Below are 144,179 nucleotides of genomic sequence, written 5' to 3'. Positions count from 1 at the left end.
AAACTATTTCTAGTTTGTAAGAACCATGCGTGTCCTGTGGTTCCCCAAAATCCTGGATACTAAACTCTTTCCACTGCTGAACTTTGCAGAAGATGTAGTCCAATTATGTAAAAAGTTTTTGTTTTCCTCTTTAATAATATGCTAAGAAATAGATTAAGAAAACAATTTCTGTAGCGATGTCTCATATTCAATCTCTAACACCAAAAAAGAAAGTGTGTATTGTGTGCCTCTAGTCCCCTGTATTTATAGTTCTTGACATTCTAAAGTATATTTTTCAGGGCAGAACTAAAATATGCAGGAAATAATGCATAAACATTGTAGAATGTCAAGTCTTTGAGCCTATCTCTACAATATGGTGTGAAAGTGCTCCAGCCATTTTGCAAGATTCATATGCAATATTTTCTCCTCCATATTAATAGTTTGCATAGTGAAAGGGGAGAGGCTATCTTCCAACCATATTTTAAGGGGTTTCCCTGCCCCCCAATAAAATTTTTAATAAGCTATTTACTTTATGTAAAAAGTAATATTTTCATACTGGGTCACTATTTTCACATATAGAATAGTATCGGTTTGGGTTGTCCTACATGAAATTTTGAAATGGTTATTTCAGAAACTAGTGGTATTTCCCGAAAATCATCTCAAATCATCTCTAAAATCACCAGTTATTTTAAATAAGCTTAGCCAACAGGCTACATAGATTCCCAATGCCCTTCACTAGTCTTCTCAGGATGACTCTACAATGTAAAGATGTGACTGGAGTCACTCTGTAGTTTGTCTTGGGCAAAACTTTTAATTAACTGAGGAGCTTTGTGTATGCTAGAACTATAAGAATGGAATTAATTTCTTTGTTATATGGCTATGCTAATTTAAAGCTCTGTTTAAATAAATTTTAGCACTGTCACAAAAACATATGCAGTCTTAAATGTCACAATCTTGAACCTGACTAGAAGTAAACTTGGAATCATACATCATGCCTACTTACTGTTTCAAGAAAGATATTTTTTCTCTCAAGTAATGAATTAAGTAATACTAAATAAATAAATAAATAAACCTTTTTCCCAATGCAAATGGTAAAAATAATAATTAATATTAAGGTGGGAAGATAAAAAATGAAGCCACCCCCCCCCCAGACTAGTGTCACAGAAGGTCCTAAGTATAAGCAGAAATTATAAAGACAAGATCTAACAGCAACTTGTGGTAACTGTTTAGCTATTTAGATGCTTATCTAAACTCAATTCTACTAGACTTGCTCATTTCCAATCAATATTAGATTCCATCTCTGCAATGCAACTCTTAGAAGTTCAGATTGGACCCCCCAGTGAGAGGGGTGCTTGGTCCCTGCAACTGGCTCCCCAGGGAAGCGGTCACAGCAGCAAGCCTCTCAGAGTTCAAGGATCATCTGGACGATGCTCTTAGTCGTATGGTTTATTTTTAGGTAGTCCTGCAAGGAGAAGGGAGTTGGACTCGATGATCCTTATGGGTCCCTTTCAACTCAAGATACTCTACGATTCTATAAGTAACATTGGTCCAAGGTAAAGATCCTGTGTTTACCAAGTAACTTGATTAAAAAATAGTCTTTAAGCTACTTCTAAATTATGAGATCTATCTTTTCAATGGGAACTCACTGTTCATCTATGAACTTTTTTTTTCCCCTGCAATTTAGGACAGCAAACTACATCAATGCATACCTAATTCTAAGCTTAAATCCATTTCTGCATCTCTCAATGCCTTGCAAAATCAGTGCCTGGTGCAATGAATTTTACACCACCTTATGGCATAAAATCTCCCAAGAAATTGTTACTTCTGACCTAATCCTTTACAGATGTAATGTTTTGAGGTCAAAGCAAAATCATTTCTTCAACTGCCTACTGCTAGCTGAAGGGAAAACAAACAAGATCTTAACTAGCATATTAATTTTTTGCATATTAAATATTTTTCCTTAAGTATGTAAATTGCAGTTGACGGTGGTCAAATTTCAAATGTTTTATAAAGGCTGATTGGCTTTTTAAACTTAAAATTACAAGGATTACCAGAGAGACTTTTAAAAGCAAACATTGCAAAAAATCCTTGAGTTAGGAAAGCCTTCCAACTTTTGTGATTACTAATCGTTGCTATGATTATGTACTTAGCTTTCTACCAAAAGAAAACACTGCTCTTTTAAGCAATAATTGGTTAAGGCAATATTTTGTATGCTCAGTGTTCTGTAGAGACAGAAACCGTAGCTTGGATATACATCTCCTGTTACTGTAGAGAACTTGAGAGTTTATTTTGCTTTGTATGTGTGCCAATGAGATGGAATTTTTACTACGGTTTCATTGTTAATTTTTTAAGACATGTACACACACATGTGGTTACCTATTTTTCAAGAGCTTGCTACTGAGATGCTCTGCTTCCTATTGATGTTAACTCCCAGGTGTCCTAAGGGTAGGACTGTGTCATAACCCCCCAGGATTGGGGTGGTTTTTTCTTGAAGCTGCATTTTACAGTACATTTGATGTACTTGGAGCTTCGAGGCAATCCCAATCACCATATCATTCCCCTCAAAGGGCACTATGCTGCATAGTGAGCGTGGGATTTTTCACTCTCGGCACTTCCGTCTTCGCTATTTTGCACCAGGTTTAAGTGGGCTGATTTTACTCAGACTTACTTAAAGTTTTCTTTTTACCTCACTTTACTTTTTCTACAAGTGTCTCTTGGCTTCCCAAGAATAAATCAGGGCAATTGCTACTGTCTTCTCTACCTCTGTAACACAGAACATGGAGAAAAAGGGCAATTTTAATTGCTGCTTTCATATCCTGCTTCCTTATTCATAGCAGGCAGTTCTTTCTACCTACTAGTCACGTAGTCCAGGAATAGGTGTCTGTTGAAATCTGCAAATGTCCTTTTTCAATGAAAACTAAGGGAATAGCACCTGTTGAGATACAATTGTGTAGTCCTTACTTTCAGGTACTTCTTAATACAAGCTATATATTTTTATGTAGTCCTGTACTTGTATCTTTCACCTTTCTTTTACTTCACACTAAGCCTCTGTAAACTGGTATTGCCTGGTTTGGCACTCAATACTTAATACTTTGGACTCAAAAGGTAGATGATTTCTTTATTGGTTTCACACTGAGCTTAGCACAGAAGATAGCTTAAGGAACAGAAGAGGGAAAGAGTAAATAGGAAGCCCTTGAACCAAAATAACTAAATAAAATTACTAAATAGTGAAACTAGTAGGTAAGAAATGCCCCTTTCTTGAATCTCTTTGTGGCAAGAGAATCCCTGGCTGGAATGTGGGTCTCCTCTGGCTGTGCCCCGTGCTGTTATCATGGCCATTCTCATTGCTGCTCAGAAACCAACTTTATTAATCTTAAGAATTATTAGCCTAGAAGCCTCAAAGAGTATCTGTGCAGCACTACTGATTTTCTACATTCTGCTGCATGTGATAGAGAGTACCAACCTTATGCTGAAGCTGATGGTCAGGAAAATTGCATATTTCAGATGCACACACACAAAAAACCCCACAAAACCCGAACTCCAACCCTCACTTCTCTTTCAAGAAAATAAGTTTCAATCAAATACCAGGAAATCCCGATGGGTTAGCATTTATGTTTACACACTGTTCTGTGTGTAAAGCACTTTTACTGGCAAGTATGATATAGTGATTTACATTGATGTGTCTCACTTTTTAATAAATGTAATAAAGTTCCTATTTAATGCCAGCGAATTGGACTGCCATCTATTTTTCAGATAATGAATCAGAAAAAAAATTAAACAAAAAAACACATTAAAACATAATGCTGAAGTTTTATAGTCCTGGCCTAATGTTCTTATTTTAGACGTAGTTCTCAGCATCACACAGAGTGGTGTTCTGCTACAAGAGAAAATCAGTTAGCATTGTATGGGAAGAAAAATCTCTTGATACCTTCCTCAGTCTGATCAGGAGAAAAAGATTCTTTACAAGGAGTGATGTGTTACCACAAACTCTCATAAGCAGTAGTTTAGAAATTAGGCAGTCACACATGGACAATGAAAGAGTAGGGGTAGTTGCTTTGTATGTACATTTTTGAAAGGGGAAAAAATAGGTTTTCCCTAGATAAAAAACCGTGCACCTTGTGCCTATACTGACATTCAAGCCACATGGGTGGGAATCAGACCAAGGATTTTGTTTCTTACACTGTATATGGTATACAATGACAAAAATGTAGAACATTTCAATTCTTGGCAAAACACATCCACTTAGTGTGGTGGAGGACAGTTTCGGATTCCTCTTGAATGAGCTTAGGCCTTACAACCGGAAATTATTTGCGTACCGCAGGAATATGGATTACATTCAATAAACGCTTCAACAGAATTTGAAACAAATTCTGTTGAACAACAGTAAGCCTTTGTCTGTGAAGAGGGGGTTTTTGGGAAACAAGGAATTGGTTCCCAAACAAGGAATCGAGTTGTGATTAATGGAGCAAAATATGGCAGCCGGTCATCAGCGGTGTCCCTCAGGGCTCAGTTTTGGGGCCAGTCTTGTTCAATATCTTTATTGATGATCTAGACAAGGGGATTGAGTGCACCCTCAGTAAGTTTGCGGATGACACCAAACTAGGTGGGAGTGTTGATCTGCTTGAGGGTCGGAAGGCTTTACAGAGGGATCTAGACAGGTTGGATCAATGGGCCAAGGCCAATGGGATGAGGTTTAATAAGGCCAAGTGCCGGGTCCTGCATTTTGGTCACAACAACCCCAGGCAACGCTACAGGCTTGGGGAAGAGTGGCTCGAAAGCTGCCCGGCAGAAAAGGACCTGGGAGTGTTAGTGGACAGCCGGCTTAACATGAGCCAGCAGTGTGCCCAGGTAGCCAACAAGGCCAATAGCATCCTGGCTTGTATCAGGAATAGCGTGGCCAGCAGGAGTAGGGAAGTGATCGTGCCTCTGTACTCGGCACTGGTGAGGCCTCACCTCGAGTGCTGTGTTCAGTTTTGGGCCCCTCACTACAGGAAAGACATTGAAGTGCTGGAGCGAGTCCAGAGGAGAGCCACCAAGCTGGTGAGGGGTCTGGAGAACAAGTCCTATGAGGAGAGGCTGAGGGAGCTGGGCATGTTTAGTTTGGAGAAGAGGAGGCTGAGGGGAGACCTCATTGCCCTCTACATCTACCTGAAAGGAGGCTGTAGAGAGGCAGGGGTTGGCCTCTTCTCCCAAGGGAATAACGACAGGACCAGAGGAAATGGTATGAAGCAGCTGCAAGGGAGATTTAGATTAGATATTAGGAAGAATTACTTTACTGAAAGAGTGGTCAGGCGCTGGAACAGCCTGCCCAGGGAGGTGGTGGAGTCACCATCCCTGGAGGTATTTAAGAAACGTGTAGACATGGCTCTTCAGGACATGCTCTAGTGCCCAAGATTATTGGTTTGTGGTGGGGTGTTGTGTGTGGGGTTGTGGGTGTGGAGTTTAGTAGGTGGGTGCTTTTTTTTTTTTTTTTTTATGTGGTTGGACTCGATGATCTCAGAGGTCGTTTCCAACCACTAAGATTCTGTGAATATATTTTTCAGACTGTCCAAGTGCAGAATTGTGAATCAGGAAAAAAATCACTAGCTGTCAAAATGCTGGGCTCTTGAGTCTGATATATGAATACTCTGTTCAAGTGGCTCCCGTAATCAGACCATGCAAGTGGTCTGTGAACACTCTGTCCCAAAAGATGTGATAAAGAATAGGGGAGAAACACTGGAAAAGAGATACAAAAGACCCATAGTATCTTGCTTGGAGTGGTGAGAAGAATACTGCTGACTTGAAAATATTCCTGAACGACTTGGTTTAAATTTGAGACCTCTTGCTAGGAAAGGCCATACCATCCAAGAAAATAGATTTCCAGCATGTATAAATACATTTTTTTGTGGTTCATCCACTCCTATTTTAGTGAAGAGCATGTTAAATTACCTCAAGCAGATGTACACATCCTCAATGAGTCTGTTTAAACACCAGCTGCAGCTATGGCATGGTTAAACCTCCTACTCATGTATCTTTGACATCTCTCTTCTGTTCCAGAGTAGGGTGTTGTCATGGTTTAGCCTCAGACGGCAACAAAGAACCACGTGCCGCTCGCTCGTGCCTTCCTAATACAGGAAGAATCGTAAGAAAAGGCAAGACTCTTGGGTTGAGACAAAGGCAGTTTAACGGGACAGCAAAGGGAACAGGCAAACAACAACAACAACAACAACAACAACAACAACAACAACAACAACAACAACAACAACAACAACAACAACAACAACAACAACAACAACACGGATAGGGGAATATACAAACACGATTACGGAACCGCCGCTCCTCGCCGGCCGGACCCGGGACGCCCCAGCCCGCTTTTAAGCAGCAACTTCCTGCCCCCTCCCCCGGCAGCTCAGGGTGGGCGTGGCTCACATGGCATGGAATACCAGGAAAAATTAACCCTATCCCCACCGGAACCAGGACATTATCCACCCCTTATTCCATACCATCTATGCCATGCCCAGCAGGTTCCAATGAATTGCCACCACTTTCCCCTGTTATATATATATATACACACACATATAATGCCCTTAGTTTATGGGCCATCCCTCCAAAGTGTCCATTGAGTTCTTTTAATCCACGGCTTTGGGGTCCATCTGTTAGAACAGTCTCTCAGGGCAGGTGAGATGCTGGGTGGTGCTGGTCTGTTGCATGCTGTATTTTTCGGAGCTTGTGGCTGGTGCACCTGGTGTGGCTCATGCATGCAGTCCGTGGGCTGAAGATGTAGATCTTGAGGAAACTGCTGGGCGCCAGCTGCTGAGGTCAGTTCTTATCCCATCATCCCTGTGCCTTACTTGTAGTACAACTGATAGCAATTATAGCAATGAGGACATACAGTGACAGTGTTACTTAGCAATTAACAGCACACAATCTGATTCATTGGCTATTCTCGCCCAAAATCAGATCCCCATGAGGTACACATCGGACTTCGCCATCCTGCCGCATCACCCACCAAGTGCACCCAGGCAAGGCAGACAACTGTTTAACTTCCTCTGTCTCCAAAGCAGCTATGCCAAAGGCCCAGCGGTACCCTTTTGGGTCCTTAAAATACCCTCTCCTGAGGTTATCTATGCCAAGGATGCATGGAGCCTCTGGGCCAGTCACAATGGGATGCTTTTGCCACTCATTCCCAGTTAGGCTCACTTCTGCCTCCAGTACAGTCAACTCTTGGGATCCCCCTGTCACCCCAGAAATACAAATGGGTTCTGCCCCTCTATAGCTTGATGGTATTAAAGTACACTGCGCACCCGTGTCCACTAGAGCCTTATACTCCTGTGGGTCTGATGTGCCAGGCCATCGAATCCACACCGTCCAATAAACCCGGTTGTCCCTTTCCTCCACCTGGCCGGAGGCAGGGCCCCCCTAATACTGGTCATAGTATCCATTACTCACTTCTTGCATAAATGACTTGGAAGTTCCTTCAAGAGGATCAGAAGCAAGATCAGGCCTTCTGCTTTGTCTGGGGAACGGCCCACTGGAAACTGGGGCGGCACTTTTCCTGGAGGGATCCCCTTTTGTGGTTGTCCTTCCTTGCAGCTCCTGTACCCATGTCCGCAGGGTCGAAGTAGGTTGTCCATCCCACTTCCTCATGTCCTCTCCGTGGTCCCGCAGGTAGAACCACAGGGTGCCTCGTGGTGTGTACCCTCTGTACTCTCTCTCTTGAGTGGGGAAATGCCTGCTTCTAATAGCTGAGATGCTGGCCCGTGCAGGTGGGGAGTAGAACATATTCTCTTCAAGTTGCTGGACCTTCCGCGACAGTTTCTCCACAGCTGAGACAAGGGGGGAAGAGAGACTTTCTTCATATCGCCGGAGCCGGCCAGCTACCTCATCCACCGTTGGTCCCTCTTCACCTTTCCATTCCATTACTGCCAGGGAGTTGGCATATGACGATGGTGCGCTCCGTACAAACTTCCGCCACATGGGCCTTGTGCATCGCACCTCATCAGGGTCTGTGGGTAAGTCTGCATTGTCCAAGTCATAATAAATCATCTCCCGCACGGCTAATTCTCTCAGGTACTGGATACCTCTTTCCATGGTAGTCCACTTGCTTGGCTGACATACAACATCCTCACTGAAGGGGTACCTCTCCCTCACGCCTAACAGGAGTCGTTTCCAGAGGCTGAGGGCTTGGGTCTTTTTCCCAATCGCCTTGTCAATGCCGCCTTCCCTAGACAGGGATCCCAGCTGCCTGGCCTCCCTACCCTCTAATTCCAGGCTACTGGCCCCATTATCCCAGCACTGGAGCAGCCAGGTGACAATGTGCTCGCCTGAAAGTCGGCTGAAATCTTTTCGCATATCCCGCAGCTCACTCAAGGATAGGGATTGAGTAATTATCTCTGGTTCTGCCTCTTCCTCCTGCTCTCGTGATGACCCTGGTTCATCATCATCTCTTACTAAGCGAGCTGATTTCTTTGTGTACTTCTTCTTCTTCTGTATGGGGGCAACTGATACCAGCATGGGTTGGTTCCCTGGTTCAGTGGCAGTGGCTGCTATGGGGGTTGGAGTAACTGCAGTGGCTACCACAGGGGTTGCAGTAGCCGCAGTGGCTGATGCAGGGGTTGCAGTAGCTGCAGTGTCCGTCACAGGGGTTGCAGTAGCCGCAGTGTCTGTCGCAAGGATTGCAGTAGCTACAGTGGTTGCCGCAGGGGTTGCAGCAGCCGCAGGGGCTGCTGGTCTGGTTTCCATCTCTTCCCCTTGAGGGTGCTGCATAATTCTGAGCAGTGCCTGGTAGATACTGGCCAGGGCCCAGCACAGCGCGGTGAGTTGTGCCTCTCTAGAATAGCCACAGCATTTTCCCTTCAAATATTCTACCACTTTATCAGGGTCCTGTAATTGTTCAGGGGTGAAGTCCCAGACCATTGGAGGTGAGTAGTTCTCTAGGTACCTGCCCATGCTCTCCTACATGCCATGCCACCCCTGACTATCCAGCCTCGGAGCAGATCTCTGGGTGGTAGTCTTAAATAGTCGCTTAACCCTAAACAAGACCTGGAACGTATTCAGGAGACATAGCACTAGGAACACGCTGGTTTGAGTATCCCAAGGATATTCAAAATTCTCAAAAGCTGTCATACCTGACCCGAAGGAGAAAAGGGAGGCAAAAGGGCTGGGGAAATTATTAACAAATTCTGAGAGACGGTGTCCAATGTACGGACAGGACAGCAAAACCACATAAACACCCCAAAATAGCCATCTGAACAGTGATGTTATCATATCATAAACAGATATCGCACAGGACAGCAGAATGACAATCCTCATCCCTCTTCCAGACATGGTAAACAGCATCGCAGGGAGTACATAAGCCATATAGGAATTTATGTAACACAGCCATGAGAACAAACCAAGCAACATGATGACCAGTGACTATTTACCTAATAAAATAAATGCATACAAAAAAAAAACAAAACCGTTTTTTCCACGTTCTAGTTGGATTCTGTCGTTATCTCAACCCTTCGAGCCCCACGTTGGGCGCCAAAAAGGACTGTCGTCCTTTTTCAGGTGTTAGTCCAACTTGTGAACCAGTAAGGGTACTGATGACTAAATGGGAATTAATTTTAAAATAGGTGTTGGATATTTGTAAGCACCAAAAAACATTGCAAAATATCTGAACGATGCTGGGGTTGCATTCCTAACCCAAAGGGATCCAAAGTTACCTCCTTTGTAATTGCTTCTGAAATAGAAAGGGCTGATGAATTTACCTTTTTTGAGGAATGAGGGGAAGGTAAAGGAGGAGAATCTTTTATAGGCATGCGCCCTTCACATAGGCCCCGTACTATAAGCTTGCTGCTCCCATGTAGTCTCGTTGAGGGGAGAAAAGCATCATGTGACCAGCCAAAATCCTGGGCAGATGAAGAGCAGTCTGGTTTAGTCTCCTTTTGGGCTGCCACAGGGGAACAGGTATAGGGAAATGCTCTAGCCACTAGCATTGTGAGAGAAAAAACACATAGCTTTCAGTTTCCTCATAATGAAAAATCTCTGATGTGCTTTCCTGGTCTTCTTGATTTGGTCTCAAGAGTAATATATCTCTGCTTGCTTTGGCTCTGAGTTGTGTAACACAGTAAGCTATGTGCTAAATGAATTCTATCATAAAGGAAAGTAAACACTTGTCATTAAAAAAGCAAAGCAGTTTCTTTACGTACGCTTGCCTTCTCAGAAGGTTTCTCAAGTATTAAATTGCAGTTATTTAGAAATATGTTGTTGTCGAATGTGACTGTTGGAAAAGTTGGAAAACCAGTTCTAGAGCTAGGTTTAGTGTTGGTCATTAGCTAAGCAATAAAAAAGCCAAGTGTACTTCATGGTAGTTATTTCAAGAAATTAATTTCTGAAAAAAGAGGCATAAGACTAATAGCATGAACCACCTGAGAAGCGTAAGAAGCTGTGAGAGATTAGCTGCTTGGAGTGTTTTGCTGCTCCTTTCACACAAATGAGCTTTTAGTAGAAATTTAACTTCTACTCTTACTGACTGTAATAGATGTAAAGTTTACTTGGACCTTGCTCTGGATTACTGATACTGGTCTTTGAAACCCAGAAGGCAGGAGAAGGGTTAATTAAGCAGTTTCTCCTTCCCTTCCTCATTTAGAAGGTTTTGATTAAAGTCTCTATTTTTTTGTGTATGAGAGATATGTTTGAATTTGTTTTCAAGTCTTTCCCATACTAAATGGTTATACTAGCTTTTTTTTTTTTTTTTCCCCAGGTGCATCTCACCCTGCAGTAACAGGCAGCATCTCCAATTTTCCAGCAGTTAACTGTTCTTGTCTTCACTCAATCACAATGACAGTTTTACTGCCAATTACTATTATCTGTTGCTGCCTGAATTCCTGCTGTGTGGTACACTGCTTCTATGCATTTGTTACTTCTTAATGGAAGCGCTGTAAAAGTCACCAGCAGCTGGACTGAAGCAGTAACAATAGACTGCCAGGATGGAAACTGGCAGTGACTGTACATATGGAAAGCAACTCCAGAATACACAATGGGCATAAAGTTCCTATTTGAAGAGTTTTTTTGTTTGCAATTTTTTTCTTAATTTCTATCATGAATAGTTAAAGTTGTAGAAAATACACTGTTTCATCAAGATCATTCACCATTAATGGTTACATTCCCTTCAGTCTGTTGGCTTTCAACAGACACCCGTCTTATCCTTCCTGTCTAATCTCCAGCAACAGAGGTCCTGAATGAGACAGAATGTGAGTACAAGCAGCACAATGAGGCTGTGGTGTTTCCTGAAGATTTGACTAAGCCTTATGTAACATAAAGAAACAAAGTTGCCTCTTTGATTCAGGTAACTTACCTAGCCAGACATCCCATGGGAGAGTGAACTTCTTTCCCAGTAGGTTGCCTGTGCTAAACTTTGCGTATAGATAGCAGTTGACTGGACAGTCAGTTGAGTATATCATTTGCACAGCCATTTAGATTTGTATCCAGATATCTGAAACCATTTAACAATTACATACTAAATGCATTTTAATTTAAATTTTTCATGTTTAGTAATACGAACATGTACTGACATGACTTGTGTTGTTCATTGCTTTTAGAAAAAGTGGCAGTTGTCAGCCAAATGGAAAAAGTCAACTAATCAAACTTTTGGAAGTAGCTTCACCCTACTAAAATGGCAGCCCTTAACTAACTTCAAAAAAAGTTTTTTCTATTTAGGAGCTATTTTCTCCAATCACATGGTTTGCGTTAGGTTAGGGAGTTCACACTGGCTGCCAAGTTTAATAAAAGTCAGTGTAATGTTTTTTTAACCAATGGAGTTGAAAACCCCAAATTAAAATGTCAGTCGGAAACCATTATTGGAAAAAAGCCTTACTTGCCACAACGTTTAGATAAGCATGAGGGAGCTGAAAATCAACAGTATCCATGAATTTGTATCTGAGTTGTAAAGTTGGGTGTTTTTTTTTCAAATTACTACTGAAAACACCTAAATTTAAAAGCTTCATCTGGCTCAGATTTTGAGCCTCAGCCAATTGTACTTTTTAAGTCTTGGTTTTTTACTAGTGAACTTTCATTGCAGCTAGTAGGTGGCTATTTACGAGTGGGCTCAGTAATAGAAGTTGGCTTGCATTTCTCTACAAAGCTTAGATTTTCTTTCTCATTTGAGTCTTGTCTAAGCTCTGCATGGGGAAACTCTGTCACTTTCTCATTGGTAATGTCCAGCATTTGAATTTTTCAATACAAATCTGTAGTACTTTCAATATAGCTTACTTTCTAAAGAAAAAAAAAAAGTAGAAAGAAACTTCTCTGCATTACTTAATAGAACTTTTTTTTAAATTCAGAGGTTATTTTAACCCTGAAATGCATGTTTCCCTAGCATCCTGTTCAATTCATTCAGCTTGAGAAATTCAACATTTGCAGAGAAACATTCCTTTCTAGATTATTTTTATTAGGTAAACTGCCATTATTAAAATATTAGTAGTGTATTTAACTCCATCATACTTTGAAAGAGGTGAGAAAATTATTAAAAATGGGCCTTGATTTCCCTCCAACACCCCCCCCCCCACCACCACCACAGGCATTTGTGGTATCTTGTAAGTCTCCACTTTTGTGCTCAATTACTGTCCTTAAGCCTACTTAGAAAATGAAGACTTGAGTCTGTATACCTAACTGTATTTTACAAGAACTGTCACAGTTTTGGTAGCTTGGTTTGGTTAGAAAGCTAGTGTGCAGACAATTTAAAATTATTATGATTTTTCATCTTTAGATGAGGCTAAACATCTCTCCAAATGGAAAGCAAAACTTCCTTTCCACGGTCTGAGGAGAGAATAGAGTGGGGTTACTGCTTGTCTTAAAAATTTAAAAAATCTAGCTTCAGAGCTCTAAAATCCACACTGTGTAGTGTTACTGTAAATCAAGAGGTCTGCCCAAAACAGTAAAATGGGATTGCTGCTAAGTGTCATGCTAAACAGGGATTCGAATATATAAATCCTGATCTATAACATTTCTTCATGTATAGTGTCTTCAGGTTTACCTTTTCTATATTGGTTTCATTAAAAGTGCTCTGAAATAGTTTCAGAAGGATAAACACTATATTGAAAAAATTTTTAAAAATAGTATTGAAAAATATAGAATGACAATATTTTGTCAGATTCCTTGGCTTGGTATTTTTTTCAGAAAGTTGTCTTGTATATTTCCAATTGTATATACAACTTATATATTTATAAGCTGTTGTTGATGATGATATTATTATTATTATTGTTATTATTATTATTATTTACTATTGTATTAAATCTAAAAAAAAAAAAAAATATAAAATTTGGGAGAGACAAGTCTAAGTTGTAGCTACTGTCATGGAGATAAGTTTGACCTGAGATATTTTTGTTTTGAAGAAACTACTCTTTTCTGGTATGCCTGAAAAGATTGGGTGTGCTAGTTCAAGCCCATGTATTTTTAGGAATGAAACAAAACTATGTTTTAAGCAAGTGCACTAAAATGTGTCCTTCTTTCTGAATAATTTGTAAGAGTAACTAAAGAAAACCACACACACACACACACACACACACACACGGGCTTTACAGCATGCCCAGGACACTTTGGACACAAATTGCTTTGGCTGGGGTTATGCCTGCCACAGTAAATAAAAAAGGGAGTCAGGGGGAGGGATGCCCTTCAGGTATTCTCTTTTTATAACCAGTTGCAGTATGGCTTGACCTTAACTCAGCTGTGTAGCAGCATAGTAAGGACAAGTGGTCTGTAAGAAAGGATGTTTAGACTTGATTTTAATGAGAGTTAAGGCTCTGTGAATTTTTTCTCTGTGAATTAGGCTGTGAATTTTTTGAGGATATAGATCCTGGAGCTTTGTGGAGTAGAATTCTAGCTCCCTACAAAAGGGATGCTTAGTAGGCAGTATTACTTTGGGGATGGTAGGCAGTGTTACTTTGGGGATAAGTGCCACATGTTGCTTAAAAGTTATGGAGTTCTATTACAGTTCATCTAATGTGGCTGTAGATTTGCTGACGAAAGGAAGGTGGGTAGTGTCTATTTGTTTCTTCTGTGACAGTGGGCACTCTTAACATCACTACAAATGGCTTATATGAATGTCACGGGTGCAAGATTGTTCACTGCTCTTCAGTTAACTGGTAAGTCGTGTTGTTATTTCTCATCCCTGGATGGATAAAACCATAGTAGCAAGACATTTAATAGATTGAAACTGATATTATAAAATTATATTATTTGAAATTGTTTCCCAAAGTTTGTCCTCTAAACTTGAGGATTTGTACTTTCAGCGTCACCCAGCAATTCAGAAAATGTGTTTGTGGCTGAGATAAAAATTAATTAAGCATCTTGGATATGTTTGGGTTTATTCTGCTTTATAGATCGAGGAAGAATGATTTTCTCATTTCCAAAAGGCAGAGTGCTTTCTAGAACATGAGGCAACCATAAAATAACGTCCTATTCAGTAGGTTCAAATAGGAGCCCAAATGGGACCTGGTTTTCTGTTGTATACGAGAGCAGGCACTGGCATGCAAGTGCAAAATACACTCTTATAGATTGCCACACTTCAACCTTACTCTCAATGGTGTACTACAGCATTCCTGGGCAGGAAGCAGCTCTGTGGATTACAGTCTGTTAGTGTAAACATTCTGGGACTAAACTGTTTTATATCAAACATCTTAAAAATGAGAGAATGTAGACTTTAAGGGTACATGCAAGGCAGAAAGAATCTATCTGGAGTTTTATACACGGTGTCATTTAAAAGCTTAATTAAATGATAATGTTAGTTTATGTTAGTAAATGTTAATGTTGGTTAAATGCTGCTATAGAAAATCCAACCAAAGACAAGTGAATGTTCTTCGTCCTGTACTTGTAGAATAAGAACAAATAATCTCTGAGTACATGCCATAGCATTTGGTCATGAGTTTGATTCTCTGCTTTTCTTAGTCAGTTTCTTTAACAGTAAGACTACCATACTAGCTCTTTTCACACTGCCATTGTGTATACCATGATTTTTGACAATGGACTATAAAATCTAACTGCTAGATGGGTACAAGTAAATGTACTTGTAAATATTTAGGAACAACATTTCAACTTAAGGAGCAACCCTAGATAAGATAACCAGGTTCTATCAAGAGCAAACTATGTCACGCGAGTTCTGAGGATTTTTTGGGTGTGTCTGTCTCCTTTATCAGAAACTGCTATGGACTGAGCTTAAGTCGGTAGGTGTTGATGTTGGGTATCAACCTGTAATGAATGTGAATTTAATAGGTTGAGCAAACAGTTCTTCTGAAATAGATGTCTAAGCTGTAAAACTCACCATCATGTGGCTTTACCTTACAAATGATCTGAGCAGAATGATGAAAGATTGAATAAGCCATTAAAGTTAATGTAACTTCAACACTAGGAATAAATTTGCTTTTGACCAGCTGTGGCAGGTTGACTTTGTCTAGCCATCAGGTGCCCACCAGGCTGCTCTATCACTCCCCCTCTTCAGCAGGATAGTGGAGGAGAAAATAAGACGAAAAAAACCTCATGGGTCAAGACAAAAGCAGTTTAATATGGCAAAAGCAAAGGCTGCATGTGGAAGTAGAGGAAAGCAAAAGATTCTCTACTTCCCATCAGCAGGCCATGTCCAGTAAAGTAGGGCCTCAGATCGCTTAGTGGTTTCTCCAGAAGACAAATGCCTTAACAACGAATGCCCCTCACCCCCTTCTCTTTGCTTTTATTGCTGAGCAGACATCATATGGTATGAAATATCCCTTTGGTCAGTTTGGGTCAGCTGTCCTGGCTATGCCCCCTCCCCAGCTCTTGCCACCCTAGCCTACTGGTCTTTGGGTGTGTGGGGTGGATTGGAGGACAGCCTCGATGCTATATGAGCACTGTAGACAAAGCTTTGGTGTGTTATCAACACCTTTCTAGCTAGAAAGCACAGCACTATCAGGGCTACTATGGGGAAAGTTAACTCCATCCCCCCAGACCCAGTACAATAGCCATGCATGGTACAGTAGTGAGTCAGTGGTGGGAGTTTTCTTTGAACTAGTTTTGTTTTAGTTTTCACCCTCCTAGTTTTGTGAAAGGTAAATTCTCCCAGGCAGTTGAGACAGATTCCTAGACAATTCAAAAATTAATCTAAGCCTGTAAATTTCACACACCTTTAAAGGAGGGGTAGAGGAGGTGGTATGCGAGCTAATGGAAAATATTAGCTGAAAATAAGGTTTTCTACTTGCATTACTTGGAATAGTATAATACTGCAACAGGCTGCAGTATAGGGAAGAATTAGTAGATCCATATCCTGGAGTCAAACATACCACACTGTAACTGAGTGGTCTCTGTTATTTGACTGAGAGTAACCGCAAGAGCATACGAAAATTATAGCAGTAAGTAACTAAAGAAATGTTATGTAATATGATGCTAACAGAACTAAATTGGTATCTAGGTGCATGAACATAACACTGGCCATATGCATGAATACTGAAATAATCCCCAAGCAGTGCAAATGCAGTCTGCATTCAGCAGAGCAGGACCACAGTGTGCGCTGGGATCTAGAGCTGTAGTGGAACCTTCCAGCTGGTGACAGTTGCAGGGTCAAGCTAAAAATGCTGACCCCTTTGAAACAAGAGTAATGTCAGTGATCTGCATGTTTTTCTATAGAAAATGCAAGAGTAGGGGGAAAAATGAGTATCTGAAAGAGACTGCAAATTAAGGGGAAGCAAAATAGTACCTAACATGAAAAACATATGTAGAGCACCTAACTTAGTATTTAACATAGCAGCTTCCCAACTTGTGTCCAGAGCATAACTATTTTGGTCTCTCATGCAGGCACAAAGGGTTTTTACAGTTTTTTCTCACCAGGACCTGTCAAACTGGCCTTAATAAAATCTGCTGGTTACTCCCTCTCCCACACAGTGTCATATCCTCTAACATGTGACCCTCTAAGATCATGTTGAGCCAAAAAAGTTTGGAAAACTCACTGGGCTGAATTCACTAACTACCCTGTTCTCCAACAGAGCAAGCAAATGCATATCACAAAGATGAACACTATGCCTTTTTACCCTGCTCCCTTTAGCTCCAGAGAGCAGAACAGGAACTAGCCAGTTTTGTTTTGTTTTGTTTTGTTTTGTTTTGTTTTGTTTTGTTTTGTTTTCAGATAAATCAGTCTCTTGATGTTACCTTCTTGGACCAGTAGTGAATTGCTTTAACGGGAATGAAAGCCAGACCCGCTGATGCCAGTTCTGCTGGCATGAATGTGAATGAATAAGGCGCCTTCAGAGCAAGTGGTCACCCATGGGAGATCAGGAAATAGGGAAGACTGGATGCTGTGGTGATGACAGCAAGGGTTTAGGGTTGTGCTGGGCAGCAGCTAATACTACGCCTGTATGAAAACGAAGCTAAAAATCCCAAAGAGATAGCAGCATTGAGATGTGTCTCTCAGCACCTCCTCTGCTATGTCTGCTCTGAAGCCCCAAACAGCCAGGTACATCCTGGAAGACTAAAGTGACCGATGCCATCTACACTGTCATCAGAGACAGGACTGTAATACTTCGATCAGTCTGACTATTTGCAGTTCTCTGCACATGCATCAGGAAAGTTGTACTGTCTTCCTACATTTATGATAAAGTGTTTCCTACAAAACTGTTGCAAACAGATTGCAGTGGTTTATTTCTGGTGAGCAATGGTGCCATTATCCTAGCAGAGGGAAGCATGGAGATATTACAGAATAACAGAATGGTAGGGCTTGGAAAGGACCTTCAGAGATCATCTAGTCCAACCCACTTGCCAAAGCAGGTTCACTGGCTATTGCCAAAGCAGATTTAGTTTTACAGAAGTAAAACAAGCTTGTTGTCATAAATATACTGGAATTAGTGAAGGCCTTTCTTTTTCATTATATGACTGCAGACAATGATTAACTGATGTTATTGCTTAGTATGAATGAAGAATGGTTTTTTTAAGCTGTACGTCCAAGAATAAGGTCTAGGGCACTAAATACATTAGTGGTGTCACTTATTTTTCTATAAAAATTGTTAGGTTTTGTAAGTTATTTAACCTTTTAAATTCTGGATAGAAGCATGATGTATTGTTTGGGATTTTTTTCTTCTTCTTTAGATATTTTATATGTACCGAAAGTAGTTAACAGATCTTCACAAAAAAACAAAGAATGTATGCTTTAATATATTAAAAGTATCATGCTTTATTGAAAGGGATATATTCAACTTAATGAAAACTCTTCTGATGCTTAACAGAAAGTTCTGTCCTTTACGGTGACAAGTGGAACAGTGCCAGGAAAATGACGACAGCATAGACATAGCTATACTGTCAAAACTCTACATGGTAATGGTAATGTAAAAGCTCTTTTTAATTATTACTATTTTTTTTTGTTATTCATCTCCTGCAGAAACAAGAGAGACCAATGTAGTGGTACCTCCGTAAGGGGATTCTGCTGACCTACCTATGTTGGCCAGTGACAGGAACTTCAGATGCCTGAGCAATATTTTCAGCAGCAGAAGTTTGTAATGCAAAACTAATCATGTGAAAACCAGAGATTCCTGATTAGTTATGAGAGTGAGGAAGAATAATTACTTTATCATTATTATTATTATTGAATGTATAGGAACTGGAACAGAAATCACCACTACTGAGCGGCTTAAGATTAATTTGGTCTCATTTTCTAAACGGTTAAAAAAGTCTAGTAAAAGGTACCCAGCACCAAGCCAGAATTATTCTAAAGTGACAGGAAGTAAAACATTTGCAGAAGCAAACAACCACAGACTCCTACCCAATTTACTGAGCAGTCTCCGTGGCTTGCCACAGAGTTGCACTCCACAATCTGAATTTTAATTTTAATACTGTTGTTTCTGCAAATTAAAAAATAAATATGTTAGAAATTGAACCAGATGCATACTTCTACTTAAAGCCCAAGAGTGCTGACTCACCATCACAAGGAACTTCGGCTTCAGTGGCTGACGTTTCTTCCTCCCTCCAGCCTCCACCAGAGGCTATTTTGCCCAACGCTGCAGGAGCAGTCAGCAAGAATATGTATCTATCTGCTGCTTATTTTCCTTGGTTTATAATAGAAGGTAAGGTCATCAGCAATTTATACATGTCAGGCTGGAAACAATGGTAGGATGTAAAGTATGTGCCATCCTCATTATAGAAGCTGTGGGCCCATGAATATTGACCCCAGAGCAAAGCTGCTGCTTTTTTATTTGCTTATTTCGTAGTTATTTTAAACCTTAGTCAGTTACTTGATTTGTTAACTTGTGGCTTTAGAAGCAGTCTCACAAACTTCACAATTACCAAAACTGTAGGAGAATGTGGAGGGGGGAAGAGGCCAGAGAGGGAGGAACTGCTTGCACTAGTTTTGCAATTAAATGTCTGTATCTCCATGGCCAGCAGCACGGCAGGGGACGATATTGATTGCGAAGGGCAGGAGCTGCTTCTGTGACTGCATCTGAGCCTCCTGCAAGTATAGTTAAATGATGTCTCTCTAGTCAGCATGTGACCTCCATTATTTGTTTTGAAGATGAAACAACTCATCAGTCCATAGCAATTTGTGTCTCTAATCAGCTGTTCTGCAGAATACCCTGTTAATCTTCCTAGTACCATTCACAAGTGCCTTCTTAGGCGTTAAACTGCTTCCATTTATATTGAACTCAGAAGTCTGGTGGTTTTGAGCGTCACTTTTATGATTTCTATGTTAAAGCGCCCATCCTCAGTACATAAATCTGCACTGAGCTAAAAATATAGATGAAAAAAGAGCACTGAAACAAATTGCATCATTGCATGCTTCATACAAAAAATAAGCAACACAATTTTTAAAAATGTCTGAATTTTTAAATGAATTTTAAAAAAAAACCCTGTAATTCTGGGGTGACTTTTAATCTTCTTAAGCAATTCGATTTCACTCCTGAGACCTTGTTAATACAGCAAAACTTCGTTACAGAGTCCTCCACCAACCCAAATTCCTGTAACCTATGTATCCTATAACCTATAACCTGTCATGTAAATGCTGAGGCGCTCTTACACAGAGATGCTGTTTTCCTGGGGCCTGTTATCTGGCCTCCGTAACAGGGCATACTACATTGTGCTTGTATATAATTGAGGATAAACACAAACAACTCCTGATTTTGCTCATATGTCAAGTACGCATATTGTCCTTTTAAATTGCTGCTCCACACTGTACAGGTGATGAAGATGCCAAGTTCTATGCAACTACTTATGAGAAGACATCCTGTTTCTGCATCACCTGGGAAGATCTAAATATGAAATTATCCAAAAATGGGATACAGGTGAGTCAGGAGACACCTTATCGGGATTTTACACCTGACGAGAAAACCATTGCCAGGCTAGGTGAGTATACTGTCAATTCCTTTTGCTCGTGTCTAAGTCTTTTGGATAGAATAGTGCTTACTCCACATTTATTGTCAGGAAACAAGTTGTCTTGCTGTGTGGCAGCACCACAACAGTTATTCAAAACGTGCAGTCTAAGATAGAGAAGCTAGATAACAAGGCTTCCTAACTCACAGTGCTGCCCAGAGCTTTGATTTATCTGTACAAGGAATGAGTGCAGTGTTAGCACCAACACTTACATGTGGTTCCATAAAATAACTCTTTGCTGTCCTGGACAAAGACTTTATCTGATCAGCAATTCAGTCCTATCTGCAAGTGTTGGGTCAGCAGGTTAATTGGAAATTTGTGACTGGTTTGACGATCCAGGAAATCTTGAGTGATGTCTCACAGGTTTGTATTTGTAAGACAGAAGTATGTTGAGGTCAGTAAGTCAAAGGGCTCAGAGAAGCATCCCCAAATTGTTTCAATTCCTGTGTCAGCACAGCACTGTTAGCACAGCACAGCACAGGAAGCTTCTAAAGCAAAGACCCCTGGGGACTGTGATTGTATAATTCTAAACAGCATAACAATACTTTTTTGGAGCTTTTATCACTCTTTTGCCTAGAGCTAGCAAACTGCAGTTTTGCGAGGTTTGCTTACTCAGAATGATTTAAGACAGGGCATTTGAGTTAGAGAGATGCTCAGAAGCCATAAAGACAGTCATCTATATCAAAAGAGAACCAAAAGGAAAGGGGGTTGCTTGGGCAGACATCTCATTCTGTTGCTTTCCTCCTGCTGCTGCTGCTGCTGTTAGACCATGCAAACCAACAGATTCCTTCTGCACAGTGATTTGCAGCTCCCAGAGCTATCGCAGCATGTAATTCATTGTTTCTGGCACATCTTCTCCAGCTGTTCCCTGGCAAGAACCTTCCTCTCGTGCTGCTGGTGGTTCAGTCTTTAGTGAAATGATTGAAATGGGTATGCTCTTGGAAAGGCATATGTAGCGATGGTCCAGGCAGTTCCTTGGTGGTAGCTTTAGGCAAAAAAAGTACAAGGTATGACCAATACCAGTCCACATTTTGTGCTCTTGCTTTTCCACAGAATGCAGAAATGTTTCCAAACTTTTGTCTCTCTTCCGTTAAAGAAAAATATTTTAATTGCTTTTACGAGCTTCTAGGATGTTCTTTTTCAAAACTTTAAAATATACTTTAAGCCTTTTTCTTTAATTTTGTCTTCCTTAATCTGTATGGGTTATTAACTTTGGTTGTCTTTAACACCATGAGGCAAATATCATAAATTATTTAGGGCATGTTGAGAGGCAAAGACCTCCTCTTTGCTACCAAGCTTCCTGCCTCATGCCACACCAAATGCTTCAATCAAGTGCAAAGAAAGGAAAAAACTCCTGTGTTGCATGCAAAGACAAATGGATACTTTAAGTCAGATGCCTTACCCAATTTTCGCTCTGTAGCACTTCTGTGCGTCAGAGCAGTAACTACATGGGAAAATGCTTCCAGTGCATGTTACATGCTGTAACATACCTTATTTTTCAACAGCTGAACATGTAAGGAAATGTAATTCTTGCTACCTGCTGAGCTGATCTGCTCTGTAGCTAGCTTTCAGATGTTTTGGAGTAAACCTGTTTTCCATCCTCTCCTTAAAATTTCTTTAAATCAGCTGTTTCTGCTAATTCTAAAATGTGTCATATTCAGTTAGCAAAAGGAAAACAGATTTCATTCTGTTGAAAAAGATTTTCTCTTACAAGTTCTGTCTACAGAAAAAAAAGGTATCTGCTGCCTTCACTGTCAGAAATCTGCGTTCAGGACTACTCAGAAAATTTACTGTCAAAAACATCTTAATTTTTGGAAGACAGTATATGCTGGGTTACAAGAGTGAATTGCTTTGGGGGTAAAACTTATTTAATATTCCCATTTTTATCTTTCATGCTGAAAATAAATGGTCATTTTTTAACAGTGCTGCTGGGAATTCACAATAAAAGACATTTTTGGTGGAAAACATCACTGTTCCTTCACCTGTTGTGCATTATTTTAACCTAGAATATCGATATCTTCGTCCATCAAGATAGGTAACTCCATCATTGCTTGGGTTTTCTGACCCATATCTTTTTAATTATTTTGTTGCCACATATGAACCAGACACCCAAACAGCTGATACCTCAGGAATTCTGTCTTCACCAAATGCCACAGGGTCATTTCTTGACAATAATGCAGCAAATCTAGTAACTTAATGTATCTCAATACTTACAGCAGCTTTCTTGATGTCGGTAAAATGCAAATTTTTCAATAGTTTCTGAGTTATAGCTAATAAAATGAGAGAAAGAGGGGGGTTTAAAGCTTTTTTTTTTTCTTTTTTTTCTTTTTTTTTTCTTTTCTCTTCAGGGATTGGAAAGAAAACTGGCATATTGAATATGCAACACTTTGTGAATGAATTAATACAATGCTTTGGAATACAGTGTGATGGCCCTCATGACCTGTTCTGCCACACTAATTGCTAAAAATTTCCCTGGCAAATTTGAAATGTGTATATTTCCATGTGCATTTGTGTATAGTCAGGCATACATTTGAGTCTATGGAGAAGCTTGTGTTTCAGCAGCCTACTCCATGTGCTTTCATCAAACATTTTTTACATGCAGGGAAACTACCTCTTTGCACACATGGGAGTAATTAAATCTATTGTTTGCAGTAGCATTGTTTTGCTGTCTGAGAGGTTAAGCATTAGACAGGCCTGCTCCAGCCAGTGACAAATTTGCCAGTCAACAGGACAGCCAACTTAAGGTGCAAAATAAATAAAACCTTTATTAAGAAGTGAATGTTTTTCTGCCTTTCTGTACCTATTCTCCATAATTTGAGTAAAATCTACATATGACTGTTTGTAGAGCCTTTCTTCAGCCTTAGGACTCGACTCATGAAATGCCACAGTTATTTTCATCTAGTCTCCATATAGCAGAAAATCCTTACTGGTACCATTTCTACATGGAAGGCCCTATCTGAGCTATGCAAAAATCACTTTTTCTTCTAGCAAAGGGGCATCAGAAGGACAGGATTGCTTTTGGTGCCTCTGACCAAGAGTAAGGGATGCACTGGGACTTGTTGATGTAGTAAGAGGACAGGGAAGAGGAAGATAAAGTAGATTTGGGTTGTTTGCTATGAAGATTTCCTAACATAATTGTGTACCGATATAAGGAAAGAAAACATAAGGAAATTCTGTGTGGAATGAATGCACGAAGCATCTTTTGTACTCCAGGTCTACCAGATATGAGCAGACATATCTCTGAAGAAGGCAGGCTATTTCAATATGAGAAAGCACCTTGGAACGGAGATTCTCTCATCCAATTCCTACTTTTGTAGAAGCTTTCTTTTAAGAAATATTTTTTCATTAGAAAAGTTTCCCAAGAGCTATTTCTAGGAGGAATAACAGGGCAACCATTGTGGTTTTCCTTTAAACTAGCTTTTTAACTACATCAGATGCCACCTACAATGTACTAAGTCCTCTGGCTTGTATTTATTTCATTACTGTGTGTTCGTTTATGGAAAAAAAAAAAGAACTCAATTAATGCCAAATTAAAGCTTGGACTGGCACACCTCTCACCTAGAGAAAAACTTATGGTCATGTAAAACTTATTTATCCAGTAGTTCCTGTTCAGCATGGGTGTCAGCTATAATCTGTAATAGAATAGAAAGGGAGGATAAAGCCTGGAAATGTGAAATGCTTTAAGGACTGATGAAAGGAAGTTAGAAACTATTTCTGCAGAAATACTTCTCAGTTTTGCCTGTTGCCTCCTTCACAGAAGATTTTGCCACAACCTGAACACACTCAAGTTTTTTTTGAGAGAAAAAAGGGATTTTTTTGTATTTTCACTCTGACACCTGAAAGTAACATTTTGTCTTTCTTTGTTGGTTCAGATTTCCCTGGAGACCTTACAGTGACTACTCTGATTACGCAGAGCCTCTCAGCGGGAGCCTCTAGGCATAATTGTAATACAAAAAATAGTCCAGGGTACTACAGGAATGATTTTGTGGATGTGCTAAAGCCCTTGATCTCCCTTGAGAGTGTACTTAAAAGTACACTAATTATTTAACAAGTATAACATTGTAGTCTGAAAATTGCTGCAAATACACTTCTCTGTCCCATGCATCATCTGTGCTTGAGGGAATGCATGCACTATGCATGCTTGTAAGTCAGGATTGCAGCCCACTCTCCTGGCAGTGTTTGAAAGTTTAGTTGCTTAAGCAGTTAAGGAAGATTTATACATGAGTGGAGACTTCAGAAGTATACCAACCCCATTATTAACTTGTGGCACTAAGATCTTGTATTTTGTGTTCGCTTTTAAATGGAAAGGAAGAGTTGAAAATCACAGAAGATATTAGGATGACATGACCTGTCTTGGAGTTGTGCTCAGCTGGACAGATACAACCTTTGTTCCTTTCTCAGTTTTTGCCCTTCTTTTCTTCCTCCACAGTCCCCAAAACTGACAACAAGAAACAGCCTCCAAGTTTGAAGTTTTGCTTCAAAATAATTGTCCCTTCTCAATCTGATCTCCTTTTAGAGCCAATAGTATAGTGTTCATGCTTGCATGTGGCAGTGTTTTTCTAAATTAGACATGACTGATAATGAGCTCTATAGATATTTGTTAGCACAGGTATTGAAAGTGTAAATAAAAAAGAACAACAGCCAAGAAAAGGAAAAAGCAAACCAAACCAAACCCACACTTCTCTCATTCTTGGGAGGCACTTATATTTCTGACCCTCTGGATCCTCTTTTGACACTATTAAAGACTTTTCTGTCAGTATATTCTTGACAATCTGTCCAAAATCATCACCAAAGGTGTGCAACAATTTCAGAAATGTCTGTAATTAGGACACACTGGTATACGGTAGCACTGACAGCTAACCACTTCAGAGTGTATGTGGATCATATGAATCTGTTTGTTACTGCATTTACTGCTGTGAGTCATGGAAAAGAAATTAATAGGTGCTCCAGCACATTGTTCAAATCTGCAGCAACTGAGTTCCTGATGGTAGTAATGGATTGCTTGCACACGCATATCATATATAGACAGATTCATTTTAGTCTGGTACAGTGCATGAATATCTCATGAAAGACTGAACGCCCAAATGGAGGAATACCAAATACAGGCATGTGGTACCTGAAGTGTCTCATCAGCCGCTGGCTGATGAGCGCACACTTTTCACCAAATTTCTCAATCTTGGCTCATATTGACAAAACTACTTGTATGTGAACAGTTCATCCATATAAGAACTACAGAAAAGGAATTTGAGAAGCCTGACTTTCCCTGATGGCTAGAGGAATAAAGAAATGTTAGAATATTGCCCTTGGTTATTACCTTTTGTCTGAATCCACATGTACATGTTTGTATTGTGAACAATGGAAGTTTTTGGTGTTAGTAGCTGCAGGCTGCATTCAGTCCCTATTTTCTCTTAGCTGTCATCAGGCTCCACACAACCCTCAACCTCACAGCTGAGTTCACAGCTGCCCTGTGAGCTCACCCCATTGTGCTTCATTTATTTGTTCTTATAAGATAAGCTGCTAGAGTGCTATTTCCTCACTCCTAGTAAAACTTACCTAAAGAATCATAACCACAAAAAGAAAATAAGGGAAAAGAACTGACTGTATACTTAGCAGTTTGGTTTGCAACAGGTACATTCCCATCACTTCTGCCTGCAGAAGAGGTCTGCAGTGTTTGAGGAAAACAATGTATTTTGCATAAATGATTGAAGTTCAAGTGCAAAAGTGGTATCTACAATGCTATTGTCTTGCCAGTTTCTGTGCTCTGTCGTGGACTTGGGAAGACTTAACACTAAAATTTCATCTTCCTTGCATCTTTCCTCAAGTGTCTAACCCCTTCTCAAGCACTAAAGAAAGACTCATAGATTTAGGATGGGTGATCAAGGCACCCATAAATTTCCACCCCCGTTATGAAGCACTTCCTGAGACCTCCCACCCCGAAGAAGCTCCCCTACAGCAGATGAACCCAAGAGAATCTTATCAAATGAGGTAATGAGCTATGGAAATAACTCTAACATCAGAAGTCAGGACATGTTTCACCAGATATCAAAGCGTACTAGTAGCTAAAGTATTTCTATTCCATACCTCCACAGAGCAGCTTTTGCCTAGTACTTCATTCCTGTCATGAAAAACCTGCATTATAAGAGCAAGAGTCATGGGACATCTCTTCTGGAGAAACTGATTATCGAGGCCTAGAGGACACAGTTGCTGGTAGCTATGGTGTGAATCTGTGTGTATAGGGGTAATCACACTTATGGGACAGCTTACCAGTAATTGTGGTTCCAGATGTGTTGTCCATATGATCATTCATTGTTCCCTTCCACACTTTTTTTTTTTCTGTGTCATAGGTTGAGAAAATAGAGTATGTTCTTCGTGCTACCCTTTTGTGGTCATGCGCAGAGGAACAGGAAAGAGGGACACACATCACAGGGTGCTGCAACAACACAAGGTTAAAATAGTGACAAAGAGAGGGAAAGGAAAATCATCATGAGCAGCACATGCAGAAAAAAAAAAAAAAGTAAAGAGACTATTACAGCAGAGAGGCAAGGCATAAAGACAGTAAGGCGACAGCAGTAGCAGCCTAGCCAGAGGCTAGCCAGAGGCTTTGGTCGTGGTATGGGACATGCAGGCAGCAGTATCATACAGGGACTTGAAGGGAAGGAGGGGAAACCGGGAGAGAGGCTCCTTTTGACACTGCTGGTCCAAGCTCTGACTCGCCATTTAGACCTCAGTGGAGCTTTGAAAATGCTCTTGTTCTGATGCCTTCATTCAAGCCTCTTCAGTCACGTTTTGTGCAATGCAGCTTGATAGGAAGATGGGACTGGTTTTACCAGTGTAGGAGGATTGTGGGAGCAAGTAGGAGGTTGCAGGAGAAACCAACTGCTGCACAGATACCTTGAAGTTTGCCTTGCTACAGACTGACACAAGAAAACAAGTTTTATAGATAGATTAAAGGTATGTGTGACATTTTTCATGCACTGTATTTGCAGCGTGCATTGCTCTGCTTCTTATTTTACAGTGTGCTATCTTCATTTTCTCTTTACTGCAGGGACCAGAGACCACATCTGTGTGACACATATGCCTGGTACCTTCTAAGAGTCTAAGGTGTGTAGACGCATGTTTAACAGGGAGTGGAAAATTGGGTGGTGCATAGACTGATGGAGCAATTGCACCCAGTGGTGGCACTGCCTCCATTTTCAGTGTGCAGGAAATAGCCAAGACAGCTGAGCTGCATGAAGCACAGGGCAGCTATGTAGCTGACCAGAGTATCCTAAATGTAATTGGCTTCATCAAGAATCACAGCAGTGATTGCCCTGTAAATTGGGCAGGCAAGTTTTTCATCTGCTCACAAAATAATTGATGTGTCCACAGATTTGTTTTCTGATCCTAAGCGACAATTTGGAGAAGCATACATGAGAGCTTTTGTTGTGGTTCTGGCTGGATTGGCTGATCAGAATGACAGATGGCCCTCCCCCCCACTCTCCTCAGAGAGGAGAGGAAGAGATAACAAGATTTACGAGTTTAGAAAAAGAACTAAACTACTTTAACGAAAATAATAATAACTAAGAAAATAGTAAATAATAATAGAATAATAAAAATTAAAGAAAAAAGTATACAATATATACAAAACACTATCCAGCTCCCAGGATGACGATCGTGTCACCAGCAGACACAGGGAAAGTCCCAGACTGGAGTCAGCAATGGACAGGAGCTGAATTCCAGAACTAGAGTCAGGAATGCTAAGATTGGGATCAAAGGCAGATGAACAGACAGGGTCCTCCTCAGACGTCGGCCCTTGAAGAAAAAACGAGCCACAGCCACCTTGCCCCTTTGATCCCTCAGCTTTTATACTGAGCGTGATGCATTGGGATGGAATACCCTGCTGGTCAGTTTTGGGTCACCTGTCCCGTCTGCTCCTCCCTGCAGGTGGGAACCCTCTACGCTTCTCCCCTTCCCACCCTCTAACGGGGCAAACAGCGAAGTTAGCTGACCTTGGTTGTTATAGCAATAAGTCTAAGCAAGAGCCTCTGTGCATACCGTTCCTTGGTATAATCAGGTCTTATCACTCTGAGAGGGAACAGTTTCTGAACAATATGCTGTTAATTTCAGACTTTAGTCAGTTAGAAGAGGCCCAGCTAAAATGGAAAATTACAAATCAGAAAATTGTTTCTGTTTTACCTCAAACCAGGACAGCTTTGCTGTTGTACAAAGTGTACATTCCCAGGGCTGCGGGTTGGGGAAGTTTATTTTCCTGGTGTTGGTAGGGAACTATTACATGTGCTGCTGGAAACCAGCCTGTCCTTGTGGAGGAGCACTGCAAGGCAAAGCAAATGCAGGGGCCCAGAGTGGGAAAGGCTCTTTTGCTCTGCCAAGCGAAGAGGGACTGGAGCCTTCCCAAGGGAAATGGCAGTGTTTGAGTGGCGCGAGGCTCTTGGGTCTACTCTGAATGTGATGTTCTCCACATGGTGCCCACTCCTCATGCTTTGGACTGTTCATGCCATTCTGGTACTGCATGTCCTACACTGCTAGTATCAGCTTTGGGGCAAGAAAGTTGGAGAGGGATGTAAGAACAAAGCACTGCAGGAAGACCTGAGCTAAGGCTGGAAGCTAGTCCTGTTTTCTGACTACTTAATACGATCTCATGTAACCTCTCCCAGAAGCAGCTTAGAGACAATGAACATTTTGAAAACAGTGCCAGACTGGAGCATGACCTGAGAGCCAGGCATGCTTATGCATGTACTGTTTTGTCCTGTGTACACTCTCCTTGAACAGCATATTTCAAAAACAATATATTTCCTATCTAGTTCAGAAGTGCCTTTTCTTCCACCTAGCCAAAAAAAAAGGTTGTCACATACAGCATCTCTAGCATCTCTTTAAATTTATTTATAGGGAAGTAACAGAGGTGGAAGGTGTCCAAAATTAACAATGGTTTTCAACAGTGCTTGCCAGGTCAGCTGTGTGCCAGGTGTAAGAGGAGGCAAGAGAAGGAGATACAGAATTTAGCCAGACTTGTTGATGAAAGAGGATAGCATCGTACTCTGACTTAAGCATTTTATCCTCCCTCCCCCATATTTTTGTGTTAACTAGTATTATTTCTGAGTGCAAAACGCAGCAGAAAACATGTAGCTTTTTTCTTGGTTATGTATTTGTTAGAACTTGTTATTTTCTTGCTTTAGGGGAGAGAGAAAAAAAGCCCACTCTCTAGTTGCTTCTTTGGTTTGGTTTTCAGAGATTTGGGACAGTCTTAAGGGACACGCAAAAGAGCTTTTCTGTTTCTGAGGTGGTGATTAACTTAGAGCAGTAAAATGTTTCTCAGTGTGCCTGGTGGGAAATGGGTAGGTCATGGGCTCTGGCTGGAACTGGTGCTAAAATGCCCAGGAGCAAGACTCAAAGCTAGAAGTGAGAAGACACAGTGCAACACAAGTTGGGGTTGCCAGCAGAAAACCATGGGCATTGATGACTAGGAATTTCAGTTTCAGCTGAAGCAAAGGAGTACAGCAGGCAGTAATATGGCACATATGGCACTGTGTCAAATAGCAACTCTGTTTTAACCTTTACGGGTTGTTTTCTGCTGCCTTTTTTGCCTCTCCTGTGAGCTGAGGGCTCCAAGAGCATCATCACAGAGCTAGTCATAGCAGGCTCTAAAATCTGACTGCTCTGCTGAAAGGCGCAACTCAGAGGAAGAGGGGCTCACAGTGCAGATGGGAGCACAGGGGGATTCCTGGCTTCACTCGGCTCAACCAAGCCAACAATTTTAAGCTGAATTGTAGCAGAGACAAGTTTAATGAGTGTTCAGGATCTAGTGGATAAGCAATGTTCCACTAGGTTTTTTCTTCACATATGTGATTTTTCAGGACTTTAGACCTTGTAAAGACTGACATCCAAATGCTCAGTGAGAAGTGGGGTTGCCCTAAGTTTGACATCTGAGATAACCCTCACTGAAGCTGCAGAGTGTTCTGCAATGTCAAGAAAGCAAAGTCAAGGTCTAGAAAAAAGCATACAGAGTTTTTTGTTTTGTTGGTTTTTTTTAGATTCATGTGTTTCTATTTTTCTCTTACTTGGAATGAAAAACTATACACCATGTCAGTGTGCTTCTCACTAGTTCATGTTGCGTTTACCCAGAGACACATGTAGAGGACCAAGGGCAGGAGCACACCGCAGAGACTTAGATGGTGACTCACATCACTCCTTGCAGCATGCCAGGGGGACCTCCAAACCCTTCCACACTGCTTTGCTAGCTGAAGTCACCAGTATACTCTCAGAGAGAGGCCAGCTGTTAGCCAGTACAAATGGGGGTAGCAGCCATGTTCTGTGCAGTGTCTTGAAAAAAATTAAGGCTAACACTCACCAGTCCACCTTGTGTGAAAGAGAATAATGTCTGCCCACCACATTTCTCAAAAAAGCTCTCAGGCACAAGGGAGAGATTAATACCAGAGATGTACTCATCTACTGGGTTTACATGGCAAGGTCTTGATAGCGGGGGGATTGTAGGTTTAGCTTCTGTGAGAAGACGCCAGAAGCTGCCCCTGTGTCAGTCAGAGACAGATCCAGATGGCTCTGAGATGGACCCACTGCTGGCCAAAGCTGATTCCATCAGCAACAGTGGTAGTGCCTCTGTGTTAACATATTTAAGAAAGGCTAAAAAAAACCCCCACTATGCAACAGCAGGAGCGAGAATATGAGAAAGAAACAACTCTGCAGACACCAAAGTCAGTGAGGAAGGAGGGGAAGGAGAAGTTGTTCTAGTCACAGGAGCAAAGATCCCCCTGCAGCACATGGTGAACACCATGGTGACGCAGGTTGTCCCCCTGCAGGCCATAGAGGTCCACGGTGGAGCAGATATCCACACTGCAGCTTCTAGGGGACTCCACACCCAAGCAAGTGGACATGGCCTGAAGGAGGCTGTGACCCCATGAAGAGCACATGCAGAAGGAGAGCCCTGGAAGGACCTGTGGCCCAGTGGGGGACCCATGCTGGAGCAATCTATTCCTGAAGGACTGTATCCTGGGGAAAGCACCCACGCTGGAGCAGTTCACGAAGAGCTGCAGACCACATTGGAGAAGTCTGTGGAGGACTGTCTCCCATGGGTGGGATCCCACGCTGGAGCAGGGGAGAGAGCAAATAGGAAGGAGTGGCAGAGACGCGTGATGCACTGACCACAACCCCCATTCTCTGTCCCCCTGTGCCGCTTGAGGGGAGGAAGTAGAGAAATTGGTAGTGAAGCTGAGTCTGGGAAGAAGTGAGAGGTGGGGGAAGTGTTTTTACATTTTTTCTTATTTCTCAGTATCCTACTCTGTTTAATTGGCAATAAATTAAATTAATTTCCCCAAGTCAAGTCTGTTTTGCCCATGATAGTAATTGCTGAGTGATCTCCCTGTCCTTATTTCATCCCATAAGATTTTCACAGTATTTTTTCCCCCTGTCCTGTTGGGAGCAGGAGTTACAGGGCAGCTTGGTGGGTGCTTGGCAGCCAGCCAAAGTTAACCCGCCATAACCAGCAAACTGACACAAGGGTTAAGTGCAGGAGGAATGGAGCAGGACTAGAAAGCTGATTTCCAGCATCCTCAGACTACATGGCAAGACAAGAGGCAAGTTGATGAGGAAATGTGAGCTGCCAAAGACTTCTGCAATGGACTAAATCTTTCTATTCATCAGCAGGCATCGCTGTGTCATTCAACTTCGTCACTACTGCACCAAAACCCAGCCCTTTGCCCCCCTCTGAAGGAGGCTGCTGCAGAGTTCAAAGCCAGTTATCAATTTCCCATCAGGTACAACAGGCTCACATCACTTCTAGCCTACCATCTTCCTGGAGTTCTGGTGCTGACAGTCACCTGCCAGCTGAGGCTTTGCACACTGCCATATTTTCATTAGCCCAGAAGGACTAGGTGTCTGCCTAAAAAGTGTTCTTTCCTTCAGGGACCAGCTGTGGTCTTTTTCTATTTTCCTCTATCTAGGCAGGTTTACCTGACCAAAGAAAGCTAGTGGAGTCTGGATGTGCAGAAGCTGCTGAATTTTCCTTTTCTCACTCCCAAGAACCAAGGCCAAAGCCTGCTTGTATTTTTGGGCTTTTATACTGAGCCTTGGAGCAGCTGGGCAGCCACACTGTGGGTCTGGCTTTTCAGAGAATCACTGATCCTGTAGCACACACCTTTTTCTGCATTTTTACCTCCAGGCAGGCTGGGATTTTTCTGTTGCTTCCCATAGTCCATGAATGCAAACATTGAACCCACTTGCTGATTAAAGAACTGCAAACAGTCAAAATCAATATTCACTTTGCATTTAACCACAGGAGCAAAATGGCAAGACCTGAAGCATTTAGCTCTAATGAGGATATATGTTCACAATAGCATTCCTCCATTAATCACCCTGTCTGAAAGGAAAATTGGTGGTATGTTTTTGACACCTCTGTTCTCAGAGTTAAGGGCTCAAGAGGGTTTTACATCAGAGTGACGATGTTGTGTCATTGGGGCTGACTAAGGGTCTTAGTGTTGTAAAGAACATCTCTGACGATCACATGCAGGCACACTCACAAAGTGATAATCGTTGAAACCACGTGACATTGCACAGTCAGAGAGTTCTATGGAGCTGGTATACCAGGTCAGCGTGTGAGCAAAATGCCAGATGAGCAGCCTTGTGGACAGAGCTGTCGGTTACAGCAGGCATGACTGCAACATCTTCCCTTCCGCTGTCCTCCCCACTTTCCTTGGAGGTGTTACTTTTCCAGAGGAAAAAGAATTATCCCATTTATCCATACAAGTTCCTTAGTCTTTCCTTTTGTGATTTGGTGTTTCTTCCATCATGCCAAGATGTTGATAAAAGGACTGTCTCTCTGCAGCAGCTTGGCAGAGGACAGATCTTGTTCCTATGTCCCATCAAATGAACATTTGTGATACAAGTGACTAAAAGATTTATCTGAAGATGTGAAAGGTTCTCTCTTTGTTCAACCATGCAACCCTAAGTGATCTCACTGACATAAATTAGGAACGTAAAAGTAAGCGGCAGTGACCTCTGATGCAACAAGTTGTCCTATCTTGGATTAGTTTCTGCAGTCCTTCTTCAAACAAATTATTTAATTAAAAAAAAATAGGCTTTTTTACAAGAGTGTAATAGTGCTTTCTACTTTTCTCACAAGATCTAATTTTTCTTACTTTGTGGTAATTGCTTGAAGCAGTAGAGAACTGTCTTGTTACCCTGCTGCTTCTGAAGTGGTCTTATTTTTCTAGGTACAGAACATAGGCAAGGGACAGGGCAATTAGTTTATGAAAAAAAATTATTAGCTGCTGTATACAATTATTAATAACAAGTAAAATAGTTTTTCTCTTTCAAAGTGTCTACCCTGTGTGCTTGTGTACCTCACCAGAAAGTGCTGAAGTGAACTTTTGGTAAGTATAACTGACTGAAGTGAGGATGAGGCCTGGGATGCCAGTCATTTGATGCAATGCTACAAAAGCAAAATGCGGCATTGCTGTTATTCTTCAGAGGATGTTAGCTCCCAACCAAACATCAAAGCACTGTTAATGCTCCTTCAAGAGCATTCTAGGAGACGTTTAGGGGCAATTTTCCTATATTTTCCTCTTGGCCTGATTAGAAAGGCCATTTCATTTGTAGGTTCATTTATGGTCAGAGGATTGGACTGTAGGGTTTTCAATTGGGAAATCCAGCGTGCTGTGAAACTGGCTTTGCCTTGGGGCAATGAGCTACCTAAAGCAATTGCCCATCCAGGGAGGCCACTGCCCACTTTCCAATTATCCAAATATTTATTGCAACTTTTTAAACATCTTGTAAATGTGGACATCAATATTTCTAATATTGGGAGGAGGTGGGGGTGGTTATGGGCCCTGTGGCATGTTTTTTTGGACAGCACTGTGGAAATTTCTTATTTACAGAGAAGCTTAAATTTAGAAGGCATGTCAGTCCCATGGAGGATTTTTCTTTATGGGTGTGGATAGCTTTCCCGCTGAGGAAAGCTATCCAAATGAACAGCTGCACATATTTGATCACAGTTTTCCAAGCAGTGACAGCACTGATTATTGTATTGATAATAACCAGCTCCAGTCGCCCTTTCATTAGCTGACTGGGCTGGTATAACCCTGCTAAATGGGGGCAGCGGGGAGGAGGACCTGACTTTTCAGCGTGCACAGGTGGCTAAATGCCCTTAGAAAATCAGATTTGAGAAGGGTTCTTCTTACCCCAGCGCGATACTGTGCGAATTTGCACTTAGGATGGTAGCAGTGCTGCCCGGGAACATGATGCAGACGACTCGCCTAGTCTGGGGTGAGGCTGGGGCCCTCTCTTCTGCCCCGGATCAGGGCAGCTGTGGCGGCTGGAGGTGTTTGGGCGAGTCCCACCAGCAGGCCCCGCTGGCCCACGCCACAGCTGAGCTGGGGGGTCCCTGCGCTGGCAGCAGCCTTTACCTGCCGAGGGCTGCAATGCTTGCAAGCACTGACAGAAACAGCTGCCAGTCCCTCTCACCAAATGGCTTCGGCACTTTGGGTTGGGACAAAACGTCTGCCCTACCAGCGCTGCGCTGGCCTCTGCGTCGCTGCCAGATGGATGTTCGAAGGGCTGCTGTGCAGGAGGCAGGCGGATGCCTCGCACAGCAGCTGAGAAGTGCCTTGTGCCCCAGAAACCATTAGGAACTCATTCTTAGAGAAGAAATTATTATGTCCCATTGTAGCATGTACGATGCGGACAGCATGGGCCGCTGCATCTATGTAGGTCAAAACAGTTTAATTTTGCAAAACAGTTTAATTTGGGAATGCAAGTGTGTTTTAAGAGGCTGAAAATCCTATTTAAAATTGTTTTAGTAAGCAGTCATCTTGATGTAACTTTGCAGTTCTAGCTGTTACATTAGCCACAGTGTTTCCTTCTGTCATGCATTTCCAGTGCTTTGGTTGTGATTCAGAGAATGAGTGAGGAAGCTCTTAACTAAAGCATGGCACGGCAATTTATTTCCCATCCAAGGACTGGGCTGGGTGCGTTTTGGCAGTCTCTGAGGACAATAGCATCTGTGCAATTGCAGATAGATGTAAACAGATAGAAGTGGGTGGTTCTAGTCAATCAGAAGAAATACTGGGACTTGGACCTGTAGGAGGAGTATCATCCTGATGTTGTCCAGCTTCAGCGAATGGGTTTGGAAACAGACTTACGAAAGATTTTTTAAGAGATGTGGAGTTGCATTGGCATCCATTGCCAATGTATGTTCACATTAAGAAAAATAGTTTGCATTTAATACAGACTTTCGAAATTGTCAAAAAGAGTCTCATTTCGCAGCTCTGTTCACCATGCAGCACTGTTCCCCTGGGCTGTTCTTGCTCTGCCTGTTATGATGGATCCTTCTTGTGCCAGCTGGAAACCAAATGTTCTGCTGCAACTTACAGAAAGAGTAATTGGCTTGGAACCTACTACGTAAAACAGTGAAAAATGAACAAACCCTGTTGCACTGGGCTCTGGTTTCGTGACTGTTGCCAATAGCTCCTTGAAAAGAGTACCATGGGGAATTGTCCTGGGTATAGTGCTTGGACACCTATCAAAGTTTACCTTCTCCCCCCACTTACCCTCCTTTCTTTTCACTCGCCCCACAGTTCCCCATCCTTCCAAACGTGGAGTATTGCTCGCTGAAATGTGATTGTTCCTTATTTCCACCTTCTGAAATGTTTTTCTCCTTGAAAATGAATGTGAAATGCTGCACAACATCCCCACTTCCATGCATTATCTCTGCTGCTTAATGCATACACATGAGATGATTGTTACTGGTCCAGCAGGCAAAATTGTGACAAGTGGAAAAAGGTGTGGAATGCCAAAATGTACATTAGCATTAACCACCTCGAAAGCATACTCTTCTCCAAGCATTATGATCCTTGTGTAAAGATGATTTCCTACGGAAAAATTTTTCAGAATAGCCATTTCCCTAGCATTGCCACATTTCATGAAATCTGAGGACTTCAAAATCAATTCCAACACTCACCTTCCTCCTAGTGGCAAAATTTTAAGAACTAGCTTTGCATAACAGCTGACCTCACACATTTGGTGAGGGATCATGGTGAGTGGCAGCACGTGTAAAAGATAAACCCCAGCTCCTGTGTGGTGCATGAGGGCTCCTCACACCATTCACATCAAGAGGAGTCATTAATCTGAGCTTCCCACCAGGAAATTCACAAATGCAAAATATGTTTATATTGCCTAGCAGATATTTCAAATCAATTAAGGCTGATGTAATGGTGAGAGATTTAAAAAATAAACCAAAAGCCAACAGCTCCTTCGTGGCACTGAAGGCATAGCATGGGCGAAACAAAGCACATTCCTGAGAAACAAGTGCCCATGACTCTGACACGCAGAGCACTGAAGAAGACCAGCACTCCCTGAATGCTGACATCAATATATGAAACTTTGGTACTGCTTAGCATTCTGAGGAAAAACAACATCTATCCATAGTGGGTGGGTCAGTGTTTCGTGCTGAAACATCTCTTACCCTCACAGTCCCTGTTGGACTGATAAAGCTTATCATGACCCTTGCATATACCAACACCTTCTTGAACTGTTGAAAAATCAGAGTAAGCTGATTTCAGTGTTATCTATGAGATCTCCAGCCCTGCTCTGTGTGTGTGCCATGGCATACCAGGATTGACTTCTACTACAAGCCAAGTCCAAAAGTGAAGCATCCACTTCACTCGAAAGAACTGATATCAAACATAACACTACACTTTTCTGCTAATACGCCCTGTTACTATGGCGTGTCTAAAAACGGATCATCAATTTTTTGGAAAAAAAAAGATAAATTTGGCTGTAGACAATCCATGCCACGAAAAGCTCCCACAAATGCTTAAATAGCTATGTCATAACAAATGAATGTGACTTTTGCAAGACAGCTCAATCATTCATAAATGTGGTTATACCATTCTGCATCATATTTAAGTACGCAAGCTTGGTAATCAGCAAATTATTGCCAAGTCCACCAGCACTCTGTGTTTTCTGGGCTTAACAGGAAACCTGCTTGAAGTCTGAACTCATGCCTATTAACTTGTGTGAAGGCAGAACGTCATGTCTTGTGTAGCAATAGATGTAATTACCATTGAGGGCAAAAATGAATCATCTAGCCACACTGCCCAAGTCGCAGAAGGGAAAGGCAGGAACTGGGAGAATGAGGAACTGCCCACTGTCAGAGAAGATCAGATTCGAGACCATCTGAGGAACCTGAAGGTGCACAGATCCATGGGACCTGATGAGATTCATCTCTGGGTCCTGAGGGAACTGGTGGGTGATGTTGCTAAGCCACTATCCATCATATTTGAGAAGTCATGACAGTCCGGTGAAGTTCCTGCTGACTAGAAAAGGGGAAACATAACCCCCATTTCCAAAAAGGAAAAAAATGAAGACCTGGAGAACTAGAGGCTGGTCAGTCTCACCTCTGTGCCCGGCAAGACCATGGAGCAGATCCTCCTGGAAATTCCGCTAAGGCACATGGAAATGAGATGATAGGTGGCAGCCAACAGGGCTTCACTAAGGGCAAATTATGCCTGACAAATTTGGTGGCCTTCTATGGCAGTGTTAGAGCTTTGGTAGATAAGGGGAGAGCAACAGACGTCATCCACCTGTATTTGAGCAAAGCATTTGACACTGTCCTACACGACATCCTTGGTCTCTAAATTGGAGAGAAATGGATTTGACGGATGAACCACTTGGTGGATAAGGAATTGGCTGGATGGGCGCACTCAAAGAGTTGCAGTTGATGGCTTGATGTCCAAGTGGTGAACCGTGACAAGTGATGTTCCTCAGGGGTTGGTATTGGGACCAGCACTATTTAACATCTTTGCTGGAGACATAGATGGTGGGATTGAGTGCGCCCTCAGCAAGTTTGCCAACAACACAAAGCTGTGTGGAGCAGCTGACATGTTGGAGGGAACAGATGCCATCCAGAGGGACCTGGACAGGCTTGAGAAGTGGGCCCATGCAAACCTCATGAAGTTCAAGAAGGGCAAGTGCAAGGTCCTGCACGTGGGTCAGGGAAATCCCAAGTGCAAATACAGGCGGCGCAGAGAATGGATTGAGAGCAGCCCTAAGGAGAAGGACTTGGGGTGCTGGTGGACGAGAAGCTCAATATGAGCCAGCAATGTGTGCTTGCAGCCCAGAAAGCCAACCATATCCTGGGCTGCATCAAAAGAAGCGTGGCCAGCAGGTTGAGGGAGGTGATTCTGCCCCTCTACTCCACCCTGGTGAGACCCCACCTGGGGGTCTGTGTCCAGCTCTGGGGCCCTCAACATAAGGACATGGACCTATTGGAATGAGTTGAGAGGAAGGCCATGGAGGATGATCAGAGGGCTGGAGCACCTCTCCTGTGAGGACAGGCTGAGAGACTTGGGATTGTTCAGCCTGGAGAAGGCTCCAGGGAGACCTTATAGCGGCCTTCCAGTACCTAAAGGGGGCCTACAGGAAAGGTGGGGAGGGACTCTTTATCAGGGAATGGAGCAATAGGATGAGGGATAATGGTTTTAAACTGAAAGAGGGGAGATTTAAATTAGATATTAAGAAGAAAAGCTTTACTCTGTGAGTGGTGAGACCCTGAAACAGGTTCCCTAGAGAGGTGGTAGATGCCCCATCCGTGGAGGTGTTCAATGCCAGGCTGGAACGGGCTCTGAGCAACCTAGTCTTTATCTTGATCTTTCTTTCCCTTTAAAACTATCTTTTTTCCTCAACTGGCAATTTCAAGAACTTGCCATGAGCTAAACAATTAATTATCAGTCTTTTAAACAATTTAGCATGAAGTTTAAACTAGTACATTAGTGCTGAAGGAATTAACTTTGAAAGTGTCAAATATAGAAAGTAATTGAGCCAAATAGAAAGAAGTGCCTTGCAGGTATATTTAGTGCAGATGTCCGAATTATGATGATTAGTTGTACAATTACGTCTTCTACTGATGACCACAGTAATCTGCATAACATTCAAGAAAGTAACACACAAACCTGCTGCAGTCAAAAGGAAAGAAATCCTCTATATTAAGGTTTCCAATGTATTTTTTATGAAACCTTCCCTTGAAGATCCTTGCAGAAGCCCCTGGTATACACTCTAAGTCAATGCAACAAAAGTGCCAATAAAATTATAGTTTAATCCATTTGTCAACAAAAGGGCCAAGTGATATGAAAAAACCCGAAGACTGCAAATTACTTACTGACACTAACAGGTTACTGTTAAGAGAATTTTCACCACAAATTTGTCCATAGGCTGCAAGTGTTTTTCTGATGCAAATGAAAAAGAAAAAGGGTAGGCCACCAACTGAAAGAAAACATTTATTGAATCAAAGTCAATACTTTCCTTTTAATATCTACAAGCCAACACTGAACTGACTTTATTCAAGAATGAACACAATGTACAAAAAAAGTATGTCTGTTATAAAAATATGTCAAATTTTTTTTCCTGGCTATTGAGCTGAAAACATTTTAACAAGTGCAAGATAGGTTTGGCAAGCAAATTTAAGCTGCTATTACCAATGACAAAGTTCAAATAATTTTATAATCATAGTATATTTAGGACTCATTGATAAAGTGGCATTGGAAATGTTGACCTCTAAAAAAAATATCACTGCACTGCCACATGTTTATGCACCCCATTGAACATCTTGATCTTCTGTCATCATGAATCAGTACCTTAATCAGTAAAGACTATCCAAACTAATTCGAACTATTCCACCAGATAATTAACACCTACCACTGGAATACAACTTAGGAAAGGCAAACTACCTCCACGACCCTGTATTTTGTGTTTTGCTTGTGAACTGAGAGAGAAGAGTAGGTAGGTTCATACATGTTTAAATCAACCTGACAGCTGTTGCAATGTGAAATCAGGGGAAGGATGGAAAAAGAATAATCATTTACCACAGCAATCTATAGTTACGAACACATGCGTGTTTACATATAAAAATGGATCTGACTAGGCTCAGTTGTTGTTTGGATGTTTGGCTTTTTTTTCCACATAAAAACTTAACTCAACCAGGACTCAAATCATTGACTTCTTTCAAACCACCACCAAGGAGGAAAAAAGGGACCATTTACAGAGATAATCTGAAACCAGTGCAATATTAAAATACAATTTCACAACATGTGAAAGAAACATGCTTTGGAACCTGAGCAAAAGGCATTTACTGACTTAGTAAAAAGTCACCCTGTATGTTGTTTTCATTGGCATCTGTTCTGCCAGATTAGTATGTTGCTCTTAGCAACTTCCATGGCCCCTAAATATTTAGTACACAGAAACTGCCAACTACTTAGAGAGGTCTACTAAACTTTTCAGCTAATATTGCAGGCAGTCTGACATGCTGCTACTGGGAATGGCCATACAGCTGAAAACTATGAAAAATTCTATAAAGAAAAAGCAGCAGCCAAACATGATGCTTTTCTTTTTTAAACAGCCTAACGTGCTTCCACAACACTTAGATACGGTACTACACTGGTTTACAGTCTCAAGGTCAGCTCTTTTAAAATAAATATACTGAACATTTACAACAAACACCTCATGAATGCAAGCTCTCTCTTTATTATTTCAAGACCAGTTTGATCAAAACTAAAATAAAGACATAACTCTGAAGCAGCTAAGTTACACGTCCTTCTTCAGAAACAGGCATGACTTGGTGCCACAGCAAAATTTTTCACGAGTCTGCAGGAAGCAACTTTTTTTTTCTTCTAGCACCAAGCAGGCCACCATACAAAGCAACCTCACAAAGCATGCGGTCATCTACTCTGCTGGTTTTGTATGAAATAATCATTTGTGCTTGCAGGTCCCAGACCTTTCAAAAATCGTTATGAACAATAGATGATTGATGACGTTAATGGAAACTCACTCATTTCTAAATTACTGGAGTGGAGAAAAGATTAAAAGACTAAAAAGCAACAGAATGTTGTGCATTAGTATTTGTGAGGGATGAGGGAAGCTAAGGTTGGTGCTTTGATTTGCCTAAAAACAAACAAAAAGCTGAAAACAATCCTAAACAGCTCTATGTCCATGATACTGGTAGAGGCCAATGTGTGCATGCCACTGAAAGGCACAGTTGGACCAATCTGATAAATGGCATCATCAGAGCAGAACAGCAACTTTTCACTGGAGCAATCACAAAGGGTGAACAATGAGCCATCACTTCTCTCATCATGAGCACAGAAAGCAGTCACCAAGGCAAAAGAGGGGACACAGGAAAGAAGATACAGGAACTCACATAAACCTGGAGGACAGAAAAAACACAATAAGCTGAGTTTTGAACATTGAGTGACCATTTTCCTTCTGTAACATTGCTATTCATTGATTTAACACAATACATATTATACTTAAATGGATGGAACTGTTGCAAAAATGGTACCCTAATCATATCACAGAATTCTTCTGAAGTTTGTTATACAACTAACTTCACTTGCAAAGATTTGCCTACAGTATCACCTTAGGTATAAATCAAGCTTACAGACAGACTGATGCATTCAGGACAATCTCTTGTTCATTGTGTAAAAAAAAATAACATGCTTACATGATATTGAAATTTTTACTCAGAAATGCACTTTTAAATTGAGCATCATAAAGACAGAGCTATTTTATAGGGAGCTAATTCTTCCTACTACTCTTACAGTGCCTAAAAAGCAGAGTGCAATACTTACTGCAAAGGTTTCCCCGAGGTTATCCTGCCTTTGTATCTACAAGCTGCATCTGAACATTTGCAGACATGCCACCTCCATAGCCTCCCTTGGACTGCATTTGGTTCTGAATGGAGCTGACCTGGAGACAGACGAAAAGGAGGGACAGAAAAACAAGACAGACAGTGAGCTATGGCGTCTTCTTGCTTCCCATTTTATTTCTTGTTTAGGTTGGTTTTCAAGTGCTCCTTTACCATTAAAGCTACATTACTTGTGCATGAGGACATGTGCAGCATAGGCTTGCTCGAATTTTCACTTCTGCAAGCAGCTCTGACAGAGAGATGGAAGAACTGGTACTGAGGCTGAAGTTTTTCCTCTCCCCCAGAGAAAACTGGCTGATTCAGGCTTTCAGTGACCAGCTTGATTACTCAGAAAAAATTAATCAAATCTCTTACTGGTATCCAACTCCACTCCACCTGACAATCTTTTTATATGGAAAATGTTCTTTATCAAGTATGATAAACCAGAGAAGTTGACACTGCTACATTAAAATAAAATAGACAACTTACAAAATATCTGGATAGTATCTGCATTGTATGGCTAACTTCAGATAATTAAAAAAGGACTTTCTAAACCAAGAAGGAGCTTTTGGTTTGTGGAAGGTTTTTTATTTATCTATTTATGTAACACCACACACTGCTTTCCTTAATTGCTACCATTCCTTTAAATAGCAGGGTATTTATTGTTTAAACCATATTCAAACTATCAACTTCCCTGGAAACAGCTTATTTGAAGGTATTTTTAGCCTGATACAAATAAATACATAAAGATACCTCACACACGCAAAGACACACACATCCCTGTACGGCTTTGATTGCCCTTATCAACAAAAAGGAAAGGAATCCATAGTTCTTTCCTGCTTGTGTTGCATGAGTCAAAATAATCATCGCCAGCTGCCTGCAGGAAGACAACCCCGACCTTGCAGGTTTTTCTCTCTGCACCCGATAGCATACATAACAAGTACACAATAAGCACAAAAGAACATACTCATTCAAGGCTATGGCTTCTGAAATTGAGCTTGCAGCAAAGCCTGTGCCTGCAGGGCACCACTTGGGATTATTACATGCTCCTTCACAGAGACCTTGAAACACCACCAGAAAGCTGTATTAAAACAGCACTGGAGAAATATTAGTTTGCACAATATTTTCCCTGTCTACAAAGACAAAATATGTATATTCTTTTCCACAGCAAAGCAAACCACATGCATACACACAAAATGAATGAGCACAACTCTTTCTTACACACTGTTTCTCAAACCACTGTGAAAAAGAGAGCCTGTTTTAGGATCTTTGTCTTCAACAGTATGGCATATTGCAATGCAGTGCAAAAGATCTGATTTTTATGTATTTAAGCAGCACAAAGTAAACCAATTTTCTATGTTGGCACTTTGCTCAAATAAGTGATACAGCTGCAGCAAAGTGATGTTATATTCACATTTTCTTTTATGGAAAAGTGTTCAGAGCCAATAATCTAGTGGTTTTGACAACACAGACTACAAACTCAGTAAGGAAGTGCGGAGAAGTGCAACTACATCCATAGGGTGTTGTTTAAGAACTTTCACGTTTCACCAAGCTGGTCATCTTCTTCATCAAGCATTTTCTGTTACTCACTGAAACAACAGGAGTTTGAATTTAATATTTTTTCCTTAGAAAATAATTAATCTACATGTAAATGTGTTCATAAGAATTACTTGAGGATGGCATTAATTTAATCTGAACGAAACCTGCCTCTATTGAAGAAGAGACAGAAAAACATCTCCAGGCCTCCCAGCCTGGACAACTTGACTACATGGCTTTAAAATTTTGGAGAACAGCTAATCAACACAAATTACAAGGCACTTGTGTAAATTTTTATAAGTACACCTTCTAAAGGTTAGAATATTTTCTCTGGTACTTGAGTAGGTAAGGCAGTATTAGTTTAGAACGCAGAGGCTGTTAAACCTAAAGCAAAGAGAATGCAGCAAATTAAACTTGCCTGCATTAACAGTTCAGTGGCTATTTTTTATATGAAAACTTAAATAGGAAACATACAATGTTAAAAACACTAAGCAAAAAGTAGGTCTTACAACTGTAGGCCTATAAGGTGGTATTCTTTCCGAAGCATTGTCCTTTTGAAGCAGTCTTGAGTTACAAGAACAAGCACCATGAAATGCAATTATTTTTCTTCTTTCCCAAAGATGTCATTGCCTTTCTTTGATGACACATAACAGCAAGGTTCTTCTCTCTTACATCTAATTTAGATAGGATAAGATTTTGTATGGGGAAAAGGATTGAACCAATTAAAGACCATACAATCTGTTGTGCTGCTTGTCTATCTCATTAATTTCCTTCTTTCCCTCCCTTTTAGAATTAGGAAATAGCACAGATGGTCCTTGAGAATGAAAACAAGGAAAAAACTAAGAAAAGGATGGAATACACGAAATCAAAGACTAAACTGAGGAATATGAAGCGGAAGAAGAAAGCGAGAGATTTCACCATGGAACATGAAGGTAAAATAAGAAATAAAGCGATGGGAATGAGAAAGAAACAGTGTACAGAAGGCTCCTACTGATTAAGTGTACCTTTGACAAAGGAGCAAGGCACTCCACAGAGAAGGCAAACAAAAAAAAGCAAAATATTTCAGTAGTCAGAATCTGTACTCAGAATCATAAGGATATGTAATGAAGAACAATGTTGATGAAAAAAAAGCACAGAGCAGATAACGGATGAAGAACCAAATGTATACAGGAAAAGCTAATGAAATTGCAGGAGGCCCTCCTAAGGTATTCAGAAGAGAGAAAGCACAAGGAGGTTCATGAAGGAGTATAATGTCCATACTATAAAGGAAATTAAACAGCAGAAAACCATGTAGAGGTTAACATCCTAATCTTGGAATTTGCACTGCGAAGAATGGACAAGGAGACTGGCTGCAGTATTACAACAGTAAGTCAACACAGAAGAGGCAGGAAAATAAGCAATGTGGAAAAACTAGAGATTTGTGTGTCTGAAGAGAGAGGGGAGAAAGGATTATTTTTTGCATACAGATCCTTTCTATCTGGATTCAGAAAAATCACTCTGTCCACTTATGCAGCACATTATCCAAATCAAAAAAGTGAAAGAGCCAGTTATAAGCATTCAAAATTAAAAAAATGCTTTAAAAAAAATAATAAAGCAAGCTTCTCACTTTATCACTTTATTATTTCAATTTGTAATGGCTTTAAAGATTAATGTAATATATTGCATTAAGTAATTAGCTTTATTTTATTAAGTTGAAGCTGTGTTTGTCCATTTAACTTGCTTACACATGTTTTAGTACAAATCACTTCCAATCCATTATGTTGTTTCTGGAAAATTTTAGTATATTGCTTGTCATGTCAGATTTTCTAGCTTTGCCCTTCCCCAATATGTACTGAGTTACAAAAGTTTCTGTCTGATCTCAATAAGCGGTAAACTAGTTGAAACTACAAATGACTCCATTTGCCTACATTAAAACTGCCTCTTTCCTTTACAGCTCTACTCTCTATTCTGATACCTGTGACAGAATTCTTTTTTTCGCTTTGTCAAGAAGTATTTTTCATCATTTTCATCTCAAAACATTTCTTTCCTTTAAAGAGGATTATTACGTTCAATAAGTATTTTTCATCATTATCGACCGACGTTTCACAAAAATATGAAGATACACAAAAGAAATCTAACCTCATAAGCTGATTTTCAGTATGTATCTTAGCCTCTGTTTTTCACTTTGAGAGAGATAAAAATACCTGTTGCTCCTATCATCTACAGGAAGCCACAAAACCTTGCCTGTGACATCATTGCTCTCTCTGGAAATAATTCACACTGCAAATAGGGCTAGAATAGCCCTAGAGCATAGAAAAGGACAACAACAAGGACACACAAAAATATTTGTGTGCACCGTAAACCAACTTAAGTTAGAGTTTTACATGAACTATATTTAAAATAGCTTAAAGCATTTAAGGTAAGAAATCTAGTCAATTATAAGACACTTTTAAATGTTTTCTCTAAGATAGACTAGTATATTTTCAAATATACCTCTATTTTAGTTCATACTTGCCATCAGAATGAATTTTTTAAAAGTATTCTACACATAGCCTGCACAATTTATACAGTATCTACTATGTATTATCAATAAATATAGGAATTTTAAAAATTATATTCCATGATTTTCAATGCAGGTGTTTAGGACTTGGAATTAAGATTCCAAGCAGGTTGTTCTTCGGCAGGTTCCAAGCAGGTTGTTCTTCAATTTTATAGAGATACTTTCTTATAGCTGAAAGACTCATTGCTTCAGCTACAAGATACATATACAGTGTTCCTGTATTGTAAGACGAAATAGTCTTCATTCGCTCATGCTTACCGAATTCATTCCACTGAATAGGTCTCCTGATCCTACATGAGCTGTGTGAACAAAGTTTGTTGGCTCCCCAATCATGCTTCGGTCAATCCGCCGCCGTCTTTTCTGAAAGGAACGTAAAGAAACCATCTAACTGAGAGTTGCTGAAAAGCCAAAAACAATGTGTCATAAATGTAAAATTTAACTGTCCACAGGATATTTCATACACTGTAAGATATTTTCATAGAGACAAAAAGCAGAGTCCAAATTCCCAGGTTAAGCAAGAAGTTGGTAATACTGTCCTTTGTTTTTACTTGGAGGATCTATAGCAGATTATTAGACCAGCACTGATACCACTCCTAACATTTACGCCAACAAAACAGTTGTAAATAACCTTATTGCATTCCACAGTTTGTTAATCAGTACTTGCAACTTCTGCCTATGTTTGTATTTAAATCATGATGTGACAAGATCAAATTTGAGGTTTAGTCATTCAAAACAAGAATTAAGGATCAAATAGTATTAGTATAGTCTGTGAAACCGCTATTGTAGAGAATTTCTGATTGCGTGCCATGGGAACTCATGTCACAATTTGTAATATGGCGATGTTCAGAACAATGCCTTGAGTTTGATCAGATTTAGTCACAGACATATCTTTACTGATCCCTGTATACTAAGATAACTTCCAGTCTGTGTGATTGTAGAGTGGGAGCTGAAGGGGTGCAGTGTGATAGTAAAGCAGGATGCCAGATTAGGGACTCCGATTCCTGTGCCATAAGACAGAAGGCAAGAATTGCTTAACCCCTGCCTCTCCTTTTTTCAGAGTCACAGCTTCATTTTTTATTAATGGAATAACACACAAATGAAAAACTGGAGGCAGTAAGGACTTCCTCTAATTAAAGCTGTTTTGGTTGCCTACCTCCAGCTAAGCCTTGCATCTAAAGCAATAAAACAAGAAAACCCTATCCCACATTTCTTAGGCCAGAGCCAGGGAGTTTACACAGAGCAAATCATGCAGTGTGCAGTCACCATATGCCCGTAGCCTGTATTTGAAAAAAAAAAACAAAAAACCAAAAACAATAGCCATGAAGCACAGTATGAATATCACATGTGATATTCCTATGTGACACACAATTTAAGGTGTGTCACATAAAATACTGTGCAATAGGTAAGAAACTACTTGAGCTCAATTAAAAGCTTTACATCATCTTAAAGTCCACTCAGTCTCATTTTTAAAGGTATCTTCGTTTCTAATCTGCAGTGAGGTCATAAGACCACCCAGACCGAGACACGAAGGTACATGCTTCATGAGTGGGCTAGCTGCTACTGAAACAGAGCTATAGATTAAATCTTTATGAATCAGAACCCACAGCTATGAGAATACATCACGGGGTTTAGCCAGCAAGTACAAAACACATTTAATCCTTTCCTGTGCCTTCTCCCTATTACTAAAACCAGATTTTAGTAGGTACCTTAGTGCATCATATTAATAGGTGGTGTGAGGAGAAACACATAAAACACTTCTATAGAAATAACAAAATAAAATGACCCGATCTATGCCATAACTATTAGTGAATTCTCTACTCCAACAAATTTGACAAGATCAACAAGATAAAATAATCATAGCTATAAAAATATCTTCATGTAGTTCAAGGGCTTTCACAAAGAAAATAGTTACGGAAATTAACTGAGATGTCTCAATTTCAGAAAACATTAGTACAGTTCACAGAGCCATAAATAGCCACAACAGAATCTATTACAATGTCCCATCAATGCATTAATATTTCAGTATAGAAGTCAAGCTTACTTACAGGTACAGCAAATGATTTCTTAAGTTATGCATGACATCAGCTAGTAAAAAGCATATGTGACTAATGTGGGGGGAGAGACCTCACACCAGGTTTATGCTTCCACTGGATAAGAACTGCTCCTCTCACATGTTCAGGAGAAGCATCTCCACAGGTGCAATGATTATTTCAAATGCACATTGCTGTATTTACACAACATAGTATTGTTAATATGCTGTGACTATGACACAAAAAGAAGCTCTAGAGAGCTGTATGAAACACACCACTCCAATCAGAACACCTAAAATTGTTTCAGGTCTGCAGTAGTTGCCCTTCTCCCCCTTTAAAAAAAATAACCAGTCAGATTCATTTATAAGTCTAAACAATACATCCATGATTTCTTGTTTTTAGTGTACTTTTGAAATGCAGGAGTTTGATGAAGAGAAAATGTAGACATTATCAAAACTTTTGTAATTTTTTGTTTATTTGTTTTGCAAACAACCAAACTCTTTCTTTGGGCAACTAAACTTGCCTTCCTCCTTTACTTGTTGCTAAGATCCCTGGCATGCCAGTAACAGTATTAGAGTGCCAGATCTTGTGAAAACTGTAAATGACTCTCTGCTAATCATCAGCTAGTCAACCAGTAACCACTAGTTAAACTGAACCGCTGTCAAACCCTGTTTCTTATCTTAAGTGAGTTTCTTATCAGAGGCCATCAGCCAGTTACACCCTGGGATGTGCCCATTGATGTGATCTCCATGAAGCAATGTAAGAGTATTTAAACGCTCTGCTATATGAACAGCACAAAGCAGTTCACTCTGAAAGGAAATCAAATATTGCTTTTTTTTTTTTTTGCTGCAGGAACACACAGTTTGCATTTACATTAGCATTTTAGCTTAGATCATGAGCACGCTTTTGAAGCCACTTTGGCAGTCCCCATTTACTAAGCTTCAATTTCAATTCAGAGTAGTCTCGGAGTGTACAAATTAGACTTCTTTTAGGTAAAAGCTGAACTGGAAGATTAGCTGATGCACTCCCATTGCTAACAGACATTGAGGCCAATGGACCATGTGAGCCAGCCTGAAGCAGACCACAAGACATCTAATGCACATCAAGGCTCCCCAACACCTGCACTACTACATAGCTGCTCCTACTAGGATGTGCCATTTCTGTAGATGCAGCCTCAGCCAGAACCAAAATGACCAGTCAGCATGAGTGAAGGGACAAGGGGAGCACTGTAAAAAGTCACCTCTTTTCAAGGAATGTAACACAGGAGAATGGCATAGGGCAGCACACCTGGAAAGGTTATAAAGTGTTTACTGAGCTCACCATAAACATGAGCTTTGCCAGGACTTTATTGTAAGGTTGTATTTTCTGAGGCTCTGTACCTGTAAGAATGCCTGCAATACCATTGTTCTATAAACAATAAGAATTAACACACAGATTGATTCTTTGGTAAATTTAGTATACCTAATTTAAAATAAGCTGAGAAGGAGCACATTCACATCTTACTTAAGAAATGAATTGTACAATTATGCTCATTTCCTTCTGTGTATCACTTGTGCCTTTCCATCCTTGTTCTTAGTGCAGATCATGTGCCAGAGCCCTGTGAATATGAATTCTCTCTAGCCTTCACCCATGCCCCAAACTCCACTTGATAACACACCATATCTTTCTTGTTAATTTGGGTGAAGTTACTGAAAAATTTAGTATCAATGAGCAAAAAAAGTTTAAAATCTGAATTGTAGTATTTGACTTTTTCCCCCTCCTTGCCTTATACCAAGGCACTTCCCCTTTACTATGGGGGGATGGGGTGACAAGGAGCACAACGGAGGTGAGACGAGAGGAAGAGACCTGTAAAGGGATCCTGAAAGTGGAATATGAAATGTCATCATTTAATGGTTTTACTCAAGTTTGTTTCCTTTAAAACAATCTGCAGAGTTTGGATTGCGAAGCACACACCAAATAATCGTTACACCACATAAAGAAAAAAAAATAAAATCTTTAAACAGAAGTAGAAGAAATGCAGGTTTGTGTGTTAACTGTTTGAGAGGAACGGAAGTAGTCTGAGGACCCATCTCAGAAGCTTTGCTTTGAACGTGTACTAGATGCAATGAAACGGGATCACATCAGTTACCATAGTAATGAAGTAAAGAACTGATGTCTCTTCTATTCTTAATCTGCAAGTGATGCTTTGCATCCATACAGGGTAGCATCTCTTCCGAAGCACAAGAATTAAGAAAGCTACCAGCTGTTGCATCACACAGAAATTATTTTAACCCTGCAAGTTTCTTGAAATCTTTGATAAACAGTTTTAAACTTGTTTTAAAAAATTAAACTAATTATACCATGTATTCAACCTGCCCTCCAGCAAAGCCACAAGCATTTTACTGAAACACCATTTTCATAGTTCAAAAAACTACTTATTGCAAGAAATTAAAAACTCTAATTTGTTTCTTTAAACAAATAATAGGCACACACTGATCGGTCCAGAGGCATGCAAAATTTCCTTTTCATTCCCCTCTATTTTTGGCTTTCTCCAAGTTTCGTCCAGAGGCTAGGCTGTGCTTCTCTAGCTCAAATCGCTTCATAGTGATTGCAACAGTTCTGAACGAGACAAGTTCTCTGCCTGTATATATACATATAAAAAATATAAGTTTTGGGAATTTTTCTCCTTTGCTGGGTCATGCATCCCTCTCTGCACTTCACGACAGGCTCTCTCAAAAAAAGAAAAAGAAAAGACACATGGAGTAGCATCAAGGTCTCAAATATATCAGAAAATACTTGAGTGATGTCACTTAGATCCTAGGAGGCTGATAATTATTTTTCTGGAAGCTGCTAAAAGTAGAAGTCACAAGTGAAGTCAAACAGAATATCATAGAAAGGTATCCCAAAGTCAAGTACAAACTTACATATGCTGGGGATCAAAAGCAAAGAAATCTCTTCTATTTAGCTGGCAGAAAACCATGTTCTGCTAAATCTACACCAGATTTTTTGAGATAGCTGCTAGATACATATTCCAAATCCAAGTCTGAGTGAAATATAAGTGACACACAGCACTACAAAGGACCCTGCAACACGAAAGCCTGCGTGGATTTGACCTGCAGAAGGCTCTATCTCAGTCCTCAAATGGAAGTGGTATTGTGGGTGCAGATAAGGAACATGCTTTCCAAGCATAAAGTGACACATGATAGAAACTGAAGAAATTCAGAGACAATGGTAAGTTATTGCCATATTGTGAACACGTAGTTTCTGAAAACAAGGCCTCTTTATTAAAATTCCCACATATGGCACTTTTCTCCTACCATTTAATATATCTCCACTTTACATAGAAGAAAAACTGTCAACTCTTTTTTGCCACACAGCAATACTCTTTACCCAGCTGTTTGTGGTCCTGGCTTTTTATATCTTAGGATCTCAGTCAAGTAAACTATAAGAAACAGGGCAACAGAATACCCGCTGCCCTCAATGTGACTCTACTATAGGGAACAGACAGAGAACACCCACACTAACAACAAATTAATGGCAGGGCCAGAGTGAGAACTTTGCATCTCACATTAAGATGAACAAATTTCGGTATTTAAGTCACAAGTAGTAAATCTTTGTTTTGATCATTCTTCTCTAAAACCAACACAGATACAGTTGCTTTTCTGTTGAGGAGAACACTGTATTATTGTTTATTAATTATTATATTATTAGAATTAATGTTAATTATTTATTAATATTATCAAGCTACCCCAATGCAACACTTTCCTACTGCTAACTTTGTAACATTTACAAAGCAAGTGTCATTTTACATAACTGCACTTCCATATATATATAGTTTTGTCTTATTTTATATGCAGTAAAAATATATTACACAAAATATATTTATGTATTACATAACAATATAATATATCATATATTACATTTCAAGGCATTTTTCTGTCACTTCATATTTATCTGTGTTCCAAAAAGCGTAGGGCACGGTAAACTAGATTAAAAAAGAAATTGCGTACTGATCTGATCTATCCAGTCTAATCTTGTGCAGCATGTTTCCAACCAGACCCAAATCAATATGAAGTGATCCATATATAAAATGCAAGTGATGCATCTTCCTTTTTTTTTTGACACAGTTCTTTTCATCTTTCATTCTAACTACCTGTAGAAGAAGAACTTTAGTTCAAATTTGTTGTAATTTCTCCTTATTCTGCAACACTATTATTTCTCGTTATGTTATTTTGGCTTCTCTGTTTTTTCAATACAAAATTTGTAAGCTTGCCACAAAGATTCACATGTAGAAAATCTAAAAAGTGGCATTTACTGAGGTATAATCCCTGTGCTTTATAGTGTCTCTTTCTGAATAAAATGATCAGAAACAACTTCTGTATTTTAACTTCAATGACACATATCAGGGATACATAATCAGGGGAAAAAAAAAAGAAACACAAAAGAAAACACCATGCTTTGGCACTTCATCTGATGCAGAGTAAAAGCATCAACTTCCCAAGATTAATTTTCCAGTCTTGTTTCAGTTTCTTCTCTAATTTCAGACTATTTTTTTTTAAAAATTAAATCTTTAAAAGCAGTGTAGATGTGTAAATCAAGGTACTCAATATTCCACATTAAAGCGGGCATCGCAGCAGCATTTGAGGCTTCAGTGCCAGGATTGTCTTCATCAAGTCAGCAATGGTTACTGCTGGGTGGCAGGGTCAGTAACTGAGGTAAGACAAAAAATTGGTTTTCCATTTTCTTAAATGATTACTGTCATAAAACAAGGTTATCTCTCTTGGCAAAAAGATCACTAAAGAACATTTAATTCTTCTCTGCAACCTAGTTCAAGACTTAATAAATTTACTTGCTAACTCCCTACTGGGAAACTCTCCCTGGTGAACAGAAGTGAATAATTCATCTGGACGGTATAAAGAGTTCGGCTTTGCAGAATGAGTTCCTGTGGTCAGAGAATGACCACTTACGTTTATTATCTCCAAAAATTTCACTGTTTTCAAAGCAGAAAAACAACTGTGAATTCATAAACACTAGAAACTTAGCTTTTAAACTTTTCTCCACAACATGAGGGTCATTTTTTCAGACTGCTCAGTTACTGCCATCTCAGACAGTAAAATGGCATCAAATACAATAACAAGCAATTCACTCTCTATGATAGCTCTTCACAAGCTTGACTTTTAAATAACAGCAGGGTAATTTCAACATAATGAAGTATGTAACTTTCAACCATGCCTTCTAATCCTTTGCCACACTAAGAGATCTAGAGTTAATACATCTTTCCATACTAAAATGATCCAAATCCTGAATTCTCCTAAAATAAAATAAATCCCAGCAGAGCCACCACAACTGCTGTTCTTATGGTAGATAAGACAAATGCAAACAAGGAATACACTCCTGGTTCTCTTCTGTTCCTGCCTAGTGCATTTGTTTACATGATTGGGAGCTAGTCGTCTCATACATCTAACACTGTAAGGATGCACCATACAGATGGTATGTGATTTGCTAATTTTTATTTCTTAAATAGGAACTATCAGACTTATATGGAGGCTCACAGTTATTGCTTTTAACCTCCCTTCACAAATAACCCTCAAACAGCAACCTTTTTTGGAAAACGTCTGTTACCATTCATTCTAGTGTTAATTTCAGGCTTACCCAATGAAAAAAGCAAGCTCTCTTCATCTGCTGATTTACTCTCTGGGATCTTTGCCACCAGTCAAGATAGGTGTTTCATAACTCTTTCCCAAGGACAAAGTGATCTGTTAAAAAACTTTTCAATGATATAATTCTGTTGAAATAGAGCTGTTTCCTAGCTTTGTATTCAAGAACTCTGCTGAAACTTCAGAAGCAGTGCAGACCAAAGATAAAACTAAGATAGAAATCTAAAGAAAGGATTTAATCAAAGACAAGATAGTAAACCATTTCAAAACGGGGGATTTGGATGGTTACAGGAGAAATGGAAGAAAACACCCTTAATTTTAATTTTCCTTATTTGATCTCTCCTACTTTTTATATCTTCTCTGAAAAGAGCACCAGCAACAAAGGAGTCCCTATGCTGTGCCACCCAGCTGATCCTCCACATGTTAGCACACAAGAAGAGCTAGGTACTTGCTCAGAATAGGAAGTATCAAACCATCCTGCAGAGTGTGGCTTTCTGTCTTCCCACATACATGCTGTTCTGCTCCCAAAATAGTCTGATGTGCACAGGATGGCTGGCTGCCTCTCAAGACAAGCTATGGTCTGAATGACGTGTCTGCGTTCCCAATATTGACCTAAAAAGGTCTTAAAGAATGTCTTTCATCAAAACCTACATAAAGGGGCCGCAGAGGCAAGGGTGTATCTCGTATATGTTTCTGATTTTTTCTCCCTAATTAGGAACGTAGAGATACATGTTAAAAACAACAAAAAGCATGTACACATATGAAGCTGGAATGCTAATACATGCCCATCTATCAACAGGATCGTTATGTAGCAAACTAGTACTATGAAACCAATGGCTGGATATATACAATCATAGTTTATAATATTTTTGAAGAAAAGGCTACACACCTCCTAAACATTTCCCTGAATATTGTGGTACTGTCCATTTTTTTTTCCAGCTTTTTAAACCCATGAGGTTATGCTGCCAATTCCAACATTTATTCAATCTGCAGGTACTATATGAAAGTTGATGAAATTAAAGAGACACCATCCACGGTAATGTTAAAATTCCAGTCAGGCACTAGCATATGCTTAAAGTTTAACATTGAATTTAATTTTTGAACCATAAAGTGTCACTGATGTTACCGAACTGCAGGAGAACACATACACTCTGAAGAAGCAAGGTTGAAGAACTAGACTTTTAAGTTTCAAATGCCTTATGTCAAGAGGTCTACCACACCGAAGAAACCCAACTAAGATAATATGGAAAATAAATTAAAATGCTAGCCACTCCCTCTAAACCACTGTATTTCAGTGACAGATTTATTCTAAAGCAGTAATGTGTGCTACCTAAGCCCAACATAGTGATGTTCTGACCAGCTCTGTGACCTTCATCAGCTGTGAAATACCAAAGCTGCTACCATTACTAACACAGTCCCTTACATGGGCAGTTTCTAGCAGATTAAAGATTCTTCCTTAATGAGTCTTGATTGCTTATGGATCTTACAAACCACAGCTTCATGAGAACAGAAGCAGGAGGAAACCAGCACAAGTTTTCATGCCTGCTCTTACGCAACAGAGATAAGTAGCAGGCCTCCAGCACACTCAGATTTTATAAAGTTCTCCAAAAATCCAGGACACTACCTGACTTCTCTAGCTAAAGAAGAGTTACGAAATTGAGACAAAGGATTGAAAAGAGGTAAGTTTTTAAATTGTGTAAGCTGTTACAATTAGCATCCATAATCACTAAATTATCACATGTACACTGGATTTAGACTTTAGGCAAAATTACTTGACATTTACTGACCAACTCAAGTGGCAAAAAAAAAGAGTGAGCAAATCTGACTGCTTTCTGAACTCCTGAGCGAAGGAACTAGCAGTTCCATTCATATTTAGAAAAAGACAAAAGTAAAGGGAAAATAAGAGAATCTAAAATGGCAGAGAAGCTGACTTTATCAAATCTTTCAGCCTGGTTTTAAGTACAACTTCACATCAAATTAATCTATTTTGTAAATTAATACCTCAAACAGGATTGCATATTGCTATCTCAAACAGCTCCTTTGCTTTTAGCAAATTCAGCACCTTCTTGGATCTTTTGATGTGTACACTTTTGATCCGTTTATACAATATTACATTACATTACGATGGTGTTAGTCACCACATGACAAAACTGGCAATTGTAGCCTATGTTTTCTAAATAAACAGGAAAATTTGCCAGATGAGGTTAAATGACTCTGAAAGACAACAGGTCTTTTAAGAAATGCGTTTAGCTCACACACTAAAGGGAACTTGTTCCGTTCCAGATGTGTAAACCAACTTTAAGTCACACAGTAAATCAGAATCCATTCCTTGGTATAGCTAGCAAGCACTATGTTTTTCAGAATACACATTAGCACAACTTTAAGATGACATTTGCAACTTGTAACTTGGCTGTCATGTTATACCACAAACTAGCTTCTCTTTCCAGTAAGTTTATTTTCATTACTTTTCATGGTTAATGCCTCTTTAACATAATTTTTAAACACAACAGTCATCTAAGATGTTAATACTGGTTTTCTACTATATGGTCTTCTACGTCTTTAATGTCCTTAGACAGACTATGCAGTATGATTGTACAGTGACAGGTAATTCATCAATGATAAAGACACAGCAGGGCGTGATGAAAGGAACAAGTCGGTGATACCGGCTTGTGGTATCTCAGCAAAAATCAGAACTTAGCATTGAACTCTTTTCTTACAGTTACCAAGCTGCATAACTTCGAACACATTAACTGTCACTTGGAACAGCTGCTTATTAGCAGCCTGCACACCTGGAACCAAAGTTTATTGCTGCACCTTTTAGAGTGAATCCAGAGCTGTGACGCAGGTAAGGGACAAAAATTCTGCTGCATGTGGTATAGAAGGAGACACTGAAAGAGTGGGTTTGTTCACCCTTAAGTAAAGAAGAGACATCTGCTTATGGTCTTAATGGTCTTCCATTACCTAACAGGAGAGTACAGAAGACAGACAGACTTGGAGGTGCACAGTGATAGCATGAGAAGCCACAACCTGAAGTTGTAATATAGAAAATATTGATTAAGTAATAATAATTTAAAAAAAATTGTTATGTAGGTGGTCAAACATTGGACCAAAAACGCAATGAATCTGAACGCCCATCCCTAGAGATCCCCGGAACACAACTGGACATGGCCGTGAGAACGCCAGTCTAGTTGGTTCTGCTTTGAGTAGTTGCATTGCACTAGATGGCATCCAGAGATCTCGTCACCTAGATTATTTTCCAAGTCTCCAACTTCAGTTGATGATGAAGAGGAAGAATGTAGAGCAGGCTGGAACTGACTTTGCTGTAATACAGATGCAGTATATTCTGCCCAGTAATCAAAATCATAATGTTAAAAGATACAGATTAAAAAAATGATGTAAAGCTACACCACAATACAAACATTCTGGAAATTTCTAATAACTTATTTAAAAAGCAAATCCCAAAGTCCTGATAACAACATGCTGCAAAGTGCATCATGTTAAAGCTCTCTTTCCTTTCACTCGCTGACCTTTTCTAACAAGAACACAGGAAATACTTGAAAGGTGATCTGGCATGATGAGAGCTGTAGTTCTCTAGAGGACGTGTCAGGATTACACCATGCAGCCCCTCCTGCTCAGCCAAATAAATGTCACCCTTCCCCAGCTACAACACAAACAAAAGCCTCGGGTGTCCCCAAGTACACTGCGTATTGAAATTCTTTCATTAAGAAATTATATTTCATGTTCGCAAATCCTGTTGTAAGTCTTCCTAGAGCTAGCTGGATAACAAACAGGTTTGTTATATTCTGCACGTGCAGGCGTCAGCATGCATTTGCAATCAATATGGAAGCATACATGTTGCATAAGGTACATTACATACAAGCCTTCTGTACTCATATGTACACTGTATATAATCTTCTAAATCAGAATGATACATACATACCAAACTCCATTACAGAAAAGTACAAGAACAAAAATTAAACTGAAATATTACCTCCAAACACGTAATAGCCACTGCCAGATACAGGATCCTCAGTCACATTCACCACACAAAATCAGTCATTTAATAAGTCTAGCACTTTCCCTGGACCAGCTAGTTAAAATATCTACTGCTCTGAAGATAACGTCTCTAAACACACTGTCATATGTGCTTGCAAGCAGCAGTTTGGTACTGCACGTTGTGATTCACCTTCAACTATGACAACAAATCAGGGCATATATGGTATTTTCAGAAAACCTCTGCACACAACTCATAGTAATTCCCTTACTGGGAGAAGATGGATCTTCAGGAGTTATGGCACTGATATTTTTCAGCAGTAGGATTCATGTGTGGAAGCTCTAGTACTAGTGCCAGAGGTGAAAACAAAGCCAAAATATTTAATAATATCCTCAAGAGTCAACAAACCCAAAGTGAATTCATCAGCTTTTAAATACCTCTGTGAATGTAACCTTAGAAGCCTGACATTAGTTTGCCCAAATAGCAACAGCTTCTTGTTTGTTTTTATATATATATGCAATGAAACACCTAAATATTCTAGTGGCATACTGTACTATTTACTTCTCAGTGAAGGTTTATCAAAATGAACTTGCTCTCAATGAAGATACTTTCTTTTTTTTGTACAAATCCTTTTTTAAGGAAAGTAATCCCATTACAGTTTTGCGTATGTCAGGTCCATGGGACACACTCCTGACTGCTGATCTTTCTGTCAATCTTCCCATTGACATTTCCTTGATAAGTTATTTGTCACCTGTGTGAATTTGTCATTATCTCTGGGTTCTCCTTGCTGCCTAAAAGGCAACCTGACCACCCTCATCAGCACGAGTGCTGTCACATGGCCTCGGGTACACTATTTTGCAGTGGGGAGAAGCATTCATAAACATGGAATCACAAATTTGATTCCGTGGCCATCCCACTTCTTGCTCCTGTGAGGACTTCTGCAAAGCTCCCAAATTTGACTGTCAGCACTGGAAATATGCCCATCCAGTTCATTCTAGGTAAATTACTGGAATAAGTGCATCCCAAAATACATTATGATATGGTCTGTCTGCTTGCTCTTGAAGCACTAAAGCAAAACGGAGTTACAACCTATGCAAGGGAAGCAAGAACAGCCTCCCATATTCTTCCCATAGTCACACATTTGAAAGGTGATCCCACTAGTGGATATGGAAATGATGGCATTATACACAAAATAAAAAAAAGAAAATACAACAGCATCCAAGACAATTTAGCAACGGATGGCCCGGTAGGTATCTTAGGGATACTTAGATGCCGAGATGACACATAGCATGGCTAGAAGCATTTCTGGAAGAATACTCTGCCAGCAACTCCTAAGAAATGTTCAAATCAACAGCTGTGCTCAGACTTAAAATACAATTCTGAATGTGTCAAAAGCTGAGCAGAAAGCTATCTGACACACACCAGCAACCCAAAAGCCCATGCCCAAAGTGGGGCAAATTCCCACAAAAGATGGAAGGGAAGTTGTTCAAGACCTAATTAACAAGTCCCAACAGAAGCATGGGGGCAAAGGAAGAGCGGCATGGCGTGCCATTGCAAATCCATAGGGTCAAAAGATGGACAATGAAGAAGAGAGGCCATTGTGAGGGAAAACTTCTACTCAAGCACTGTATTTCTACCTATTTGAGTTCAAAAAGAAATATAAAAAGGAAGTAATTTCAAGGAGCGTTCTGCTTTCCCTGGCAAACCAAAGGAATCCTGGCTGCCTAGTCCAACCTCCTATCAAAAGGAAAACACCACTTCCAAGCATGTACAGGCACTTTTGCATAATCTAGCTGAGGCATGCCACAATTCCACAGGTCTTGAGTGTAAACAATCATTAACTATTTAAATTTCATCAAGTCAGAAAGCTCCCCATATTCCTAATTTATTTGTCAAATTCTACTCTTCTAAATACAGCCTTGCTGAAAAGAGGTATTCAGGAGCAGTAGGTCCTTACTCCTCCACTAGCTGCACTAAGACGACACACAAATTTTGTTGAGGACGAAGTCTCAGGTATATTCATTATTCAGAATTTACTGCCAGACTCACGAATAGGATCAACAACCCACCCACATAATCTTTTTCAGAGGCAGTGTTGGCTGCTCATAATGTTCAGAAAAATCTTTGTACTTACTAATCCATTTCTGTGGCAAGCCTATTTGTCCTTGTTTTGCAGGTCTTCTGCACTAAGTTATGTCTGATAAATTTATTACTGTGAGAGCAGAATTTTTATTATTGTATTATTGTGTCTCCTTCTTGCATACTTTTTGACACCATTCTTTCAGTCTAGTACTGGCAATTCTGAAGTTGTATCCACTGTAGAAATCCAGGAAATATAGTGGCTTGCTTAGTGTGTCAGAGCTCATGGTCTTGCCAGCATAAGCCCATGTTTAGGAGCTTCTTAAGTTAGGAAGAATAGGAAAGAGTGGTTCTTTAACTGTCAGCAAAACGGGAAGCTTTAGCATTGCAACACTGAGCACCATGGAGGTCCCTCACACTCCTACAAGTTTCTTGCATTATTAGCAACTTCAGAGCAACTGTTTCTCAGTTCCACATGTGTAGTCAGCTTCTATCAAAACCAAAATACAGCCAACATCAGCTGCTGGCTACAGACTTACAGTCACTGGCAGTTAAAAAAACAGTCAGAATGAAGAGAAGAAAAAGCAATGAACATACAGAACAAAACCAGGTTTTCTAAAGAGCTGCAGGCTGGGAATTTCTAAATTGGGTGCGTACCAGGAAGTGTAGATTATTTATAGGAAATATTTTTCCTTTTATTCTACAGCAAATGGAACCATATGATACCTAAAAAGAAAGGTACACAACTCCGTTTTCCCAACCACTAGAGCTATGAACACGGAATTGAATAGTAACTGATGGTAGGAAAATATCTACTGTCTCTAAATTTAAAAAAAAAAACAAAACACAAACCAAACCAACAACAACTAAGCTGAAACACTACCACCACCACTCTATGTTTCATAGCCTGAGTGTCAGGTACCCTTTCAACACACAGGTCTCCAGTGGACTCTGGCAGCTATGCAAATAAAACAAGTTGGTTTTGAACAGCTGGCTCATGAGCATGACAACTGCCAAATTCCAATCGTATCAGATTTTAAGATTCCCTATGCCACGGTGTCATCAGGCCACACCACCCAGAAACGTACTTCCATGATCAAGGCAAAGAATTTGCAGGAAGTTAATTTTGTTGCCAGATGCCTGGTTTCTACCCAGATTTTCATGGTTTCTATGCCTCAACCTCGCTTCGCCATTTCACTGAGTTTCCCTGAAATTCTGTGAAGATCCATGGACACGGGCATTACAGTACCTACCTACAGCTGTTCTGAACAGACTTTGCCACTTACATGCTTCTCAAAAGCTTCAAAGTTTTACACTAAGGTGAGCTACATACTACATCAAAATAATTTAGGACAAGGAGAGATGCATCAACATGAAAGGTCTCACTTTTAATAGGCAGAATATTTAATAGCCAGAGTTGTCTACCATGGAATTGGCAAAACACCAGTTGCTACTTTACAGTTACCCTACAGAGAGCTTCTCAGAGCTTCTTTAACCATTCACTTCAGATGGCTGGAAATCGTGCATTAGAAATATTTTTGAAAATGAGAAGGTTGTGGTGGTCCTGCTGTCCCTCTGGTGTTTGCTCCATATCCCTTTCTTCGCTGCCTGCTGAAATGTACACACATGCAGGCACAGACAGCCGGAGAAACATCATTGTCCACTGCATACTCACTTCTCAGGAGCCCTCCTGCCTCTGCTCTTCTTTATTATAGTAACTTTTATCTCTGTCCTGGTCCCCTAAAGGTATGGGTCAACTTTGTCATTTGACAGCCACTGAGGCAGGAATTTTACCCAAATGCTGCTGCTTTTTCTTACTGTAAAGAACAACTGATTTACAAATTACCTTGATAAAGGATCCCAAAGGCTGCATAGCTAGAAGACAACAGAGTAGCATTAAGAAATCCTGCCACTTTAAGCTTCTGGTTATTCCCTCACCTTTCTTTGTCCTAAATCATCTGTAGCTGCTATGTTAAAGTCCCTCCTGAAAAAAGGGAATTGTGATAGCTCTTCAGAAGCTTAAAAACCTTGTCTTCCTAAAAACAATGTATACTTGGCTTATGCTTTTATGCAAAGACAAATATTACAGCTTCAGAAGTGACCCTAATTCTCTCTATATCATCATTCTAGACAATTTTAAACATAATTTCTTAAGCCTTAAAGTGCTAATTGTAACATATTATACTGAAAATGCAAATACACTTTAAGTACACTTTATGAATGTAATATTCTTTAAAACTCAGGGGAAACAAATTTCTCCACTAAGAACACCACAAAGGAGTTTTGTTTTCTAACTGCAAAGCTAAAGAGTCAGAAAGGGGAAATGCACCTTGACGCATGTATCATCAAGATACTGAACATCCCCTCTTTGGTATCACTAAGGAAAAAATTGAGAAACCCAAAACTTGCCCTTCCCAATTGCTTCCCTGCAGGCTTCATTTTCAGACAACTCCTCTGTGTTCTGAGATTGTATAGTTACAGTTAATTTTTGTTTAAGAAACCAGAACAAACAAACTTGCATAAAACACAACATAAAACTTAGGTATGGCTGTTTATCTGTGCAACAGTAGCAGCATGAACCATACCGCAGTTAATGCATCCTGCAGCATTTCTTGTCTTACGCATTGCAAACATAAGTGTCTGCTATGTTTAGTCATAAAAAATGACTTGTCAGTGATATTCACCTCTGCAGTGCCTGCAGAGCCAACATTGCTAAGAGCCTAAGTTGAATTCTGTTCCTTCTTGGTCACGACCAAATTATTTACTAAATTCCAGTGAAATGAAGCAAAGGGATTACTTACAGAAAACTTATTGTACCACTGTGGGGAAAAAGATTCAGCTTGACTCTCTGAACCCAGACTGAGTTTGTAGACCTGGCAAGTGGAAGTTTTACTTCTTTTCAAAAGTGGTTCCTTATAAGAGTTGATCACTTGATGTACATTTTATTGACCAACAAACAACTATATGGTAAAAGAATTTTTCAAATTGTATTTCAGAGCATACTTCAAAGGGAAAGTTCTGTCTGTCTTTTTAGATAAAAAGTACACGGACATCAAACCCAAATTAAATCCTCTCATTCCCTTTATCATTTTTCTTTTCTTTTTATTGGGTAGTAATGCAAGCTGAATAAATCTGGAACACTAAATTACATAAGTTATTATGTAATGTAAGGTACTGTAAAGTACCTGATCATTTTTCCTATTATATAAAGTAGAGATAGCTCAGACTGATTTAAACTCTTCTGTTCACTCTGACTAAACAGAAATTAGTATTTACACTGCTATCAGGTTCAGAGAGAGTGAGCAAAAGACAAAGATATTGCAGAACGTCATTTTGGTGACAGGAAGCATGCTACCAGCAGCATACAAGGACACTAAATTCACTGTCTTCAAAGAAAGATCAAGATGCCCTCACATTTGTAAAATATTATGGCAGATGTTACAAAGCAGTTACTTCACACAAGTATTACACACTTCATAAACTCCTCTTGTATTATAATCTCTTTAGATATAGAAAAGCCCTTTACAATGAACATCAAGTAAGTGGTTAATTTTAAAAATACAGATATGTAATCTACAATTAACATAATCTCTTTTAAAATCTAGCTAGAATAAATGTTCGCCTTAACATTTAAAAACTGTGCTGCCTTAAAAAACAAAAATCACAATACTTATACACATAAAAACCTGCTACTAAACATCCAAGAGTTTTATTTTTTTATTATTTGGTAGTGCTTTTCCTCAGACGATCTCAGCACAGTTAGCAGGATCTCAGACAGGCACTCAGAAAAATATTCTGGCAGTTGTTTTTTGCTGTAATTCAGCAGATTATTCACAACATACACCAAAAAAAAAAAAAAAAACCAAAACACCAAAATACAACCCATCATCCAAAACGTACTTCACAAATGAGAGAAACACTAAGTGTTGCAGCCTGCAGAAAACCCCATAAACTTCAGTTCTTTAACCACTACATCAGCAAACACACATAAATCTTCATATATTAGTCAGTTTCTTGCCAGATTTTAATCTCAGTGTATATGTATTAAAATGTGAAAATTTCCTCTTGATTATCTTCTCTGTGTAGGAACATTACTCTCCTTTTGCAATGCAAATGTTGGCATTTTATTCATTAATTAAAAAGAGCATCTGAATCTCACTGACCTGAGATACGTGCATGTGTTTTATTTCTTTGGGAGTAGGGCCATACAAAGAGTCCCTGATTAGATCCTTTCTAGTCTTCCAGCTGCCAGTTTAATCCACACTGCTTTCACCATGGCCGCTTTAATTGCCTCTTCCTCCCCATTCTCCCTACTGGCAGCAGCCTACCATTGTGGTTGTGTAGTGTTTTACAGATTTGCACTGTCTTCATGGTTAGCTTACAGAAATGATAATATCCACATGACATATGGGACTTAGAAATCTTTGACAGATTTTAAAATAGTTTTTAAAAGCAATAATTAGGTAGCCTCAGTTCTTCTCTCACGTACAAGTCCTCTTTCTTTATTCTCTGAAGTACACACATTACAGTTATTTTCTTACCTCCCCTAAATCTTCCTTTGTTTGCATTACAAACTGAGGAGGCATTTCGTTTTCAAGCCTTAATTCTGATGTTAAAGAAAGAAAATACACATTTGATATTTTCCCATGGAGAATATAAGGTTCTTTTGCCTGCAATTCTGTAGATCAGCCTGCTTATTCTTGTGTTGCCATTTCTTCTTCTTTTTACAAGTTCAGCAATGCCAAGCTGCTACCACAAACACAAGCAATTCAGTACGTTACATACACACACGTTACATACACACACGTTACATACACACACGTTACATACACACACGTTACATACACACACGTTACATACACACACGTTACATACACACACGTTACATACACACACGTTACATACACACACGTTACATACACACACGTTACATACACACGTGTGTGTGCATTTGCATATCCTAGCAGATTTGTTTGGAATATGTGCCTAGCAGGATTTATTGCCCCATTTTAACAGTAATCTACTATTTAACCATCATCCTAGAGCCCAGGAGTTAAATGTTTTTTAAGTAACTGGAGTACGGCAAGCTGTAATTAAAGTAATATTTGTTTCAAACACAGTTAAATAACATGCCGTCCTATATTAACTTTACTCAAGTCTTTCAAGGAATCTATCTGAATTTGTCTTGGAAGCCCATTACGTTTAGAGGAACTTGATGAGTCATAAGAGTAATTTCCTTTTATAAATAATACACTCCCCTGACACACAACTTTAGTTCCCAGTTGAACACAGCCAAGCGTGCTTTCTTTAGATAATTTAATTCCTGATAGCATCAGTTTTTCAGTTCGCAAAACTGATAAAGCACCCAAAAAGGCAAGTTTTATGCAAATATGCTTGTGAGTTAAAGATTAGTAACTACAGTTTATGCAACTGTCTTTTTCAAAACACTGATGTGACATCACATCTAAAATTCTATCATTCTGGGTAACCCCCAACTAACATCTACTCATCAGTCCCGTTGAAGACTTTTCCCCCATTTTATTCAAATCCGATTCATTTTTCGCTACCCACCACGTCATCCTATATGCCCCAAGCAATTTTTCCTGTTCTTTCCTCATTTAAGGTCAGAGGCTCTGAAGCCACTGAAGGACTACCACGCAACTCCCCAAGTAACCTGCCTGACATCTTCCAGCTGTAAAACAAGGACAGCAATGCTTAAGTTTCAAATGCGTCAGGCCTCAGCTGCAAGAAAACTGAACTCAAAGTCAGTGGCACAACTTGGGGGTTTCAGTGGAGGCAAGACTTTAACCCGTCCTTAAAGCAGTGTGAGGCCAGAATAAGAGACCGCCACAAATTTCCAGAGCATTCACCTGGACTCAGCCATCACCACAGTCACTGCCCATCAGAAATGTTTTTGATGTTTAAGTAGCAGAACTTAAAAGGTCACAATTTCTTTTAACAAAGTGAAACTACAAAGCCCTGTGCTGCACCACGTCACCCCAGAGAGATGGACGTAAAACGGAGGGAAGGCAGACTCCGATAAGCAACAGTATTTCCCGCTGTGCACTGTGATGAGATGAGCTCTGCACCTCTGCTGCCAAGGCAGAGAGCTCCGTTTGTCCAATACCACCATGCTAGAGCAGTACAGCCATGCTATGTAAGCAAAGAAGTGTTGGTCTGGGCAAACTCAGAAGACAAATCACAACTTAGTCACAATTTATTTCTCAATCTCTGTGGATAAGGCAGCCACATACCAACTTGAAACTATCTTGTGCAGCTTAGAAACACCTAAACCATAATACAGACCCGCCTAAGATAACGCAAAATTAAAATATTCAGGTTTGAGAGAATCACAGTACCAAACCACAGAAACTATAAACTAGGTAGTCCTTTATGATAAGCCATCAAGCGGTACACAAAGGGTAGTTATATTCACACTGAAAAACAATCATGCCACAAGCAAGAGAAACCAACAATTATGAAAACCTCATGCCTATGAAGACAGCATATTATAAACCCACACTGTTTTCTGAGACTGAATGAGTTGAATTTGTAACTGTAAGAGAGATAATGTAGCTTGAAACTATTTTAAAAAATTCCATGCAAGCCTCTACTTCTTGATGTCAGGTCACTCTCAGAGCACGACATGACAACAAATCACTGAGTGTCACACGTTTATTTGAGGGAGAAAACAGAAAGAGAGATGCTATCTTTCCTTAGCTACAGTAAATGACAGCTCTCTTGAGGCTACACCCAAATGGATCAAAAACGCTCTAAAATTATTTGAAAAACAAAAATAAAACTGAGAGGTTCGGAGAGGCATTACTTCCCTGAATCTGCATCAGAGTGCAGTTCACAGCTTCAGTTTTTCTGCCCAGCCTCCACTCCTGTATTCTCCTCACTCCATGGCAGCATATTAACCCAGAATTACAGAAGTCAGCATTTTTAGAGTGATCAGCTAAACCGCTCTGAAGATGAAAGCGAGAAAATCATTGCAAGTGATTACGTGTTAAAGTCTATGGCTTAATGGATACCTTATAATTTTAGGATCTCTGAGAATACATGAAGAATAGCTATAACATAGGAACTTTGCTATCATGCATGTCTTACACATAAGTAAGAGTCACAACAGGAACTGCAGAAGGAAAGGTTTGAGGAACAGTCTGAAAGAGGAAAACTTTCATCATTGTGAAATGTTTATGTTGGAAATTAAAAAAATGAAAGTGCAGGCAGAGATCTTTAAAACAGCCATTTAAAAATGCATATTTTGTGAGTTGCATATTGGTCTTAAGAATTATCTCCAACAGAATATCTCAGATGTATTACAGTAAAGTTACAATAAAAATACAGTAAGATAGCCGCAGAAGAAGTTTTTACACTTAATACTCCCTTTTATATCAAAACCAGTTAAAAGTAAAAGGCTGAGCGCTTAGCTTCAGGGCAACAACTGACTTCTCTATTTACTAACACAAAGCATACTTCCACATGAAGTCAGTGAGAGTGCACATCTCAGACTGTCACAGAATGGTGGTGTCCAAATTACCTCTGCCTTTAGCTGTTGGCAGGTAGAAACACCCCTAAACCTTCATGTTTGCCCATCTTCCCTGCTCCAACATAAAAAGCAGAACAAGAAAAATAGCTGAACTGCCAAGCATTAAAATTAAGGCACAGCAAAAATATCGGGGCTTTGCAGCTTCAACTTAAAAACATTTACAAAAGTTGCACTGGATTTGTTAATTTCAGAAATACTTCAGCACAGTCTCCAAGGGTGGCTGCAAAACTAACAACTTTTGCTAGGCATTATCAACTATTTCTTTTGGCAGCTTTTTTTGTTAGTGACTCATGCTGAGTTTTGCTCTTGAAGATATCTTCTCACTAAAAAATTTGGAGATGTAAAGGAAACAAGTAATTTAAAGGCTCTAACATTGGTGTTCAGATCAAAGAGTACAATCTACTTCCTCCCCATATTTAAGTAGAAAGCCTGAGCTCTGTAGAGCCTGTAGATATCAAAAAGCATATTAGGTCCTTCCTCAGAGATGCTGATAATGGCAAGACACGTTCTCATGAACAGAAAGCTGGTATAATTCTTGTTTCCACCCCCAAAAGAGCTATTTTCCAACCTATCAACTATTATTATATTAAATAAATAGCATAAATACAGCTAACTAAGAAATCCTAAAAAATTCCCAACCATCGTAAAGGATCACAAAATATTCAGATAATTTTCAGTCAGGTATTTACACATAAACACAAAATACTATCTTTTTTCTTTTCTTTGTAAACTTTTTAATACTTGAACATCACAACAGATATTTTAAAATGTGTAGGGGCTAATTTAAAGGTAAAAGAAAAATCTAGAGAGCTCTATCAGGCTGAAAGCAGCAGAAACAGATCAGGTTTGAGAAATAAAAGCCAAGAACTTTGCTGCTTATTTAACTCTGCCCCCTTTGACAACGTGTTCCCTCAGGCTACTTCTAAAACAGCAGTGAATAGGAAACAGAAGGAATCTGAAACATCCAGACTGGCAGCTCAATATGTAACTCAGTATGACAACTCTGAAATCTGAGGGCTCTGAAGAGTTGTCACCTTTTACATTTGAGTCTTTCCTAGACTTACTGAATGTGGTAGGCTGATCAAATTTACTAAATAAGAGAGCATGGGTTTTTGTCATTTCGAGCAAAAAGCTGCACTTGGCACAGCACTACAGTAGTGAACAGAGAGCCTGTCCCAGTACTTCTTCAGTAACAAACACCTGAATTTCCGTGCATGCCTACTGAGGCTGATTTGTTCTGCATTTGTTATGCATACTGAATGCTTCATTATCTTTATTGTGTTCAAGTTTTTAAGAGTCGCAGTGGTAGATGTATCCTTAGCTATGTGTATGACTCCCTAGAAAAAAATAGCTAGTGCTGACAATATCCATCAGTGGTTAACTTCCTTAAGCAACCAGAGTCAAGATCATTTATGTCTTCTATAGCATTCAGTTCAGTTGATAAATACAGCAGTATGTGCAGGGTTTTTTCTGCCTGTATTTTAAGATGGGCCTCCCCATTCTAAATACAGATCTGTCAGTCTTCTTTCATACATCAAAAAAGACACAAGGAAACTTCACTTTCTAAACCACTTTAAACATTTATGGCATAGCATACAGCAAAAACACAATAGCCCTCTGACAAAATACAAAATGGAAATCATCTAAACAGGAGAGAATTAACAAAACAGAAACTAATTAACTAGAGAAGGAAGCCTGGAGCAAGAAGGAGGAGAGCAGTTTATTCTTTTATAGTACAGCAGTAATTTTACTGCAAGGTCAAAGGCAACTGAAGAGCTCAGCTGTACTGGGCAGCGGCCCAAACCAGGTGGGAGTGCATCAGATCATGACCAAAGGCTTCTTAGACCAAAAATTAATTTTTCAAGTTAAAAATGGACAGAACACAAAAAAAAAAGTGGAGGAAAATAACAGATTCCTGGTGCAGGCGACGAATTCAGCGTAAGAAAGAAACTGCGGACGTGTTCTCTGAAAACCTACAAGATAAGAAGCTCTTTAAGCTTCTGTTACCAAGCAGTGCATCTGGTCATGGGGATTTGGCAGAGTTTACTGAAAAGTAGCAGTGGATGGGATGATAGCACAGAGGAAGCATGGGAAAAAAAGACTCATCTTGTCACTGGGAAGTGCAAGATCAGCTTACAGAACCCATAAAGGGTATCAGTGGGAGGTGTAAGAAACCTGGCACAACCACAGTAAGTGCTACCCTTCTCAAAACAAAAAAAAAAGTTTGGGTCAGATCATAAGATATTGAATCCAGGCTATTTAAACAACCAAGAAAACCTGAACATAGTTTTTTAAGAGATTAATATCACCTCCTCGGTATCATGAAAACAGATATGAAAGCAACTGGTTGTCTGAAGTCTTCAGTGTGGTAAAATATATTATCAATCCAAATCTGACAAGAGAAAACTAGAAGTGGATATGAGAACACCTTCCCTTGGCTTCTGTTTGCATTCTACTGTGGTAAAGACCTCAGGCTATTAAGAAGCAAGACCTAAGCCACCATTAGGAACACGTTTCCTTCAACTGTATCACTATTGAGTTTTGTTTCTTTGGATCCTCAGTGCCTTCATTTATGACCCTATTTCAGAGAAGCATAGAGGCCCATGTTCAAACACGCCCCTTCCTTGATATTATGAGTACTGCAGACTCAGGAACACCAAGTGAGGTATTCGGCAAACAAAGTAACATTAGGAGAGAAAGTAAACCACTGCTTTCCAAGATGCCTATGTTTTATTTCACAGCAACGTAGTGCATCCATTTAGCACTGACAAAAGACAAAAAGCTGTGCCGTGACACTTTTCAATAAAAGATGATGGTAATACTTGAATCCTGTCTTTTAATTAAGAAACATCCTAATCTGACCTAGTATAATATAACTGCAACATTGTTACTGTTCTGCTCTGAGGTATGTTATTACAGAAATTATGGCAGTAAAATCAGGTAAGTAATGTGTTCTTATTGCCATAAAGATTGCAAATCTTATGTAAAAAGATATAGTTCAAACCCATGAAAATGCACTGGAAAGCACCGCTATGCAAGTCTGGAAGGCATACGGTGTACTGACAATAACCTAGAAAATGCCTGTGTGTACAGCACGAATAATAGTCTTCTATGCAATTGACTGAAAAGACTTAGTGCATTTTTCATTTTAAGTGCACTATAGCTGCAAAAAATAAAGATGCCATACTAAAGATGCCTAATATAATATGCTAGAATTTTGCCAGAAGAAAGCAACAGAGATAGTCCCTGCATCCTGGATTTCAAGAGAGGAGGAAAACTCCTTAGTTCAATGAAAGCTATAAATACCCCAGAAACACGCAACTACTTTAAGTTCCATGTTGTTTTTTTTCCTCCAGTGAAGAGGCTTAAAATCTATATTTCAGAGATTATCAGCTTAAAAACAAAAGGAACATTTTAAGCACTGATCAGAACAAATAGCAAATTAAGTAACTTCCTGCTTTCAAGGTCTGTTCTGAGGTTGATGGTTGGTGTTGCTGAACATGAAAGTGGTAGCTGGGACACTGTTAGTCAGGCCATGAAGAAGTTGAGATGCAGTAGGTAAAATGAAAGAAGGCAAGTGAAAAAGATGAAACCAGGCTGATGAGACATTTCTCCTGAGGAACTGGACTAAATTGACAGATTGAATGCATGGTAGGGGACAGACAAGTAGCTTTTAGGGAAATTTGTGTGTTTCACCTATCTTTTGATACAACAGGGCAATAAGTACCAGTATTTTGGGGCTAAAAACTAGCATGTTTTTCAGCATGTAAGTGTCCCAAACATGCAATCACACAACACCTGCAGCGACAAGGAAAACCACTTAGCAGTTTGCTCACACTGACAGTACATGCTTTGCTACATGCCAGAGAGGAAAAACATTCCTGTACTTACTCAGATGCATATATATCTGATTAAATACTCCACTTACTGTAACAGTGCACGGCAGAACAACTGCTGTACAACACAACAAAATGAGCTGGGTAACTGCAGGGGAAGGACAACTAAGCGCCTATTGTCAAGCATGCCAAGGAGGGCCCACAACTCTTTTCTGAGATGCGTCCTGAAGAATTCTGGCACTTCATAATGAGCAAGGCTCCTACAACATTTGAAAGGCAGAGTTCAGGAACTAGGTCAATGCTCAGCAATGTGCTGCTTCTATGTTAAACATATGAATGGCTTTAATTTTCTAAGCAAATACACACTACCAGATCAGCAGAAACATACAAAAATGGGTTGTTTCCCTTTTCTCGACTTTTGAAGTACAATCTCCACCCTTTCCATGAGTAATGACCCACAGATCACTACATGCTGTATTAACATACCATGCATTTCTTGGGTAATGACTGTATCATAAAGCTTGACTCAAGATTTTATAAGGACTGAGCCTCAGGATTCTTGTAAACAAACAGAATACGCCATTTTCTAGCTCAAAGGTTTTTAACAGTCACAGCTTATTTTTAATTGAAATATATGTTCCAAAAACTAGGCAAATAACTGGCTACATATGGACGCAGGTAGCATTTTAAAGGACTGAATGGTATTCAAGCAACGGGAGAGGACTGCAGCTTCCCATGTTGGTATCTGGCAGTTCATCTCCCAAAACTCTCCTTGACTAAAAGTGAGATAAAGTTGTATTCATTTGTTAGAAATGTTAATGGACACACTTTAATATTTGTGCTGCCACCCAACGATTAGTCTGGCATTCAGGATTTGTGCAATGACAAGGCCTAACATAAGATTGTTTTTTTTCATCCTTTGGCTTCCCTAAAGCCAAATATTATCATCTGAGTATATTAATGTGAGTTTGCTCTATTTGCTCTGGAATTCTCTTGGTCACCATTAATTTCAGCATGACCTTTAGTAGTAACTGGGCTCTTTTCCATGTATTTGCAAGATTACCATCCTTTCTATAAATTCATTTAGCTTTATCTGGATGCCACCCTACACAATGATTTTTCTCACAGTCCTAACCATATTCCTGGTTAATTCCACCTTCATGTAGGCAGACTCTCCCAACAGCATTGGGCTCAGAAACACACTCTAGAGGTACTAAGAGGGCATGAAACCTGAGAATATTTCTGTACTTTCTGTCTTCCTTACATATGCTTTGAAGTATTCTTTTATCCAATTGTTTGCTATGTAGTTTTTCACACAACTGCCATTCCAAATTCTATTTAAAAAAAAATAAAATTATTTACAGTATGAGTGCATCCCTTCACTCTCCTGAGGTTTCATCTAAAAATTAACACAACAATTAAGGCTTACTTAAAACAAGGTGGAGGAGGACTGGATTTCATGCTGGACTTTTTAACAAAATCCTTTCCTTCTTTCATCATTGTCCAGTCACACCTGAAAGCAGGCTTTAAGTCACACAGAAGTCAGCACATTTACACTAAAAAATGACTTGTTTTAGAATGACAGTTTAGAACCTCTTCACCCTTCCCTTCCCCTCCTCTTCAATTCAAACAAATAAAGGCTCTTTCCAAAGACTTTGGATAGATTTCACCTTAAGGACAGGAAAATATATGTGACAACCGTCCAGAACAGACATTTTTTTGTCCCCACTAAGCCAGGATGTTAGTTAATTCCTTATTTCTCACTGAGCTTAGCCAGACAGCACTAACTTAAAAAGCCGTAAGAAAACCAGAAAAGGTGACCAATGTTGTTAATTATACGAAAAGAAAGCAGTGCCAATATTCATACTTACAGGCTGAGGCTGTTCTGCAATACAGCAGTTGAAACACAACCAAAACTCACTCATTGTTTACAGTCTGACGTGGGAACACAGATGAAAAGCAGCACTCAACCTCCGTAAAACTGTCTTCAGGTAGCAAGTTCTTTAAATAGGTTTATTTATAATGGTTCCAATGTAAAAATCTTTTCTCTGTTGAGCTCTTCTCCAAAGACGAGTCAGTCCCAGGACAAACAACTTGAAGGCAAAAGGTTATTTTAGAGTCTTCTTTCAGAAGGTTGGTCCCAGCACCACAGAAATATTACGTATGCTTCTTTGGTCCCTAGCGTTACGTGAACCTGAAAACAGAAGTACATTACATCAAAAAGAAAGAATACACAGAATCTCGTGCTCCCGGACAGCCACCCACACCAGTGATTTCTTGCTAATATCTTGAACCACGGACTAAAGAGATACTAGCAAACAAGTCACATGCTTATTTCTACAGCGACTACCAAAAATGGCATATAGCAGAAATCCATATGAGGCTTACATTCCAGCTTTGGTTAGATGAAATAATATGAAGAAGTAGTGTCCAATCTTTTGGCAGCCATCTTTGTCTGATCTGTTTCTAACTTTCAAGTGTCATTTTAGAACGTGACAATTGCCCACACACCCCTTTAAACTCCTTAGGGAATTGTGCCTATTGACACTTCGTATTTCTCAACAGAAAAGTTCCCAGTCCATTCACAGCATGAGGTTTAAATAGTATTAAAGCCCAACCTTGTCGAACAGCTGCCAGGCAAAGGTGTGCTTTTCTAAATGTTGAGGAAACAAATAAATACATTTCTGTATATGGAAAATTTGCAAAATGGCCAGACTTGGTCAACTCAAGGTATTTTCCTTCCATTCTCTCTACCCTACTGCTTCATGTACAGTTGGCTTCAAAATAGGAGATTACTTGTAGAGTGTGAAACTGTTTCCTTAACTTCTGAAATCCCTCATGTGGAACAACTGAGGCTCCAGATTCCAGCCATTCCTTTGCTAAAATAGTGTTTATTGGTTAATCTCCAACCTGGTCTCTTTCAGTAAAAGTGCAATAAAAATTCCTGTGAGATTTCACCCTGGTTGTTTATCTTGCCATCTATCACTCACTTTACTTGCAGAAAGTGAGATAATGAGTATTCAGGTTTTATATACATACTCCTTGACAGTTCTATATACGGCTGCATCTTCATTCATAGAAATGTGTGCATAACTGTGCATCATTATTTGTATGCAATTCCTCACAGTAAGTATGAAGTGGCTTAGAGAGTCCATGGGATACATACACACACATTCTGCGGCAGACCAGTCCCACTTAGCTACTGCCTCGTCAGTTCTCTACATGCCAAACACACAAGCAATGAGGTCCCTCATTTACTACATACATGCTAAGTTACTGTACTGTGCAGCCACTACTAGCCAGGTACTTTCCGGGACTGTTGGCTGCAACACGCATATATGCTCCTTTCCCACACTAAATCCAAAGCCTCTGGGAAGCTTTCCCACCTCTTACCTTTTAAGAGACAAACCAGCTTGATGGTTAAGAAAAAACCTAAACAAAACCCTAAAAAACGCTTCTACACCACCTTTCTTTTGTCAGACACTTCTCGGAATTTGCATGCTACACAATTATTTTCTAAACTTGATACATCACAGTGGGCTTCTCTTGCTGTGCTAGTGACCCAATATTCTGATTCGAAGCTCCTGAACTTCTGACGCCCACATTACTGCTTCCTCACAATATCTTTTTGACAAGTCCAGGTTCAGCATATCAATTTCTTGTTCTCACAGAGGGTTAACTTCCATCCTGCCATTACACCCGGGTACAGAAGACTTACATGGAAAGGGCAGGGAAATTCCTCTGTTGAACAATCTCCTCATTTGCTCACTGATTGCTGGCACACTCCTCCAGCTCACTGCAGCGTTAAGTGCCTGTCTTGAGCTGAAGCCCTGGGAACAAACCCGAAGGGCTTGTGCATGCTCCAGAGAGCCTGTAAGGCTCTTCCTGGTTACAAAATACTAAAGGGTGCAGAAGAGTTTCTCCACCCAACCACTCTCAGCAGGAAGGACTTGTGCCCTCCAGGACAGAGTTCTCTTTGAAACTGACTCTCCCTCTTAAATCAAAAGTTGCTGAATAACAAAACCAAGGTAGACATCGTGCATAATAGTTTCTGATAACACACGCATTCTTAAAAATGTATTTTATCTTCTATAGCCTGTGTAGTGCCACATTTCTCTTCCATCTCGTGGTTCTGCAACCAGTAACAAGCTGTTTTCCAATCTGCTGTCTTTTAGTTAAAAAAACTGTGGTAGGAGGACATATCTGTAAGCCTGGAGAAAACTGACAGTAAATGCACCTCTTAAAAGGCAAACAAAAGCTTAGCAGTATCTGTTAGAGCACTGGAATTTTATACACCCCCACTCTGCTGAATAAATGATTTTTGTATTAACTTGGCCACTGTAAAAGATCAGGTATGCTGCTGCACTGAAATGGAAAGAAAAAGAATTAAACCAAAGGCAAAAACGCAATGTCAATGGCAACACACTAAGACTTTTTTTACACTGCTAGCTGCTAGTTTAAAGACTGAGTTGAAATGGGAACATTCTGCTGTTCTTTTCCAAGTTATTGGTTATAAAGAAAGAAGGAAAAAAGCACCATACCGACCTACAGCTACCAGTCAGGTAGTTATGTATGATCTGCTCTGTAGCAATCTCATGACAAAGTGCTCTTACAAAGCCTGGACTGCACCCCAGACCCAGCTGCAATTAATGAGATCCCTAAACATGTGCAATACTTCACAGCTAGTACCTTGCTCCGTGGTAGGATCGAGCTTTTAATGTGGCTCTGTTTGCAGGTGTTGCTGCATTTGCCAGCTGAAGAGGCTGAAGAATACAGTTCAAGACAACAGCTACGTCACTCTTTGTTTTCACTCTTTACACAATTTATCGTGCTCAGAGTGGTAGAACACCATACAGCTCATGTCTGAACCAGAAAGTTAATCGGAGTGATGAATGGTAAAACACTTACTTGTTTTTTCCCATTTAAACTTTCTGAACTCTGAACGCAACCTACTTTAGAGCATACAATTCACATTGCAAGAATTCACAGGACTATCATGCTGAACAACTTCGTCACATGTTAAGGCTTTTACACTTATGTACAACTTTAATTTCATCCCATTTATAGAAATTTTAAGCAGTGTGAAGAAATGAAGATATTTAAAAGGATGCATTGTTTAAAATTTAAAGTGAAAACCAGTAAGGTAATTTTCATTACTCTGAAGTTTATTCCACAGTAGGTGATCTACTGCAAAACCCCAAACTACCGCTTATTGTTGAATACCAGTCATAAAGGCACTAAGTGCAAACACTGCATTAATGTAGTGGGGGTGGAGAACATTCTCTTACAGTATCAGCAATTTTTATTAACCTTTCTGCAGAAAATAAACAGAGCAGGAAAGGAAGAAGGGTAGGAAAAAGAAATCAATCTCCCCTGCAAACTCTTACTGGCAAAAAGCAGGTTGGAGAGCCTTTACCTTAGCTGATCCAAACAGGAATACGCTGCATGCTTTGGAGGGTCAGTTAGAATAAAGGTACTTATTAATTATATAGCTTAAGAACAGAACACTGTTTTTAAAAAAACATCTATAAAGTTCCTTTTAAGGGCGAACTCTCTACATCCTTTGTCTGCATACTCTTCACTATGGGTTCAAACAGGAAGTGCGGTAACAACGCTCTTTGACAATTACTTGAAGCAAATAAAACCACAGGAAGAGAAAGAAAATGAGCGCAGGTGTGAACATCCAAATTTAACTAGACTTGCTCAAAGCTCAGACTACTATTTAAGGCGGGGGGGAGTGTTGGGAAATGGGTAATGTAAAAAAAAGCGAAACAAGCACAAAGTCATGACTAAGTCATGACATACAAGGACATGGCATACATGATGTACCATGACATGCACATGTATGCACAAAGTCATGACCAGGACTACTACTTGTTTTTTAGTCTCAAGTACTTTATAAGAAAGAAATTTACAATTATTCTATATATGGAAGCATCATTCCATAAAAGACAGTTTTTTTGTTGGTTTTTTTTTGCCTTAAAGGCTCTGAACAGCTACCATTTGTATCAATCCTGCAAGCTGTAAGTAGAAAATTATAATTTCAGTGTGCATTTTTAAGACTTCTTTCATATTTTCCACTTTAAATCTCTATTGTAGCAATACTACTTCCTCTTGCTGCTTAGCATATCCAGTCAAGTAGCAGCGAGAAATGAGGGATGAGGGGGGGGAGGGGGATTAAGGTGCATCCAAACTAAAAAAAGATGTTGTGCTGGTGCACACTTCCATACACTTATAGCTGTAGCAATTGGAGGATGCTCTCCAGATCCCAAAGGAACCAAGGAGTGCTTACTCCATTGCCATTTTTTGAAATAGAACAAGCTGTACAAGAAGAAATAGAGGTTTTAAACAAAAACTGCGTATAGGGAAAGTTGCCTTCACACATGAATATTCTATCAGAAACTTTATCTCACCAGGGCAGTGTATTTGTAGAAGCACTCTTCCTCCATTCCCTTCCTTCTAGCAGAGTGGGCACTTCTGGGGACTTTGGCACTGCTTTTAAAGCACCAATTATCTTTTGCTCTTTCAGATCCTGAGAAACCTGAGCTGCAAGTAACTCTTGCCAGACAAAGGACAACGTTCACCATCGACATAGGCTGAATAAGGCTGAAATCCCTTTTTCACTTCCTCATAACTTTCCCATATCTATTCTGCTCCGACCAACACCATCACCCCCCAAGTACTTCAGGGTTTAGTTTCAAGACATTGAAGAAGCTTCTTCAAATTTTGAGTTAGACTTTCTTGTGTATTTTCAAACCCTGAATGCATAGGTCCTGACTCTAGAAAGGTATTTTATTCATGTCTCTATGATACGGTTTTGAACATTATGACTAAAACTCTTTCTAAGATTTTAGTATAGGGTTTTATTTTGGGATTATTGGTCATTTGGAGTCGGGGTTGCGTTTTTTTGTCCCTGTTTATGCTGAAAGCATTTTCATTAGTGTATTTCCTTAACAATTTAGGAATAGGTTGCTATCAAAGCTCTACACAAATTGCTAGCCACAAATGACTACATATTATGAGAGTGCTTTGCTTCTGAATTTGCTTCTGAATTTCAAAGAATATTGAAAATAGTAGAATAGGATGAAGGTACTCTTATGGCTTACTTAAAGGAGAAAGATGAGGGTGTTTTTTTTTTTTTAATTCTTGTTCTTGTTAATAGAATGGAGTCTAGCTTTAAGAACAATCTCTTCTTTCATTGGAACCAAAATACTTCCAGTTTTTGTTTGTGTTTTCAGTTTGTAGGAAGACGCCACAAGCTTCCCTGCAACAAGTGTGCCCATCTGAGATAATACATGGGAAGGCAGCAAGAGATACAGCAAGTCTGTAAGGAGAAATACTAGCTTTTCATATCAGGTCACAGACAGCGTGAGAGGGAGCTGAAAAGCAAGTGAAGGCAGGAAAGCAGGCCATTCGGTCAAGCAAAGAACGGCTCACACAGTGTGACAGTAATCAAGTTGTTTGCAAGTGCCAGCTGGGACCTTAAAGCAGAGAGCCTTTAAACATATTTAAAACATCTTGATAGCATGAGGCTCAAACATTTGTTTTATCATTGACAAATGTCCCATCCTGCCCCCCCCCTTTTTTCTTCACACGACCCATCTGCAATTGCCTTACTCTCTAGCCATTCTATCAAATTTAATTTCACCTTGAATAGTCCTTATTACTTTGTGCACAAAACCAACAAATGAAATAGACAGCATTACAATGATCCCATTAAAATTACCTGTGTCCACTCTGAAACAGGAAAACAGTTTTCAAAGCTTCCTGTGTCTTCAATTAATAATTGCTTTCAATATACATGGTTCAATGCAGGTTTCTGAAACACCTGACTTATTTCATACTATTTCCCATGCATACATGCAGACAAGAACCTACTTCTCTGAAAACCACAGCACAGAACATCTAATACTTCTGCATTATGAAAATACACTACGAAAAGATAGAAAGACTTAACAGAAAAATAATTGTCCAAATTTATTCACTAAAAAACAGGAAGGCAAACCAAAGACAAAATAAATATGTTTTGTCCTACATAAGACATAGTCTAGGCATAATATATTTTGCCCTACCTACAAAAACAGTCAGTTAAGAACAAGTGTGAAGCCTTTGAGAATCCACTCCTATGGGTTAGGAAATGTGATTTCACAATGCCTGCCCATTCACATTAAAAAAGAATAAATCCTGTTAGTCAAAGTTCTAATCAGTCAATAACATTATCTTCTACAGTGGCAAGGCCTGTTGAAGGTAACACAAAAGAACACTTTTCTGAGCTGGCCTCCTTGTTAATTCTAACAGGTAATACCAGTCAGAGAGAAAAAAATAAACAAGGCAAACTAGTGGTCTAAGGCAGGCTCAGTACAGGGTAACATTTCCATAAAGAATGGAAAGAAAAAACAGAAGAAAAAAAAACCACCAAAAAACCTAAAAACCTTCCCGAAGAGCCCTCTGATATTACTTCTAAAGTAATGATGGGAAATGGTTAACATCAGCATCCAGAGAGTCCATCATTTTAACAACAGTGTAGCATTAAAAGGAATGGAATAGTCTATGGGGACAAAAGTACCCATGACAAACTATGTGGCAGACCATACAAGATATTCAAGGGACCCCTACCTGTTTTTTAGTATTACAATACGTAAAAAGCATTATTCACAACATTCATAATATTCCCTTTTCCACAGAAAACTAATACATCAAAGCAATTTCCAAGGAAGTTCTAGGATAGAGGAAAGGAATAAGTGGGAACAGGGGGAGAAAAGGCCATTAGAACTGTCAAGAGTTCACAGAGGCAAACTCTCCTCAGTACAGTAAGTGTTTTGTGTTAAAACCATCAACATGGCACACTGCTGTTGCAGATTTTAAGTTACTTTTCTAAGATAGACAACCTTGCAACAGAAGTCTGCCACTGTATCTAAAGTAATTTTAACACACTTCTGTAGATTACTGCTGTCACTTCCTCACCTCCCACTCAAGCACAAAATAATTACTAGACCAATTGCAGTAAGCAAAGCAGCATCACGTTTTGTGGGACTGGATAACTAACGTTTATGCAGTCACCCAGTAACACTAGCAAGGGTGCACATTTCCCTGGTTGAAATGCAATATGAATCACCTCTGTTTAAGCCTTTGTTGGCAAGTGGCGATGACATGTTTCCAACAGGAAGAGTGCATCAGCTCAAGCAGCATGCTTCTGCTTCAGCTTTCAGTTCCGTAGCTTGCAAGCAACAAAACAGCAATAGTTTTCTGTTCAAAGTGCAGCAGAGCAGCATATTTTTCATCTGCTAGCATTTAAGGCCCTACCATTTCTTTATAGTTATTCTCTAGCCTTTTTATAATTTCTCTATTATTAGCTGCTTTAGATGACTTGAACTGTGTTTGTGCACCTGCACATATGCACATGGGAGATTGCTTAAAGAAGCTTAAAAATTAAGACAAATCACATTTTCAAAGATTTCAAAGATCACTCTAAAATAGAAGTGGAATTTAGGCCATTTGGAGTATGAACTTACAGAAATTATAGGCAGAGATCTCTAAGTTCATGCAGCCCATTTTCTCAGGTATACCAGTTCCCAGGTAGCAGTACAGTATATTGTATTGTACTTTCAGCACTCCCATCAATTCTCCTGAATAACCACTCTGCAGCTTAATACAGATCACATTGCCAAGCTCTATAGTCTATCCAGATCTCTCTGTAAGGCCTCTCTACCGTCGAGGAAGTCCACAGATCCTCCTAATTTAGTACCACCAGAAAACTCACTTAATGTACATTCAACTCCTGTGTCCAGATCATTTATAAAAACATGAAAGAGCCCTGGCCCTAAAATTGAGCCCTGGGGAATCCCACTGGTGATTGTCTGCCAGTCTGATGTAACCCCATTTACTATAACCCTTTCAGCCAGATCCTTCAGCCAATTGCTTACGCAATGTATTCTGGACTTGTCTAGCTCTATGCTGGACATTTTGTCCAGAAGAATACTGCGAGATGGTATCAAAAAGCTTTGGTAAAATCAAATCCCCATATCTGTTGGCTTCCCTTGGTCAACTAGACAGATGACCTTGTCATAAGAGGAAATTAAGTTTGTTAATAGGACTTTCCCTTTGTGAACTCACACTGGCTATGAGCAATGATGGTATTGTCTCTCAAGTGTTTTTCAATAACTCACAAAAACACATTCTCCGTAATTTTACCAGGCACTGAAATGAGACTGACAGGACTGTAACTGCCACGGTCTTCCTTCTTACCCTCCCTGAAAATTGGGTTAATTCACTGCTTAATTACCATTCAATCATTACTTACCATTTCCTTTTAATTCAATCATTGATAAAATTATAATTTGATCATCATTTAATCATTAACAAAACCCTTTTAGTTAAGCCCATAACAATGACTTATCTTAATAATTCCCCTGCAACACATCTTTTTATACACTAGACAACATGAACAACTTTATTAACTTAAAACTTTATTTGATAAAGTTTATGAAATCAGGTAGAGATGTGCAATTTTAAAACCAAAACACACTATGCTGTAACATACATAGAAAAATAGCCAAGCATACATAGAGTCAGCTTAACATAAAAATAAATGGTGCACAGACAAATCTCTAAGATTGAAATGCAATTTCAATGGAGATACCAGAATTATTGGCCTAGTTAAGGAACAAAGTGCTGTACAAAACAGGGAGTTTCAAAATGTTCCAGAAACATTTTAACAAAGTACATATTCTCAGCAGAACAGTTACTGCTGTTCTGAAATCTTAACACACAGGAAGCTAAATTGCCTCCTCAGAAATGACCTGCCTATCTTGCCAAGAAACACTGAATTATGTTCCCTGTGTACCCACAAAAAGTTCAAGGCCATTACTGCTAAAAATGCCCATTTGGAAAATGCTCTGTGGTGGTGAATCTCAGTGGTGGTGAAGTCACCTGGAGTTTCACTGTCAATGTAAAACCACTGTAAGTCTCAAATGGTTTGGCTTCCCTATGAAAACCTCCATGTATACAGCAGGATATGGCTTACCTACATCGATAGGTAGCCAATGAGTGGAAAAACCTAGAATAAAGGTGTGTCAAGACTAAGAGTTATTTTTCCAACTTTTTTTTTTAAAAAGTTGTTCATACCTGTAAACGCTAGCCAGGTTCATTTCAGTTCCCCAAACTGAAAGCTGCTGACAAAAAATCATACAGAACTTGCAATGCTTGCTTACTAAATATGAAAGAAACCTTATGTATCTCTGTTCTTAGCCAGTGCCTCGTGATAAGGAAGTTAATAGGCAACATGAAAAGTGTACTCTGACACCAAATAACCAGAGGATGACACTATTTGAACTCCACAATGAACTTCTAGCTATATTAACTACAGCTATTCAAAATTGTAGTCTCATACAATAGACCTGTATAGCATATAGTTAGAAATTTTACTTCCCTACTTCCTCCTAAAAACCAGGCATATCACAGAGAGGATATAATATTCTGGATGTAAATTCAGTCTGACAACAATTTAAAGAACTTTTGTTCATAAATTGCAGAGATTATCCTATGTCACAGACTTTCCAATTTTAACCAAGAGATGCTAAGAGAATGTGTTTAAAAATGCTTCACAACACAAACAACTACTCTTGCAAATTCTGAGGTGTTGGTTTTTTTTTTAAAGGAAAAAAACCTAAAAACATTTTCTAAAAAAAAAAAAAAAAAAAAAAAAAAAAACAAAACCACACTCCCATGGAATGACTTGTGATGAATACAAACATTTCTCAAAACTGAAGACCCTTCTGTTCTTTGCGATGCAAAGGAAATATTTTCTTTCAGTGTGTAGTATTTTAGTGTAGTATTACACTAATATGCAAGAGAGGACTGAGAAGTACACCTGGCCACTTCTGTTTTGTTCCTCAGGACACAGCCAGTCAAACTTCTCAGAATACATCTGAATTTAACAGGTGGTCTCTTGCCCACTGTTAAGGTATCCACTTTCTCAGTTGTGTCTATTTCACCATTAGTTAGAAAGTTTTCTGTGAAATAAAAGCATTTGGTTTATTTAAGAGTTGGGCTATGTGACAGCAGGGGATGACAACCAGATAAGCAGGTAAACTGGCAAGATCTGGACCAGCTTCTTGTCCAAGGGTGCAGGAGGGGGGGGGGGGGGGCAGCCAGCAGGCATGCAGCTTGCTGCAGGCAGAGCAGCCTTCCCCAAGGATCAAGCCCTGGGTCAGGGACCCCCAACTCAGCTTCCCGGCCCAAAGGTACGGTCTCACTGATGTTATGTGCATCTGCAAGTACGTGCCAGTGCAGATAGTTGAAAACTTTTTAAAAAGCTGGACGAGATAACAGATGGATAGTCAGATTATTAAGATTTTGTTTTTCTCCCCACCAAAAAAAACTGATTCACCTGCACCACACTTATTCATTTTGACTGCAGAAGTGCTGCAGGCAGTTGGTTTTGACATAGTCATGCATCTGCTGTTAATAAAAAATGCTGCTCTTCATTTGCTTTTAAGCATATTTTGCACTAGAAACACAGAAATGCTCTTCCTGTTCTTTTTCCAATACATTCTAGACTAAGCTCATATCACACAATAAAAATTATGTTCACTAGAGAACAACTACATCACATTTGCAAAGCAGAGTCATGCCAGCTATTCAACACAACCTAGCTGAAAACTACTCAGAACAGTACATTTCCCTCCTAAAAGTTTGGGGGCAGGGGGAGGGAAAGTACACTAAAAGACATTATGTATCATATGAAAGGAGACTAACTTTCAGGCTTCAATCTCAATCCAACCAGTGGATTGGAAAAAGAAGGTACACACTGCCACTGACATTTCCTCCCAAAAAATGTCAGTGTTGCAGCCTTCAATGCTACTGCTGCTACATGCGAGAATGCTGCAGCATGAAAAATAAGCCATTCTAAAGCAAAAAGTGCGCACAGATGTAAATCTGCTCTGTGTTTCTATCCAGGGCAATAAAGAAGTTTTAAATAGCATGACATTTTTTGCTCAATTTACCTTTACAGTCACTGGTTTAATTGTTAACCTTCTTCTTGGTAGAAAATGGTTTTCATACACTAAAGCTCAACCCACAGCAAAGCTACCTGCTTCTCAATTTAATGCAGTTTGAAAAACAGTACTTTCTGTCACACCACCAGGTGTTGAGAGACAGGTGTTGTGAATGTACTATCAACTGCAGCACTTGTGCTACCTGGAGTCTTAACTAGGCTCTAATTTCATTAAACAAAATTAACAGACTTGGTTCCCATAACTGACCAGACAGCTCTATTTTGAATTAGCAAGTAGCAACCATAACAGCAGAAGACCTTCCCATAAAATCTGGCCCCCCCAAAAAATCCCCAAAACAACCACACCACAATCCTTCCCACCCTCAAATGAGGGTATTTCATTCTTTAGCCAGACAGCATTTACTGCTTACTTCCTATTAGCTTCCAGTTACAGTTATGTTACTACACTATGTCTTCTGCCTTTCAAAGTCTCTGTTCTTAATATCATTCACAGATAAAAGTACCTTATTAACAAAGAAATCAGAAAACCTGTTCTGGAAAGAAAAAAAAAGTAACTAACCAAGAACATGCTGGACATGAAAGTAGATTTGCCATTTGTCACACACATTATGTCTACAGAAGGAAGAGGTGGGTGCTCAGTTGTTCCGAGATGTGATTTCATGCATAATCATTGCACTGCACTTAATGTACTTCCCACGTGGGCACCTCAGGAGGTGCTGAGAGTGGCTATATGTGAGGAATCTGATTTTCACAAGCAGAGTAGTTGTACCCACGCCATACAGGATTTTTGAGCAGACTACGGAAAGTAAGTCTAGACTAGCTACTGCAACATCCACATGCTACTGCAACATCCACACAAAAGCAAAAGAAAATCCCACACATGAACAGTCATATCTTGGCAAAGAAATCAACAGATGAATGAGCAGATCTTTTCTATTCCATTTTTCTTAATGATTCTGTGTGAAAGAAATCAAAAGGTCTTTAATGTACATTAAAAAACTGCATTACCAAAAAAAATAAAATTGATTTGGTACTCATTTAAAGACTTGGCAAAAAGTTTGAGAACCAGTATCAAGCATGTAAAAGAACTGCAACTTTTTTCCTGAACTTAATATACTCCCAGCATTCTAACACAAGCATAATTCTTAATCTTGGGTCATGGTGACTTCACTGATATAATTTGTGAAGTCAATTTTGTGACAGGATTGTCATAGCAAATGCTAGTAATTACTGAATTATCGTAAAAAAAATATGCATAAAGATCTTAGAGTAGAATCCATTATCATGAATCATATTGCTAACTATTTATCAGGAATTAGTATAATCGCTTAAAAAAAAAAAGAGACACAACAAGGAGGCTTATGGCAGGCACAGGATTTGCCATGAGCACTCTGACTTTGAGGAAGTCTCCTGACCTCTACCACTTTACATGTGTGGGAAACTGAGGCATAATGACAATATTATTTTATAACTCAAGATAGTCAAGGACATTCTTACTCAACTTAGTTCCAAGCACATGCATTTCCACCAATTTATCGATCTCAGTGTATGTCTTCTCACAGAGCTAGCACACTGAAACTGCTCTGTGATGTTAAAGACAGAGGGTAAACCTTTGCCCTGCAAAAGTGACCAGTGAATGTTTATTAGTTTTTAGAATTATGTAGGTTAATCTTTTACATTTTAATGAGCTGGCATTGAAAAGAACAAGATAAAAATATGATATATTTTCATATAAAGCAACAAGTATATTTCTCAGCGGAACTTTTTCTGAACTCTGCTCACAGAACTCTGAAGTTGCCGTGAATGGTCTGCCTTGAAAAAAAACACTGAATATACACTGCTGATAACTTTAATCTTTAACGAATTTTAAAAAAAACAACTCTGCACATCTGTCTTGTTATCTGCTTTCATTGCATTCTAGCAATATAACCGGTCACATATTCAGACCACTTCATGATGAAACCACAACATTCTTTTTAAAGGGAACCTTTTCACTTATTCAATTTTGCTGCTCAGAACAAACATATCAAGTGATATTTTGCAGGTCTGGAAGTAATACAACATGTTAGTTCTCAACTAACATTATCACTTTAAGAAGAGACTAGTTTTAATCCTTCATTAGGTGTGAACGACTGGTTGTAATATTTTATGAATATATTACAATGGCTGCAGTATCCACAGATACTACTTCCCTACTAGACATGCAAAATTATAGTATCCACGTGGGGAGTTAGAGTATGATACCTATCAAGTTTTATGTACTTTTAGTATTATCATTTCCCCTACGTCAACCCCATCTTCTGTATTTATAAAAGCTCTGCAGTATAGTCAGCAACTCTTTGACGAAACATCATTGTTACACCCTTCTTAAAAAAAACCCTAATGGATACTGTAAGTCTTTTCTTCAGGTGAGATATTAATATATCACATATGCAGTTGTTATACTTACCAATGTTTACTTGCTAGGTACATGCCAAGGAAAGATAATCCCAAAAATATGAAAGAGAAGATTTGCCACCTTTGCTACCATTAGGCAACACCACAGGACTACAACTGTACCAGACAGCACCGCACTACTTAATGTTTATCAATACAGAGTTTGGACAAATCACTGGAATTTTATGTTTTATTTTGCATGGATTTATATATGACATAACAGGATTTTTAAATGCCTAATCTTTTCCTCAAGATACAGACTTTACACTTAAGGCTTGAGACTACAAATAAGAGGCAAAGAAAAAAAAGTTATACAAGAAAAATATGCTAAAACAAAATATGGTTTGGAAAGAAAGCTGACTTACTAGTGGTGATCTACAGAAGTTATCTGAAGAAACAACAACATCCTGCTTACTGATGCATGAGTTTTCTAGCACATCGTCACGTAAAAAAACCTGCATTTCTTTGCATGGTTGTTCTTTCCATGATTGTTCTTTGCCAAGCACTATTAAGCTGAAAGTAGATTCTTATTTTTAATCAGTCAAAACAACAAATAAATAGATAGTTAAGTCATTCATTGACTTGAGGCCACTAATATGTTTCTACTGCTTTGTATTTAGCCAAATTTTCAGTCTTCTTTTGGGTTCGTTTTTTTTTTTTTTTGTAAACTAAAGGGGGAAAACCCCTGAAGTTTGCAAGTTCATTGTGTAGATAAGTGCCAGCTAAACTGAAGATGGCCTGCTTTAGAATTTCTAGATACAAACAGAAATGGTGACAAAAGGACTGGTGATTCTTGCAGTCTGAAGAGCCCTCTACAATGTTGTTATATAGTATTCTATGCAAAGACACATTAATGTCATAATTGAATGAAAACTAAGATCTTGACATTCTAGTCTATTTTGTGATCCTGTTTTAAAATAGGCATTCAAATGTCACTTGAAGAAAACAAACTATGGGGAATCCATTAGTACCCTTAGAAAGTTATTCTGATGATTAAAGCAAGCCAAGTCTTAAAAGTATGCCTCTTTGTTTCCATACAATTCAGTTATATGGAAACTTTATCATCCCTTCCTCTAAATTTTGTTCTCCCTTTCTCAAACAATATTTTCTCAACCTCCTTACTTTTCAAAAGGGAAGATACAGGAAGCAGTACAAGTAGGCATCTGGAAGGTGTGCATGTGGGGAAAGATCACACATCACTTGCCTTTTATTTTCATTAAGTAGGACATTTCAAGTAAAGGCATACAATTTATCATTTTCTTTTTAAAAAAATTAATCAAGTCTTTGTAGAAATTTTCCTTACTTCACAATCTACCTTGACATTTTTCCCATGCATGTATTATATTTCTTTTTTCAAAAAATTTTAAAAAAAATATTCTGTTGGTCTTACCTATGTATCTAGCTTCTGTAGGATGACCTACCTGGTACAACTCAAATCTTAAAAGAATAGATACTGGAGTAATGGAGGAATCTGCAATTTAGGAAAAGTGAACCCCAAACTTATAAACATTTTCCTCCTTAACCCTTCCCTCAAGATACTTGCACTATCATGCTGCTGTTAAGGCTGAAATTGGTATTAGCTAGAGTTTTGTGAACGCTTCATCTTTCTGCCAGTATTTCAAATATAGCAATCACCCTCAAGGTGTGTCAAGCTGCCAGATACTCAGCCTCTGGTGGTTTTCCTCTTTGTGCTGCCTCTGTCATCCCTGTAGTACTGCACTGCGAAGCAAGCACATCGAATCCTAGGAACCACAACTTAGAAAACAAAATAGAAAGAACAAGCCAAGCAACCGTTTTTTGCTGAGTCCACCTCTTCCATACAGTGAAGGTGAAAAACAGCCCTTCAAAGTGATGTGAACCAGGTGCTTCTTGCTACAGGGTCCTTTTATGCTTATGTTCCCAGAAGTTTTGTTGAAAGAGAAGCCATGCGTCCTGCTCCTGCCCTGTGTTGTCTAGCCTAGCACGGTCTTAGACATTGCTCCTAACTACTTCCTGCTTTCTCATCTCTTCCTCAAGAGTACCTATACTTCTGTCCTCCATGCACACATACGGTAAGGCAACAAGTTTCACTAAATATTGCATTTTGTAATGGCCAAAATAGTATCTACTTACAGCAGGTGTTATCAGTGTGAAATAAAATTTTATCTCTGTAAGACAGCACAGCAATGAAGTTACATTCTTTTTCCTATTGTGGGCACTTCAATTCCACTGTCACATTACCTGACAGCATTTGCTGAATGAATGAACTGAATGAGCACTTTCAAGTACAAAGACCTAGCTCTGGGTAGTTTGCTTGGGAGAGGAGTGGAAAGCGAAGAAATGAAATTATTTACAAGAAAACACATTTAAAAAAAATATCAGCAACTGTAGTATGGATCAGAGGCATACTGTCTCCAAGCAATCCCTCTTATGTTATTTTAGTTAGTCACTTTCTTTCAAACACGTAAGGAATGGGGGGGGGGGGGGGGGGCGGAAAAGGCCACACACAACACACTGCCCTCTTCTTTCCAACCTTCTGACATAAACAAAACCCCTAATGGAAGCCTGGAAAATAAACAGTGTTTTGACCATGATATTTCTCATGCCAAAACAATTGCTATACATACAGTACTTCTGCTGATAGACTTGAAATATCCTGAATAACAAATATGAAGTATACTACTTGTGCTTCCTTCTATGAAAAGAATGCTGCTGCCACACAGAGTAAGAAACTCTATAAATATAAGCATGAAGATTCAAATGTTTCTCATTTCTCACATCAATCAAAACTGTTTGCCCACTTGGAACAGAGAAGTACAAGTTCCTTTACTCAAGACCAACTACGGAAGTTTTTCAGACATGCAGTCTTTTTATAACACACATGACAAAGCCGTAAGGAAAATGGCAGCAGCAACGATTGCAGCTCTTCATAGCAGGAAGGACCATCAGGTTCCTCCCGGACCTCTTTTGTAAACTATGCTGATGAAGACTGCAGAACAAGCCACAAACCGTGAAGTGAATTACAAGGCTTAGCTGATGATGGATTTAACATCAGATGCTTCCGAGTTTAAGCTTGAAATAAAATGGTTTGCCAGCACCACCTACTCTGTTCTCCACCATCTGTTGTCTTATTCTACTCTTTTGACAGGTAAACTTAGTTAATCAGAGTTATTTCTCTTGGCGAATGGTTAGTTCCCTAGACCACAAGGTAAATATATATTAGATATTCAGAACGATCATCCTGGCTCCACGTGTTGTTATGAAGATACATGAAATACCATTACAATTTGCTAACATACAAATCCACTACCTTTTCTGGTACTTCCAGGGTCAGGAAAGCCTATGGATACTGGTACATGCTCCCCTTTAAATGAGAGTATACCTATGATTTAAACACTGGGGAACTTTGTTCTATGCTGGGATCACAGCAATTTGGAGATACAAAGCACTAAGTAGCACAACAGCTTCATTTTCACTCAAGAACTGCCGTGGCGAATAACCAAGAAACAGGAATTAAACAGACAAGATTTGGAAAGATAAAAATAGCCCAAACTAGCATACTGTCTTTTACAAAAGAGGTAAAATTGCATCTTCTCTCAAAATCAAAAAAACTGCCCTATTTCTTTAGTTCTATGGAGACTTTTGCGCCTTTCCCCAGTTACCTTGAACTAAGAAGTTTTGCAGCCACCTTTGAAGAAGAGATTGCAAAGATTTGAAGCATATACAATTGGCAAACATCTTCATACTGACCTTTACAAACTTTGTGATAAAGCACACTACAGAACTGCTGGCAAACTCCTTCATCACTGAAAATTTAAGCTGTAAAATTCAGTAGAATCCTCTCTGTTCAAGGGAAAAAAAAAGAAAGGTCTTTTCTGCCTTCACATTTCTCTTAGTTGTGTATGGTTTTGTTTTCTTTGTGTTTTTTTTTTTTTTTTAATCATTTAATAACATCATAGTATTTAATTTGTATAATCCTTTCCAGGGAAAGGCATGGAGATGGGTCACTGGGGTTTTGCTGAAGGGTACCATCAAGTCTGCATGTAGAACTGAATTAAGCAAATCAACTCAAATGAAAAGCAAGTGGCAACTACTTTGACTAAATTGTCAAACAGTTGTGACAATTCAGTTTACCATACAAAGCTTACCTATTTTGAAATAGATCATATCTCCTCCAATGCCATACACTTTTTTCTTTTGGGGGGGGGGGGGGTGTAGCAAGTATGCACTTAGATAAAAGCTACATGTACTCTTTAACATGTTTTCCCATTATGGTTACTCTTTTTCAAATAAAGAAAAGGTATGTTAAAGAAGCTGTCAAGCTCTTCAAATTTGCAACTTCACTTTCACTAGCAACTTCTGCAAAGAGCACAAGATACAGTTGTTAAATCTAACATTGAAGTCTAACATTTTGACACTGTTTCCCACAGCATTCTTCTGGAGAAACTGGCTGCTCATGGCTTGGACAGGCATATGCTTCAGTGGGTAAAAAAACTGCCTAGAGGGCTGGGCCCAAAGAGTGGTAGGGAATGGAGTCAATTCCAGTTGGCAGCCAGTAACAAGTGGTGTTCCCTAGGGCTTGGTACTGGGGCCGGTTCTGTTTAATACCTTTATGAACTACCTGGACAAGGGGATTGAGTGTATCATGAGTAAGCTTGCAGCTGACACCAAGCTGGGAAGGAGTGTTGATCTGCTTGAGGGTAGGACGGCTCTACAGAGGGATCTGGACAAGCTGGATCGATGGGCCAAGGCCAGTGGTATGAGGTTCAACAAGGCCAAGTGTCGGGTCCAGCACTTTGGTCACAACAACCCCATGCAGCACTACAGGCTTGGGGAAGAGTGGCTGGAGAGATGCCTGGCAGAAAAGGACCTGGGGGTGTTGGTTGACAGCCACCTGAATATGAGCCAGTAGTGTGCCCAGGTGGCCAAGAATGCCAATGGCATGCTGGCCTGTATCAGAATAGTGTGGCCTGCAGGGACAGGGAAATGATCATCCCCCTGTACTCAGCACTGGTGAGGCCTCACCTCAAGTACTTCGGCCAGTTTTGGGCCCCTCACCACAAAAAAGACATTGAAGTACTGGAGAATGTCCAAAGAAGAGCAACAAAGCTGGTGAAGGGTCTAGAGGAGCAGCTGAGGGAGCTGGGATTGTTTAGCCTGGAGAAGAGTTGTAGGTCTCTACAACTACCTGAAAGGATGTTGTAGAGAGGCGGGGGTCGGTCTATTCTCCCAAGTAAGAAGTCATAGGACAAGAGCAAATAGCTTTAAGTTGCACCAGGGGAGGTTTAGGATGGATATTAGGAAAAATTTCTTCACCAAAAGGGTTATCAAACATTGGAACAGGCTGCCCAGGAAGTGGTTGAATCAGCAACCCTGGAGATACTTAAAAGATGGGTAGACGTGGTGCTTACGGACATGGTTTAGTGATGGTTTTGTCAGAGTTAGGTTAACGGTTGGACTCAATGATCTTAAAACTCCTAACCTAGATGATTCTATGATTCTAAGTACAGCATCAGATCCTATCCCAGCCCAAAATATTTCCCTCATTTTTCCTACCCCTCACAAAAATACAGAGAATTCTACAATTTGAGACTCAAGGTGTCTCCAAATATTATACAGGTGTCAGACCTTTCCCTAAGCACTTTACAGCAAGTCAACAAATACACCTAGTGAGGGAACACATTCTTCCTAGCCTTCACCTTCAGTCCAATTTAATTGTTCAGGCTGAATACAAAACAAGTTGGGGAAGAGGCAAAAGAAAAAAAGGAAAGCCAAAATATGAGTAACTCCTCCCATCTACAATGAAACTCCAGTAAGTCTTGCTTGAACAGTTTAAGAGCTTTCTACCCAGCTCCTGTGCAGGATATTCTTGCCTGTTTTGCAGAGCCAGCAGAAGGGAACACTCCTGAGTTGCTGATGCCCCACATTAGCACATTGGCCTGATCAGAGAACATCCAGGAATCATCACATCTGCTGTTCCATTTGCTCTGGGCTCTGACTTACAATCAGCTTGTAGCACAGATGTTAGAGACTACATATAGGAGGTAAAAAGTGGAAAAGAAAACAAACAAACAAACACCTGTACCTATCTTGCCAAAAAATGGCTACTGCATTTGTCAAAATACTGGAAAACAGAACTAAAATAATCAAACTTTTCACATCACCATTCTTCGTTATAGTAACTAGATGAGCATGGTGCAGTAACAGCGCCTTCAGCGCTGGCAAGACGGACTTTCTTCCTAAGAGGACTTGATTTCCTCTTTTTCTCCCCAAAAAGGAGGAGGGGTGGCTCACATGCAAGGTTCAGCATGAAGGCCAGATATAGCCAAGATCGTTTCACGTAGGATGATCGGTCACTTCCCCAAAGCCCTCTTTGTCTGCCACTCAGCCATAGATCATTTGGTTTAAGGTATTCATTATTCAGTCTCTCCCTCAAACAAACGCCCCCACTCTCCCAGACACGCAGCCAGAACTGTGGCTGGTGAATCACTATCCACAGCTGGGTAATTAATGAAGCCTATTGTATTCACATCAGTAGCATTATCCCAATTCATTTACAGGACTTCCCATGCAAATAGATGGGAGTGCCGCATCTTACAAATTAAATATTTAACCTGAATTTTTCTATAAAACATCTGTTATAATAAGCATAACCACTTTAAAAGTATCAATACAAATCTTGCAAATAGTCCCAGGAATATATGTACATATATATGTATATTTTTTTTTTTTTTACAATAAATTAATTTCTCAACCCACTGCTTCTTTAAGGATTTTGTGCATCCATACTACAAAAATCAGCTCAAACGGAATTCCTTCGTGCTTTTTAACTGGTGACAATGAATTGTGAACTGTATAAAACAGCACTGTGAATCCTCCAGGAAATGCATTATCAACTTAAGACTCTAAAATCACACATGCGCACACACACAGAAATAATCTTGGATTTTTACTACTTGTTATGAGAAAAAGCTTGCAGAGTTACATTCAATAAGAGAAACTCCTGAAGCCCAAACCAAGATAAAGTTAAAAGTAACAAACAAAGACACTGGCAAGCCTTAAGTCATTGATTTATCTATGTAATAAAACCCCACATAGATTGAATTTAGTCTAAGCATTAAAATTAAAAAAAATAAAAAAAAAATCCCTAGGCAGAGTAACAGGCACACAGGTTCTTCTAAATACTATGTTGCTGGTTTAATTTGCTCATCTTCAAATGTGACCATCCTCTGTTGGGAAGCTGCCCTCATTCTTTTCTCCAGGCCCTGTTGCTAGGGTTGCAGCTGCACAGCCCATTTCTGTCGAAGCGCATGTCAGCCACAAAGGCTTCATTATGTACTCCTCCAAGCAGGCACAGCATCACCAGAATAGAGCATTCCCCTTTCTCCCCTCACCAGAAAGTGGGCAGGCACCTCCCACCACTCCGCTCCGCTCCGTCGTGACCACTTACATAGGGAGGGCTAGGGAAGCTGCCTACCACCACCACAAGTTGCATCCCTCCAGGGATGGGTCTTCAGAAGCTGCTCATCTATATATGATCCAGTCATCTTTACTCACAACTTGATGGGAATTTCAGACTGCAGTTCGACTTAAGAACTAGTGAGACGAGATTTGGTTTTTTTTAAAACCAGTAAGAACAGTTTCCTAATATTTCTAATCTTCCAGAAAGAGTTGTGTTTAGAAGTCCTGGCCTTCTCTGGGACATAAAGATTGAAGACACAAAACAGAAAAGGACACAACAGGATCAAAGGACCAAATCCACACACTATGGTGTGGTTCATTCACACTGAACTACCTTCCCAGGGCTTAATTTAAACCTATATTAGCATTAAGAGCTGAATTAATTCTATGAACACGTTTAAGTGGTTGTACCACTTGTTAAAGGGAGAGGGATATGGGCAGCGTTTCCATTTGGAAAATTTAGAAAAATAAATAAATAAAACAAATTCAAAATCATTAAAAACTAATTGCTTCTTAGACTGGTTTTGGTACCTGGTTCTTGCTTGTAAATGCCAGTATATTGTCAGCAATTTCCTATAAAGAAGTTATTTAGCATTCCTAGTGTCAGAGGAAATAAAACAGACAAAAATAATTGGTTTTTACTTTGGACTCCTCTTCCTCAGGGCAAAAAATTCATTGTTGAACAGCAGAAAATGAATAGCAAAGAGAAAGAAACTAAGTCTCCATAAGAACCCTGAGTATCAATACATAATAACTCATAAAACATGTTTTTTGAGGCTATGTGCAAATAAATAGTTTACAATGGAAACTGAGAAGATTCATTTCATAGACAACAACCCAAAGTGATCGTTAGTTTTACATTAATAAGCACAGGCAGAGAGTACATGGGGTGCAAAAACATTCTCACATAGGATGTCAGACTACTACACAGCAAGAGGTGGAAAGGAAATCACATTTTTTGTAGCCCTTAACTAAAGGTCAGGCTATTTTTTCACATAATATTATCAGATGAGCAATCCTCTCCCTGAAGGTCTGTCTCTTTAGCAACAGTGGACGAAACATTTGAGATTTGTGCCAGCTCTGAGGAACCCAAGTCTCCATACAAGGCAACAGGAATTCTAGAGTTTGCTGCCTGTAAGATTACCAGAGCATCCTGGCAAGGTTATACACTTACCACACTGCCAAAGAGTCAGCGTATGACAACTTCCAGATACAGTCTGACACTAAAAGACTGCTACCTGTCCCATGATCTGACACCTGTGATCTAACACTGGAAGGACTGTAAACAGAAGGATGATATGTTAACTCCGTGTTGATACAGGACATATGCTAGTCTATTTCCTGGTAACCTTTTGAAAAACGTGTTAGATCTTCCCTAATGTGCTTCCTCTTGGTACTTCTGCGGAGGTCTTTGAGCCCCATGTGATTATTTCTGAATGCGCACAAAGCAAGGCAGAGATGAACAAGCCTATTTTTTCAAGGGAATGTCTTTAAAAGTTCACATTTTGAAAAAAAAGCAATACATTTACAGTTAACTGTCTGAGTTCTGTGTAAAGCACTTAATAACCTGGGGTGGGGGGAACAGTCAGGAGTTCAAATAAAGAGATCCTGAAGAATCCAACTGGTATTATTTGAGGACCATGACTCAAATACTTCTAGTGCAACAGAAAGTTAATTGTTCTTCTAATCCATAATTTGTGATGCCTTAACCTATAATTTTGGGCTTCCTTCCATGTGAACATCTCAAATATTTAAAGTAGGAGTACAACAAGATCAAAAAAAGGTACAAATATCATGCTTATTTGTAATACTATGTATTTTAATACTTGATTCCACCTGCCCTTTTTCCTAGCCTGATCTCATACCTCTGTCTATCCAACTCCTGTTGTATAGGTCTGTAATTGGGATAGTAGAACAATTGCCAGGAAGAAATTCCATTTCTATGTTAAAGGTATATGTTTGCTAGAGCCCAAAGAACAAAAAACAACAACAACAACAACAAAAACAACAAACAACACATGTATTTCACTTTAGCAGCAAGCAAGCCAGAAGTAACTAGAAGCATAAAGAAGGGTAAGAGTCAGAGGAGCAGTAGAATACCATACAGTGGTGCTGAAATAACTGCAATTCTTGAACATGCAAGTAGTGAATAACACTGCTATTTGTCAAGAGAGTGAATCTGCTTTTCATGTTGCTAGTACCTCCATTTTTGAACGTTTGAAATTAACTAGTATTTTTGTATCTTATTTGTTTTTAATATATCCCTATATACCCTCAACTTGAGACTGAGATTTCAAAACAAATGCTGATTTCACTTGCTTTATAATATACTGATATCCCAGAGAGTTGCAAGATTTAGACAGTGCTAGTAACACCAGTAATAATAGTGCATATTGGTCATCAACTTTCATTCATTAATTCTGTACCAGTATGTTGATGGGGAAAGAGACAAAGTGTTTGGGATTTTTGCAGGAGTTCTGAAAACAGCAATCTAAAATACTCTCTTCCACTTTTTGATTAATAGCCTATTTTACTGTAATATTGAAAAGGCAATACCTCAAAAATGCAGTACTTTCTAAAACGTAAAAATACCAATAGCAGGACAATGAAATAAAGTCTTTCAGAAGCTTTTCTGAGAAGTTACTGCTCTGAATTTATGAAGTGGCAGACATTTCTTCTTTTCATAATTGCTTCTTTTCATAACTGTTATTAATAACTATGTTATTGAACATAGTTATTATCAGATTGTATCAGAATACAATCCGTTTCTGCAAAACAAGCTATTATTTCTAATTGTATGTGAATGTATCTTCCTTCTAAAGGATTCTCATCTATCTGAAAAACAGCAGTGAAACAAACAAAAAACCACTTCCACACTTGAGCTCAGCCTGAACTACCAAATTAGTAATAGCTGTGGTGCTACTCCACTGTAGAAGCTTCTGGTAAGTAAATGCTATGTGACTTTGTTAAACATATATGAAAATGAAAGTGCATTTTCTGTCTTCCATAAAGACAGGAACATGCACGTGCTTTTGTTACAGTTTGTTTTGGGACATATAGCAAAGTCATACTTTTTCTGCAATAAAGCTTTACATCTGGGAATTTGATACCTATTTACAAGAGGTTACTAGCCACCGCAATGCAATATTTTAGGTTAACAAAGAGCATCCAAAAGCCTCCGCTCCTACATTAGTAACACATATCAAGTCCCTCACTCTTAAATGGCACTGCAGTCAGATTTTGCAGAGCTAGCAACTTTTCCCAAGCCTTTTAAAACAGAAGTTACAGTTTTCTCCTGTGCCACTCCATGGAGGACTTAATAATGTAACATTATCCAGCAGCCTTCCAATTCTGGGTCCATCTAGCAACATCACCACAGCAGTAATGACCACTACAGCCATTTTGAGATACAAGCAGCTGGAAGGAACAGGAAGAGACAGAAAGGTGACAGGAAAGGTTGTAGTGTTATACTTGGTGAAGGAGAGAGGGAAAGGAGAAGCAATGCAGAGCACAGCAAAACAAACTATACTCATGAAACAGATATGAAATTTACATACAATATAAAATAACTGGGTGGGAGATTTTTTGTTTTCAAACATATAAAAATTGGCAAAAAGAGGAAGTAAAAGCACTTGTAATGATACCACAACAGATAATCCACTGCATTAAGAAGCTTTTCTGAAATATATCAAAATATCCAGAGGCAAAGATAGTGCAGGAGATATACAGGAGGTAGACGCAGAGCAGAAGAAGAAGGAACAGAAACAAAGGAACCATTGCATTTATGAGATAGCACCTGTTGACAAAATGTTTTTCTAGACTGGCTTATCTGAAGGTAAATAATGAAATTTTGACAGCAAATCGTATTTTTCTTCTATGGCAACCCTGTTAAGAATGAGAAATTTCAGCGATCTTACATGAGTTTGTTTTCCTTACCACAGATAAATCAAGTAGTAACATCTGTGTACAAACTGGTCTGGAGATCTGCACTTTAAAATCAACTGGGACTACAGAGACTCATGTCACAGTGTGGCTTTTCATTTATTTGTTAAGTCACAGTCCATTAAAAGGAAGAAAACATTCAATAAAGCAGCTCCCCAGACTCTTGTGGTATCTCAAGTTAGGAGCCTTATGTTAGAAGCATCTCAAAACAGAACTGGAAATTTAGGTAGCTAGATTTTCAGAAGTGTTAAGTACCCAGCATTTTCCACTCAAAGCCTTCCAGATTTTTGAGAAGCAGGTGCTACTCAATTACAGATTTGGCTTGCTGTTTTACAAATCAAACAATTCCTCTGGCACTCCCACCTCCCAATAATTAATTACAATGCTTCCCCATGCCTCTCTTCCCTCTTCTGAATAAGTAAATTAACACTTTTCATATACATGTTGTGGAATAATTACTAAATTGGCCAAGAATACAAAAGTACAGCATTGTTCACACATTAAGGAAAGTCATAAAAACAAGAGGCTTCTGAGGTAGAATACAGCCGCAGCTGGCACACGAAGAATGCAACATCTGCGATTCCCTGTACAAGGCTGTTTGCGAAACTACACGAGGGATGGAACGGAACGTGATTGTTCTGTGGCCTTCCCTTGTGACAAATAGCAGATATGGGAATGAGATGGTACTATGGAATGGATAAGCGGCCCTACTCGCTACCCGAGCCAACATTTCGTCAGATGTTGATGAAATGCTGTCCTTTGTGCGAACTTTGCTCCCTACAATATACCAAAACACACCTCCATCCCGGAGACTATCCGCCTCCAAGGTGCGACCACTCCTCCTTGGGTACACCAATCATAATAAAAGTATTTATGACTAAAGTCACTGAAACTCCACTTTGAAGATAAAAAAATAGTATACAAATAGCCTGCGAGAGCGGGGATATCAGGGAAGACACCATCGCAAACAAGTCAGGAGAACTCCATCACTGACTTCTGGGACCAGCTGAGAAAGGCTGAGTCTTTCTTCCCCCTCATGGGGATGCCTTTGGGTAAGACTTAGATTATACCGAGTGTTTCCTCGGGGAACTTAGAAATTTCTCTAGAGAATCTCTATGCTACATTTCTAGCCAGGCTGTATCGTTTATAACTTTGTCACGCGTTTTGTATACTTAACAATATCTTCATTTGCACGTGCTTTGCAGACAGTGTATTTATCACCAGCAATCCTAAGAACATATATATCTCTTGTTTAAATAAACTGCACTGTTTAAGTAGCTAGTCATTTCGGTTTCCCACTGAACATGACCAAAGACTTGAGAGTGGCCGTGCTAGTTCATGAGCACGACTAGACTGAAGGTGCAGTCCACTATTAGTGTATCCAAATCGTAATAGTTTAATCATATTAAACACAATTGGACTGATAGCGCTGAATTGGGCATCACTCAGAATTTAAACCTAGCCACACCTAGCCTCCCACCTTGGTGAGCAGTGTTAGAATGCAAGGGGGTTTATCTTCTGCCAAAACCGCTTTGCCCCTTTTCATGCAACACATGTATAGCAAATAACTATCACCCATGCATTCCTCTTAAAGAGGGTATTTCACATTTCCACATCACCACAATAAAGGCATCTTCCCTAACAATACTGCTAAGTGGAAAAGACTACTCTTAAAAAGGGGGCTAAGCTAGCATTACCATCCTCATTTTTTTAATTCACTCATATTAGCTAAAAAGCAAACAAAAACCCCAGCAAAGCCACTGCAACTCCCCGACCACTATTTTCTTGCCTGAGTCAACTCAAAAATTGCCAATTCAATTGACAGTAGCATTCCTCTTCTGCTGGTCAATGGGATTTAAGGAAGTTACAGCTTGAGGACACTCTTTCAGTTCTTTAAATTCCTGCACAAACAAGTCAATGTGCTCAGGACGTGCAATAGCAGCTCAGCCTCCAAACATGATTCATACTTAAGGCTGGTTGACCCAGCTTAACTGACAGAATAACTGTTGACAAATACTTGGAATGAACAAACCAGCCTCAAAAGAATGGTCAGTCATGCATATTCCAGCCAGAGAGGGGCACGTATCTATTATGCAACAGGAATAATGGAAATATTAGCCTGCTTACCCTTCCTCCCCAATTTACTCAGTAACAGATAACATTCCTGGCAGGATTAATAACTGGGAATCAAGAAAGACTAGAAGGAATAAAGACTGATATACATTTAAATACAGGGAAAGACAGAAAAGATGTGCTTCTTCTGAATTGCCTCAGTCAAAAGAAGAAATCAGATTCTTTAAAAATGCTGCAGCTACTAGCTTATGCTTAAGGAAGGCAGGAACAGCAAGAAATTACTTTGCTCATTATATTTTAAAAAGAAATTGACATTGCAGAATGGTGTCTTGTGAGAAGCCTAATATGATTTGAAGAAAACATATTCCAAGAAACTAGATCAGTCTCTCCTGGACACAGGGTAGCATCCAAACGTCTCAACCAAACTGCAACAATTCTGGACATGAGTAAACTGCTGACTAGGTGTCTGTGACACCACAGAAAGGAAGCAAGAGGTCTGTGAAATCTGCATGTCCAAAGCTGAATATTAGTAAGATTTTCAAGACAGTATTTTGAATCTATGTGCCAAAGTCCTGAATAAGTTCTTACTGGAACACATCCCTCATTCAGGGGACAGAGCTTAAAGTGCTTTTCTTATTAAGGGAGCACCCAGTGTTAATAAACAAACCCATAATGTTAATAAACAAAGTTAGAAAATAATCCATTCTATGTCTTTCAGCGTGCTTTAACAACTGTTCATGCAAAAAGATGACATGACATCAGAGTGGAAGAGTATTTTCTGTGGCAAAGACGAACCTGTTAAATTGGACCATTAGCAAAAGTCTGTTCATTACTTCCTCTTTCCTTCTTGATACTACATCATTAATATAGGAGAGAATATTGTCCTTTACCTTCTTTTGAAGAAAACAGACAGTTGCTATGGCTAGAAGTTCCACCCAGAATTCACAAAGAAGATTTAGATATGGTAGGGGAAACAAATCTCCTCCACTTGTGTTCACTTTTGCATCCAGCCTGCTCTAAAGATCAAATTCTTAGACTTCATATGAGCTCGTCTCTGCTTCTGAGCTACCTAAGTATATCATGTTAATTTCATGCTGTAGAATAGGGTTCCATAATTATTTGATACCTATATCAATCTAATTTGATTATAAAATGTGTGCATAATGTCTGGTAGCTTTTCTGAATGAATAGGCATTGTACATTGGAGGGCAACTACAAATCTGATGTACCAAAGACAGACAGCAAGCACTAAACAATTTGTGACAAGGACTATTAACACTCAGCCTGGGCTCTCCCAGGAAACAGGATGCCAGTGTTCAAGTAGTCCCAGGACATTTGTCCTTGGCATTCTCACTGCAGACAGTACTTTGTCCTGAGTGTTATGCTTTGGCTTGGGGCATCTTCTGTGGAGATGTGATTATTCATGGTGGTAAAAGCCAGAATTACACTCTTAAGCTTCATGCCTTGATTATAAAATGGCAGATTTTTTTTCCTGCATAAAATCACATATGAAACAAAAATATGATTGCTAAGTACTGCGTGTATAAGAGGGCAGGAAGCACGTACAGGTTTTTCAGGATGCCATATTTCACACTGTACATAAGCTTAGCCAATTTAAGGAAAAGATTACAGAATATGACTGTACTTCCAGAAAGAAAAAAAATAACCTTACAGAACAGAACTTCCCAATCTGTTAGAGATGCTTTAAATATCATTATAAAGTACATTCTATAGCTAGTTAGCAGTCCAAATATAAAACCTGAAAACCAAAAGATCTCTTAGGGCGCATATTCAATATTTCAAACTACAGTAACCGAACATCATGCAGGCATACTTCCTAGCATCATTTCTTTGTGAGCCTCATGCTTTCCTTCCCCAGTACACTGCAGGATGGCTTACCCACAAAGGCAGACAAACCAGTTTAAGAGTCTAATTGAGATATCAACCAATATTCCCAGCACAGTTTCCTATCCTACTTTTTGTTTACTATTCTTTTCATACAGACAGGTGTAATGGAAGTTGGTCCATGACAACAATTTTCTTATTGACCATCTTTGATTCCTTGTTTTCTTCTGTTTTATGGTTTCCATTGCCACAAAGCTTCAATGACATTGTTCCTTGTGTTCCACTTTACTGTGAAAAGTGACAGCAAAAGTTGCACTGTGGGCTTCTGTGTTAATATGGTTCAACTGGATCAGCTGTGTTCTACTTCAAAATGCAAACAAAATGCTTCAGGGAAGAAAACAAACCCATTTTTGAAGACCTATGTAAGAAGCAGAATCAGACACACAATCCAGCTGCATTCCAGTGATTTGAGGCAAGTTTAACAACGAAGGAAGTGGAGGACAGTCAGATACACACACAGCTGGTGCAAGAGACAGCAGTAAGGCAATGTATTTGTACAAATAGGCATTTGAAAAGGAGTAACAGAAGAGCACAGTTTTGCACATGTGTAACTTCAGAGTTATTCTACAACATTAATGCAATGATCAGAACTCGGGAGTTGCAGGCAGAAGTTAAGCTAAACTGAAAAAAAAAAGAGTTCTTCATTAAACAAAATGTTAAAATCCAGCATCTTATGGGAATTTTTTTCCTTTGCCCTTAAAGTGAACAATACATACAAATTTCAATTAAATAAGTGAACTGAAACTTCTCTTTTTGCAATTGCTCCAACTTTACGAATCACTTATTAAATTTAAAATAAAGAGTCATACAGAAGTGATGAAAGCATCGTGGATGAAGTCTAAACACTTCCTTACACAGGGAACTAAAATCCATTAAAATCTTAGTCAGAAAAGATGGCCCACGAGCCAAATTTGAAAACCATACACTACAAAAGCAAGGTAATAGAAAAGACATATTTCAGATTTTGAAGATATGCAGGCTTTTCTGTGATGGTACCCAGACATAAACACAACACATGAATAGTCTGCTAATATGTTAGGCTAAGACTTCTGGCTGCAAGAATGTACTGAAGAAGCATTGCAGAAGCTTTTAGTGTTAGATGTGAATGGAGTAAGGCTTTCCTTCACAAACTCTGATATGAAAGCATTTATCTAAAATTCACTACCACTTTGACACTAGCTCCAGAAGGGAGAAGATTTTTTTTTTTTCCCACCTTCACCCCCACCCCAGTATTCTAGACCTTTAGTGAATTAAGTGATAAGTTGCAATACTAGAATGGCAAAGTTAAGGAAAACACATTTTTATCTTTTCTTTTCAGATTGTTCTGGGTTTGCTCTAAGCAACTGGAAAGTATATGTTTCAGAGTATCATGAGATCAGATGAGGAATATACTAACCATGATGAACAGCCACAAGCCTTAATGCCTTCTCTTTCACATCACTGGAAGTATATCCACCCACCATGTGATCAAAGTCATGCAACAAGAAACATTGGCTATGTGAATGAAGATGCACAGAAGAGATAAAGGAGAGAGAAATGTTGCGGGGTTCTAAGTAAAGAGGCAGCATGGAATGGCCCTGGTGTGCCCATCCTGCATCACTGTCTTGTAGTATGTCCTATTCTAGCCTAAAAATCCATGCTTGAAGTTCTAATATTTTTCTTTGTTTATCTTAAGTGTTTTGAGGTTCAAATCCACAGTTTACACCTGAAAACACTTAAAATAAATGAATTAAAATATTAGGACTTTAAGCATGGGGTTTTTCAGGCTGTAATAGGACTTACTGTAAGATGTTTATGGAGATTTTACACTCACCAATTTCATAGCTGCCAGTGAGGCAAGTCAGGAAGGCTGTACTTCCTGACCTGGGATTGAAGCTTCCTGCAGACACTCCTGAAGCACGTACAGAAAGGGCAGCCAACAGGTTGGGAACACCCGTTGCACTTCACTTGTTTCTGGCACAAGAATGAATTGCGCATATTTTTGCACTGTGGAGTTCTCTTTGCTCCCTGCCTGCTCCAGAGACGATCACCACTCCCTGCTGCCCGTGCTCCAGAAGTCCTGCCTCTTCCCCACTTGGTCTTCCTGCACCAGCTCTCATGCACAGCCATCCTCCTGCTGCATGCAGTACAGCCCTAATTCTCCTTTGGTAGTAAATATTCCTCCTCTTCTTCAAACAGACATCACCAGCTGCTCTTATCACCCCTACAGCTGCTACCCAACTGCCTGTCTTCTCTTCTCCACCTTCCATCCACCAACACAGGGTGGGAATTTTTGATTAGTGGGATTTTCTGGGGTTGGTAGTTTTGTAATTTATTTTAAAATTACCTGATTGGGCTACCATTTCCTTCTCTCTCCTCCTCCTAACAGTCTCAAGGACAGATATTCCACATCACCACACCCCATTCTCATTCTGCAATGAAACTTTTTCACAGGGTGGGAATATAAACGTCTGGGGATGCTCCAGATGCATAGCAGCAAGAAGCTAACCAGAGGAGGAACAGCAGGGCCAGCACAGGAGGCTGCAGCTCCTGCTCCCACTTTGGGATGCCACTTACACTTCCAGTTTCACGTGTTAGTAATAAAACCACCTCCTTGTCACATACTTCTCCAGGGTAAATTCATGTGCAGACTCTTCCTTCCCCAGGCTCTCTGGCAGAAAGATTTTACAAGAGTGAAATCAGAGCTGAAAAAAACAGGTGTGTTCATGGAAAGGAAGGAACATGAAGGATAAGCCCAAACATGTCTGGTATCATCAGTCATGCTGAGAACACCTCAGAGTTGTCAAAGGAACATGGGGGAAGGGAGAGAGAAAGAAGAAAACAGAAAACATGATGTTAGACTTTTACCAGTACTTAAATGAAATTCAGCATACTTTCAGTGTTTTTAGGGTAAAACATCAAGTTTAACTGCTATTTGAATTACATAATTCATGAATGGTGCTCAGAAGCACAAAGAATAAGGTAAAATATAAAGATATTTATGAAGTAGTACCTGAGAAATGAAATAGATTTTTGCAGGCTTTGCTCTCAATGCAATGTGTTCCACAAGTTACACCTCTTTCTGAGGAAGCAGCATGTGTAAGATTTTTATGCACGTTTCTTAAAGTACTGTACCTAACAGAATCCTTCCCCACAGTTCATTTGTATTTTTAGTAAAATCAAAAATTTGAAGTATAATATGAAACAGTAAAGGAAAACATTAAAGTAGAATTTAAAAGCTTCTAAAATGAAGTTGCTATACAGAGCTGAGCTCATAAGAAAAGAGCACTAGTTTCAGGGTTCAACTGTTCCGTCAGTACACGTGTAATCTACAAAAATTAACCCTACATAAATGTGCTGCAATTGTATCACTGACCAAAGTCAAATAGGAATAGATCTATCCTAGAATTTTGCTGGAGGCAAATTCAGCTGATTAAACAATGTAGATGAACAGCCACTGTGTTTTTAACAGACCAAAGCACATGTACTTGATGGGTATTAAAAAGTAAAGTCAAGCTGGATGGGTCCTTCAAAGCTGAGCAAACCAGGATAAGCAATAGCGTATGATACTAAATTGCAAGTTAAATTAGTAAAGACATGAAAAGTATCACACAAAGAACACCAAAGGAGTTTTGTCATCTTATTGAAGAATTAAGCGTTTAGAAGACTTACTTTGAACAAAGGAACAGGAATGAGAAATTCACATAAAGTAATTAGTGAATCTATTGAGAACGTACTTTGATAAGAAAGTTAGGGAAAGAAAGCTAGATAAAGCATATGTGGCTGCACGTACCATGAATACCGGAGTTTGTTGGGGCAATAAGACCATTTAATGCTGTCAAAAATAATCCATTAAATTAATTGAGTGTCACAAAGTACCTGGATCTCCTGTCAAAATTAGTCTGAATTAGATATGCATAATAATCAATCTGTTTTTATTATGAGCACAAAGGACATTTGCATATCATAATCCTGTTGGACTTCTTATCAGGGGCTCATCGCCAGGGAGGCACTTGAAATGCTGCTTAGAATTCATGAGAGGAGCTATGAAATCAGATCCAATCTACTTAAGGTTAATATCCCTATCACTCTTTGATGGTTTTGGTACCACAAAGAATATTCATAGATCCGTCATCTATGTTTACCTCAACATTTAAAATGAAAAGTAAACGGACAGTATTGCCTACCTGAATTTCAAAACTTCATCTACCCTAGTCCTTTCTCTAAGCAGCACATTATTCACTGAAGAGATACCCAACTCTAGAGAGCAAAGAAGGAGGGAAAAAAATGGCGTAACTACCTATTACAGCTCCTAGTGCAAATTATTTATAACAAAGAGCAATGTAACTTCATGTCAGCAGGAAGAAAAGAAAACAGCTACCAAGACAGACAGGAGTTTGTCCAACTCTTGTCCTTTGCGGAGCACCACAGATATCAGAACAGCTGAGCTACTGCCATTTGTGAATGGATTCAAGGATTAGAGGCTACCTTGTTCACTGCAGTGTTGGAAGAAACCTTCATTGACTTATGCACTTTTGGGTACTCTTTATTCTTTTCCTAATACATTTCTACATTGTTTAAAATACATAATTTGTGTGTGTGTGTGTATATATATGTATATATATGTATGGCATAGTTAAAGGAAGTAAACAAGGAGCATGAGCTCAAAAGCAGTTTTGAGCTCAAACTTAGTTTTGGCTGCTCCCTTTGCTAGGGTCAAACCTCAGTATTAGCAGGGGCTGGTGGAAAGGCCCTAAACCAGATCCCGACATTTTTGTGTGCAAGATTAGTTAGATAATCCTTCTCACTGATCAGCCTTCAGATCACTGACAATACCTGGTAGTTGAGGAAATAACTGTTTTGTACTAAGTGCCCAATAAAAATGTGTGACTTGGCAGTTAAGTCTCATGACATGCGTGAGGTTTAGCAAACAAGTTTGTTATTGAATTATTGTCCATGACATCTGCTACCAAGTTCAGCAGTTCTCAGTAAAAGGAAGGATGGATTACAAGTACTGCAGGCAATAACAGAAAGGAAACGCATTCCTTTCTGTCAGGAATAGAAGGTTCCCCTTAGGAGGACAGAAGGTGCCTCTGAGCAACAAGAGAAATGACTGCTCTAGAATCTGCTGTTGCAGTAGCAACAGATTATTTACCGGTGTTGAACCTGTATTCAAAAAATACCCCAACAAACCAGAAAAACCCTGCATTCAGAGAGAATCTACTTGAAACAACAAATTTCATTCGTATATCAGAAATGGGCTTCAAAACAGACAGAAGCTATGAGGAAAACTGAAAACTCCAAACAATCCAGTTCACACTTGAAATGTTCATGTAAACCAAGGTAAAATTAGGAATAAATTAAATTTTATGCATCCCCTATGTTAGGTAGGGCAATGTTTTGTAGATTTTATTTTTAAAAAAACAACTCTCTTCCATGCTTGAGCTCCCTGGTGTTTTAACTTCCACACTACATTGCAAGACATTTGCTTGTTGACTTTCACTGGTGGCTTGTCATATTTCAGCCTTCCTTGCTCACAAACTAGGGAACCAAGTCTTCTGTGGTTTTTTCAGACTGACATAAACCAGATTTTTAAAGTAAAATTAAGGGTATTTTAATCTTTACCCCTGTAGTTTTCAGAAAATTTATGGACTAGAACAAAGAGCTGAGGCAGATAAGAGCAGGTAAAACAGGCTATAAATAAAGAAAAATGGTAAATCAAGAAAAGAATGCTGGGGAGGAAAAAAGGGAAGGGGGAAGCTTGTCTGGACGGCATTACATGTCCGAGACACAAAGCTTTGATTACCTTTTTTGTTAGGGTAGAAATCTGGGTGGTCAGAAATGACTTCACAACAGTGGATTGCTAAGAGGATCAGTATTGGAATTGGCTATAACTGCCTTCATGAAAATAACGTTTGATGATTGCATAGCCCTGACAGTGACACAAGGAAATTCTGTGGAAAGGATAAGATTTGACTCCTTCCTTTGGGTAAGCAGTCAGACAACAGCTTTTCCCTCTTTGTTTACCTTTAGTTACCTCAGAATAACGAAGAGTAATGAAGTAAACTTTAATTGACAGAACTATAAGCTTGACAGACTATATAAAAAGAGTAGAGTCACTGAATGAAGACTGGAGAACTACAGGTCCTAAAGGTGGGACATCAAGATGAAGAAAAGCTGAAGGCTGTCAACATAGTGGCAGATGCACACAGGGAAAACACTTTGATGTCATAATGCTTAGGCTCCACATAAGCTATGTTCAGAATACCTGTAAGTTCTGATGATTTTTCTTTCCCCTGGTAAAATAACCATATCGCGATACGCTGTTCCTCAGACAAAATAGCTGAGCAACCAGCTTATAACACATGACACTGCACTGGTTGCCTAACAAGTTCAATAAGAAAGCAAATAAAATCCTTAAAGCCAGCAAGGCAAATATGCATTTTTAGAGTAGATGTCAATTTTGTAACTTAATTGCCACTGAAAGCTGGCTCCCTCCTAGTTAAAGGCTCTGTGGACAATATCTGATATATAGGTAAGATATATAGAACCAACTAATTCAACTGTATTTAATCATGGACCTCGTCACTCAAATGCAATGCAACTGAAATCAAAGTAGAGAGAGATTCATATTAGCAAATTTTACTGAGAGAAAACTGAGACAATTCTGCACTATGAGGTGTTACCACAGAGTACTAACACAATAGCATACATAACACCATGAAAACATGTAGAGACTGCAGTTCTGTATGTCATTTCAATATGTAACAATATTTATATAAATGAGGTAACAGTAGATATATCTATATTTATGACTTCTGAGCCAAATGCCTTCCTCTATCCCTCTCCCTAAAGAAAAATAGACTAAGTAGAAAATAAATTAATTACACTTTCCTAAACTGTTGCATTAGAAATCTAGGGCCATCCTGTAAGAGCATCAGGACAGAACAAGGAAAGCCATCCTTGTACACTAACGTTTTAAAAAGTCAGTCACAAATGAGATCCGGACCAGTAGTTGTAAGTCATCATGCCACAGCTATTTAGAGTCCCAGATGAATGAAGCCTGTAGACTAAACCCACATCCTAATGGACAATTTAATTCACAAAACCACTTCTACAAACAGTAGACTTCTGGCTTGAAAAGCTAATAAATGAACTGGCACAGAGTACCAGCCAGCAGAGTGGAAAGAACAGTTGTTTGCAGGTACTGCCAAGGCACACTACTGATCAAGCTGTAACCACTTTCTATGAAGGCAGGACAGCTTATTGCAGACTTGCCCACATCACTCATTCATTAAGAATGTCAGTTATAAATAGTAATTGTGTAAGTGTTAGCATTTGCATGAGAATTTAAAGCTTTATGCTTGTCTAAAGCCCTGTTTTCAGAGCTAACAATTCAGCATACCACCTATATTTCTAAATAATAATTAAATTACTGATTTAACCAGGTAAAAGAAATTGCCAATGTTGCAACATTGGCAGGCGATTTCATCATTATCCTGACATTATCTGCTCAGATGATTTCTCATTTTACTTAGTGCATCACAGCTTAAATTGTATTAGCCTTTTTGAGAAGTTCTGTGTAAGACCTGTGTATGAAAACAAAGACAACAAAGTAAAAATCAATATGATAAATGACATACAGATTGCCTTATATAGGTGAAACTTATTTATTAGTACAGTGCTTCTGCTGAAGACATACATACACTTTTAGATGCCAAAGAAGTCTATTCTGATAGGGCAGCTACAAAAGTGTCATAAGCATTAACAGACTTGAGAAAATTGATGCTGTTATTACTAAATCTATCAAATTCAGAGAGAAAATCATTAGTGCAGCCCCATAACATTTTCTAAGTTGTTTCTAATTACACAGAACAGGTTGAAATATTATAAAGAGCTTGAAAACACTGTATATGTAAAGTGTAAGCTTCAAAAATGCATTTGTGTCTTGAGGAAAAGTATTTTCTAAGCTAAAGAGGCCATGAGTTTACAATAGATGAAGAGTTAAATAGCCTGCAAACATTCAGTCCTCTCCGTTAAAAACCAAAAAAAACAACCAACCAAACAAAAAAAAAAACCAACAAAAAACAACAACAAAACACCCCAGACATTGAATTTTAGCAATTGCACCAGTTTATCCATACGGAAATCATCATCTAAACTTTATATTGGGTTTTGTTATCTTCATTAGAACATCTGACTTTTTCCATCCTTTCACCAGCTATTAAAAACAGAAATGGAAAAAATACTAAGGATAGTTTTGCACCTGCTAAATACTATAAAGATATGTAGTATACAGCACAGATTTACAATCATCCTTCCATTCCAGTCAAAGGCAAAGTCACATATACACAGAAATTACAGAGAAGCAGTGGACCATATTTTATCATTTCATTATGAAGCTTATAACTGATACACCAATTCATTTAATAGAGCCATAATGAACGTGAACGGAGTTGTTAAATGTCAATGAGTTCAGAGCTGTGCATATTTGGAAGAAAAAGAGCCATAAAGTATGTAAAATTAAATGTAAGTTGAGGCACAAAGAATCATGAAAACTCATTTTAGTCTCAAAATTACACTCCTTTAGAGGACAATGTAGAGACAGAGTTTACGCTTAAATACGTCTGAAGGAAGAAGATTATCTCTATTAACTAACTTAAGCTAGAGGAGGGCTTGGGGTAGTAGCCTACTTGAATTTATCTCTGAATACCTTTTCCTCACCTTAAACTTTGTTTTTGAGAGATCCTTAGAAGATAGAAACATTAAGACATTTCAATATTTTACAGTGTTTACATTTACCTCCCTTGGCCTCCAGAAATCTCCCCAAGAAAAAAAGCAAATAATCCTCTTGGAAACTACTAGGAGTCAGACACATAGATGGCTGTCCTCCAGGTCATGTTTACCTGTGCATTAAGCTTTCCTGTTTCTTCTCTGTTCTAATGAAGTTCTTTGGCTCAGTAACATAGGTGTTTCTACTTCAGTGATGAATGGACAGTGCTGTATGAGCACACTAAGAAGACTGAAAGATACCTGGGTCGGATGCTGCGAGTGCAGAAATTCAGCTATGTAAGGCGTGAAATCTTACATTTCATTCCAGTTGGATTTTTAGTATGGAGAAACTCAGTATGTATTACAACGTTTGAGAGGCTAGGCCTTTCATAAAGAGAAGGAAGAAGTATCTGTGTGTTAATACTTCTTTCTCAGATTATTTTACTACCATAGAACCTAAATCTAATGGTGATCTCTTTCAGAGTATGTAAAGGCTTTCCTTTTTCACAAGGAAACAGCTGAAAGAGGTTAATACTGTCAGGAGTTTTGGTGGGAGGAAGGTGCATTTAATAGTATGCTTTTCAGAAGCAGGTACTGTGTTTTCATACCTGTCAACGTAGACTTGGTGAACATGACATGAATAACTTAACTGATTCATCATATAAAGGATGTAATTTACTTAAATTTTTGCTTCAAATGTGGTATGAATAATCCCTTAGCTGTCTGCTTTAAATCACACAGGTGACAATCAGCTTATGTGCTCCTACAAATCTTGTACATAACAGAAGCAGATAGGTTGAGGTAATCAACAGAACAAAAGACCCCACCCAGAACTACAACAGATCATTGTTTGAAGTCCTGTCGATTCTAAAGTTTTGTCTTAAAGAACAAGAGGGAGAAATATCCTGTTAGTGGACATTAAACATCTCCTCCTTCAACATGCCAAGAAAGAACATAGCAAGTTACTAGCTATACAAACAGCTCCACTGCCTACACAGTGCAGTTCAGCTTTCACAAAAACAGCCTTGAAAAACTGCAACTTGTTTTCCTAAGGCAAAGACTTTCAAAGTCATCACTTCCCACACTTAGCCTTTCAAAAGAAGGCCTGGCATTTTGAAGAAAAAATACCATACTAATAAGCATTATTACTATGACAGACTACATATAACAAGTGAATAGCTTTGTAAAAATAAAATACACCAAGTGATGTAAATGCACACAGGGATAGCTCAGACCTACAGCTGACTGTGTAAGTTCAGGACAGTCTGTGTTCAGCCACATCAGGCTAATGACCTCGCTCTGCCGGTGGCACAGGCAGCTCTTGTGAGCCTCCCCTGACTCATCTGAACTCTGATGCAGAGACAGCATTTCAACTCCGCATCTCTTGGTGGTTTTGCTATAGAGCTTATCTATGCAATGAAAAAATGAAGAAGCTCATTTTCTCAGGCCATTTAACACAAAAGTCCTTATAACTTGGTCTGCATTCTGAAACAGTATCAATGCCTCTGTAATTTTCAGTACCGGCAGGTCAATGTTTTTAAACTAGTAAGTTATTGCAATTCATTAAAATTTGAGACAATCAATATAGTAATGGGGAAAATATATCATCCTTCATCCAAGTCTCACTTTTCTTTCCCAGTTTATTTAGACTACAGTAATAAAGAGCCAAGAAATGCCAGACTTAACTTCTGTCACACACATAAAGCAATAGCCAGCCTTCTTATAAATTCCTATTAATTTATAAGTTTATCTGTCATCAGCACTGACTGAGTAAGTGTAATTGTTAAGAATGTTTCAGCACTCAAGAACAGAACACAGTTCCTCTTAAGAATGTGTTGTTTGGGTTTTTTTAAACTAGCATTGACTACACTTCAAAACTAACTCTGTGTCTAAGGCAACAACTGCATGTACAAAAGTATCCAGACAGGCTTACCCAAAAACCTTAAGCATTCACAATGACTTGGCAGAAATCACCAAGACACGAGCTATCACTAGTAAGTGTCCTTGGTATGTAGCTCCAGTTGTAAAACACTAACTTCTAAGCCTATCCGTAAGTTCTTGGAGAGCCACCAAGTTTTGAAGTTTCTTTGCTAGATTACAAGATTCTTATATGCCATTTCCTGAACAAGATGACGACTCAATGATTACCCACATATCTGATTATTTCAGTGGATTAGTTTCAGAATCACAGAAAAAAAAAACTGATTAAAAGAACTCAAACTATTAGCAGTATTAGGTGAATCATATCACTTTGTTTTTAATTAAGCAAAGAACATATCTACATCAAAGAACAAGCAGTGCTAGTGGCACTGAGCATATGCAATACTAACAAATTCTGTTAATGCAGATTCTGACTTTAGGCCTCCTCCCACACACATACATTTCCATGGTGATTCTCAAAATTTGCTGCCTGGGATTTTGGAACAGTACAGTATTTGAAATGCCCTCAACATCTTTGAATAGATGCAAACACAATTTAAGTTACATTTAAAGACACAATAAGTCACATACAGCTTGATAAAGCTGTCTTCACAGAAGAACACTGACAAAAATCTCATAATACGACCTCAAAAAGTAGAAACAAAGCAACAAAGCTTTCAGATTATGCTTTCTGTCCCTGAAAGGAAGGGAACTAAGTCCATGGATTCGAGAAAAGAAACAGCATACCTTCAGTATGTAAAGCATAATCTAGATTCACCCATTATTTCTGTCCACATTTGAATAGCTATTTATGGAAGTGTCACTTTCAGAACAACATATTTGCTTTAAAGGAACTCTTAATTTATATACTATTTCACTGAAATGCAGACACTTGTTTGAACTACAACAGGTCTATGCCTGTTGCGAGTTTCCCACAAGTGGAATCACTCTTGATGCAGTTTCCTTTTATTTACTATAATTTTCAACAGAAAAAAAAAATTAAAAGTCATCTTAAGAAATGAGGATCGTATTACTGTGACTACATATATATCCTGACAACATAGAGGCCACAGGACTGGGAGCAAAGGCGACAATTCTTGGTTCTTTGTGCCCCAACCAAACAATAGGTTAAACAAAACAAATCCACCACAATGTCTGGTGTCTGTATGTCCTGTATATACAGTGATAATGTCTCATACTTTTCTTTGTAAGCACCTTGGGATACAACTAATGCAATTATGATTCTAATGAAGAAATACCAGAGACAAGACTTCACCATAACTGCTTGCTGCAGGTAATGACGAATATTACCCTTGCAAATGCATTCTTGCAGAGACACAGTTGATTTTCTTTACTGACGCAATTGTAGTGGATTTAGGATCTCAATGAAAGGTTCACCACTAACTTCATCATAGCCAGGCTTTAACCTGAAATACTTAAAACTGATAGGCGTCCCTCATCACCTCTACCGACTTCCCAGGAAAGGCCCGCAGTAGGTGGGAGCACCACCTAACAATCATGCATGGGTGAAGAAGAGTGCAGTGACAGCACAGGGATTTACAGACTCTTCTTTAGAGCCCTCATAGGAAGCTTGGCAATGGTGGATCCTGGGTCCATATGGAAAACCTGCGTTAGAGTGAATCACATGTTTCACAACAGAGTGGCTGTATTGACATACTGGTCCTTCGAATTCACCTCAATACAGTCTTAAGTCCAACTAACATTTTTCAAAAGCATCACAAGGCATTACCCATTACAAGACAGTTAGCAGAAAACAAGTTACAATTGTGTCAAACAACATAGTTGGACACACCTAGATTTCGCCTTTCAAAATAAGTCACTATTTCAACACTGAAACAAAAAGACATGATTACACAGCAACCCCTGGCTGTACCAGTGACATGATCAGTGACATGCTCCCACTGTGAACAGATCACCTAAACATTTGTGTAAGATGAATTTTTGATGGGGGGGGGGGGGGGGCAGGGAGGGGCAGGTGGGGAAGAAGGAAATAAAATAAAGGAATGCACCAGAGCTATTGACTTAGTCTTCCATTATCCCCACAAATTATTTCCCCCACATGCTTGAGGACAATTAAAAAAAAAATAAAAATCTGATGAGCAACGAGTGACAACTGCATGAAATACCAAAACTAAAGCAATTATTTGATGACCACTCCCTCCTCAGTCCCCTTAAAAATTAGAGGGTACTTAAGCCAGGTATTTCTAAACCTTTCTTTCAGTGCACTGTAGATTGACTTCCTGGCTATGTCACCACCAAATGAAAAACAGGCAAACTCCTGCTTCTGAAATACTTAGAGACACTTTTGGCTGGAGAAAACAGTTTCTATTGTATCTCAAAACTGTTTATACTGTTCAGGTGAACAGGACTACTTTTAAGTTTAAACTACTTTCTTACACCAATTTTAATTTTTTTGTTATCTCAAGGCAGACCAACCTTATAAAACTCAACTTATTAGGAAAGGTCTTCAGAATGGAAAATCAGGGCAAGAAATCATTCACTTGAAGGGTTAAGAGGGGAAAGAGGCAGTTGAGCTCAAATGAAAAATTGTCCTTAGGAAGTTTTAAAAGAGTAGGTGGAATTCCTTTAACAACTGACGTTTGATGAGAACAGCTGCATCACATGGGGCCAATTGAAAGAGATGTTATCGGTCAGCACAAGAGTTATTGAACATGAGCCTTAAGATAAAAGCAACCAATATATGTAATAAAGAGCTTTCTGCATGTAATATTTCAATACTTACTAGTATGACTGTTTTGATGAGAAAGCCAAGCGCAATTTATGAAAGTCCTATTTTTGCACAAGATTTAAAGAGTCAATCTCCAAATTCAGTGGGTGAGCACAAGAAAGATCACGAATGATTCCCTTCCAAAAAGGAAGTGAGGGAAAAGTATATCAAGCCCATACAAAGATAAACCTATACTTTATGACAGAAAAGGCACTAAGTTTAAGACAGAAATCACCAACTTCATTCAAAAGACAGACACACTCATTTTTTTCTATCAGGACAATTGGGATTCTGACTGGGAAGGCTTTGGTAACAACACACTTTCTATTCTGTGGAAAGGAAGTTCTCCTAAGAAAAAATTTCTGAACTCTGTGTAATAACTGATAAAGTTCAAGGCATGTGCAGTCAGAAAAAAACATGTTGAATTGTACAACAATTTGTAAAAAAAGGACAAGACCCCAAAATACCCAGCAAACAATGATGCAGTGTGTAATAGTTACTTCGTTCATACATTGCTTTGCCCTTGTACTGTGATTTATATACCAATAAAACAAACAGTTCTCTGTTTTAGCCTAAATGGTTAAAGATACCTACAATATTTCACCCCTGCTTGCCTTAAGTGCAACTCTAAGTACTACAACTGTTCGCTGTGAAAAATGATTTGATCAGAGTGGTCATCACCATTAGAAGCCCCTTATCTCCCAGCATTAGAAGCCCCATACAGTTCAGATGAAATCTTCTCTTTTATATGCTAAAGATGAATTGCAATTTCTCCTCCAGCACCTCTTTTCCAACGTAGAGGCAATGGTTTATACAGTGCAAACAAACCTTGTCATGGACCATGACACTTTTGCTACAATTTATGTAGGATGGGGAGAGGATTCAAACTCTGTTCAGTGAAGGACTGAGCTGACAGTTTTCTAATAACCACAGTATCAGATCAAGTGCTTAGGTATCTGCAACCCGATAGACCTTTGACATTACCAGATATTGGCCTATTTTGTGATCCATATGTTCAATATCAGCCAAATAAGCAAGACGTCCATTGAACACAACCCACCGAGATATATTTCAGTAGTTTGTTTAATATACCTTAACCATAACTTTAAAGCAAGCTGAAAAGCAGTTCCTAGCTCTTCAGGCAGTGCAACTGTCAGCAGCTTGCTTTCTCCCATGTACCACTCTGATGCACTACTGCACATGCAGAGAGAAGGTATCAGTTCTCCCTCTGACTTCTCATGACCAATATTACCGATCTGATTGGACAGAAAGCAAACTAAATCAGAGCAGGAAGTTAAACAGTATAGCCACGTTTCCAGAAAGAAGCCTGCAAAAACCTGCTGATGATCACATCGGCACCTTATGCCTCCCTCCTTACCCTTCTCTCCTAAACCCTTCCATTAACGTGACAAAGATGGAAGAGTGCTCTGAAGTAGATCTGCTCTCCCTTAACTGTGCCTTCATGAGAGCTCTTCATCCTCTCAGAGTTGAATAGGAGTGATCAAGGGAAACTTCTGTTCTTCTTGGGACAACAATTACCTTTGGATTAATAGTTTCTTCTCGCACATCCACTTCAAACTGCACATAAAACACTGAACTAGAAAGAGACCACATGGGTCCTCAGGCAGACTTAACCAGCTATGTAACAAGCACTGAGAACAGACCCTCTTGTAGGACACTCACCAGCCTAACTTTCCTACATTCTCTTTGTTAGTAATAGCCAGTTTTCTCACTGCTAAACTTCCTCTTTGATCTGCTCTTTATGTGAAGCCCCTGCTTCAACATTTTCTGTGCAGCTGTTTCATTGTTCTCTTACCCACTTTCATTTGTTTCAGGTTGCTTGTTCCTTGAATTTGTCATCATTTCTTGACATCATCACTAGTCATGCAATAAAACTAGAGACAAGTATCCTGAAACCTTAAGTGACTGTGAATACTCAAAAGCCTCTCTTCAGATTTACTGATGTTTTTTAAACAAAAAGGAATCCAATCCACCCATCTCAGGATATGCATTCTTCAGAGAAGCATTCCTCCTCCCTTTCCCCCCTTTATTTTTCTCCTAGGCTTGGCTACAGGAAGGAACACCATGTCCCTGGTTTTCCCATCTCCATCTAGTCTATTCAAAAATTTGTTCTTGAAAAAAAAAAAATCATTTAGTTACACAGTCATCGTCATGTACACTTACTTTTAATGCAACAGTAAGCTACAATATTAAAAAAAAAAAACAACAACAAAACCCTCCTTCATGTTAACTCCACTAAATATTCTTTAAGCATTGATAAAATTGCATTAGAAGACAGGTATATATGTACCAGCTACATTTGTGGAATAAACAGCAGCCAATTCCCAATAATTCTTCGGCATATATAAGAAAGCATTTCTCTGACTTTTAAGGTACCAAAACAGTGACTTAACACTTTTACACCACCCTCAGTTCTGTTAAAACTCAATTGTTTGCTTTACAGGCCAATATTAAGATTAGGAGACACAAGAAGACTAGTGTTAAACAGGTATGTCAGCAACTAGCAGGCACATTTTACTGAATACAACACAGCAAGGTACAACAAGGCTCTACAAAAGGCCACACTAGTCTTCACCCATTTTCTCTATCTGAGCACACAGAGAGGTGTACAGTAAGAAGGAGATACCCAGAGGTAAGGTGGTGACTAAAGATAACTGGGTCATTCAGATGCATGTTTATGTAAGGCAACAGTCTTTAATATTAGCTAAAACCATATCTAGTAAAAACATGTGTTGCAGTAATGAGTTTGATGATAAATTGCTATTCAGTTCCTGGACTCAGGTTGCCAAGTATAATCAAGAGCTGCAACTAAGTTGCTGAAAGCTACTTTGAATAGTCAAAGTATTACTCAAAAGTAAGTGAAAGTTACTCATATTTTAATTCTATACAAGTACTTGGTGACACTGACCAGAACCCGGTGGGTTTCTGCACACAGAGCTAACATGAATCATGATGGACTTTGCAAAACAGACTGGCAAGAGATTTCCTTTAGCAGTATGGTATACTAAGCTTACACATAATTTGCCACTCCACAGCAAGCTAAATTCACCAAAAATGAAACAAAAAGAGACCTGCAAGCGTCTTCCAGGAATTATTTTAACTTTTTTTTTTTAAATTAGTGAGTAATTTAATTCCACTTTATGCTTCATTCCTAAAGGTTGGTCTATAAATCACATTAAGGAAAGCAAATCTCAACACTATTCTTAATGGTTTGAAAAAAAAATCCTTGAACTCCAAGAAACTGCCACTTCAGTCATATACCACAGAATGAAATATGTTTCTGTTGTAATTCATATGTCAATAGTGTAAAAAACTCCATGTTTTTCTAATGTAAATTAGAAACAAATCTCTAAATTGTAATTCTAGTAAGAAATCCTAACTGAAGAGATAAAAAAAAGAAACCCTTTCACACTCCACCTTTGAGGGTCAAAATGTCAGGCACAAATATCTAAAGGGTTCTTGCAAGCTTGATCTGAAATGTCTGCTCAGGTTACCAGGTGTTACACAGATGCCTCCCTAGTGGACAATGAATTACAGCAGCAACTGCTGATTAACGTTATTTCACCACCAGAAAACATTACTCCTTCTAGAAATGTAAGAAAGTGTCGATTACACTTCTTGCTGCTGAAAAACATGAAATGAGTCATTTAACATTTCTTGTTCATTGTAAGGCCTCCATAGGACATCGAGTTGATTTCTCAATACTACTCTAGGGTTAATATTTTATCACTGAAATGAAAGCCAGGTAAAAAAAAGTCAGAGTAAAACATTTAGAAAGCCACTTGGAACACACTCAATTTCTCTTCTCCCCTTCCTGTTTCTAAACCAACTCAACTTACTTTTTGGACAGCAGAAACTATAATGGGATGTTCAAAAGATTTCTGTCTTTGCCCTATTGTGACAAGCCACTATGTCCACAAGGCTTCCCACAGACCACCACGCTGCAAGCCACCACAGAACTTTCGACACCCTCATAAGGTCAGAATTACTAGCAAGCTTCAAAACAATTTATTTGGTCTGGTGATATGACCAGCATGTGTAAATTGTCAATTATTTTTCAGTGAAACAGCCTTTAAATCAAATATATGACACAGCTGTAACATTTATGGGCAAGCTACACCTAACAGCAGTTTCAGAGTTCTTCACTCCTCTGGTGTACAAATGCATTATAACCTTTTACAGACTGTATACCATAATTTCTGTTCCATAAAACTTTGGTCAAAATATACAGAAACTTCACCAGGAAGTTTCTTGAATATAGAATAACTGTTTGCATACTGTGGAAAGGATACCAGCCTTTCCTCAAAGCAGAAAGCATATAGAAAGTATTACCCATTAGCTAAATATTTTAGATATCCATACAGCTGTACCCAGATTGTAGTTTCTCACCCACACTAATGTGAGAAATTAAATTTAAGAGAGCAACTATTGACACACAATCAAATTTATGTACATACTAAAATGTATACAGTGAATTATGTCCTTACTTATTTGAGCTGCTACTTAGTTCATTAGTGGTTGCAATCATTTGCTCGATCTCTTTCTACAATTTCATCTATAACCGTCCCTTTCACCCTTCAAAAAGATTTTTACAATTGAAATTAAGTATTTTATTGCATCTTTCAAAATTGCATCTATATTTCAACAATGTAAAAAACAACTTTCAGAAACATATCTGTACCTTCACTGTGCTCCTATTAATCAAATTATATAAGCAAATTGACTTAACATTCCTTGTGAGTGAGGAAAAAGCACTATCTTATCTCAATTACTTCAGATAAACATAAGGAAACATATTAGTATTATTACACTTACACATGTTTCCTATACCTTGATTTAAGCTTAAAACGTGCCTGTTAACCCTTAACGATTAAATAAAGCCCATCATCAAAAAAAATACCTAAGAAGAGAGCTCAGTGCAACCCCTGTCCCCAGGCTTTACAGATTTTCTTTACTTTTCTAGTTTTAACCAGTTATCACAGTTCACCAGGGATATATTTGCGATGGGCATGGGAAAAGTCTGCTTAGGGTTAAATTACTTCTTAAGTTTTTGTCTCACAAAAGTGAAATAATTACTCCACTCATCCATCCAAGTTCAAAAACAAAATCAGAAGACTTACAGTTTAATGCATATCCAAGTTCAGAGTTCAGTCACAGGTCCTTATGTTCTGCTGGCCTATGAAAGTAAGATTCAGAATTTCGTTAAAAGTGCAAGGTTACATGCACTGAATAACCGCCTGAAAACCAAACGCTTAACCCAGAAAACAAGTGCCACATTTCAAATAACTGCATTAAATGCGACTTCACCTCTCTGGATGCACAGCAAAGTCACAGCTGCTATACCCCAGCACCCCCCCCGCCCCCGAGCGGCCTACTGCCCCTCAGGCCGCTCTGCGGGGCTCCCCGCGGCGGTCGGGGACGCGGGTGGCGGCGGCCGGGGGCAGGCAGCCGCCGCGGCACGCCCGGCTGGCCGCCACGCCCGAGCCTGCCGCAGGCCGAGCCCGGGCCCCGCTGCCCACCCACCTGCGCACAGCGGCACCTGCCCTCCCGCCACACTCTCTGCCAAGGAGGAGCGGGAGGGGGGGGGGAATAATAATAACCCCTCTTCATCTCTTTTTTTATCGCCCACCAGAAAATCTGTTGCTCGCTCCTTTTTGTCTGAGCGTCAGGCGGGATCACCGCGGAGCATCAACCGCCGCGCCTGCGGCACTGTCCGCTCCCCGCTCCCGTGGCGGCGGGGCCGGAGCCTCCCCCGACAATGCCCCGCCCGACCCAGACCCGGCCCCCGCCGCCTCCGGGCACCTCGCTCGCCGGTGCCCGGCGCCGGGGTTGGCGGTGAGGTTACACTGGCGGTGGCGAACAGGCAGCCCCCCCATCCGCTTCCCGCCTCCGCCGGCAGCAGCCCGAGCCCCTGCGCCCCCCCGGGGAAAGGAGCGGCCGCGGCGCAGCCCGGCCCGCCGGCAGGTACCTGCCCCGCTGGCGCGCCGGGTAAGAGCGGCGGCGATAGCAGGGACCCCCACACCCCTGTCCCCGCCACTCACCGCTGCCCACGGCGGCGCCCGCTCCTTTGTCTGCCCGCCGCGCCCCGGCACCGCCGTCCCCCGCTGCCGGGCGCCCCGCGCCCCCTCCCCGCCGCGCCGGGGGCGGAGGAGGACGCAGACGAGATCCGCGGATGAGGCCGCTATCCGCCGGCCGTATCAAGCAGCGGGCGGGCGCGACGCAGGCCCCCCTCCCGCGCTGCACGGCAGGGTCCGAGGCGAGGTCGAGGGGGGGGGGGGTGTGAAGATGGCGACCTCGGCGGCGCCGGGAGGGAATCCCCAGGCCGGCCCGCTCCGCTCCGCCGGCTTGGGCTGGGCGCGGCGGGGAGGGGAGGGGACAAAGGAGGCCGGGCGGCGGCGAGGACGGCTGCCGCTGCCCGTCAGCCCTGCCGTTGTACCGCCCGCTCCTCCTCCGCCGCCAGGCGCCGCAGCGCCCCCTGCCCGCTCCTCGCCCACCGCCGCCGCGGGCCCTGTGGTCCACGGGATGGGCTCCCCCTGTCCGGGGCCGGGCGAAGCCAGCGCCCCAGAGTCCTCCGAAGCCTCCAGAGCCCCTCCTGAGCTCCTCAGATGTTTTTCCTGGGGCGGCTAGCACAAATGGCTGACCGATCGTTAGCCATCTGTCCAAAATTTTGTGCTGGCATTGCAGAGGCCTTGAAGAGCTGCAGAAACCAGGTCACACAAGCTGGTGAGGTTGGGGCCGGGCCTGTAGGAAAAGAGAAGGGCCTCTGGTTTCTGACCCCCAGCTGTTGACAGCAGCAAACCCTGTCTGCATGTTGGTAAACTTCCCCATCCGTCATCCCCCCTGGCAGGCACTTCAGTCCCTGACAGCAATACGAACCTGACCTTGCCGAGAGGTGAAGGCTCGTCACAGGTGCTCCACAGCTGTAACTGATTTACTGATTCAAAGTAGGTATGGCGTCACTGCGACTCTTGCAGAGAGCTCTCTCCACTCCATTCCACTGGACCATATATTGTCTTTCGAAAAGAAAAAAAGGAGGAAACAAAAAAAGCTAAAGGTGGCAAGCATGACTCAAATATGAAACATGACAAATGTGCAAGATCAGGTGTTCCTTGCTGGGTGGCAAAATATGGTGGCAGCTCTACCCAGTGACACCTCAGGGCTGTTGAGCTGCAGTTCTCCACATACAGACCTGCTGCCATCCTCCTGCATCCCACCTGTGCGCTGCTTGTCCTGGTTTTGCAGATCATCCATGGTTCAGCGGCATGGGTTAAAACGGAAAACGTGGCAGTGCTAACGAGTTGCCAGTAAGCTGAATTTGGACAGTATCACAGGGAAAGAGACTGGAGAGACCAATTGTAGAGTGGGAAGTTTCCTGGTCTATACCTAAGTCCACAAATTGTTATAGAACAGTCTGAAAAGCATATCAAGCATATAAAAAATAATTCAAAAACTCCTGATCTCTGTTTTTAGTCTGTATGAATCCCTGACATTTACGATTCCTAACAATATAGATTTCTTGTGGTTAATAAGACCTGCACCAACTGACAATAAGGTTGGTTTTTATTATTTTTCCAGACTCTTTTTTTAAGATTTTGGACATTATTCTAAGAGGTCTTAACTTGTGCCCACTGAGGTACCAGATGTAGTTGTGTCTAATTTGCCTTCAGAAGGTGATGGTGTGAGGGGTGTCTGCATTGGGCATATCCAGCCACTGATCTCCCCTTGCACAGACAGGGGCACTGAAAACCAGTCCCAGCCCAGCACCCTGCTGGTGGTGTTTCAGCTGTGCACGTTTAGATGATGAACACCCTTATCTGATGCCTGGAAAGAACAGCTGCGATGGTTGCTTCCATTCCGCTTAAGCTTCTCATTACTGTTAATGGACTTCACAAGAATACTGTGATGTAGAGAAAGTATTATTATCCCCACTTTCGAGATGAAAAATTGCAGCATAAAAAGGCAGTATAGCTTGCCTCAGGTCATACATATAGTGTGTGGTAAAACCAGAAACAATCCAGGGTTTGGGTGCAGGTCCAGTCAGTCTAACCACAAGTTCATTTTCTTTCTCAAGCTCTGTTTCTCAGGGCTCCACTCCTGAAAAATTCTTTGGAGAAGGAGCAAAGCAATATTGAAGAATACACACTAACAGAAATTCTGTTGAGTTCATGCAAAAAAAGTTGTAGTTAAACGGAAATGTTGCAAGTAGGCATATTTACACACAAAACTTCTGCAGAAACATTATCCTGTTTTGCTAAGTGTACAAACCAAGGGGAACACCACGCAACATATCGCTTCAATATTGTGCATTTGAGACATGTGATGTAAGTAAGAACTTCTGGCTTTTATTTACCAAATTTCATGCAGGAGCTGGTGAAACTCAGGAACATCACAGGACTCTCAAGCCAAAGCTACTAGCACGTTAATGATTCCCATGAAGGACTTCAGGAGTACCACTGTATTCTAAAGAGTTGTGGCATTTTCATCGGACCTTGTGGTAACATATGGTTTGAACTGCTCCCCACAGCAATTCCTCTCAAAGAATGTGTCACATGCCTGCATTTACAGTGTTAGATGGTTCTGGTACATCTTCAGAGTTTCGGGCATCTCCCCTGCCACGTGTCTCAACAGACACTAGAGTGCCCAAAGGCACATTGTGTAGCCCAGTAGCATAAATCTGTAAAAAGCCAACCTCTCAAAACCAAGTCCAGCAGACGGTCAGGAGATTCATCTACATTGTGAAAGCACATGCCAAATACTTGTCAGAAGACAGTCATGGGCCACGCTGCTTCTGGCAGCAATGGTATGTATTCAGCTACCATAGTTACTAACAAAGTACTAAGCATGTTGTGTGTGAGAACAAACTGTGTATAGAGCCAGCCATGTTTGCAAATAAACTCAACTAAGCCTTCAATGGGTTGGGCAAAAGTGCTCTGACCAACAGTTTGTACTCTGCCTCATTACAGTTAGTTCCTCAAAAGCTCAGCCGTGCTGTGTTCACCACTTTCCAGTATGTCTGACTAAATACTGACCATTCTCCTGATTTCTTTCCCCAGTGACAGTCTTGCGCATATTACTGACTACTTTTACTAATTACCTCTTCCATATTTCAAAAACTTTTCCCTCTCCTGCTGTCCTCAGGCCCTCATGCCGAAGCATGAAAAAATGGTCAGGCAGAAATAACTCAATATTTATATGAACCTTTGATGATAAATGACATTCTTCCCACCATGTGGGCCAGAGTGCTTGCTAGCTAGCATACCAAACGCAACAAATGGAAATCCATCTTTGCTGTCTTTTATGGTGTCTGTGAAAAAAAAAAGAAGATTGCTTTTTAAAAGGGAAAAATTAATTTATAAGTCCAAATTTAACAATGTGTTGTTCCCTTTTTTAAATGAACAATAAAGTGAACATGTTAGCTGTGGCTAAATAGCAGCTTGTGGGTATAACACTCATAAACACCATGGGATTCCTTTGTTTCTAGTGTAGTCATATACACACCAGTGAAGGCGTGGACAAGCAATTACAAGTGGTTAAGGTAGCTATTCACTGAGCTGTGGTAGCTGACCGTACCTGCATTCCTTACCTGTGGCAACTGTGTACCTTCATGATGGCAGCCTAGGCAAATGTGTTTTGTTCTACAGTCGCCACAGGCAAGGAAACAGGAGTACAGTCCATTAATGTGGCTCAGCTAACAAGAGGCAACGTGTTATGCTCTGCTCTTTCAGTCAGTTGCAAGGGTCTTCTCATGACCAATGCTGAACGTAAGTTCAGTCATAACCACCCGCTTTAAGAGGAGCTCAGCCAGATGAGTGGAAGTGGAGAAGAAAAGCAAGCTTCTTACTTCTCTTCTGCTAAAAGAGAAAGCTACTGGGGATTTTCACCTTCCAGTGTTTTCTCTAAATGATTATTCCCTGTGAATGAGTCTGGGTAAAGGAAAAACTTGCTTTTTCTAGAAGAAGCAGAAGTTTCATCTGGAAGTCCCAGCAAACTCTCTGAATCTGCATGTGTTTTGCATATAAGCCCTTCTACATGGTCCATGTGGAGGCGGATGCACTATGCTTGCTCACTTGTGGCTTTGTAGCTACCATATGGCTTTTTCTGATTTAGATCCAGAGACCTGAAACACAAGCTGAGGTGCTCTTTCATCAAGTAGTATAAGGCAGATTTACCACGAAAGTGTGGGGAGAATGGAAAACTCTTCACTCAGTCACTTCTCACTCAACATGTAAAGATCTGAACTTAGCAGAGCTTTTCTGCACAATAAAAAGAAGATCCTTGAAACAGAAAACCTCACCAAGTGAAAATCCAAAGGAATTTTCTCAGATAATCATACTGTTTCTATTAGAAAGAAACTTTGCTAAATAGCAGTGGTACAGTGAGGCTGCAATGAAATGTCTGTATGATACCTTCATTCATTGTCCTTTTTTCTGACAGAAATGCAACCCCACAAACAATAGCATTTTTTACACTTGCGAGAACCAGGGCTGGTAATTAGGTTTCTAACATATTTTCTGTAACTTCTCTTAGTTTTCATTCTGTGCATGTACATGGCTTTGCAAAGTCGTAATTATTTAACAGGCTCTGTTTCCTCTCTCACCCTCTGGCCGCCTGGTCTGTTTAGATTGCATATTTCTGTTATGTTTGTGCTATGTTCGCAAATTGCCTGGTATTAAGCAACTCCCAGTTTGTTTGGCTTCTCTACTTGCTATTGTGGTACAAATAATAAATAATTCTGCACTTTTAAAAGTCATTATTATTTCAGAAGCTCTAGGGATTAACTTTGCTTTCCTGTTTATGAAAATATAGTTTTATTGGGTTTACCAGAGATTGGGGGCGTTCCATTAGGCCCTGTAAAAAACAGGCTTTGCATTTTACAGGCTTTGCAACATGCTACTATGAAACTGGGTAGAATGGTCCGGGAATCGGAGGAAACCACCTGGAATCCTCTGTGATGCCTAATTTTTGTCCCTATTGCTGTTAATATTCCTAGGTGCCTTGCTAATGTCACAGAGAGTTTTACAGACTTATCTCATTAGTGCTGCTAGCTAGGTTTAAGTATTTTCCTAGGAAGATTTTATTCATCTATGAAAAAGTCTTGTGAAGTCAACAGGAGCTGTGGGCAAGTGACTTATTAGGTGTCTGAATCATTTATAATCATCCTTCCTAGCATCCAGATAGCACTTTTAAAGCTGACATTGCTCCCTTGTTTTTCTTCTTTAAGTTGATTTTCTTCTTTTTCTTTTTGATTTTTTAAATTGCCACTTCCATTAAAGAATTATACTCAGTTTTCTGAATGCAACCGTTTCAGCCCTGTTCTAAACTGCCAACCAGGTGGACTCACATTCTCACTGCTATTAACCTGCCTGTTCCTGCAGCAGAACCAGCTCAATTTAACTGGGAAATGGTGGCAGGATGGCAACTCTTCATATGTGAATGATATAAATCCCCATTGCTGTTTCTTCCTTCAAGCTGTTCAAACCCATTTTGCCCTGCCTCTCCTCTTTCCGCGCCCCCCCCCAAAAAAAAAAAAGGGAACATGAAAAGGAAACCAGCATTCCTAATACTTTCGGAATAACTCTATTTCTGACTTTAAAAAAAATCAATAGGATGCTGTATCCAGTGTCAGGGGTATTTTGTGTTTCTAAGGTAAATTCTGTCCTCTCTATGAAACATTCTCTTCGTTCCTAAACACAGGGAGGTACCCCAGTCTGATGCTGACCTTAGAACTTGAATGACCTAGTGGAAGATGTGCTACTGTCTTCAGTGAGACCAGTTTTTTACCTCGTAGCTTCCTAACACAGTACTTTGTGTGTCTGTGTCTTTTTTCTTTATACCAGGAGCTTTCATATTCAGTTCCACCTTATAAGTTTCAGTGTCTCTTTTCCATTGAGCTTTTTTTTTTTTTACCCTACACTATACAGTGTTTATAGTAGCTAGTTTATTTCATTATTTCATTTATTTCATTATTTAATTGCAAGCAAGTGAACAGACTCTTACTCAGCTGATGGGTAGGTAGTACTAAAAGTCTGCTTGCAGCAGTATTTGGCTCTGCCATCAGCCACTCCATTATGATGCCTTCCTTGTTTACGTAACTGGCTGCAAATGGCACCAGCTCATATATTGTTGGTATTTTTGATGTTTTGCCAACCTGCTGATTAATTTGGAACTGATTGCAGTTCTAGGCCACCAAAGACTGACGACATTTCTTTTGAACAGGACATTCATATTAATGAGAAAAAAACCAACTGCTCTCAGCATCTGAACAGTGACTGTATGCCCTCAAGCATGTGCTCTTTGAACTTGAAACTGGGATTTCAGACAGTATTATCATTAAGTAGTGGTGTTTATTTTGTGTCCATAGTACTGGTCAAAAGAGGTGGGGCTCACAACAGAACTAGACGATATGCCAGGAAAAAAGTGTCAAGCTTTTGCTAGAACAGGAATTCCACTAACTGCTAGCAGAGTTGGGAGAATTTCAGAAAACACTCAGGTCAAGCCACTGGCAGGAAATATATATGAAGTTGCCTCAAAAATTAAACTCAAGTGCTACCCACCCCACAGCAAATACATGTGTGAGGTTACACAGGTTTTTTTTTAACACAACACCATCAGCTTCACTGATTCGTTCTTGGGGGAGGTGCAGGTTTGCACGTGCAGCTGCACTGCCAGACAGAGAGAGTTTGCCACAACAGGGCATGGGTGTCTGCACAGGGTTCATCCCCAAAACCTGCCTTTTTATTCCTGAATTGAACAAGCCCACTGATGTAGCAAATAACATTGACAATGGGGCAGAAGTCATGCGGATGTTGCCCATAGCATTCAGTAGGAGAATGTTTTCCTGAAGTGTAAATGGGTAACATCCATTCTGACTGCTAGTCTTAGATATGCAAAGGGAAGTGAAATCTTGATCTGTGCCGAAACTACAAAAGAAAAGGACAAAAGTAGGCATACGTTGAAATATGACTAAGATGCACTAACAGTAAGAGAATAGTATGAAGTTCCATGAATGCTGGAACCCATAAATTCTAGTTTCTTAGGGTCTCTATCCTGTGACTGATTCCCTAGTGTCTTGTAAAAAGTCAAATGACCAAAGTGGAGACATTGCAGTGGAGACATTCACAAAGTCTCTACTGCGCAATTTCTCCACAGTCTAATAAAGGGAAATAACATTCTGTAGTTTTCCATCTCCTGGGCAAGGTTTCTCTTATCTCTTGGGCTACCTCTTTTAATTAAACTTATAGGGACTTACAAAGCTGTGACTTTACCTTTTTATGACAAACACAGAGACATAAACAGCATGCACAACTTGAATTAAGGTAAGAAAAACCTTACTTACACAGGCACAAAAAAAGAAACTCTAGCACAAAACTGAAAAAGAGATCAAATGGAGTAACAGGAAAATAGTTTTAGAGGAAACTCAGGTTTTCACATTTATGTATTTGGGAGAACTGCTTTTGAAAACAGGACTATCCAATTACTCAATTGATATGATGAAAATCATAGCTGCCATAGGCAGCCAGAATATTTTTTTTCCAATATATGGTGGCAATAAGTTCTGCCAGCTAATCGCACTGTAAATCCAAATATTCTCAGAAACTCTATTTTCTCTCTGTCTCGAGTGACTGCCGTTTCTCCCCTATGGCACGAAATTGAGAAAGCAGCATTTAATCAACCATTTTCTTTCCCTTTACTAGTCTATATTTAATCTTAATTTAGTTCCTTTTCTCATGAAACCATGCAAAACATGGGAAGTTTTCCTCAGATGTAACTGTTGAGGTCTCTGTAGCAACATGGCTGTCTAACACATCAGAGCATCAGGATACCTAACCTGAATTAGATATAATCCTGCTATAGCCCTGAGTAATGTGCTCTAGGCAATCCTGCTTTAGCAGGGGAGTTGGACTAGATGATCTCCAGAGGTCCCTTCCAACTCTGAAAAATTCCGTGGTTCCATGACTCTGTGATATCCAAAGACAAAAGTAAATATACATATATTTCTACAAGAAGGGAATTTAACTCCTTGGAAGTCATGCTGGAAAAAAAAAATAAAATAGTTCACCTGTATGAATTAATTGGTAAGTTGCAAACTAAAATACTATCAAGTATGACTTGTCAGAAGTAGGTTTCAGAGGTATGAGCCCTCAGTGGAAGTAGCTTGCTGCTGTGCCTCCAGGGTTTTACCTGGCAGCCAGCAGCCAGAAGCAGAAGCCAGCAGCAGAAGCAGGTAGTGGTGTAATGAGGGTGAGATGGCCAAAGCTTCCTTCCCACCACATTGACATTTGCATCAGGCCTCTTCCCAGTGAGACAAGACCTTAGATGGTCTTTGGTATGACAACCGACACTTTGAATGTCACTGAAAGTACTTTTAACTAAGGTTTATTGCTCTGTGTTGTATTTCATGTATTCCTGGAGCCTCCTTTTTTTGTGGACAGCCACAGTAGCACTGCAGGAGACGATTGCAGTGCAGAGTAACATCTTCGCTTCAGACAAATCTTGGGCCATTCAGAATTCACCACTTGTACCCAAGTCTTACTTTCATCATGTTATAGAACGGTCTAAAGAAAATATTTGAGGTGAAAGTATTAAAAAGACCACACTAATTCATACATGTAAGTTTCTGTGAAAAATTGCAGGAACACACACCTGGTTTTCCCCTATAAATAGAAGCATTGAGCTGCTGCTAGTTGGCATACCCATGTCCTGCAATTTTAGTAGAGTTTGGTGGATTCTGAGTAATTGCAACGGGCACTGCATGATAAAATGGGGTGGACAAACTTAAAAACAATCTAGACTTTAAATGGATACTAAATGTAATTCAGGTTCCAAATTAGGAGCCCCAGATCTTGGAGGTGCTCCAGATACTGAACTCCCATTGAAATTTACAGCAACTTCAGCAACACCTCGTATTAAAAAGCAATAGGACTTTCATTGTAGCTGGGTAGATTTCAGCTACTCGTTTCAGAACAGTTCATTCCGTAAACAAAGCACTCTAGTGTAGGTACTATTCATAAGCAAAGCAAGTATGCTACCAGACCAGGTTCAGGAGTTTGACAGGCTACCCCTTGATAAATGCTAAAACTGTTATTTTTCTAACATCCCAATAATAGTCCAAGCAAAAAGTTGATGAATTGTTTTCTACTTCGAAAATCCCTGACAAAGAGACTGATTTCAGCGTGCATAAATAAATAAATAAATAAAGTTATAGTGAAAACGTGGAGGATAGCAGCAGCGAACAACTATAAAAAATGTCCCACACATTTATATATTTAGGAAAACGTTCCAAGGATTTCTATGCTGAATACCTCAGAAACTGTAAAGGTACTTTTCCTCAAACAACTTACAGCTGAGCTGTACATGGCAATCATGCTTAAATAGGACTGTGCCCTGGAGGATATAAGGATGTATAATTTTGAAAAGTCAGTATGTACTTTGGTGCTTTGTGTCCACCACGTGATTGCTTCCCTTTTGGTTTCTGTATTTTTAGCCCTGTTGGTCCAAATACACATTTGGAAGCAGGTTAACCACCATTTGTTTCACTGAGACCGTACACAGCCTACCTGTGTGACAAAACCAGAACCAGCTGAGGTGTGCTGGTTGTTAACACACTGCATTGCCCTACCGAGGAAGTGAGGAATTCAAATCAGGGAGTAACACCAGTGTATCACACAGGGCCTTGTTATGGGCTTTATTTCTGTCCCTTTATAGGGTAGAAGAGGGTCCATAGTACAGCAAAGGCAAGGGACTTGCTTTGGTGTGTGGAGGACTGGGAATAACATTTTGTTTCACAGCTCTCCCAAATGTTTACACTTTTGTCACCATCTGGTTATATATAATAGTTCTATTTTGGGGCCCTGTCCCTCAAGCACTTCAAGTGCTGGTAGCCAGAGCTAGGCTTAAACCAAAATCTTGCTGGAGAAGAGCTAGCACAATTTACCCATGCAATGTGGGATCACATTTAAAAACCATTTAAATCCACTCAAGCACTAAGCTTTTGTTTAAAGGTATTTTTTAACCTACACATTGCCGGTGCTAAGGCAACTTCGGTAATGTTGAGAACAAGTGGCACCAACAGCAAATACATGCTGCCAGCAACCACTGCTTCTCCAACCTGTTCCACATAGCTGTCAGAGCTTTCCCTGTAATGTTGAACAAGCAGATTTCCACCACTCAGGAATGGTTGGAAATTTTTGACACAAAATTTTTGGTAGCCTCTAGCAAAAGTTTACAGATTGGTATTGTAAGATACTTTAGAATAGAATCATAGAATCGCCTAGGTTGGAAGGGACCTTTCAGATCATCGAGTCCAGCCATCAACCTAACTCTGACAAAAACCATCACTAAACCATATCTCTAAGCACTGTATCTACCCGTCTTTTAAATACCTCCAGGGACAGTGCCTCAACCGCTTCCCTGGGCAGCCTGTTCCAGTGCTTTATAACCCTTTCCGTGTAAAAATTGTTCCTAATATCCAGTCTAAACCTCCCCTGGTGCAACTTGAGGCCATTTCCTCTTGTCCTATTGCCTGTTACTTGGGAGAAGAGACTGACCCCCACCTGGCTACAACCTCCTTTCAGGTAGTTGTAGAGAGCCATAAGGTCTCCCCTCAGCCTCCTTTTCTCCAGGCTAAACAACCCCAGCTCCCTCAGACGCTCCTCATATGACTTATTCTGCAGACCACTCACCAGCTTCGTTGCCCTAATCTATAAGATATTTGTAGTGGAAAACTGGGTTTAATATGTAGGCATATGTCAATGTGGGTTTAAACAAAAAAAAAGTACTAACTCATCTGGGTCATAGGACAGATTCAGAGTGATCTTCCAGTTTTTTTCCCCAACTCATTTTAGATTTGGAAAAAAATGAGGGATTTCCTGTGAAATGAAACTCTTTACCTATCTCCCATGCCACTTTCTCAAGAATGCAGAGGCACTTATGATGACATAATCTGACAAAAAAAAAAAAAAAGAAAGAAAGAATAACACAAGGATGTACCCTAGAAGCCTATTTCTGTTCCCAGTGAAATGGATTTAAAAATGCCCATTGACTTCAGTGGAAGCTGCATTAAGCTTAGTTAGTTTTAGAGGAACTTTAATAGAAGAGACTTTTTGCCTTGGGCAAAAAGAGAATGAAGGATTTTCCAAGTATCAAATTAGAGACATGGGGCTCATGTTCCATTTATTATGCCCAGAAAGTCTACTGTGGGAACAGAACAATTAAATATGCTCTGGTCTTCCTTTACAAATTTCCTACTACTTCTTCTCTCAAAAGAGACTTAAAAAGAACAAGCACAGACACACAAAAACCCCAAACCCTCCTCTTAAAGCTATAAAATTCCTCCTCCCTCTTTTCTTTCCTCCCCAAAACTCCCTCTGTATCAAACAGTTCATCCACACACTTGAATTTATAACCCAGGCACAGGCCAGATTCTGTTTCAGAAAGTGCCTGATAATTTCATGTTTACCTGCCACCATCAATTACATGCACTTCACCATATATTATTAACTGGATCGTGATTGTCTTTTCAGTGTCTTAATCTAGGAGCGCACACTTATGCCAGGACAGACCTGGGATACAGCCAGGGATATGTGAACATCGTTCCTGGCTATACCTTAGTTGTATACAGAGCTAACCAGGGTTGGCTGCCCACTGGGGACTTGCAGTGTCCTCCAGCAAGTCCTGTGTTCAGCATGTTGGTGGACCAGAACATGGGATGTTCCCCAAAGCACACCTACCCCACAGAGAAGACACAGCCTATTTGTCCCATACTGATGTTAGAAAATCTCACAACTGTCAAATTTCCATTCAAATTTTATAACTACTGATATGTATATGCCTGAATAAGATGCCAGTTTCTCTGGCTTTTCTGTCCATTTGAAGTTCACTCATATATGACTGCTACGTATACAATTTTTACAAGCACCACAAACTGAATTTACAGAAGCAGGAAACAGCTGTATATTCATTAATTTCCCAAGGTGGTCAACTGCTTTGAAAACAGGGAGCAGGAGCAGGCTGAAAATGTAAGGGAAGCTCAGGATATTAAATATGATTACTCTTAGTTTTGTTGCTCTTTATTATTTGCCTTGGTTCAGCATCCAAAAGCCCCACTAAGTCATATTTAAAACCAAAACAAGAAAGTTCTCACATACGTAGAAATAGATTCTGCCTTGAGGAGCTCACAGTTAAGATGAAGTAAAGGTAAAAGTAAAAAAAAATTATGAAGGAGGAGAAGAGGATGGTTAAATGACAAGTTGGGTGGCTTTGGTACCACTCTGACAGTTCCAGGCTACTGACTGAAAGATAAATATTTCTCCCCAGATTTTTATCAAAATGGTCTGTTTCACTCAGTATGACATTGAAAAAAGAATGCCTTTGCTGATGTGAGCACCAAAGGAAAAGAAAAAAAAGAAATAAAATTTGGCCACAGGCATATTTTCCAGCAGTTTCTTTATTCCAGTTACCTCTTTTGCTTATAATAATTTCTCCATTAAAGTACTGAGGATTCAGGAATTTCCAATTAGTTAACTCCTGCATTTATCTTCCAAAGCCTCCAAAATATGTGTAGTGTAGATATCGAGTCCTCTGCACGAGTGCTTTGCTCTACTGCACCGCTGCTGCTGCACCATGCTATTTGCACATGTAGAAACTGCCTTTCTGAACTGTTTCTGAATTAGAGTAAGCACGTCATGCAACAGATTGTAGCAACCCATGGACAAAATTTGGCTGGAGTGTGTTAGGCTTTCTGTCTCTTCTAAGCAGCACTGATGTACTCTGTACCCTATTATAATGCTTAAGTATGGATTTACATATGTAACTTTGCCATCAGAATTTGAAAGTGACTTCTAATCTGGCTCAGAATTCAGGACTGTTGGCTTCCCATATTCTATATGGGTCCCCTTCCTATATTCAGGACATCTTACAATCCCACCCTGCACATAGGGTATTTATTTATTTTCTACTTTACTTGTTTGAAAAACATAACTGCTGAATCCTCATTTGGCGTTACAGAAAACTGCATTCATACATACTTGTTAAGTTTCAGATAAACCTATTGTGACATGGAGACCTCAAAATATAGAAGTGCCCTAGAAATTAACTTAGGCCATCTGAATTCACTGATGTACAACAAAAGATGTAAATTGAACAGCTGGGCATAGAACGTTTCACTTCCATGATGTTAAAAAACTAGACTGTCGGACCCCTGCCATTCAAGGACAGCTTGATTATTGTATTTTCGACAGAGAACTAATAAATATTCACATCAAATACACATCCATGCATACGTGGTTGACAGAGAGAACTAGTTCCATGAGGTTCCAACAAGCGTAAACTCCTATGAGTTTATAGGGCAGTTTTATAAGGGCATAAAAAATGGAGAAGTGACTTGCAAACTGAGTACAAGCAAGAGTAGATCTGTGAATAACTGTATAAATATAAACTAATCATAAAAATAACTTTTGAAAACTGTCTATAACAAGGCAAGTGGTTCATTAAAAATCCCCATTGTTTTTCTGTATTCCCTTTTGTATCAATGGTTCTTCTGTAATTCTTATTGTATTCTTGAGCCATTGCCAATGGTGCTATCTGTAGAGAAACAACTGAAGCGACTTTAGAGATTGCTGTCTTTATATGGCCACAAGATGCTAATACTGCAAAGCTGATAATTCTGCAAGCTGTCTTTCTCTCATTTCATGCTTCTATCACTGCAGATAAAATAACTATTGCAGAAAATGTTGTGCATAGCTCTATAATTTCTCCTCAGGCTGCCAGCAAGGTGCTGCAAGAAGTCGTGTTCTTAGGCGCTGCTTCTCTTACACATCTTTGCAGTATTTCTTTGCTCTGCTGTCAACGGTGAAGTGGGTTCGCAATCACAAACAATTATAGATCTCCATCAGCAATGCAGAAGTGAAAGGAAGAGAACTACTGACAGAGATGAGTGAAAGTATGCATGAAAGAAGGGGACCCTTCTTCAGTGTCCTGTTCCAGCAAGGAAATAATCTCCTTGACTTGTGCTTTTGACAGGGCTAGACTGAATGAGCATCCATTCTTTGACAATGCAAACTGTCCCTTTTTAACCACAAAAAGGGAATAAAAAACACGTTCCCTAATTCACTTGAAACACATGTTGTGGTGGACAGACAAAATGCACTCCAAGCTTTCCCCTGTGATCCAGGCCTGCAAATAAACTCAGGAAGATGGTATAGTGCATTGCTTATGTTTGGATCTCAGGAGACTTCTATAAGATTTAGCTTTCCTTTTTAATTTTTCCCTATCATTGCAATAACTCTAATACATTATAAAGGCCCTTCACACACACATGTCAAACTTCACACGGACAAGTAGTCTCATTCATTTCAGCATGTTTGAAAATGCAAAGCTACTCATATCTGACACTGTCTATCACAGTGCTCTACCTTGTGCTCCTTGCCCTCACCAGGTGCCTGTTCTGAAGGGGGTGCAGGTAGCCCAGCAGTTAAACTCTGACTACATGACTTGGCAGTCAGTCCCCAGAGCTGCAGTTTCACCAAACATGTGAACTGTGGGTATCTCTAGAATGGCAATCTGCTTCACAAGTAAAAAGGACGGATTTTTCTTCTTTATCCCCTATGTGGGAACAATTCAATTGCCTTCAGTGAGACTATTCACAAAGTTGCATGTAGATTGGAGTCCTGCTGTGAATGGAGAAGAAAATATGAAATGCTGATACTGCTCTAAGTTGTTTCACTTCTCTGTCTGATTGACAGAAGAATTCAGATGTAGGGTTTAGGTGTTTATTGTTAAAGGCTTCGGCGTGGGAGGAAAGTTAAGTGCGGAGAGAAGTAGCATTCATTCCATTTAGAGTTAAGCTGGTGAACATGTGAGGAGGCTCAGGACATTGCATATGTTTTAAGTTTTAAAATGTCTTGTTACTAGCCAGAAACTTTTATTATGCAAAGAAATACTTTTCCTGCCTCATGTAATCTGATGTAGTTTATTGAAAGTCTAAGTTTAACAAAGCTATTTTTATTTTCAGGAAGTCATAGTTTATACAGTTTAAAACATGAATGCATGGAAGACAGCCCTGGGGAAACTAAGCCCATATCTGGAAATGCAGCAGAGGATCCCTTGTGCCAATTGCCAATTTAACAAAGTCTGTTTGCAGAAGTCAGAACTAATAGCATTCATGCTCCCCACTTATTCAACATTGTACTCCTCTCAGCAGTAAATATCCTCCTCTGTTTTATTAGTGATTTTAGCCTTATTCTCATAGTCGACAATTTCTTACAGTTCTCCTTTCCTGTAATTGGAATTAAGTATTTCTATTATACAAAAAAAGCATATGTGAATAATGAGATGCTGTCCAAATAAAGTGTCATTTAGATCAAGGTCATGAGACTTAGTCTTCTTGAACTAAACTCTCAGCTTTACCACCTACTTCCTTTAAGACCTTTGATAAACTACTAAATCTCTTTGCATCCATCTACCTACCTGCAAAATGAGAACAGAAATACTTTCCAAGCTCACTGATTAATATTTTACAAAGTACCTTTGCAATTTGTAAGGACAGAATGTCTCACAAGAAACAGGTGTTACTGTGCAGGCCTTGATGAACTTGACACAGTACGAGGCATGGGGACAGCCCTGGTCTGACCTGGGGGATTGCACAGCTGGCTGGCCACGACTGTTTTGTATATTGATACTAGTGGAGGCCTACAGCCACTTTATTGCAGAACTTGCTTTGTAGGTTTGTAGATTTGGAGGCTATTCAAAAGAAAATTTTGTTAGCAGATGTCATATACTAACCTGGCAGAGAAGAGTGTAAAACCCCAAAGTAAAAATATAAGCAATTTTATTTATTTTTGTTTCCACAGGAATTTAATCTATTAAAATTATCTTAAGCTCATTTTTTGGTGCCTCTTGAAAATGAACCTCATTTTTAGGATATATGCAATTTGACTTTCAATTTGAAGATTTTCTGAAGTTGAGAAGCTTATGGAAGGTTTGGGGAAAGTTTACGATTGAAAGAGGAGACTGATGTTGAGAAGAGATACTTGTCCCACTGCCAGTCTCCCCTGTCCCTCTGGCTTCCTTGACTCCTCTTTTCCTTCCTTGACCTTTCCCTCCTCAACCTCTTTCCAAAGAGTGATACCACTGATGTTTCAGTTCCCATGCTTCTGCTAAAGTACTGCCACTCTTCCTCACACTAGCAGAGACTGGGTTTCAGTTGTTTATGTCCTGTGTTGTACCACTGTGTCGTAACACTAGGGGGTAAAAACCCCAATGTTGATTTACATCAGGGCTGTTTTATGAAAAGTTGTCAGGAAAGGCAGATATTTCCTTAAAGGTCCAGTGAAAGACAGAAAGCCACCTACATGAAAGGAACAGACTAACCTTGATACTTGTTTTTTCTTGTTTCGCACTTACGTAGTCCTGAATTGAGAACTTAATAATGATGGCCTTTATAACCCCCACTCCTTAGTACATAGCTCATCTCAAGTGCCGAAGAGAAAGCTCAGGGTACAAATTCCATTCCGCCATTAAATTAGACATAAAAAATATAGGGGATATAACATTCAGCACTGCAATGGCTTTGTCCTTCTGCAGAGATGCCTCTAATCTTTTCTCCAGTGACAACAGCTGGAACATTTCCATAACGCAATCTAGGTCTCATTTGGGTACCTTACAGTAGGGAAGGGATGTAAGTAAGGAAAAGAAAAAGAATCACGTATTAGTCACCAGAATCATATATTTCATTTTTATAATCTATTTAAATTTTATGTTATTGGTATTTATTACCACCAACTTCTATATATGAAGGTTGCTGTTAGTTCCTTTAATGGGCTTATTTCACTTCTCTGCCCACATACTTCTTTGCATCAAGCATGCCTTCCTGGCAATATTGATTATGAATCAGTTTACTTCTGACAACTGTTCTGAGTACAGATTTTAGAAGGCCATGAATCCTTCTTTCCCAAGGTGTTTCAGGCACAAGGAAAAGCTAATAATATAAAACTTAGTGTTTTCTACAAGCTCAGCTATAGGGAACAAAGAGAAAACAAGGTAGAGATACAGTTATTTTTACCCAATGGTGTTCGTTTCACCACAGGGTAAGCAAAGAAATTTTTATGTGATAGATGTCCATAATAGCTCTCTGGGACGAGGCAGGCAGTGAACGCAGAGAAAGACGCCAGCCTCACATAAGTAGATGCTAAGATAATGTTAAATGGCTGTGGGGGCTGCTGGGAGGGGGTAGATCTAATGTTCATTTATTTTCCCTTATTTATTTTACCTCAATAATTAGGATTTAACTCTGTCTGTAGCTGTAGCAGTGCTGGTCAAATTTCCATAAAGACTACTAGTACCTTCAGAGGTCCTGAAGCCAGCCTGCAGATGTCCCCACCTGTAGCTGAAAGAAAAAAAGAAGGATTCAACTAGTAAGAGTCGCATCCAATTCACTCCGAAAATGTAGAGGCATAAATTGTACCTGTGGCTTCTGAAGACTTTTGCATCCCAAAAGAGAGATTTCTCCTGAGAGAGGTCAGGAGCTGTTTTTGCCAGGAGCACTGTTATTGCCCCCACGAGACAGCAATAGCACTGAGCTGAACCAAGGGGGGATCCTAAGTGAGTATACGGTTTTAGTGTCACCCTGAGCCAATCTTAGGCTGTGTTGCTGTTAAAAGAAGCAGTCCTGCTCCTCCCATGACATCCAGCTGCTCAAGACTGAGGTGTTTGCACTTGTTGTGGGGATCCCTTAGCCATGAGACATGCCCATCCTCTGATCTTACTGAAAGCCAATATGTCTTTCTTGAAGGCATAGTTTTCAACCACATCAACAAGCTTATCTGACTTGCCAAACAATTCCTAGTTTTGACAGGAAAGAGGTAGCAAGAACATGTACCTGGGAGCGAAGCATAATCACCCCTTTCAGTGGCAACTCCATCTCAGAGCAGCTTAACCCAACAGTGATATTATGCTGAAAAAGTGTCTTGAACACATGCTTTGCTCTGCCAGACCCACTTGATTTGATGTCTTCAGTGTTCCTTTGTGTAACTTCCATTAGCACTACATTTGTCAAAACATATTTTTGTCAAACACAGCCTGATACTGTCAGTATCTGGTTAAGCCAACTTCGAACTTACCTGAGAACGCTGCATGTAGCAGAAGGAAGCCTCTGGGTCTGTCCTTACGCCCCAGTGAGAGCACTAGCCCTATACAGCTGAGGTAAGGGCTAGCCTGTGCTGTGGAGCATGAAGCCCATGGAGACGCGGTTCAGACCTGGAGTTGTGCTCCAGCTGTGACACAGCTACACAGTGTCAGAGCTTCACGAGCTATTATTTTGTTATCACCTCCTCTAAGTCTCATCTGAAGGCTCAAGACATTCAAGATTTACCTATATATGAATAAGCAAGGACACACATAGCATGTAGCATAATCTAGGCGTTTTATTAAGAACATAACCATAACTTTCAGAGCTTCTTTTAGGACAAACTAAATGCAAACATGCTGTGTTTTTTCTTTATGTCTATGTTGTAGAATTGTACGACATCAAACAGCTATTAAAGTGATTTATAAACTTCCAGCATGAAATTTTTCATATAATCATTGCTACCCTGTTGTGGGCACCAGCAAATTCTCCCCAACTTTATTCTACATAGTGCATGTCTGCCAAATGGTAATTGCTTAGAAAGTATTTTCCATGTGAAATATTTATTTTGTAGCACTGTGAGGATGTATGTGATTCACCAGAGAATTGGAGTAGTGCACCATATCTCACTGAATAAAATTTAATAAGTGATTTCTAACAAAAATTCCTGCTGTGAGAAGCATGAAAATTAGAACAGTATTTGGTCCCTGCAGATATATTCTTCATCTCCCAGATTTTCTATTCCAGTTATAAAGGCCTAAAAATACTACTGCTTCACTGTAAAAAGCCCTTGAAAGCCTCATATATGACAAGATAACAATACAGCTGTTATCAAGACTTTTTATGTTGTTTTTGTGAGTACATATACACATATGCAAATGACATACATAGGTGCCAGTTTCCTTATATAAGGGAGGAGCGTACTAAAACTGGGGGTTACAAGGGGAAGACATGGTACAGTTCTTTGTACAAAAATGGACAAAAATAACAGGGACATGACCTCAGGGACTGTAGCCTAATGAGAAGTACGAGCAGGACATTTCTCCCCCAACAGTATGGATACATCCATCTCAGATAAATACTGTGAAAATGGACTTGAACTCCTCAACATTACTCCAAGTTACAGAATCGTAGAATAGAATCACAGGATGTGTTGGGTTGGAAGGGACCTTTAAAGGTCATCTAGTCCAACCCCCCTGCAGTAAGCAGGGACATCTTCAACTAGATCAGGTTGCTCAGAGCCTCATCAAGCCTGGCCTTGAATGTCTCCAGGAATGGGGCCTCACCCCCTCTCTGGGCAACCTGTGCCAGTGTCTCACCACCCTCATTGAAAAGAACTTCTTCCTAATGTCCAATCTAAACCTACCTTGCTCTAGTTTAAAACCATTGCCCCTCGACCTATCGCTACATGCCCTTGCAAACAGCCCCTCCCCAGCTTTCCTGTAGGCTCCCTTCAGGTACTGGAAGGACACTACAAGGTCTCCCTGAAGCCTTCTCTTCTCCAGGCCGAACAACCCCAGCTCTCTCAGCCTGTCTTCATAGGAGAGGTGCTCCAGCCCTCTGATCATCTTCGTGGCCCTCTGCTGGACCAGCTCCAACAGGTCCATGTCCTTGTGATGAGAGTTCCAGAGCTGGACACAGTACTCCAGGTGGGGTCTCACGAGACCAGAGTAGAGGGGCAGAATCACCTCTCTCAATCTGCTGGCCACGGTTTTTCTGATGCAGCCCAGGAAGCATTTGGCGTTCTGGGCTGCAAGCACACATTGTTGGCTCATGTCCAGTTTTTCATCCAGCAGTACCCCCAAGTCCTTTTCCTCAGGGCTGCTCTCTATCACGTCATCCCCCAGCCTGTACTGATAATGAGGATTGTCCTGACCCAAGTGTAGGACCTTGCACTTAACCTGGTTGAATTTCATAAGGTTTGCACGGGCCCACCTCTCTAGCTCGTCCAGGTCCCTCTGGATGATATCCCATCCCTCTGGCATGTCAACTGCACCACTCAGCTTGGTGTCATCTGCAAACTTGCTGAGGGTGCATTTGATCCCACTGTCTAAATCATTGATGAAGATATTGAAGAGCACCGGTGTCAGTACAGATCCCTGAGGGACACCAGACCTTTGAATTTCCTCCAGACCTTTCATCCAGGTCTTAGATCTGCTGACATATCAGGTAAAGGCCAGGTAAAGAGGCAAAGGCAGGCATTTTCTTCTCACGAAACCTGGTGGGTCCCGAGCCCTTAATTTAAAGATGAGAGATGAGAACTGCCTCTGTCGATACATCTCCACATGAGCTGTGCAGAGTAGACCATCCAGGTACACAAGCAGGTTCTGGCCAGTCTACTGAAAAACACGTTTTAAATGGGTAGCCTTATCCCTGTACCCCTGAGAGCCGAGCTCTTGATTCCTCTAATGAGGAGATACTTCCTCCTAAGGAAACTCTGTAATGCCACCATAACCATTTGCTTTCTCCTAGTCCGCTTTCCCAGGTTGGCTTGTGGCCAGCTTTGAGCAGGTGGTATTCCATTTCTTTGACTACTTGTGTTCTGTTCCAGTTTAAGAAGTGTCCTCTTGTGTGTTGTGTTTATGTGCATAGCTGCTGGTCACTCATTCACTTCTTACATGGACCTACTCAGACCCCACCCCTTTATCCTGGCATTGTGCAGGGTACTCTGGTGAGTAACAGAGCAATCTCTTGTTATTCTGTACAGCCACTGTATTAATTGCACACTCATCACCCTGCCACTTGTGTGCTGTGGATGCAAATGGAATCCCATCACTGCTAATTTTTACAGTGGTCCCATTCCTGCAGCTAAACGCAGAAGAGAGAGGTAGAGTCGCTCTGAAATGCACGCAACTGTGGTGTCACCCAGACAGCACAACCTGACTATGGCTCTCTGGCTAGCAATGACTATGGCTTCCTATGCTTTTGGGAGGAATACTGCTTCTTCTGCCTCTAGTCCTTTCTGCTGATAGCGTCTAGTTTTTACCCATAGCTGCCATTAATGCATGGGACATTAATGCACTGCCGATACACAGCTAACATTCATCCTCCCACTTAGCCAGACATCTGGCAGTTCAGTGGCATCTGACCTCTCCTTTGGTCTGGACCAGGAAGCGTGGGCAGGTTTCATTTTGCTCCCTGGTACCCACATCCTGCAACACAGACAGACCCTCCAGACCCTGATGTGGATACCTCGCTCCTGCCATGGTTCCAGTCATTTTCTTCAGACAGTATTTGCAAAAGAACCAAGAACTAATTTCAAGAAGGGAGGAAGGGAGAGGAGTTATTACTATGAAAACAATTTTGTGCTTGCAGGGAAAATACTTGGGATATAAGAACTTCAAAGCAGGACAAAAGTGATAAGAAACAGATCTCAATCAGAGATTAATTTCCTGTTTTCTATTCAAAACAGTCCTATGTCACAACCAGTGCAGTATTTCTACCCTAGCATGGCCAGAGAGATTTTATCCTAAACACTTACCCATTGCTATAAGCAGAATACGAAGAAATAAGAGCACACAAAACATTTTTTCTATAAAAGATTTTAAGACCTGCTCTCTTTCTGCTGTTTTGGTAATGAAACTGCAAGTATAAATTCCCACAATCCACCATCATGATTACTGAAAGTTCTTTCCCTTTGGCTTCCCACTGCCATTTAATCTACAAAGCAGATCTTAAAACTGCTCTCCTTGGCTACAAATCTGACCTTGTCAACTTTCTTTGTTACATTTAGCTCGAGGCTGGTGTTCTGACCTCCCAGTCAAGTGCAAGCCAGTTCGCCTCCAGGAATTCAGCCTCTGCTGCATCTCACCCTTCATGCTGCTGGGCTGCTATGCTCAGGTCATGGTCTTCTGTTCCTACAGCTGCCCTTGGTCTCTGGGTTTTTTCCTCATGAAAATTTCTCCTTAGTTCCTGGTTCCATTTCATACCTCAGTCTCAGTTTATGTGTTGCTGTTAACAAAATATACATACATGTCCTAAAATAAAACTTTCTAGTGTTAGGCTGAGCAGCTAGGTCAAGTTTTTGCTGCACTCAGCTCCATTTCTCCCTTTGTTGAATTATGTTTTAAACTAATTTATAATCTTCTCTTTGCATTTTAAGGCCTCATCCCCTGGCATTTGCTTTTACTACTATTAAAAATTGTAAATAATTGTAATAATTATCAATTTACACAGCAGCTTTTGGCTTTGCAAGGTTTGGTCTGAACCACTAAATTAATCTTTTTGGAGACAATGAAAAAGCAGTCAAATATCACTGAGTAATGAAATTCAACAGATTACCATTTTTGAAACCTTACACACAATTTCTTGTTACTTTCTTTATCCATTTAATAACTATAGCTCTACCCTCAACACCTGGCCTACTAAACTGAGACTAGGATAAAAATCCTCCTTTGAAGCACCCAATTTAGCTAGTTTTGCAACTGTGACATGTATAAAGACTAACAGACAGACACCTCCTTTTGCTTAATTTATTGGTATTGACATTCAAAGTACAATACAGTCAAGCTCTTTAGCAGTTTGCCTCCAGCACAAAAAACCTGAAAATGAGAAAAAAAAAAGAGAGACATGTCCCATTCCCTAAAATAGTTTCTAGACTGGAGTA

The 144,179-nt window shown here is 39.8% G+C and overlaps 2 protein-coding genes across 3 annotated transcripts in view; both read right to left on the bottom strand.

Moving 5' to 3' along the window:
- Window positions 1-39,583: 39,583 nt before the first annotated feature.
- CDC42SE2 (CDC42 small effector 2) lies at window positions 39,584-121,799 on the bottom strand. The gene is made up of 6 exons (XM_063320702.1): window positions 121,494-121,799; window positions 120,573-120,628; window positions 73,072-73,394; window positions 46,332-46,433; window positions 41,943-42,060; window positions 39,584-41,518 (listed from the first exon to the last, which is right to left on the bottom strand). The coding sequence occupies exons 3-5, from the start codon at window positions 73,123-73,125 to the stop codon at window positions 41,962-41,964; spliced, it is 255 nt and encodes an 84-aa protein (XP_063176772.1). The 5' UTR covers window positions 73,126-73,394; window positions 120,573-120,628; window positions 121,494-121,799; the 3' UTR covers window positions 39,584-41,518; window positions 41,943-41,961.
- Window positions 121,800-144,031: 22,232 nt separating this feature from the next.
- The window catches only part of LYRM7 (LYR motif containing 7), a 22,556-nt gene continuing 22,408 nt past the window's right edge, over window positions 144,032-144,179 (bottom strand). For both annotated transcript variants that reach the window (XM_063320942.1, XM_063320938.1), the window contains exon 5: window positions 144,032-144,179. This exon is cut by the window's right edge and continues 295 nt beyond it. The gene's annotated coding sequence lies outside the window, so the exon portion shown is untranslated.

Source organism: Chroicocephalus ridibundus, chromosome Z (assembly GCF_963924245.1).
Source record: "Chroicocephalus ridibundus chromosome Z, bChrRid1.1, whole genome shotgun sequence".
Taxonomy (NCBI): domain Eukaryota; kingdom Metazoa; phylum Chordata; class Aves; order Charadriiformes; family Laridae; genus Chroicocephalus; species Chroicocephalus ridibundus.
The sequence above is the reverse complement of the archived record's forward strand: the minus strand, read 5'-3'. Positions and strand labels throughout refer to the sequence as shown.

Excerpts from the sequence above, each read along its gene's own strand:
- CDC42SE2 (XM_063320702.1), bottom strand. The coding sequence starts at position 73,125 with ATGAGTGAGTTTTGGTTGTGTTTCAACTGCTGTATTGCAGAACAGCCT. Across the intron at positions 46,434-73,071 it reads TTGCAGAACAGCCTCAGCCT|AAAAGACGGCGGCGGATTGA; the intron begins GTAAGTATGAAT and ends CGTTCCTTTCAG. Across the intron at positions 42,061-46,331 it reads TATTCAGTGGAATGAATTCG|GTCAGCTCCATTCAGAACCA; the intron begins GTAAGCATGAGC and ends GTCTGTCTCCAG.